The sequence below is a fragment of the Opisthocomus hoazin genome, chromosome 2 (genome assembly GCF_030867145.1).
Source record: "Opisthocomus hoazin isolate bOpiHoa1 chromosome 2, bOpiHoa1.hap1, whole genome shotgun sequence".
In the NCBI taxonomy this organism is placed as follows: domain Eukaryota; kingdom Metazoa; phylum Chordata; class Aves; order Opisthocomiformes; family Opisthocomidae; genus Opisthocomus; species Opisthocomus hoazin.
Genome location: NC_134415.1, coordinates 12,278,377 through 12,421,117, shown reverse-complemented (window position 1 = coordinate 12,421,117; position 142,741 = coordinate 12,278,377). Strand labels below are relative to the sequence as shown.

The window sequence follows — 142,741 nt, the reverse complement described above, 5'->3', positions numbered from 1 at the left end:
ATTTATGGGATGTGGGAGGATTAGTGTTTTAACACGTGAATATGAGCTCGTAACTTTGCATTATGCAGCATCTTTATGTCCAGTTATTTGTAAACTTCATTGCAAGCTCTTGTAGAGGTGAAGTCTATACACCATAAGTTGACTTCCTTAACTCTTACAATGACAGCTACGTGTAGTAAGTTACTGCATTTTTTTCAGACAAATGTGTCTGCAGCTGCGCAGAGGAGAAAAATGTGCCTGTTTGCAGGCTTCCAGCGCAAAGCAGTTGTTGTTTGCCCAAAAGATGAAGACTACAAGCAAAGAACACAAAAGAAGGCAGAGGTGGAGGGAAAAGATCTTCCAGAGCATGCAGTTCTCAAAATGAAAGGCATGGAACATAATCCTATACCGTGTTCTAGGATGCTGAGTATCTGTTTAAAGGATTACGTAAACGTGAAGTCTAAAAAATCACTTTATCTTAAACAGCTGTACTTAAACAAAACTGGAAGACTACTGTAACTTGTAGGATAACACTATATTGTGTTCCCTCTGCTGCAGTCCTTAACACTACTCAGTTATGCTGATATGCTTCATGCAGATGCACAAAGCTGTCTTGGCATAAAGTGCCCTATAGAAGTGACATATTTGGCAGAAACTGGTATTCTGAGTGGAGGCTTATAAAAGAAAAAAAGATACAGGCAGAATGTTTTCAAGGTCTGGAACAGTACTGGCAACTCCATGAAGATCTGTTTATTCCTTTTGTCACTGTTACATTTCTTAAATGTTCAAATTACGTAATTTTGTCCCAATGCTGAGGGAATGCAGGGGGTGGGATGAAGAATTGGAGAAAGGTGGCTAAATTATGTCTTAGATTGTAGCTGAATGTAGATGCTGAATACTCAGTGTTTTTGCAATTATAGGGAACTTCACACTGCCAGAGGTAGCAGAATGTTTTGATGAGATAATCTATGTAGAGTTGCAAAAAGAAGAAGCTCAGAAGCTTTTGGAGCAATATAAAGAAGAAAGTAAGAAATCTCTCCCGCCAGAAAAGAAACAGAACACTGGCTCAAAGAAGAACAAGAAGAGCAATAAAAATCAGTTTAATAGGGGTCAGAGAGGGCGTGGAGGATTCAACATGCGGGGCAACTTCAGAGGAGGAGGTGAGCATAGAAATAAGCCTGTGAATTTTACAGGTTGCTGCAGCTGGCGGGGGGGGGAGAGGTTGTAGTACTTGCATTGCAGTTATTATGTAGTGGGAACCTTGATGTCAGCATGTTTAATGTGTCAGTGCAAAGTTAATTGTCCAGCTTTCAAAATGAGGATTGTCAAAATCCTAGATTACACTGTTGTGGTTTGAGGCACAGCTTTGAGTTTTTGTTAGATTTGGTGTTAGCTTATATACCAGACTGTACGGGGGGGGCGGGTAGCACATGGTTAAATTACCATTTTTCACTCTGACCAGATGACTTAATCTTTGCATTGAAATTTTTGCACTGAATTTGGACATCTTCTATCTGTGCCATCATTATTTTGAATAATCTTCACATAAGTAGTACTGCAGCCCAAACAGTTACTTGATGGAAGTAACTCTCTCCCTGCAGTCCCTGGCAATCGTGGTGGATACAACAGGAGGGGAGGCAACATGCCTCAGCGAGGCGGTGGCGGTGGTGGCGGCGGCGGTGGCAGCAGTGGGGCAATCGGCTACCCGTATCCGCGTGGCCCTGTCTTTCCAAGCAGAGGTGGCTACTCAAACAGAGGAAACTATAACAGAGGTGGCATGCCCAACAGGGGAAACTACAACCAGGTGATGCTTCTGGGGGGTTGATTAGTTGAAGTACAGTACCCCTGATGATGATGTTTGAAAGGTTTGGTGGATGTGAATAGCCACAGACTGGGCTGTGGGGCTGCACTAATCCCCCACTAAAAGGCCTAGCTTTCCGGTTTAGTGATGTCCCCAGAGCTTTGAATGTTGTGTGGGCAGTTCTGATGCAGATGTGGGGGTAACTTTCTGGAAATAGCTCTGGAGAGAGTCTTTGTTTTCGTGTCTAGTATCAAACGCAGCTAGTAAAGACATAGTAGCGTAGGTATTAACCGATGGAATATCGGTGGAAGTATTTGAAAAGGTGGTTTGGATTGCTGAAGAGCCAGCAGATGGAGCCCAAGCTGGTAAACATGGCTCAGGTTTGTCCGACCCTGACAAACAGGGGAAATGCACTATTTTATCTAGTAGTAGCAATGTCCCTGTTTTGTACCATAACTTTTATTTGGAGTTTTGAGGACTAGCTCTTCTATTTTCAGTTGTATGACCCATATCCTTTTGTCTTATGAGATAACACATCCTTGTAGCAGCTACAGCCTTTCCTAACTAAAAATAGGCAAGCTCTTGTATTTTTAGTTGTCCTGGTGCAGTGTAGCAGCTGGAAATGGGGTGAGTCAAAACTGGATTAGCCAGCTTTCCAGACCACTGGCAACAACAGTTGGAGCTGGTTTGTTAATTCTGAGGCTCTTGTCCTGTGTTTCAGAAGCAGTTGCTTGGAGGGGGAGGGTATTCTGATGTTTTTTAGGGAGGTGCTTTGTTTGTTTTAACCTAGGCCTGATACCTTGTGTTTTAAAGTTCTGTATAGCATGTGATGTTTTGGTGGTAATAGGAAGGTTGATATTTGTACACTTCGAAAAACCCGTATAGATGCAGTAGTTGAAAACTGTTGTCTTCTTGCAGAACTTCAGAGGAAGGGGAAATAATCGTGGCTACAAAAACCAATCTCAGGGCTACAACCAGTGGCAGCAGGGTGTAAGTAGTCGGAACTTTGCCTTTTCACTGAGCGTTAACTTGAATGTTTCACAACACTGTCTGAAATAACTAGATGTGTAATCAAGACTGGTTAGCAAAATCTTCTAATGCTAGGTAATACCACTATAAATAGTTTTCTGTGCAAAACTTAATCTGGCTTGATGGTCTTGACCTATCAAGTAACAGCTATGGCTTGTTGGTCTTAATGGTATGTAGTATTTGGCTTCACGTTACTGCTGTGAAGCAAGCTCTTAACTGCCTTCAGTTTTTAGGAACTTGCTGTTACTTGAGAGGACTTCAGTCTGCTAAAGCTCCAGGAGAACTAGGTGTTCGTTAAACACTTGATTTTCTGTAAGAGATGTAACCCTTGTGTGATTACAGGTTAAAATTAACTATTTATCCATTTATTGCAGCAATTCTGGGGTCAGAAGCCATGGAGTCAGCATTATCACCAAGGATATTATTGAATACCCAAATAAATGAACTGATACATATTTCTCCAAAACCTTCACAAGAAGTCGACTGTTTTCTTTAGTAGGCTAACTTTTTAAACATTCCACAAGAGGAAGTGCCTGCGGGTTCCTTTTTTAGAAGCTTTGTGGGTTGATTTTTTTCTTTTTCTTTTTTTGTACATTTTTAATTGCAGTTTTAAAGTGATTCGTAAGAGAACCTCAGCATTGTGCACGATAAGAGAATGTGTCAGTATTTCAGGGTTCTACATTTTATCTGTAAAATGTGACTTTTTTTTTTACCACAACAAAAGTAAAACGTTGCTTTGTACCTGGTGTCTTTTTATTAAAGAATTTTCTCCTTTTTCCCCATCCCCCAATTTCTAAGAAACAGTCGTGAGTCGTGTCACAATACAAATGTTAGCAACCAGATGCGTACGGAGGCTCCTGAGCAGCCCTCACGAACACCATGCGATTCTGTAAAGCTCCATATTACACTCCATCCTCTCTATGAAGCTGCTGGGTGAGGAGGGGAGGAGGGGAGGTGAAAGTTTCTGGCAATAACTAGGACTTTTTTGTAACATTTGGAACTCAAATGAGAAGTCGGGGGCAAAGAGGTCACCTGGGGCTCAGTAGCGAAGGTGGAGTGTATGTAGAAGCTCTCAAAGTTGTAAAACTTGGTTGCACTATTTGTGGAGGCTCAAACTTGTGAAGGTACAACACCATAATTTTTTTCCATTTGTTCTGCATTTTGATTCTGAAAAGAAGCTGGCTTTGCCCATTTCTTATTAAACAAAACTTGTTGTAAATCCAGTTGTCTAATGGGATCTATATGAAGTTAGCTGTGTGTCTGTATAACTCTTTCCCCACAAAATACTGTATACCTAGTGTGCTTGTAGTAGTTACTCCACCATTTTGTAAGCTAATGAAACTGTGAGTCACCCATTTTATATCTAATTTTTAATCATGTCAATTCTCAAATGGGTGTATCTCCTTAGCCTGCTGATTCCTTTTCTCTTTAAAGAAAGTGGGTGGAGAAATTTAACTCTAGACGTTTGTTTGCAATAAAATAAATTCACTTTACTCTTGTTTTGGGATTGTTGCCGTCAAGGTCTAAAATCCCTTTAAGGCTATAAAAAGGAACAGAATGTATGAAAGCGATGATGTTGGACAGTTTAAAACTCATTACTGTGTACATGCTGAAATACTTGTGTTTCTTTAAAAATCTAAACCGGTGGTTGCTCTGTCAGAGGTATATCACGTGTATAATCTCACAATTCAACGTGGTTATATGTATAGGGCAAAAGTCTTTGAGTTGCGCTTGCATCATGTAAATCCACTTAACCTATTTGTTGTAAAATGGTCATTAGGGAAGGAGCGGGGCGAGAAACTGGACAGGGAGTAGGAGAGGAGGAGGGTTGTCGTGGAGAACGAATCCTGGAGTTAAAGGGAGAGCTTCAAGTTGTTTTAACTGCTCTTCAGATTTACGCTTTTTGTAAAATTATAGTGGCGATGTTGGCTGCTGCTTTCCTCACATTTCAATGCTGTACGATGGGGCAGAGCTGTGACCGCCGTAGGTCAGGCTGGCGGTGCAGATGTGGGAACACGTGTCCCTGCCGGGGTGCGGGGTGTGCTGCCGCGCTCCCTGGGCAGGGCTCAGGCTGGCAGAGCCTCCCGGCCGCAGCCCAGACCTGGCGTCGGTGGCGCGCCTGGAACTTGCCGCCTCTGTTAGTCGGTTCCTGGTACTCCGCAGCAGTAAAGATAACGTTGTGTCGCTCTTCTGGCCTTTATAGCAGATGACATTGCGTATTGACATTAAACATTAACAGCACCACCTCCTTGTTAACAGTGCTTTAAATCATCCCTTGACTTCAAATGAGAGCAATGTAAATGTCTTGAAAGAAACACTACTTAATGAGCTAGAAACGTGGGGAATCGGAACCCAGATCTGTTTTGCTGGAAATGGAATTTTCTTTAGAATTGCAAAAAACAGTATAGTGTAATTAAAGTCCCTCTCCCTTCTACCCTCCGCACAGGAACTAACACTTTGTACGGAGTGCTGATCCTTTGCTTATTTTGGTACTCTATAAAATTATATAGTCCTAAACTGAAATACAAGAGCCTACACTTACTATGCGGTTGTAAAGCTCGTATTTTCATTCACAAATCTGGGATGTGTTGTTTTAAATCCTTCAATGTATGGTGTTAAAGGAAAAATTCACACTGGAGAGAAAGTGCTTTACCTGTCCTGCCCTTGGAGGAGTATTTCTACTAAAAATACTCCTCTGTGAGAAAGCTGTTCTGGTAAGTTCAGCGTTCAGAGCAGCTTCATGGCAAGCCCCAGGGGCAAGTGTAGTTTGGAAAGGGGGCACAGGAGCCCAAGGATGTCCCTGCTTGTCCCCAGCCCTCGCCTGAGGCTGTACTGCCCTCGGCCCGCGTCCCCCCGCAAGGGAGATGCTCCCCCAGCTGGGTCTGGAGAGGGGCTTTATTTCACCGTGTCACAAGGCCTTGTACGGAAAAGCCCTCGCCTACGCCATCGCTATGTTAAAGCACTTAAATTTGCAGTTTGTGTTGCAAAAAGGCAATAGAAAATGTAGCTGATGGCTGCAGAAAGGTGAGGAGAGGGCCTAGCCAGCTGCAGCATTGATTAACTTCTCGCAGTTAACGAGGAAAAGAGCCGTTACGGCAGCCGCCACGCCACTGGCGGTGGTGCAGCAGCTAGTGAGGTACAGCGTGGGGTTGGGGTGTTCTCCCCTGGTGGAGCACAAACTGGGTTTGCTTTTCTCGCTGGGTTTTTTTCCTCCTGGAGTACAAACCTGGGCAGCTATAGGAGCGTGGCGTCTGTGCCACCGTTAGCCACAGCAGCACCCTGCGGCGGGGTTGCCCCCCTTGCAGCCCGTCTGCGGACGCTGCCGACACCCCTTGCCTTACAACAGGTTGTAGCCACCCCGCGTTGCACGGTGGGGCCGTGCGTGCTTAGCTGCGGACTGAGGGCAGGCCTGTGCTGGGTGTCTCAGCGAGGAAGTGTCCACGTAAAGACAAAAACATACTCCAGTTGTATTTCTGCCTTTGCTAGTAACAGGCGCTGGGATACACAGGGTGTAAATGGAGGTGTTTCCCTGACCCACCGCGGTGTGACAAGGGGCTGCGTCCCAGGCGCTCTGAGGGTACGTGGGCTTTGCAAACAGACCATTGCCCATGGGATGTCCGGGCCTGGCTTTTGTTTTGGGGTGCCTTGTGGGACCCCTCTCTGCCCCCAAACCCCAGCTCTGTGGCCGAGGGCTGGCCCTTCTCACCTCCAGCGCGGTGTGGCGTGCTCGGCAGCGCTGTCGGGGCCATGTAGGAGCTCAGCGCAAGTGGCACCTGCACACAAGGTCCTTTTAGCACCTGCTGCAGAGTAATTCTTCATCAGCAAAGACACCTTTAGCAATTCTGCCCAACTTTTCTGACAGTGGAATGGATTACACCTGTGTTCTGGCAGTGCCACGTGCAGTCTGTGCCACTCGCATAAAAAAAGTCCTTCTTCATGGTCTAAGCCACTCATCTGGGGTTTTGAGCTCTTCCAACACTGGTGACCAATGCCTTGAACAGGAAGAGGTGATGAAGTCATCTCTGAAGATTTGGAGGTGTCCTCGTTCGTGACCTTTTAGAAAACCAGGCCAGTGCTTTCTGAAAGTGCAACCTCAGACTAAGCCACAAGAAACCAAACGGAGTTAGAGAGACGTGAGGCACCTCAGTACTTCTGGAGCTGTTGAACCGCCAGGGCTGGACTCTCCCAAGCGAAGGGGAGTGCCTGTACTGTAGCTGTGAACTCGTGGGGTAGGAGTAAGCACGGCCGGAGCCGCCTCAGCCTGTGGATGAAGGGGAGAGCTCCAGGATGTCAGAAAAAGCCGCGGAGAGGAAAGCGGAAACTGAGAAGAGCAGCTCCGTGACGCCGGCGTTAGCAAACCGGCTGCGGTGAGGTCAGGGCAGCGGCTCCTGCCTTGCGCGGTTCAGCTCTTGCGGGCATGGCCGGCCTCTCTCGGCTCCAGCAGCAGATCATGGCGCAGCTTTCCTCCCTTCGCCCAGCCGCCGCGGCGTCTCCCCCTGCGCAGCGAGGCCTCCCCGGAGCTCGCCGGTGCAGGGCATCGGCTGCAGCCGGGGCTTGGCCAGCAGTTCGTCGGGATGTGGCTGGCGCCTTCGTTTGTCTTTCTGCCAGTCCTGGGAGCGGCAGGAAGATTCAGCAATGAATCGATGGCTACGCAGATGACAGCCTGGGGGATGATGGGGTAACCGTGAGCCAGCAGTGTGCCCTGGCTGACAAGAAGGCCAATGGCATCCTGGGGTGCATTAGGAGGAGTGTGGCCAGCAGGTTGAGGGAGGTTCTGCTCCCCCTCTACTCTGCCCCAGTGAGGCCCCATCTGGAGTATTCTGTCCAGTTCTGGGCTCCCCAGTTCAAGAAAGATGAGGAGCTAATGGAGAGAGTCCAGCGGAGGGCTACGAGGATGGTGAGGGGACTGGAGCATCTCTCCTATCAGGAAAGGCTGAGGGAGCTGGGCTTGTTTAGCCTGAAGAAGAGAAGGCTGAGAGGGGACCTTATAAATGCTTATAAATATCTTAAGGGTGGGTGTCAGGAGGACGGGGCCAAACTCTTCAGTGGTGCCCAGCGACAGGACAAGGAGCAATGGGCACAAACTGAAGCAGAGGAAGTTCCAGCTGAACAAGAGGAAGAACTTCTTCACTGTGAGGGTGACGGAGCACTGGAACAGGCTGCCCAGGGAGGTTGTGGAGTCTCCTCTGGAGATCATACTCAAGACCCACCTGGACGCGGTCCTGTGCAGCCTGCTGTAGGTGACCCGGCTTCAGCAGGGGGGTTGGACCAGATGACCCACAGAGGTCCCTTCCAACCCCTCACATTCTGTGATTCTGTGAGATCAAACTCAGCTGCAGCTTAGAAAACATGCTAAATGCTAAACACGTTGTCAACATGAAAGGAGAAAAAACGAAGGCAAATGTAAAAAAACTTGTAACACACTTACTCAGGCGGGTGACTTGACAGACAAATGTTACTTTAGAGCAAGCTTTTTGTGCTCTCTTCTGGTTTAGTGGACAATCTCCGATCTGCAGAGTAATTTTGGTCCTAAAAGTTACTGAAATTGAAACTATGGGCAAGACAGCTCAGCCAACGTTTTCACGCTCACATAAGTTTCACCACTTGGTAGTCAAGGGCAGATCAGTTGACACCAAACAGCGATTTGGGGATCGGCGACCTGGGAAGCACGGGAGGGCTGACAGGGCACTTGCTTTGCTGTGTTAACTCTCCCTTGGCTGGGATCGGCTGGCTGCCCACCAGGACACCGCTGATACCTGACATGGCGTGAAAATGCAAGTACGTGTTTTCTGGTCCGAGGGTGACCCTCGTTTATGTCACATCAGCCTGTATTAATTCTTCTGCCGCTCTGTGCTCCAGAGGTTTTCCACCAAGTTCTAGCAAAAACTGGTTTGCCTCAGACATAGGGAGGTCTGTGCTGGCAAGGAGCACTGGTGGAGCTCTGAAACCGTGCAGATGCCCAGGAGAGTTGGAAAATAAAAAGGACCAGAATAGTACTGAAGATGTCCCTGGATGTCAACACACGCTTAAAATACCAGCGACTGTTTACGAGGAAAAGCTCAATTCTCTTTTTTAGTCTCTGCTGAACTTTCAGCCCCATGGGACTGTTGAGCAAGAAGACAAGATAAGCCCTTGTATTATAAAGGGACTTTTGTCTGTGTGTTCAGAAGGTAGTAGGAGATGGGGGGAGGAAATGAGGAAGCCTGGTTGGAGGGGTTTACTGTCCTAGTTTTTTCTGAAAAGAAATGACACTGGGGGTTGTCTCACACTGCGCTGAGAAACGAGATTCAGCAATCGCTGAGCTAGCTGAGGCGGGCCCACGCGCGGCATCGCGTGTGAGCTGTGCACCGCGGAGCCGTGGACCCAAGCCGGGCAGCCCCATGCGGTGCGCGCCATGTCTTCCCCGCTTCGCCCTCCCGCTGCGGTGGGGCCTCCAGCCCGGCCCGGCAGTGACGCGTCGGCCGGCACCGGATTCCTGAAAGTGAAAAAAGACGCAGTCAAGTGGGTGGTCCTGTGCGCTGGGCAATTTCTGCCTCAGGTTTTGCAGATTCTCCATCTCTCAGCAGGTCACAGAATCGCAGAAATGTTGTTCCAAGGCCCTCCGGAGATGCAGTCCGTCCTCCGGCTTGCGGCGGGACCAGCACTGGTGCTTGGGTCCGCCGGGGTGTTGTCTACCTGAAGCTTGGAAACCCACAAGGGTGGACATTACGCAGCCTCTCCGGGCAGCCTGTTGCAGTGCGCGCTGCCCTCGTAGCAGCACAGTCTGTCCCTCCCCAGCTGGGGTTTGTGGCCACTGCCCCTGCCACATCAGCTGCAGCTACCGACGGGAGTTTGGCTCCATCTCTGTACCTGTCCTGCAGACCATCGGTGGTTATTAGCTCGCCCCACAGCCTGCTCCTCCTCAGAGGAAGTTCAACTCCTTCCGCTTTTTTCCTGGAGGACATGGCTCGAGCTCCCTGCACACCTCAGGAGCCCTTCACCGGAGCTTCTACAGCTTCTCAACATGCTCATTGACCAAGAGGCCCAAAGCTGGGCTGCAACACTGGTCATGCTGCCTCAGCAGTGTCACGTACCGGGGGATGAACACATCCCTTGCTTTGCTGGTCACTCGCTTCCTGATGGAGCCCAGGCTGTGGGCTGCCTGATTTGCAATGAGATCCCTCTCTTGGCCCACGCTTGAGTTGGTGCCCGCTGTAAGTCCTGTCCTTCTCCGCAGCGCGGCTGTCCAGCCAGCTGCTTCCCAGCCTCCAGTGCACACTCTACTATGCAAGCAGCTACCCTGTAATCATGTTATTTCTTAAAAAAAAAATAATTTCTTAAATTGTTAAACAGTAAGCCAAGCATCTCAAAAAGAAGCATTAGATGTAAATTACTTGTGTGCAAGTTAAATGTCTTGTGCAGTCCCCCCGTTTGCGCCGGGAGACTCTGGAGAAAGCGGCTGGGAGAGCGCAAGAAGAACTCTCTCGGTACTTACGTATCAGAGAATGCAACGCTTAGTGTCACAAAACGCGTTTGGTTTCCAGACCTAGGACGTTCCTTCAGTCGTAGCTTTCGTGTGACATTGCCTGCCCCTTTCCCACGAGGCGAAGGGACGTATCTCTGGCCCAGAGCAGGGGCCACTGGCGCTCAAGCTGGCCCTCATACGCGGCCACGCAGGGGCTGTCGCCTCTGGAAGGAAGGAGGAGGTGGAAGGGATCGCTGTGATCCAGCACTCCAGTCCGCGGGGCAGCACGCTGCGCCCAGCTCTGCTCAGCAGTGGGCAAACTCCATGGTGGAGAGGAAGGTGGAGGCCAGGAGACGCTTCCAACAAACCGGTGTCTCCGCGCCGGCCGCTGGACTCTCTCGGGAGGGGGCTGCTGCTGCTGCTTCAGCAGCCGCGTCGGCACAGCCCCAGGGTATTTATGTGCCTCCGAGACCTGGCAGCCGGCCATTCCTTTGTTATTTTTTTCCTTTAAGGAAACACCCGCGGAAGGGAAATGAGAGACTCCAATGGTTTATTTCCGCAGATCCTAGCGCAGAAAACAAAGAGGAGAGAAGTTTTCAGGAATGAGCTTGCTTTTCTGGCTGCTTACTGCCTTGAAAGGCGTATTGTCCAGCAAGTGCCAAGTCCTTCTCCAGTTCCAGAACAAACCAGTGAAAACCACCCTGCTCCAAGCAACCGAAAGGCTGCTGGGGGAAGGGAGGGCGTGCACGAGCTCCTCCCTGGACACTGGCTGTATCTCCAGCGTTCCATTAGCGTGGATCCCGCTGGAGGTCACCAGCAGACGGACGGCGTTGCTGCAGCGTCCGTAGCTGAACTCCTCCAAACGTTGCCGGGTGTGCTGCCACGCCAGGAGTGCGTGGTTTAATGCAGGGCAGCAGCTCGTGGCGTCTCGCAGCCTCACGCCCCTCAGAGTGTTCCCCAAGTGGGGGGAGTGTGGCCGCACGCCCATGTCCGCCTACACGTGCGTCCATGAGTGCGCATCTCCATGTACACACATGGGCATCCTCTGCCCGGCCTCAAGGGCGCGTCATTCTCTGTGACCCACTCAGATGCTCTCGAGATGCACCTCTGAAGTAATCTCGGGCGTGCACACCTGGGTGACAGAGGTGTAGGAGTCAATGTGTGGTATCCCCAGGAGCAGGATGAACGGTGATACAGATAACGTGGAGTCGAAATGGTGAATGGTGACTGGCTTTTGGGATTGAGAGGACCATCGTGCTTGTCAATGGGGGTAAGAAGCCCTCAGAACCCCCCGAAGGGGACTTTGTGAGACTGAGGAAGAAAGGGCTGAGCTCTTTTTATCCACCTGGGAGTCTGAGTAGGCGGTCACTGAAGAACGTGGCATTTGGATACTATCAGAGTGAAAAAACTGAGGCAAGTAAGTTCTGTCCCGGCCTCCCAGTGCTGCCTCCGGGTGACCCTTGAGGCGTTTAAATGTTGGATGACTGCATTGTAAGCACAGCATGTGATAATCACTGGTAGTTCCAGGTTTCTTTGGGGGGCCTGAGCAGTGTCATTCCCTCTATTTCGAGGAACTGGCCACTGGACATTTTTTTTCTCTATACTGGCTCTGTGAGGGACTCCTGCAACAGCTGCTTGCGATAATGGAGCTGCCTGGTAATAAATGAGTTATTGGCTTTATATCTTCAGCAAAGTTGCTACTATCATCTCCTGCAGAGCCTGAGGGTTTCCTGACAGGGAAGGGGTTGTTACCTTCCCTTTAACTGCTGAAGGAGCGCATCCCGAATGTTCTCTTGGCTGGGACTGTGGGCACCCTACTCTGATGGCAAATTTGCCCAGCAGAGGAGCCACAGGCAAATGGGCTGAGTGGATCTCTCATCCTGGTTCCGCAGCATCTGTGCAAAGCATCACAGCGATGAGGTGGTGGAGAAGGATGTCTCCCACGGGGCTCGGCCACCCAGGAAAGATAAAGGTGGTGAGAATTCCTGACCTGGCTGATGGAAAGCATGAGGATCAGCCAGAGTTGTACAGCTTGTAGGTGAACTCCAAAACCCTGCCGTGCATGTACATGCAGGCTTGAAGGCCAAGATCATGGAGTCGATCAGAAGCCACTTGCCATCTGTAGGAGATGAGGATCTGTTGTCCAGGGAGAGAAGCCATGCTGGCTGAGAGCGCATCTGCTGCTCTTCGTAACAGCATTTGACAAAATGAACAGGTCTGCACTTTACTCGCGTGATCTCAGCCAAGGCTTTACCTTCGCTTCTCTCTTCTTCTTTCCATCAGCCCACTCCCCCGCCCCATTTGAGGGTTTAACAGCCATACCACCTTAGTGTAATATTTTCATGTTCAGCTTAAGGATGTATGTTCCAAGGCCCTGAGTCACATTAATTAAAACTCAGCTCCACTTCTGACATTTAATTAGTTCTTGGCACTTCAAATTAAAAAAAAAAAAATTATCACAGAATCACAGAATGTTCAGGGTTGGAAGGGACCTCTATGGGTCATCTAGTCCAACCCCCCTGCCGAAGCAGGGTCACCTACAGCAAGCTGCACAGGACCTTGTCCAGACGGGTCTTGAATATCTCCAGAGAAGGAGACTCCACAACCTCCCTGGGCAGCCTGTTCCAGTGCTCCGTCACCCTCAGAGGGAAGAAGTTCTTCCTCATGTTCAGACGGAACTTCCTCTGCTTCAGTTTGTGCCCATTGCCCCTTGTCCTGTTGCTGGGCACTACTGAAAAGAGCTTGGCCCCATCCTCCTGACACCCACCCTTCAGATATTTGTAAGTATATATTAGGTCCCCTCGCAGCTTTCTCTTCTTTTGAATCAACAGATCATCTTCTTGATCATGTGGACATACTGTAAAGACTTTGTTTTGGCCAGTTTTTCAAGGCAATAACATATTTGTTTCAAACTTTAAATGTAGCAAACCAAACAACTTCCACCGGTAACCTCTGAGCTCCTGAGCTAAGTGCCTGGATACGGGAAGGAGAGAAGTATGGGAATTCACCTGCTTAGCTGGAGAAAACCTTCTGCTTGGGAGCTCAGGACAAGGGAGCTCACGCAGTGCTTCGTTGTTACCTGGGCTGCTTACACCAGAAATAACAAACGTACCTCCCCCCCGCCCCGAAAAGTCACCCTACCAAAAGCCAGGCTCTCCAGTTCTGGCCAGGAGGTGACCCTTGACTCGGAGGGGGTGGTGGTGGCAACACACGAAACAGCCTGGAAGCCTGCAAAGCGCAGCGAGAAGCCAGCGGCGTCTCCCAGAAATCTCTGCTTGGGCCGGGACATGAGCGACGGGTTTGGGGTGACAGCTGCCACTGCCTCCCCTGCCTCTCCTGCCTTCCCCAGGAGCATCGCCGCTGCGGGAGCGGGGCTGCAGACCTGGCGGCCTGTTTCGGAGGAGGTTCAGATTGCTGTAAGGGAGGCTTTTGTTGACTTCACGGATAAAAACTACGTGTGATCGTCAGCCACAGTTCAGAGACCAAGGAGTGTAACTGCCAGTAAAATAAACGGGATTTTAGCAATGTTACAGCTTAAAGTTGCTATACTTCCTTCTCTCCTCGTTAAGGCTCATTCAGAGGGCTGAAAACCAAACATCTTCACAATTAATTTCTCTTACTTTCCAGTAACTGATTGGTAAGTTTTGAGGAATATTCCGAACCTCGATACGGCAAGAACTATCGTGTCTGTCCTTGGCGATAATACTTAAAGATATCAATAATAATGGCCTCAAGTTGCACCAGGGGAGGTTTAGATTGGATGTTAGGAAAAATTTATTTCCTGAAAGAGTGGTCAGGCATTGGAACAGGCTGCCCAGGGAGGTGGTGGAGTCCCCATCCCTGGAGGGGTTCAAAAAACCTGTAGATGTGGCACTTTGGGATATGGTTTAGCAGGCATGGTGGTGTTGGGTTGACGGATGGACTTGATGACCTTAGAGGTCTTTTCCAACCTTAATGATTCTATGATTCTAAGTCCGGTAATAAACCACAGATGCACGCTACGTGTTGCCACCGACAACTTCAATGTAAAAAATTAGCATTAACAGGGATATGGCTCACTAATCTGAAAAAAAGTTAGGAAATTTTTAAAAATGTTAAAATTACTTCTATTAAGTTACTACAGTTTTCTTGGGAACATATCCCTAATTTGTGACAACAAACACCTTTGAGATTTGGGTGTTTAGTGCTGTCCCTCCCCCTTCCAGCATGGGTTTGGAACCCCCCCGCCAGCTGTGCTCCACTCTCCACAGCTGGCGCAGCAGCAGCTGGAGCCGGCGCTGTGGGGAATGACGTCAGGCTTCTGGTTCCCCCCCTGCACGTTTAACCACGAGCATTCTTCCCTCTGCTCCTGCGGGCCCTCCCTTCAGGCCACCCCAGCCCTGCTCACAGCCCCCCGCCCCGCTCAGCAGAGCCTCCGACTGCCCCTTGGCTCCACTCCACCTCCCCTCCACCACATAACCACGTCACGGAGCTCGGACGCGTCGGCCAGACCGCCTGCGCGTTGCCTCTCGCCCCATTTCTTCAGTTCACATCTGGCACGCTCCTTTCGCGTTCTGCGCCGAGGCAGAAGGGTGATCTGCGCAGCGCAGGCACATCTCGGATTGCGTAGTTACTGGCCAGAGTTGCTAACACCGTAGTTAAGCTGCTGCTGAGCCAGGATCTCTAAATGCAGCAGCTTAAGCCGCCCGCAGTTAACACCGGAGAGGATCTGATGCTGCAGTTTTCCCCACGTTTTTTCATTTGCAGAGTTTTGTGACGCTTCTGCTTTTTTCTTGACGTCGTGGAAGTACTCGTGCGCTCTGAAGGGTGCCATCATGCGCACGCTAACTTCTTTGCTGTCACTACAAAGCAGCATTCTGTTTCCTCTACAACTGCTCTTTGCCCAAGAGTAAATTCTCACCTGCACGCTTTTGTCTCCCAGCTCCTCAGCGGAACTCTGACCTCGCAGCCAGCAGACCCCCTGCTTCAGCTGTGGCTCCTTGGCTTAGGTCAGACAGGAAAGAACTCCACCAGGTACCACGAGGAGCCTGCCAAGCCCTGACCCACGGCTCACGCCGCTTCCTGCGGCCGCTGCGCGGGCGTTACGAGGCAGCAGCTCCTGCCCCATCCAAAGGGAAGGAGCCTCCCTCCCCCCAGCACAGAACCGAGGGAAACATTTCTCTCTTCTGATTTAGAGTTAGCTACCAGTTAACTGCCCGGCTTAGATTTTGCAGCAGGACAGAAAGTGTTTCACTGCACTAACGTTTTCTGGAGACTTTTTATATGAAACTACTGAACTCAACGGCCTCCCTAAAATTTACCTTTACTGTTTCCTCCAGAAGAAACAGGGGGGAATAGAGGAAAAAAAGGAAAGTATACAGGTTTGTTTTCTTCTTGCAAGAGGCTAATCCACAGAGGGTAAAAGTTCATTTCTCTTAGTGTATATAGCATGTTTGTTTAGTGCTTTCATGTACATTTCCAAATTAAATAAGCACCTGGATTCCGAACCTTCCCCCTAACTTAACAACAGATCACAAACTATCTCAGACCAAGCACAGGGTGGGGGGAAAGGGCTATTTTTGCTCAGTGAACGCCTTTAGAGCAAAAAGTGCTTACAGCATGATATACTACAGATCATTTTGTGAAAGAAGGTAAATACGTTGTGTCACCGGCGTAGGCAGAAGCAAGCAAGGAGTATCATGCCACCCTTCTTTTTATAAATATGCAATTAGATCCAATGCTGTATTTGCAAGTAAGATGGTTTCCTTGAAATTAGATAGTGGTATTTCTTTTAACTGAAAATGTACAGTGAAATACACAAGAAGAACAAGCCTTTTTTTTAAAAAAAAGCTACTGACCACTGCTACTTACAAATAACGTAAATTATTATTCCACCAACTGTAAGGAAATGTCTTAAATAGAAGAGCAAGATCTTCAATCAAGTCAAAAGATTAGCTACTTGCACAGCTTAGGCTGCTTCTGAAGTGTGATTTTATTCTTAGTTTTGCACAGACAGAACAAAAATGGAAACCTTTCAACTTCACAGTGTATATAAATTATCTGAAGTGATTCTGCAGCAGAAATCCTACAAAGGGTATGGATACCACCCACCCTGCACAAGCAAAGCCTTCACCTGCTGTTCAAATATTCCCATTTTACGAACAGCACAATTTACATACAGTACCACCAAAGGATACATTTACTCAGAGAACAGCAGATGAATATTTTTTCCTGTAGTTAAATGTAATTACAACTTGCTAAAACGAACCATTCTGTTCATAATGGAAGTTAAAGCCGTCCCCAAACACCACCATTAATCCTCTGAGACCCTGCAACAGAACACCTCAGTTCCCAGATGTTTAACAGGAGGTCATTCCTAACCCTGTAGGTAGTCACACACATACAAACATACGCATGTGAAACAAAGAAAGGCTTGTATACCGACTTAACGGAGTCGCTATGAATTTCTTGCTCGGATTGGCCAGGCAAACCAGCATGATTTATCAGTTTTGGGCACCTCGCACATTTACAGGGAATACTGCCATTTTTGGACCACCTTCTCCCAAAGCTGCGTTAGACCACAGATTCCTCTACAGCAGGCTATGAATCGCTTCTTTCATTGCCAGTTTGTTTTCTTTCTGGATCAAAAGAACTGCCTTCAAATACAATTTTGTTTCTCATTCCTTCTTTAATCATTCTTTGTCGGATCCTTTGTTGGGCCAAGTTGTACCTGCAGTAAACCCTAGAGGGGATGAAAAGAAAACACAATTCCCTGCTTTATATGTGTGACAGCATCAAGTTAGAGTTATTCAGCCAGTTGAAAAGTTGAAACCCACATATAATAATGCTAGTAAAATTCATCAGGAATGCATAATGAAAATACAAGGGTAACTACTATTTCTTTCAGGCAAACATTATGCAGCCACTGAGGAGCGGGGACATACAGTCCAATAGAAAGACACCGATTTCTGTAATTTGGATCTTAATTTCCTGACCATTTAGTATGCTTGCTTTGTAATTAGGACAGAAGGATGGCATGTGTTAAGCAAAAAATAAAAGACTTAAGAAAGACGGAAGTAACTGGGTGGTTTCATCTCTTAGGATTCAAGAAACAGTAACAAATTAAAAAAAAAATATTTAATATAAGAATTGAAAGGCATTGAACCCTTTTCCCTTAAAATAAAGAAGTATTTCAGGGAGAAGGAAGAGGACGCTTTGCTAGGCAAGTTTGTCATGGAGTTTCAAAAACGGTGTGAAAGGTCACATGGGGATCATGTTGTACAAAGCAGCCAACACAGGTCTGTCAAAATTCGAGAAGTGTTTTACATACCAGTATCCTAACATTGTGCAAATAAAGCCACCAACTGCAAAGTCACAAGATCTTCTAACTCTACCTGAAAGAAAAACAAAAATCCTCCAAAAAATCAAGAGAAAAAAATCTCGGATGACTTGCCATTATTAATAAAACCTAACAGCAAATAGGAATTAATTTATCCTTGCAAATAAATATACAAAATACAGAAGGAATAAGTACTTACTAGTTGCTAAAAAATATCCAAGACCCACAACAAAAGATCCTAGGGAGCCATACAGCACTGATTCTCGTGCACATGGGACACTTTGAACATCAAGAAATCCTAGGAGTTTAAAGGACTGTGAGAAAGAAAAAAAAAAAAAAAGACACACTATAAATTTAAAAAACTACTTTTGTGTAAGTCTATGATGCCAACTCCATTGTAAAACTGAGTTGTTGTCTTAGTAGGCAAAAATAAACACTTCAGGATTTCCTACTTCCAGGGTTATATCTAAGCAAAAGTGAACACACAGAGCTGTACCAGGAATGGTTTCGGAAGAGTTGACTGTTGGTATAGGCGACATAATTTTGTACGAACCTGTTGATCCATTCTTTCTACTGAATATTATGAAAGAACTATTTCATTTTTTCCTTTACATTCCCCCAAAAAGGAATGGAGAAAACCCTTAAGAATCCAGGACCTTTGTTCAAAGCCAACACACATCACAACAGGTAAGGTTACAATCAATTACACAGTTAGTTATGCCACGTAATTTTAATATCTGAAAAGGCAAATGTGCTCTAAAAAAAGTGAAATTACTGGACAATGTGCATGTAGTAAAGAATCTTACACATTGAATATAAACATTTATAAACCAGTAGTTTTCAACCTAATCCTAAGTATAGGCAGGGGCTGTGCACAGAAATTCTTCTATATACAACACGTAAGTTTTTAAATAAACCTGCTGGTGAAAATTACTCAAACTACTTCATGCTCTGTCTCACATCTATAACCTACCCTAGCTTATATCTACCAGTTTTCTATTTAACTTTCAAACGGCCACTACATGTGCCATTCGCAAACCCAACTGTGAACGGACAAACACGTTTTTCATTTCAGAGATGCCCACACCGGCTTGTGCACCCCCCAAGTCTCCCAGCTCGACTACAACTCGCATTTCCCACCTGACAAACACCCCTGCAAATGCAGGCTGGCGCCACAAGCAGGAGTGAAAACCCACGCAGGAAAAGGCCTCAAGATGCCGTGGGTCAGTGCTGAGGTGGCTGCACCGCAGGAATGTCCGCACATCTTTCTGCTATTCACTCTTTGTTAAAGACAGTGTGAGAATTTGCCTTCGCTCATTCAAACCCTTCGTCCATTCAGCACTGTGTGTGCAACGGTACCAACTAAAATCTTTACAGACTATTTTTAAACTTTTTTCTTTGTTTTGTAAAGGTATTCTACTTGGACAAAGTAGATTTTGGAGTATTATTTAATAATTTAACTATTTGTGGAGGGCTAACAACTCTGTGAGGCAAGTCACCGTGACACACGCCCAGCTGCGCCAACAGGGGTGGCAAGCGCCCAGCAGCCACCGGGTCTGTGGGCGAGCATGGAAACCCCCACTGACAATGTCATCGGTGTTCCCCGCGGACAGAATCACAGAATGTTCGGGGTTGGAAGGGACCTCTGTGGGTCATCTAGTCCAACCCCCCTGCCGAAGCAGGGTCACCTACAGCAGGCTGCACAGGACCGCGTCCAGGCAGGTGTTGAATGTCTCCAGAGAAGGAGACTCCACAACCTCCCTGGGCAGCCTGTTCCAGTGCTCCGTCACCCTCAGAGGGAAGAAGTTCTTCCCCATGTTCAGACGGAACTTCCTGTGCCTCAGTTTGCGCCCATTGCTCCTTGTCCTGTCGCTGGGTACCACTGAAAAGAGTCTGGCCCCATCCTCCTGACACCCACCCTTGAGACATTTATAAGCAGTTATAAAGTCCCCTCTCAGCCTTCTCTTCTTCAGGCTGAACAAGTCCAGCTCCCTCAGCCTTTCATCACCTGCTTCCACATCATCCCCATGCACAAGCAAAACAACAAGGACTTGGTCTCATCTCCTGACGAGTGGTTTGCAGTCCTCTCACGTGGAAGCAGTCACTCGACAGGCTGCGGCCGCTGGCTGAGGAGCCATGTCCATGCAGCCATGTCCATGCACCACGAGGCATCCTCTTCCCTCAGGGTTTCACCTGTTGCTCCACCTGAAACCGCTCGCTGTGACTCCAGCCATCGCCAGCCGCCGGCTTCACGAAGGCTCCAGTGTCGCGACAGCGCGACACCCGCCGACAGAAACCCCCAGCCCGCCCCACGCACTCGGCCCCGGCCCCGCCACCGGCCTCCCCGGAGCGTTCCCCAGCTGCCTCCCCGGAGGCACAGGGCTCCCCGCCGCTCCGCCGTCACCTCTCCCCTCCCTCGCCATCCTCCATTACCTTCCTCGGCTCAGAGTCGCCCTCGCCCGCCATGATGCGACAGCGCCTCACTCCTCCCTCCCCCCCCGCCGCGCACCAGCGAGGCCGGACTACGGCCGCCTAGAGAAGGCGCGGGGAGGAGCCGCTCTACCCTGCCGGGCCGGCCCCATCTCTATGGTGCCCGCGGAGAGGGGCGGGGGCAGCGCGCCGGCGCCATTTTAGGTCCCAGCGCTGAGATTCCAGCAAAATCCTTTGTTCGGTGAAATGGGTCACGGCGCGGGGCGCGCGCACGCACGCACGCGGGGCGGGGCGGGGCAGCGCCGGTGTTAACCCCGCCCCCTTCCCCCTCCCCACTCCCCTCCCCCCCCGCAGGAGGCGGCCGCGCGGGCCCTGGGCGCGTGACGCGTGTGCTGGGCCCTGTGCGCGTGGGCGGGGTGACAGCAGCGCCCCCCCGGCGCAGAGCGGGCGTGGGGCGGGCTCCCCGCGAAGGGAGGCCTCGCCGCGGCCTGCGGGCCTCGGCCCGGCCCGGCTGCGCTGGGCTGTTACAGAGAGGGGTAGCGGGACTGGGGGGCGTCAAGGCGCCGGGCGGGTAGCGCCGAGTGGGAGGAGGGGGCCCGGGGATCCTTCACGGAGTGCAGGCGGCGCGGGGAAGGGGGGGAGGCGGGCTCCATCCCGGGGTGCTGTGGTGGGGCGAGGAAAGTTGACCCGCAGCCGGGCGGCGGGGGAAGGAGCTGGGGGGGAAACTGTTTCAGAAGAAGTGCTCTTGGAGGTGGTCTGGCGTGGGACATTTCCGGCTGAATTAGGCGAAACACTAGTGGGTTCAGTAGGGGGAGGTCCCGTGCTGAATCCGATAGAGACGCTGGAAATGGTCCCGCAGGTAAATAGCTGTACCTGTGTTAGTATTGGAAGAGTTAATTAGTACTCAGTAACGCAGGGCAGAGTCTTACAGTTCTGCAGGGTACTGCAATAGTACATTTTGCTGCAAGCAAACAAGTCTCTACCTGACAAGTAACGAATTACGGGCTCAGTTCAGGACCTTTTTAATCTTAGCAATGAAGCATGACAAGGGTGAGAGATGCGTCGTACAGCTCTTTGATTTAAAAAAGTGTGTCTTGAAACTTGTCACTTTCCTGGGAGGAATGAGACATCTTCAGACCTTGTTAAATACTATTTTTGTGGGTTTTTTTGATCCTATGCTAAATAAAATGGTCTTTTCCACACACTGTAATTTAAGCCAGCTCGAGTTTTCTGTTAAATTACGTGTTTTCAGGACTTTGAAAACAATGTGTTTTTACAGTTAATCAATTTTCACATGTCACTAGTTGAAAAGTGCCACCGTATGTTTGCAAAAGCTATTTAAATCTGTGACGGATTAGAAGCAAGTCTTAATCCTTCCCAACAGTCCCAGTCTGTGACTTTTATCATCTTTGTAAACTTTGCAGGCAGTGCTCTGAATTTGTGGAACACACTGATTCGATGCATTTACTATCTGTTTTAAAAAGAGCAGTAAACATTGCTTGAATTGTGAGTAGTTTGGCCTGTTTAAAGCTAATATGTATGATGTATGTAGTGCTGCAAACATAGGGCATTTGCTATAATATGTGAAAAAAAATTACTGGCTTCATCTCTCCTTGGAAGAGTTTGCAGTGTCTGTTTTTATCTGAGTTGGTTTAACAAATGTAATTGCATTTTATAAAGCAATGACAAACATTGCAGAATGCAGTAAGGAACCCCAAGAGCAGGCTATTATGTCTGAGTTCAACAGGGCCGCGATGATGGGAAGCAGATGCTGCTTTTACCGCTGACAAGGTGGCCTGGCCTGCGGAAGATTGTGTTCTGAAGGAGAAGAATGGAAAGAGCTTTTTTGCTTTGGGACAGGAAATGGTTTGTAGAATGGGAGGAGGAACACGAGGAAGAACTTCTTCCCTCTGAGGGTGACAGAGCCCTGGAACAGGCTGCCCAGGGAGGTTGTGGAGTCTCCTTCTCTGGAGATACTCAAGACCCGCCTGGACGCAGTCCTGTGCAGCCTGCTCTGGGTGACCCTGCTTTGGCAGGGGGGTTGGACTAGATGACCCACAGAGATCCCTTCCAACCCCTACCATTCTGTGATTCTGTGATTAATGAAGGTGCTGGAGAGCAGAGTACACAACCAGAGCATCTTCTGTCTGTCTGTCAAGGGCAGGCTGGGGAGAAGCGCGTGGTTTTCCATACGTGTCATTTATCCCTTTCCCAAATATCCAGATCACACAAATTGTGCTGAAGTTGGCCATAGAAGTAACATTCCGATTTTTTCTGCCCCCTCTTTGGTAGTCAGTCGTTAGTCTGCTTTACGGCCGCACCTCACCATTCTCCATCTGCTTTAGAAGTTGCTCTAAAATCAGTAACTATGACCATTTGTGGAGTTAGAACTGTAGAATCATAGGATGTTTAGGGCCAGGGAAGGGCCCTTAGAGGCCGTGCGGCCCAACCCCCTGCAGCGAGCAGGGACACCGTCAGCCCGCGTGGGCTGCTCAGAGCCCCGTCCAGCCTGAAGGAAGGAGTTTAAGGAAAGAAGTCTCCTTCTGCGTCGGTCATGCCCGCCAGGGTCAGACAGCCAAGGCAGCGATCCCAAACGTGCGCACGAGGTGCCCGGCTCCCCGAGCCAGCGCAGTGTCCCTGTCAAGGCCTCGTACTTCTGCTGCTTTTCTCCTGACGTGTTCTGAAGGCTCTGGACGTAGGATGTCCTTTTTCACATCTTGGATTCAAATAAAAATGCGGATAACTGGTTCTAGCTAGCTAAAATGCAGGTTTCAGCCTGTTAGCTGGTGAAGCGGGATGAGGCTGTGTGGGCACGTGGTACTGTTACGTGTACGAGGGTGACAGTACAGGGAACGTGAGAGCTGCTGAAATACGCCCGCTGCCTTGCCGGCGTCATTTGCTACAAGGGCTGGACTGACCTTCGATTAAACCCTTGGTAGAGCTTCTTTCCTTAATGACTTGATCTGGAGATGGAGACCTTGGTGGAAGCTGCCCGTGCATGCTCAGTTTTATCCATCGTAGCGTGCCGGCTGACAGTTGCTCTCAGCGGTTTGAACTTTTCCTGTATGTACGCAACCTTCATTTTTATTAGTGTTGATTAATCCTTTGCTGTGATGCTGCATGCCTGTCCACGCCACCCTGAAATTGCCGGCTTGGGGCTGGTTTGGGTGGGTCTTTGGCAGCAGTCCTGGTTCTGTCCCCTCACCCTCCACTGCCGGGTTTAGAGGTCGAGCCAGGCAAAACTCTGTAGCCCGCCAGCGGGAAGGAGGCCACCATGTACGGGACATCGGGCAGTGCACAAAAGGCACTCGTGTCACGACAGCGCAGGCAGGAACCCAGGAAACCTAACTGTTACAATTGCAGCTATACTGTTAGATGCAGAGCTACATTTAGAATTTCCTGACTTCCGAGTAGCAGTTGGACTGAAGGATGCTGCTGACTACAAATAGAACAGATGTTTTCTTAAGTAACCAAAATTTTTCATGTAATGTAAATGATTTCTGTTTTGCCTATAAAGCATGTCTTAAACGTGTTAATGGCAAATTCTGGCAGACACTAAGCGTTCTTCTATGTCACTGTAATCCACTTCAAGCAGATGATGGTAGTATTTATTTCTGCTGGTTTTTGGTCCATTTTTTAAAGTCGCAACTTTGTAGGTCACAGAACTTTTCTTCTGAAGCCGAAAACATTAGGAGATAGATGCTATTTCTGAAACAAGTCTGAATAATAATGGTCTGGTAACTGTGGGGTTATAGAAACAGGAGTGTGGAAGGGAACTCTTCCCTTGCCTCAGAGCTACGTTGCTTGGGCTGGTTTCATTCCTGACATGTTTATCTAACTTCCTTCGAAAACTTCCCTTTCCATTTCACGTCTTAATTTTTCAAAATGCGGTAGCTGTCCTGAGGTTTCTGTCACGGTCGGTGTGGAGGGGGGGTATTATGAACTCCGAGCCTCGTGTTCCACCTCTGTCATAGGAACGTGTCAGCCGGAATCTTTATGAATTCCTGAGGGGAAACTGGAGACTAGAACTAAGAAGCTATTTGTATGGTAATTGTTTCTTTTGGGAGGTGGTTTCTGAGAATTCATAACAAACGGAAGAGGGTTGTGCCAGTAAGACATTTATTTAGAAGTAAGCTATTTAAACAGCACAACAGAACTAGAAAATTTGTAGGGGAAAAAAATGAAAATCTATTGAAGGCTCTTAAATGCTCAGGCACCCTCTCGGGTGTAAATATTCCTTCATCACCCGTTTCTGGAGACCTCAAGGGCGTTCTGAGGCAGTATCACTGTGTGCTGCTCCTGCCCTGACACTCTTCCCTTTATATCCAACAACAGCTAAATTAACTTTTCGCATTTCTCACTGTAGCTCTCGCATTTTTGCCAGGATTAGGTTAAAGCCCAGAGAAGGGAAATAACCTTACTGCATTAATGTGCTATGGTCTGAACAACTGGTTCATTTTTAACACAGACGGTGATGTAATATAATGATATCACGGACCTGAAGGGTAAGAGAGGAGAGAAGTGGCATGCCAGGAGCCACTCTGATGATGTGTTTTGCATGCAATGTGTCATTAAAGTAGATTTATAATTAGCAGCATACAGGGAGAGAGGCTGTTCTGAGGAGTCGCGTTCAAGGAGCAGAGCGTATGAAAGTAGACACTCAACTCGGACAGCTGGGAGGGATGTCCAGAAACGATGCCCTGTAGCAACTAGAAAAAAAATATGGTGTTTCAGGTAGATTTCATTATATCTTGGGTTTTGGCAGTGGTGAGGGGATGGTGTTGGTTTTGTTTTTGTTTTTGTCTTTTTCTTTTTTTTTTTGCAGAGGGGAGGTATAAGGGGTTTGGATTTTTATGTTCAAATTTGTAACCAAGTACCAGACATTTTAGAGTATGTTTCACTGACTTATCCCCACTTTGTCTGGTGACACGACTGTCTTCTAGTACCCTGCTGCGTGCGAGGTGTTTTGTTCCACTGGAAGTAACAGTAGACTCCTAAGACAGCCGCCATCCGAAATACATGGAGAGATTCAGAGAAATCAGGGTATGTTTTTCCATTGTGCTGCAAAGGCTGGTTTCGGTACGCTAGGGCAGGTTCTGCTGTACCAAATAATGCACCTTTGGCAAGGACTGGTGGAAAGAAAGCTTGTGGCTTCAGAAGAGTCTCCCTGAGAAACAGCCAGTCTGCAAGGCTGAGATTGGAGAGATCAAAGTCAAACACAAGATACTATTTCCAAACAGTTGTTCCAGATTTGCAGGCACCTCAGGTGTCCTGCTATGGTGTCCAGATTCCCTGGCAAGAACTCAAGGTTCTTCTCATTCAGTGACAGGAATGACTTCACGTCTTGCACACTGAGAGTGTTGATGTAGCATATAAATATTTCTGTAGCTGATACGTCTTCTGCTGCTCTCTGAGAAGGATCGGAGATTAAACACACTTCGTACCTGGTTGCTAGTGTTTTTGGATCCAGTATTATTTGCTCTTTCCCTGATGCCATGCTGTGACCTGGCCTCAGGGCTGAGTCAGTCTGTTGGTGGCTGGCCACCGAGGGCTGCGACCTTCTGTCGGATTTGGATTTTGGAGAATCCTAGTTTCCCGCATAAAGCATTGGGCGCTGGGCTGAAGTCACATCTACGAACTAGCTCTATGGAGCACCTGATGCAAGACAGCCAGCGGAATTTGGTGGGGGGCAGAAGGTGTGCTCTGAGGTTTTGGGAAACAGCAGGGCAGCTGGAGCTCACTGGGCGGACCAGGGTGATTCATGTGCCCCCCCTGCGCAGAGCTGCTGGTTGTCGTCCCCCTGCACGTGTGCGGTGGGGCTGCTGGGGAGGCTGCAGGAGCTCCCCAACCTTAGCGCGGGGCCCGGTGCAGTTGTCCTCACCAGCAAAAGAAGAGAGCTGCCCTCGAAATTCAGTTGCGGACCTCCTGAGCGTGGGCACCGACCTGTTCCGTGGCTGCTGCTCTGTGCAAAAGGTTTTCCTTACTTATGCTGGTCATTTTATTTTCCCATACATTTTTGCCATGCTGATAGTTGTATTTTCCCAGCATGTCAGACCAATGCCTTCTCAGTACCTCTGCAGGAACGAGAGCAGAAGCTCAGCACGCACGTAATTACCTCACTTACAGACTGTTTAAAATTCTTAGAGAGTTGGGTGTAATTGATGTCTAATAGAATAGATTTTCTGGTCTGCTGAAACTAAACCAGCCTAACAGCAGCCAGAGGTGGCTGGTGAGCTATTCTCCCAGTCTGGGGGAAGGCTGTGTTGGCAGGAAGCTTCACCAAGAAGCTGCACCAAACCCTGTGCCCCAGAGAGGGGCCGTTTCTGAGGTGAGGAGGGGAAAGGAGCGCATATTTTGACGAATGGTCCTTCAGAGTGCTGACTTGGGCTGATGATAGTGTAATTCTCAGTAATAGCATCGTTTCCATCCGATTCCTGCCTCATCCTTGTGCTTGGGAACAATACATATGTTCCCGTATTTTATGTTTTCCTTTTTACATTTGTTTACCTCCTGTGAGGATACTTTAAACTCGTCGATCAAGATGATCGTTGCGATGCAGCAGTTTGTCTTAAATCCCCCATCTTTTTAAAATGCTTGTAGTGAATCTTAAAAAAACAATGCTGTTAAATGTTCTGGGTTTTGGGTTGTTTTTTTTCCAACCTAACGACAGGCTAGCCTCAGATTTATTTGGAACATACTAGAGGTCTCTTTCAAACCTTATCTATAACTGGCATAATTATCTCCTCAGATGAGCTGTGGCAAAAGACCAATCCCTGAGAAGAACTTCAGGCATTGCGCTGTTGTTTTTAAGTCAAATCATGGAACAGTCCCCAAACCCTCACCATTTCCTTTCTTAGGTCTTTCTCCAAAAAAATGTGGGGCTGCTATGCACTCAGAGGAGCAGAATTTAGGCATTTTGATTTTATTTAAACCTCGTAACCATCAGCTCCATAGGTACTAGGGGTGCGTCTGCTAGGAACAATCTGTCACCTGTCACTGGGCTTTGAAGCGAATGTGATTTCAAATCCAGAGCTAAGACAGGTAATTAACGAAATCATAGAGACTTAAGCTGAGAAAAGTGCTCATTTTTTATATTATCATTATCCACAAGACTGCTGCTTTTCCAGTTAATTTCACATTCTTACACAATTTCAATCTATAGTTACGAAGAGTGACAGAAGGCCTGATTTTAGCTCGTTTGTAAAGGTGTATTGGCTACAAACTTTCCAGAATCTGCGACATTATATAAATGCTGATTAAATCTAATTTTTTCCTAATTAATGCATCTCAAATTCTGGAAAGTTTCTAGAACCCATTTTAACACACATATATTGGTATTTCACCAAAACACTAAGCTCTCCACATCCCTAAAGCTTACTGATAACTTCAGATTTATTGAGGTTATTAGTATGACTTTGAGGGAAAAAAGAGGTCAGAGTACAGACACTGAATTTTGACAAGTGCTAAAATACAGTGTAATCAGTGCAGAACAGCATCATTAAATAAAACAATAAAACCTGTTTTCTTGTCCAGAAAGATAAGAAATTGTTACTGGACCTCTGTCCCAATAACAACAAAGTTACCATATTTAATGGCACTGTAAACTCAGGAGAAATAGGACTGGAAGGGATCCTGAGATGTCATTTTGTCCAAAATTGTGTGGGAAGTATGGACTAGACGAAAACCACACACAAATCCTTTCTGCTCCTGGTATCCTTCTTGCGGAGGTACACTTTCAAGTCATCATTGCAGATGAATGCTTCCACAAAATACTGATGTGAAAGGAGCATTAAATTTCGTGTATTTAATTCTTAGTACCAGTATATTCTCCTGCTGGGGCAGCCTGCCTTCGCGTTCAGGTAACACGTCTGATCAGGGTAAACCAAGCGTCTGGGAAAGCTGTGCTTTGGAGGACAGGTCCCACACCGGGTACGTCTCCTGCCGTGGGTCCGGCTGGTCGCGGCTGCCCACGCGGAGTGGAGCCGGAGCCATCCGAGTGGGATGGCTGCCTGGGCGAACCCCGGGAGGTGAACTCTCATCTGGTCTGCAGATCCGCAGAGGAGCAGCTGGAACTGCGTTCCGTTCTCTCACAGGGAGCTGCTGCTGGCTGCTCTGTCGGTCTTACCTTCACCTTCCAAGCCCAGTGTTTGCTGCAGCTTTGCTTATTCCTGGGGATCTTTGTGCTGGTGGAGCTATGTCTGGATTAGAAAGCAACTCAGTGCAACAGGACCGGACCGGTAGGTTGAAGTATCTGATGCTCAGGTGGTTCACCTCATGTGAGTTACGAGACACAGTAGCCTCTGCTAGAAGAATTGATGTCTTTCACATCATCCTGAACTCCAGCCGTGAACCAGTGAGGACACAAGCACCACATCTCCACGCAGAGGCGGGATGCTTTGTGGTGTTTGGGTGCCCCGTCACATCACGGAAGATGCCGCACACTGCTTTGCGTCCCTGGGTCACAGGACCATCAACCTGCATGCAGTGAAAGAGCCTCTGCTGCATTGACCTCTGGTCGTACCATGTCCAGTGTGGAAGCTGAACTGGTATTTAGCCTGTGAGAGGGTGGACCCTGGGCAGCAGGCAGAGTGTTGGTCTTCCCAACAGCGTCTGAATTGCTGGTGGTTGCTGTGCCCCACATGACCTTTGCAAGGACACGAGACGCTTCCCCCGTTGACTTGTGACCCGCCATCCTGTCCTCGCTGTCGGGCTGTGTCCTTGTGGACTTTCCTTGTGTGACCACCTGACTACCATCTTGAGATCCCTGAGGAACCACCCCATGCTTCTCCAGAGCTTTGGGTAACCTGCCCTCACCAGCCTTGGGTAGACTTGCCTGTTAGGGAGAAGGTAGCCAGGATGGCTTGTATATTCTGCCCAGGAGTAAGTGGTGGTGGAAGACTGTTTGTATACTGCTGTGAGAAGACCTGACAGGAAAGAGGAAGGAACTGGTGCACAGTTTGCTTAAATGCACCTTTAAAAGGAGTTAGCGGGAAATGGGGTGGTTGGAGGGAAACTTGATAAGGGCTCTGCAAGCAACAGCCGCAGATGGGAAATTTGGTCAAGGTTAGAGAAGTAGGGGATGGAGCTGGTGGCTCCTGCCCTGGAGACAGAACCTTCTTAGGAACCTTCTCAGCAAAGAAACCTTCTCTTTCCTCTCCATGATCAGAAGCTTCCTCTCTCTTTGGCTCATATCAGTTCGAGAGAGAGATCGCCTATCCTTCCAATGCCAGCTTCACAAAGGTACATACCCTTTGCTCCCTCCCCAGTAGGGTCCACGTAGACCGACCTCTACTTTTCCAGAAACTTTGTCTCCTGCAGGAGGAAGTACTGGGGCATGCAGATATCTTCACCTCTGTCTTCCATGGAAAGATTCAGGACAGCTGTTCAGACAGTAGCCATGTAATCCAGGGTCGGGAGAGGCCATCAGCAACCTTTGGACCAAGTTCTCTGCCCCCTTTCAGGCCCTCCATAGAATACAAATACTTGGAAAGTTTGCTGCTCTAGACAAAGATCAGACATGTAGTTACGGAAGTGTGTCAGCGAATGCGTTTGAACACCACAAAGACTTCCTGGTACCACCATACCTTTCTCATTCCATCCCAGCAGTGCTGAGCCCTCCTACAGATCTTGTTGTTGATCTTGCATGGCAAGAAGGTAACGCTCTTCTTCCAGGCTTAGGTGATCAGTTTGGAAATGCTGAATTTCATTGCCTTTTTGAAGGTCCGATCCCACTTCAGAAACTATTTTGAAATTATATTTGGAATTCCCCAGGCTATTTACCAGTAGGTGCGCTGACCAAGGAAGTTCCGTCTGGGGGAAAATTCTTCCAGTTACTGGAAGCAATGTTGTTCCCACCTGCGTATTGCCCTTAGACAGAGGAAGTGAATACGTGAGTCAGATTAAAAAAAATAAAATGCCTCCATTGTTTTATCACTCATCAGGATACACGGATTTCATATGTCCTGTGCTTGACTTGCCTGCAGCAGTTCTGGTTGTATATCTGCCAGCCCCAGTTTCTTCTCACATTGCTGAGGGTTCTCAAGTCTTACTGCTATAGGACAGCAGCTGCGTGGCACCATCAGTGAACTGAAAGAACCCCTTGGTGTTGCAAGAAAAGGCTTCAGAGAAAATGTTCAGTGCCACCATCAAAAGTTCCTGCTGCTGTGATATAGCTTAGGGTTCAGTTATCATGGTGTGATCAAACTGGATTTGTCCATGTCTCAGACAATTTTCAGTTAATAACATGCACAAGATGCTCTGTACAAGGCTGATGGGTGATTCTCCTGTACTCTGTGTGCCACTATTGGAAAGGAACACTGGGAACCAGTTTTGAAACTCATGGTCTCCACTACTATACAAACTGTGGGTCATGAAAATTCTAGATCGAAAATTGGTTGGAAACTTGATGTGTTTGGCTGAACAGAGGTAAGAAGGACCAGCTGAAGAATCTGGGAGTCAGACACGAGCATTCATCTCCTCATCTGAGTGTGTGACTGTCTCAGGGGCAACTAGAGGCTTTGACAGCAAAGAAGAACATACGGACCCGCATCCCTGAGCGGCCAGTATTGCTGCCTGTGCTGAGCTGAGCTTACCTGCTGTTCTCCACTTTTCCTCTCATGGCTGTCCAGCGCTGGTTCATTAGAATAGAAAAGCAATGAAGCCTGACAACACAACTCTCTAAACTACATTGTAAGACAATAAAGAAGATTTTGAAAACAAATCTGTCCTCTACTCAGCGGGTCGTTACAAGGCAGATATCCTTTGCTCTAGGGTTTCCTTGAGTCCGTCTCATCTTCTGTCCAGGCTCCTGCCTTGTCTTCTCAACATCAGCTTAACTTCTGACCAAGCTTCCTCCCTAAATCCTTGGTTTGATGCAACACCTGGCTTCTCTGATTGTTGTCCAAGACCTTTATTTGCTATGGGACCCATCTTCTGACTCTGTCCTGGCCCTAACCATTTAGACAGCATCCTGGCCCTGTGTGTTTCCTAGCAGCTCCTAAGTGCTAAGCCATGGCTGGACCAGCTGGAGCACGAAGTTGTGCTCTTTGCAAGCTCATCAGAAGAGTGACAGAGCTGTTCTCTTGGGGAACACCACCCACATGGGTGAGAGGGTGTCAGCGGAGGTTGAGTACTTTGGGACAAATTGCTCATCCAGGAAGCAAGGTCGTAGGCTGCAAAGCTGATTCCCTCCCATCAGCCTCTACCTTCCCTGGCAAGACCCCAAAGAGCGTCTGAACCTATTCTGACGTGAGCTGGGAGGAAGGTTCTGAAGGAAATCTGGGAAAGGCCACATGATGGAGAGCTTACTCAATCCTGCAAATCCTGTCCATGTCAAACAACTTCCTTTCCAGTATGTGTGAGCTTCATTACTCCCATGGCAGTAGTAAATCAGCTGGAAAAGTACCTTATGTTTGGCTGGCCAAACCAAGAGGGACCCAATGCCGATGTGTAGGCAGCTGAACTGTGCCCTGACTGTCCAACAGCTTGAGCTGAAGAGCCCAAGCCACAGCTCCCCTCTCTGTATGTTTGATCACTGCCTAATACGTCATATAATGCACTCTCCTTTTGCTGCCTTCATCTGTGGAGTCACCATCATGTTCTTTTCAGCTAATTAATCTCTTTATTGATAGGCTAAGCATATATGTAAAATCAAGTCATTGGCAATACCATGTGTCTGTTCACGTTGTGTACCTTCAAGTGCCAGAGTTTGACTTCTGAGGTACGTTTCTTCCATATAATACCATATCTCTCTTTCGAGGGGCTTTGTTCCTCCTTTGATGGACTATAGACCACCACGTTCTGCTTCTTATTTTAGCATCTAATTGCTTATTAGTCATACTGTAAAGTTCTTTATGACTTCGGTTACATGGCTGCAGTAATTAGTGTTTATATTCCCAAGGCCTGTGTAGCAGCGCTTTAACACTGCATAAGGAGATGAAACACTCCACAACAGAGTACAAATTGCTCCCAGGATTTCTAATTTTACATCCTGAAGTTTTGTAGAGCCTTGCTGTGGGAGTCTCTCCAGAAACGGGGTCATGGGTAATCTGGTACAGTCATTTTGAGTGGATTTCACAGCAGGGATGCAGAATAATGTTCATGGGAAGCTTCCAAGAGCATGTAGCTTCCGCTGCACCGAGGAACGTGGGGACTTTTCGATGACGAGCCCTCGTGTGTTAGTGCTGTGATCAGCTGTCACTTGCAGGACTTGAACAAAAATATTTGATATCTGATTTGGCTGCCTGCCGCATTTCTGTATCCTCGACTATATTTTTGTAAAATGCTGGGGCAACTTCTAGAAAAATCGAAATTCATGCTAAAAATGGATTCCGCCCTGGTAGCATCTTTTTCCAGATGTTTTCTCTGATCTGCCTGGTTATTATGCATTAGGAAGGCTGTTCTTCCGCTGAGGGGGTTACCTGCAGGTGCGCGGTCTCCACCTCTGTGCTGCCGCCTTGCACAGGAGGTGCGAGCCGCAGCTGCGGTGGTGGGCATGGCTTGTCTTCTCACCACCGCTGCTGAGCAGTAACCACGGGCCCCCGTGGTGCTGCCTGGCCTGGGCTGCGGCATTGCTTGTGTTAGGCTCAACACCTTTTTCTATTTTCATGGACTCTTTCCAAATGAAACTTAATGGAGTAATTAATAATATACAGGGAGGGTTAAGCTTTTTAAACTTTGTGTGTTTTTCTGCCAATTTTGCCGTCAGAGACCAGCTTGCTGTGTTGCTACAGAGCTGCTCTGCGAGGCGTGACTTTGGTTTGTTCAGCAGCACATCTGTTTCTGAGAGTAACTTGTATAAGAGTCGGCCTGTCCAGGCTTTGTCCTCCTACAAGACTGGTGGCCATGTCAAACATGAATGCGGGCGCTGAACAAAGCGTCCCCCGCTCAGTGTTTGGGTGAGAGGGACCGGCAGCCCCGCGGTGACTGCGCTGGTCTCTAACCGGCCGTCGCTGCCTTCACCCCTTCCGCTCGGGGTGCTGCGGCACCGTCTCCTTGCCTCCCCTTGGAGACCTCGCCACGCAGTCACACCTTGCTGCTGCTGCTGCTGGCTTGGCTTTCGCAGGGCAAGCAGTAGATTGCAGCCCTCAGGGATGGAAGCAGTGCTGCCTCTGGTACTGGTGTGAGCTGTACCCACCTGAAAGTCCCTGCTCCTTCCTCCTCCTCCTCCTCCTCCTACTCCTCCTCTGCCCTGGCTGGGGTTTGTGGCTCCGTGGGCGCTCGGAGACCCGGGGCAGGCGATGCAGTGCTCACTGGCAGCAGGTTGCCTCGGGGGTACCTACGACGTCGCTGAAACAGTTTTTATGCCACGCGTGGGGCAATACAGCGACAAGTCCCCCCTGCTCTCGTTAAAGCAAAGCAAATCTGTTTGCTTTGATCTTGGAAGTCGTTTTCATAACATCATTTCTGCAGCAGCCGGTTTCCATGGAAACCAAAAAACGACTCGCGGCGCATACAGGGAAGAAGACTGCTGACCTGCTTGTCCTTCCCGGCCCGTGGGGCTGGGCTGCCCTCCGTTTGCACATGGACGTGCGTTGCTCGTTGCCGTGCGGTGGCCAAGCACCGGCCCAAAGGCTCAGCTTGTTCCACCGGCAGCAGCCTGAGTGCCGTGCCTCTCCCAGCTGCCGCCATCCTCCTCCTCCCGCCTCGCCCTGCCTCACTGGGAAGCTCGTCCCGCAGCCGGGGGTGGAGGGCAGGGGGAGGAAGGGTCTCAAGATGCCTTCAGCCCCCCTCGCACCTCTGGGGCGTTCCCAGGCCCCAGCAGTGACGGAAGGGTTTGTGGGTAGCTTTGAATGTACGTGTGCCGCTTGCTTTTTGGACCCCTTACCCACTGGCATGACATGTTTTGGCCACTCGCTTATTCCACTGCTCCTAGCCTACTCCTATAAGTTTGTTAAACAAGTGTATTTAGAACGATACCAGTCCTATATGTATTGCACTTAATTTACAAATACTCTTGAAATTCTTCCTAACTATTACCAGAAATGTCTGCTCTGGTGAAGTCAGCTTGCGTGCTGGCATCTCCAGGTCAAGGTCATGTTGGCTGCTTCTCTTCAAGTGCACCAGGTGCAAACACACCGTCGTGCCTTTTGAGGCCAGCCTTGAAGAGCGAGTCTGTTCGAGCAGCATGAGCACCAGTCTGTGCCTGCACTGTGTCCGCGTTGAAATGTCCTGCCTGAAAAGCGCTCTTCTCCAGCCACAGACTGTGAAGGGATTGGCAAGAAGAGGGAGCAGAGAGCTGCTCTCTTGCTGGGGGTGGTGCCCGAGGTGTTCCTACACTGTTACTCCAGCACAAGATGCGGCCGAGCTGGGTGGATGCTTGCTTGGGACGAGCCAAGGGATGACTTGTAGTATGTCCATAATCAAGACTATGACTTGGATCAGGAGAATCAGTGCCTGGCACCCGGCAATATTTTTTTAATTGGATTGTGGACTTCCTTGAGCTTTCAGCACCCAAGTGTTGATGAGGTGCTCTTTCTCCGGGTGTTTTTTTGGACCTAACTAGAATCAGAGAATCAGAGAATCATTAAGGTTGGAAAAGACCTCTAAGATCATCAAGTCCAACCTTCAACCCAACACTACCCTGCCTGGTAAACCATGTCTCAAAGTGCCACATCTACACATATTTTGAACCACCTCCAGGGATGGCAGTGACCTTCCCTGGGCAGCCTTTTCCAATGCTTCACAACTCTTTCAGTAAAGAAATGTTTCCTCATATCCAATCTGAACTTCCCCTGATGCAACTTGAGGCCATAAAGGTCTAACTAGCCTTGAAGGTAAGCTCTTCCAGCCAGCAAAGATCAGCGACAGCTTTGGATGGCCTCAGTGGCTGGGCCCTCTCTGCGCCTTGGGGCAAAGCAGCCTCCCTCACCGTCTCAGCCCGTCTGGCCAGGACTCCTCCTTTGCCCGGCTGCCTTGGCGTGCCTGCGTTCTGCTGAGCCCCGTCCCTGTGCCGCAGGAGGGACGAGTGGCTCCAGGCTGTCCTTTCACCCCGTGGTGGCCGAGCTCTCCCATCCCCACAGCTAGCGGTTTGCCACAGAAAATGCAGTTTCTACCTTTACTCTTGTTCCAAACCTGATGTAATCGCGGTGAGACGACATCATGGTTTGACCTGGCAGCCGGCAGCCAGGACCACGCAGCCGCTCGCTCCTCTCCCCTTGGTGGGATGGGGAAGAGAATGAAAAAAAAGTAAAACTCGTGGGCTGAGATAAAGACAGTTTAATAAGACAATAAAGAAAATAACAATAGTAGAACGTGCAAAACAAGCGATACACAACACAATTTTTTGTCACCGCCAATGACTGATTTGCAGCCAGTGCAGCAATCACAGAACTTGCAGATTTCGCAGATTTCATGGAATGCCTGAAAAAGTTTGAACTCATGGAAGAAGAGAGAGTTCCTCCCCCCTGGCCAACCTCATTCATAACCTGAGCATGACGCCTATGGTATGGAATATTTCCATGGGCCAGCTTGGCTCTCTGCCTGGCCGTGCTCCCTCCCAGTTCCTGCACCCCTGCTCATTAGCTGAACATGGGAGACTGGAAAACGTCCTTGATTTCATAGCAACAACTAAAAACATCAGTGTTATCAACATTCTTCTTGTCTCAAATCCAAAACACAGCAGCTACTGGGAAGAAAATTAACTCTATCCCAGCCAAAGCCAGGACAGACAAGCAGAACCCCAGCTTCTCGTTTAGATGGGAGTATTGCATTATGCAAACATTAGTATAAAAAGCCAGGCCACGGATTTCTTTGAGAGAACCAGGTTATTGACTGAGTGCCTTAAGCATGTCCTTGTACTTGCAGTAGAGCCTTCCCCATCCCACCCCATCCCACCCCATTCCACCCCCTGTGTGGGACTGTTCCAGGAGCCAGGCTTGCTGTGCGGTTTGGGTGGGATGGCATTTCCTTCCCCGCTCAGTTTTAGAGCCCACCTTTGCTCTTTTTCAGGCTGGCTCATGGTAGCCTGGCAGCCCAGGCGCAGAGGGGACCCCCGCCGAGGGCAGCCGTTCCCACGCCTGCTGCCCGGGAGGTGTGGGACAGCGGGGTGCTCGCCCCCCCGCCTGCTGCCTGGGCGCTAAGGGCAGTGCCAGGACGGACCCTTCTCTCCGCTGGCCGTGCCCCCGCAGGGAGGGCAGAGATGCTGGAGCAGACTCCAGGAGCACTTGTGCCCAGTGTTTCTGTCGCGACACGGCCCTGTGAGTGGGCTGCTGGCACCAGGGATTGCGGAGGGGAGCGTGGCCGGGCTTTCTCAAGCTTCCCCGCATCCGTCTCCCTCCCAAGGTGGGTGGAGCTTCTTAGGGAGCCCCAAACCCACATCATGCTCTTCCATACCTGGAAGACCCCTGAAGGGTCACTTCATGCTCCAACAATTGCGTTGGGGCTTCTTTGGAAGTGAGAGCAAGGTGATGCTATGGGGACGGGGGAACTGAGATGTCCCTTGAAGTCCCTTGCGGGCTCTCCAAGTCCCCGTCCTGCCGGCTGAGTGGCCCAGTGCCGCGTGGCTTGGCTGGGGTCCTCGCAAAGGGCGCGCTTCGCAGCACCCCGACATCAGGGGCTTCACCATGCGGACACTCACTCCCTCTGACTCTCATCCCAAAAGCAAGTTGCTGGTGGGGAAGGGGCACCAAGAGAGCTTCTGTGGGCTGCTCAGACAGGAGGGCAAAGGTTTCCTTATTCTAAGGTCATCGTGGAAGGGTGATGTCGTCAGCACAGGCTTCCACAGGTGAAAATCTAGAAGAGCTGTCAGTCGAGCACTTTGACCTCTCCAACTGCTTGTGGATATTGGGTTTCTGATGTTGCTCGCTGCTCAAAATCAAGCTGACAGTCACTAGAAGTGTGCTCTTAGGCTGGGATTTTTTCCTATAAAACCAGAAGGTTTAAATTTAGGAAGGTGACCAGCTGACCAGTAACCTGCTTCAGCACTGCCCTCCAGCTTGCAGCCACGGCTTGAAGGCAACAGCTGGCTTGGAGAGATGGCAGAAAGTCACCTTGGGGTCTTCAAGGTGGGGTAGAATTGAGGTTTTCCACCAGGTATGCGCTGCAAAGGCCGCCGCTGGTGGACATTAAACAAGAGCCTGTTCCTGGGGGCTGCTGCTCCTTCGGGACATTCTCAGTGAACCTCCCCAGAAGACAAGAACGAAGCGTAGATTGGCTCCTGACCCGGTCAGGGAGGCGCCATGACCCGCAGGGTTACCGGCTCTGCGGGCGAAAGGCAGGTCCTCCGAGGCCATTGAGGAAGTTGAGCTTCTGCAGAGGGCAGAGTGAGGGAGAAGAAGATGACTCTAAAGAGCCGATGGCTTTGGGTGTGTTACAGACAGCTACGCCGCAGGCTAGGACCGGGAGGGCGCGTGGTCTAGCCCCAGACAGGTTCCTGCTTGTACTTGGCTTAATTCTGGAGTATTAGTACATTACAAATAAATGATTATATGTCACTATGTCCAGTATAAAAGCCTTTTTCTTCTTAGTTGAAGACAATCTCAGCAGTATTGGCACCGGCGCAGCCTGGAGAGGTGCTGGCGGCTGCCTGGCTCTCGAGGGACGCGTTGCCGCTTCCCCGGCCACGCTCATCCTACTCCCCGAAAGAACGGCGTGGGCACGGTGTCCCCGCGTGCGTGCCACGGGGACTGCCTTTCCTTCAAACCCCTTGACGTGCGCAGAGACCGCAAGGCTCCTGGAAGGGCACGGCAGCTGAAAGGAAGCGGTGGCAGAGGTGAGAGCATCCTCAGCAGCTGGGGAGCTCGCTAAGGTGTTCCTCTGCCCCAGCTCCAGAGTGCTGGAGCTGAGAGCTCAGCCTCCGTGCAGCCAGCCACCCCGCCTAGCCTCAGCTCTCCTTCGGTGCCTTTACCAGACTTTCCAAGTCTCTCTGACATAAAAATTAATTAACCTTTACAGTTGTGTTTGAGCCGGCTCCTTGGCCATCAGCTCTCGCTAGTCCTCGCTGCTCAGATCGCGTTTGCTTGATGGCCTGGGAATTAATCTGCTGGAAGCTGGGACCTTATGGCAGGATTATTTAGTGGCTCTAACGTGGGGCCGGTGCACGAAATTCAAGATGCAGAGCGTCTTTTGGGGAAAAAAGGAGGGAAATTCTGATGGTCTTGGAAATTCTCGCTTTTAGGATGGTATGACTGGGGTAATGAATGAGCTGAAGTACGTAAGAAAAATAAACTCAGTTCCAGCTATTTAAGCACTCAGCAATTCCTTCCAGGCGAAAAACAAGCGGCTATTGTGTGCCTGCGCTGGGAGGGCTGGGGTGGGCAGCGTTTCCCACAGCCAAATTAGGAATGGGAAAACCAGAACAAAACCCGCGAGCCTCAGAAGCCCGGGCAGGGAACACAAGCCATTTTCTGTTCGACGTGATTTGTGCTGTCATTAGGTGGATTTAATGGGGCTTTATTCTTATTCTGGGAGGAAAGCCCTGGCTTTGCTTGAGCTACCAGTAATGACCGCTCAGACCCAGGAAATGCAAGGGCCTGGCTGAAACCGCAGTCGCCGTGTCCCTTGGGCGCTCACTGGGACCAGACGCTCTCCTCCTCCTCCTCCCCGCTGGCCGTTGGGACTGGTCGCCCTTTGCTAGGGCCCCACAGAGACTTGCCTGTGCCTTTTTTTGGGGGGGGGGGGCGGGGGAGTGTGTGTGTCTGTCTGATTTGCATCATTTATCTCACTGCAAAGGAAGACCCATATGGACCAGAAGAGAAGGCTGAGAGGGGACCTTTTACAAATGCCTATAAATATCTGAAGGGTGGGTGTCAGGAGGACGGGGCCAGACTCTTTCCAGTGGTGCCCAGCAACAGGACAAGGGGCAATGGGCACAAACTGAAGCAGAGGAAGTTCCATCTGAACATGAGGAAGAACTTCTTCACTGTGAGGGTGACGGAGCACTGGAACAGGCTGCCCAGGGAGGTTGTGGAGTCTCCTTCTCTGGAGATATTCAAGACCCATCTGGACAAGGTCCTGTGCAGCCTGCTGTAGGGGACCCTGCTTCGGCAGGGGGGTTGGACTAGGTGACCCACAGAGGTCCCTTCCAACCCCAAACATTCTGTGATTCTGTGACCGTGCCATCAGCCACGCTGGGGCTGGCCCCAAACCCCACCAAAGGCACCTCTGAACCCTGCACGCTGCTGCCCCGCAGTCGCCTGGGGCAGAAGATGAAGCCGGCATCGCAGCTGCAAGAAAGGCTTTTCTCACCTCAGGTGTCTTGAACCCCTTCCTAAGCCTCCTCCCAAGCCACAGCGAGCTCTCGCAGGAACGGTGCCACCACAGTCATGCCCTCCTCGAGTCCAGCAGCTGGGCACCTCGCTTCAGGATGCGTCGAGGTGAAGGGGGATAAAGAGGGAAAAATGGCTCCCTGAAAGGAACTTAGGAGGTGAAACCCACGAGCTGAGTTCACGCGGGGCACATGTCAGGCCCCCCCTCAGCTTCGCTGGCTTCATTCAGCAGACACCAGCGCCGACTTCTGCCCCGCACAGGCTGGAAGCAGGCAGCAGGCAGCCAGCGAGCGCGGCAGGCTGTCTGCTCTGAGCGCGGCAGCACTGGCACGCCGCTCCGAATGCGGTACAAGGAGCCAAAGGAGCGGCGTTACCTCGGCTCTGCTGGTCCCGGGCTGCTGCTCAGAGATGGGCAGGGGTGGGGTGCTGGTCTGGTGTGAGTAACGTCCCCCTCTGAGGGGACCCAGAGGGATGTGCAGCCCTCTACCACCCCCAGAGCAAGTGAAAACCGCACCGGTGCGGGAGTCTTGCGTTTCTCTATGGCGAGATCCTGGGTTGGTTTGGGAGATGCTAACTTCAGCGGACCAGATCGTGTGAGAAATATGGGGCTCCTGCTCTACAGCAGCAGCAACCAGTTACTGGCAGAGTACAGCTCCTTCCTCAAAGTGGTGCCATCGGCTTCCCTGAGAAGTTGTGACACTGGAGTTTTGTTGAAGGTTTTTTATGATCCGATTTAGCTCAAACCAAAGGGCACTGTCCAACAGCTGTTTTCATTGCACTGTATGAAGCACCATGAAAGCAAGTATTTATTTAGTGGGAGCAATACGACTAAGGTGCCTTCAGCTGTAAAAAGCTTTGCCTATTGAGCTGTTCCGATGACAAATTTGCAACATAAACCCTGGGTGCCTGAAGAAACTGCTTTAGAAATTTCATTTGAAACATTTCTATTTTCTTCAAGAACAGCTCAGTTAAACTCAGCTACTCACCCATTAACAAAAAAATGCACTGTGTATTTTTCGTGTACTGATCACCTTCCCAGCAGCAGACAGGCACTCTTGGCCATCAGGTACCGCAAGTGAATGTCTGGAATTCACCCAGCTTCAGCTGAAGAACTCTGTCGGAGTTGTCAAGTTCCCTTTCAATAGGATACGAGTCCCTCGAACTCCCCTGCAGCTTGGCAGCAGGGGCCGTGAAAGGGACCGCACCTCTGTCTCGGCAGCTTCTCCACCAGGAGCAGCCCATCTTCACAGCAGTGCAGAGAGGGGCCAGGCTCAGCGCATGGCAAAACGCAGCCCCTTCCCTTCCCTTCCCTTCCCTGTCCGAGGCCGCGGCTCGGACAGCTGCCGGAGAGCGATCCCACTCACGAGGGCTCTGAACGTGTGGAGAAGCGGAACACGTGCACCCGCCAGCGTTTTGCGAAGCCCAGTGCCCGTGCCCCGGGGCTGCCGCCAGCTCCGTGCCCCAGCCTGGGAGCCGGGCTCCGAGCAGAGCCACCGCCACCCCGCACGCCACTGCCCCGGCCGGGCAGCGGCTCGGCAGCTGCTCAGTGCCGCGGCCGGGGGAGCTTCCCCGTGCGCAGCCACCGAGTCTGCGGCCAACCCGTGCCACGCGCCTGGGCTTCCCCGCACATCTGCGGAGCACGGCGCACGGCCCCGGCAGCACACGCCAAGCGTACCCTATACGTGTTTTACACCCCAGGAGCTGCAGCTAGCGCACCAAACCCGAAACACATTCTGAATTTAGTCTATTAAAAACTCACGGCTCTTAGCAACGCCTCAGGCAAACCAAACTGCAGCTCCCGCTGCCCACGTCGGGATACAGCCGACAGCTGAGCGACAGGAGACCCCGGGCAGTGTCCCTGCCCTCTGAAAGCATCTGCGGCAGCCACGGACCAGCCGGGGCGGCACCGACCAAACGAGCTGTGGGTACCAGGGGAACAACACACAGAGCCAATTGTCTTTTTTTATAAAAGTATTTTTAATAAACTGATGGATTTAAGTTTAAGATGCTAGACAACTTGTTGCCATGTACAGGTAACAAAAGTCAAAATTCTTTGAATTTTATACAAATACTATGTAGTACAGTAAACTTGAATACAAGTTTACAAAAAATGCATCAGTGAATATTCAGCTTGTAACCAACTTTCAACAGTGAAAATTATCATGTATCAACAGTGATCAGAATTGCATTGCAAACTTGAGAAGTAATGCAACTACGTTTTTACCAAGCGACTCTGAAGTTACTGGTGCACGCTGACAGTACATTGGATTTTTTTTTTTTGGCTTGCTGAACAGAAAATGGCATTTAAATAAAACGACTTTGAGTTAAAGAACATAGTATGTGTCAAAAGTACTATCTCACAGAAAATTAAACAAGAATGAGAAAGTAAACAGAGCAGAACCCTGAAGCAGTGATATTTTTCTACCCGTTTTGATGGGAAAGACTCCATAGGTGTCCAGCTTTCTCACAGCATTTTGGAGCGTTCCGGTCCTAGCACAGTGTGGCCGTTGGTCGACTACAGTAATCCCTGCTCGGCAGTAATGCTGGTGAAAGGTAACTTGCTCTATTGCTAACAAACCGGAGTAGCCACGGGCAGGGTGACTTCTTGGAGGCATCCAGTGGAGGCTGAGCTGACAGCACGCGACTGGCGTTGCAGTGCCGCGTGCCTTGATACGATACCCAGCTGCCTTCAGGGTTCAGGTGTCAGTTTCCTCACAGGGTTTACAAATGGGTGGTTTTGAAACCAACAAACAAACAAAAAAATTGAGCGTAAGACAGTATTTTCCCCTGTACAGCTACCAAGAAAATGAATGTTTTTGTTACAAACTTTCCAGTCTGCTTTATAAAAAATAGTTTCAGTTTTGCTTCTAAATAAAAACTGTGCTGTGATCTGTCACGTTCTTGCATTGTACATGCTGTAGTTGTGTGTGTCAATGAAGGTGTAGAGATTTATGACCTAGCGCTCTGGATAGATCAGAAGCCTAAAAAGCTGATTTTGGTACATAAAAGTTAGGTAGCAATGAAAAGTCATTCTATTTATTTTTCCTAAAACCTAGGAAAAGCTACAGTACATTGCTAGATCAGTGGCCTCAACCCTGAGCTGAAATAAAGGACCTGCCTTGGCCAAGAGCCTTAGTCACGTTACTACCACAGCTGCAGAGCAGAGACAAAATAACCTGTCTGTGGCCTGTTGTCTCAGCTGGAAGTAGTGCAAGATTCAGTTCTGTAATGCTTGAGAGTTGACTGGAGACCACCATATTCATTTTCACTACAGGAAAAAAAGGAAGGAGAACTCAAATTCAGAGATTCAAGTGACAAAAGCACTCAACAGGGACAGTCAGTACGTCCAGCTTCTGGAGACCACACAGAGAACGCAGTCAGTGCTGGAGCTGTCAGTCTCAAGCGTTTCCCACTTGGTGGAGGAGGTTATTAAAACACGTACCAAACTACAGTCAAAGAGACTTCTACCATTATCCCACTCTTCCCAGAGAGAGTCTCCCTTGATTTTACCCCCCAGAACTGGGCGTCTCCCCCTGTCTGTACCTTTGCTGCATCGCAGATGAGTGAAAACCTGAAGACTGTCTGACAAAGGGCCCAACCCAACTGCGAGCAGAAAAACTTCCGCTCTTTTCTAACAGGAGTTGGCACTGGCAATTGGAAGAATTCTTACTACGACACAGCCTACTGCACCTTCCTGGAGGGTTCAATGGCACCGACTACCCATGGCTAGGAGCATTCATAACACCAAGCATTCTTCCTTTGTAAGAGGGTTTTGTTTTTTTCTTTTAAACAGCAGAAACTGTAGAGTCAGTATTTCACTTAATGGAAAAACTAAACCCAGCAACAGACTGAAAATAAAGCTTGTAAGAATCGTTTATACTTCTAGTAACACACGCTTCGTTGTGAGCTGATCAGTTTACGGATGGTATGTTTTTTGTTAGTTTAAGGCAGCAAGTCATTCAAAATACACAAGCTCACCTCCCTCATGTTTGTGCTACTGTATCCTTATGTGCACAAGAGAACCTCACTAATTTACACTAATGACTTGGAAGAACCATTAATTCTCTTGGTAAGTGAACAAGAATAAGGCATTCCATTATATATTCTGATCACTAATTATAATTTAGCTCTAATTATAATCTACCAGCAAACATACTTCTGTGTTTTAGAAAATAATATCTCTTACCTTCAGATATAATTACGTGTGCAGATTAGTGGGTTCTGCTGTGTAAACACGCAGGTGCATAAGCAATTTTCAGGTTTTTCTTCATTACATCTGACAAGAAAGTTAATGCCACAGACAGAGACTGTGGGAAAATAAATTAGGATTGCTCTATAATTTGTGCGGATACGCACAACTGGGCAGTAATTTATAGCTCAAAAAAAGACATGAATGTTTACAAACTCAAATGAAGCAAAATCAGCAGCAAAAAGCAAGGCCGTTCCCCAACCATAAATGGCTTGTATTACACTAAACCAAACTATGTGAAACCAAAAAAGAATGCAAGTACTAACTTTCATAGACAAGACTGAAATCAAGTAAAGCAAACAGTGAAAAATTTGTTGATGCTTCTAACAGATGATATTCGGGTGTCTAAATCCTGGTTGAAGTAGACTGTAAATACAGACAGCAGACAGGATGCAAACTACATGGCTGAATTACAAAAGAAAAAAGGGATCAATGTGCATTGTAATGAGAGAGACATTTCCCTTCATATGTGCAAAAATCCACAGTTTCATTAATGTAGAGGTCATACTTCTAGCAACAGATCTTAGACAAAACCAGTCTCCCTACATCCTGGAATCTACCTGTTCACATCAGCCACTTTAAGCGCACAGTACCCTGTTCACATAATATAGTATTCAGCAGTTTCTGGCATTTCTCAGAAATTTAATGTTTGCCTGCCTCAGATCTCGAAAACAAAGGGGAGAGTTCATCCAGGGCATCATGCCACTGCTTTTGAGTTGTACCAACAGTTAAGTCAAACTCAAATCCTCTCTTCCATGGTGGCAGGAGTCCTTACAGGACCTGTAAACAGCAGTACACAATACTGTAAACAAATAATTTAAGTTCTGCTTTATACAAGATGTTAAGTTAACCCAGGTCTACCAAACAGGTGAAAATGAAAAGGGTGGCTTCACACAAAATCCTTCCCTTTTCTCCCAGCAATTCTTTTCACTACATAAATAATCCTGAGCTGAAATAGGCTGATGAGAGCCTTTTTTGCATATAAAAACAACGTTCTAGAGTCAGCTCTCATGTTCTGTCAGGAAGTCAATTGCTGGAGAGATTAAGCTGAAGTATTTCAAACCATTTGTTACTTTGGAGGAGGACTTATAATTTGGTGTGGCGTCCAGTTCTCGACCCGGATGCTGAGCTTGCCAAGGAAGCTGATGCTGCTGCGTCCTCAGCTTCCTCCAGCTCCTCGTGCAGCTCCTGGCTAACGCTCGACTGGAGGGCTGCAGGGGTCAGCCACTCCTTCGGCAGACAGCTCTGCAGAAACGGTATACAAGAGCTGAAGTAGGCAAGGCGATTCACCCATCGTGGAATCTCTTTTCCACACAAAATCTAGAGGGGAAGGGAAAAGAAAGGATTAATTTGTTTTCTGGATTCAGCAGTGACAAAACTACAGTACTGCAAATAAAAAGCAACGGCTGCAGCAGCCTTACGATTTACATGTCACAAATGCCAGTCAAGAAGCACTCTAGTTAGCTGCACTAAGACAACTTTCTCCATCAGCAAAAGCAGCATCCCAGGTCACACAAGGAGACCTGTTTTCCACTGTGAGAGTTTGACACCGTGGTTCTACACTTTTTTTAGAGGTCCTGAAAATCCTAACCACCTCGCTCTTTTTGAATAACTTCTATAAAAGGCAAAGAAATGAGTTCAGATGTGCTTTCTATTCATCGCTAATTCCTCAGAAACCAAAACTGCAGTAGAAATCTGACTACTACAGAAAAGCAGCCTGAAATCAAGCGGTCAAAAAGACAGCGCCAATACTACAGTTACACGGAGTTACGCAAACACCTCAGGATATTTACTGTGACGGCCTCTGATGGCTACGCACAAGATGTCACCACACAGGCCAAGCACACACACTTGGGTCCACTGGGACAAGAGAAGCTATACAATGCAAAGCTGGTTTCAACTCCTCAAAAATACATAAAGCTGCATTAAATACTTGTTTTTACTGTACATCAGGCATCAAATGGTGTTGTTGTCACTACTCAAGGAGTGACCTATTTTACTTATTACCTCCATATTCACTTCTTGTACACTTATTCCAGTGCAAATCTAGAGAAAATCATAGCTAATGGGAGCAATACTCTGCTGCAACTGAGCAGCATTTAACTTGTAATTATACAGAATCATAGGTTGGAAAAGACCTCTAAGATCATCAGGTCCAACCATCCACCCAACACCACCATGCCTGCTAACCCATGTCCCAAAGTGCCACATCTACACGTTTTTTGAACACCTCCAGGGATGGGGACTCCACCACTTCCCTGGGCAGCCTGTTCCAATGCCTGACCACTCTTGCAGTAAAGAAATTTTTCCCAATATCTAATCTAAACGACCCCTGATGCAACTTGAGGCCATTGCCTCTCATCCTGTTGCTAGTTACTTGGGAGAAGAGACCAACACCTGCCTCACTACAACCTCTTTTCAGGTAGCTGTACAGAGCAGTAAGGTCTCCCCTCAGCCTCCTCTTCTCCAGACTAAACAGCCTCAACTCCCTCAGCCTCTCCTCATAGGACTTGTTCTCCAGACCCCTCACCAGCCTCATTGCCCTTCTCTGGACAAGCTCCAGCACCTCAATGTCCTTCTTGTAGTGAGGGGCCCAAAACTGCACACAGTACTCCAGGTGTGGCCTCACCAGTGCTGAGTGCAGGGGCACAATCACCTCCCTGCTCCTGCTGGCCACACTATTCCTGATACAAGCCAGGATGCTGTTGGCCTTCTTGGCCACCTGAGCACAGTGCTGGCTCATGTTCAGCCAGCTGTCGACCAGCATCCCCAGGTCCTTTTCCGCTGGGCAGCTTTCCAGCCACTCCTCCCCAAGCCTGCAGCGTTGCGTGGGGTGGTTGTGACTGAAGTGCAGGACCCGGCACTTGGCCTTGTTGAACCTCATACAGTTGGCCTCGCCCCGTCGATCCAGTCTGTCCAGATCCCTCTGGAGAGCCTTCCTACCCTCGAGCAGATCGACACTCCCACCCACCTTGGTATCATCTGCAAACTTACTGAGGGACCACTCAATCCCCTCATCCAGATCACTGATAAAGATGTTAAAGAAGACCGGACCCAAAACTGAGCCCTGGGGAACAACATATCCCTGTTCTTACAGTCAATTTGAACACTAAATAGGACAAGACATAAAATAGAAACAACAGGACCATGTGGTTGAAGAGTATGGCAAAAACCTGGCCATATAGGCCAGATTTCCTGCCAGCTGCAGCTTTGTCAGTGTCTCACCCTACTTACTTGTACCAGCATTGCACATGAATCATCATCTCAATAAAATTTTCCAGTACCACTGGAAGATCAAACAGTCTACACAAAACACATATTATACAATAAGTGTGCCATCAACTATTTTGAAAAAAGAACAATTAAATTTTATGGAAGTTCACCATGGAAAAAATCGCCAACCCTTTTTCTGAGTGCTTCAGTGAAACATTGGAATAAATTCTGACATGCACAGATTGCTAACTAGTGATAAAAATCACAACTGCCATTCCCCTCTTTGTCCTGGGTTACTTGTTTCTGACCCTCTCCCTTCTGTTGATAGACATGTGAGCGATCAGACATTTAATCATATTGGCAAACCGATCATGTTAAAATAAAGCCGAGGGAAAAAAGCAAAGCCCACTCAACTCCACAGTCAGAGTCTTTGCACGACCACTCAGGTATCCACATGACCAGGATGCAGGTGCTGGTAGAGCAATAACTTGACAAAAGCCTCTCCAGCAGAAGACGAGCACTGTCTGTGAAACTTCAATGCCTTTGTTATTCTCTAACAGTAGGTCATAACTTTAATTTTCAGTGTGATGGCTCTGTGGGGAAATACTGATAAAAATAACATGTGGTTCTATCTTCAGTAGTAATCTCTGAAGCATCTGAAAAGATTGTCAAATCCTATTAATACTTTATTTATCAGGTCTCTCAATTCGGAATGCACCCCTGCTCAAACACAAACTATGTATGACAACACAATTTAGCATTTTTGGCAGCAAAATCTTGTGCTTTGGACATAAGCACAAAGAAAACCTGAGAAACGGTGACATGTGCCCCAGGTAACAGAGATAGGAAGTTGGAAATTGGGCCAGACATTCCAAAGGACAGGAAGGAGATGACGCTCTGTAGCCACCTGGGAAGCACCTTTCTACAGACCTTCATGTTTGTTTACCTCGGATAAAGCTGAAGAAAAGTGATTGCAGTTTTTGTGCATTAGGTGATAAGCATTTCCTTTGAATTCTTTTCCAAGCTCTTCTACTATTTTTTCTATGTCATCTTCCATAAAGTCAGTACTGCCTAGAACCACAGCCTCTCTAGAAGAGAAACAGACAGAGTAGGTGATTAGCCTTCCATGATGCAGGTGGATTACTGTTCATACATTGCTCAAAAATCACCCCACTGTGGGTGGCGAGATCTTTCTGCCTTTCTAGAATAACATAGATTCTTTCTATTCCATTTTACAGCACCACGTTCATCTTTATCATGAGGGATTATTTCCTTGGCGATCACTTAAGTCCTTTGCAACTTAACTCTGACAAACACTGGATGCATTTTTCCCCTCATCTCCAAAGGATATTGTTTCTAAGAGACAGCTGAGAACAGGCAAGAGCTTGTAATGCAGGGAAGGGTCAAGGTAATCACACTGACAAAGTGGAAGAGAGACATGGGGAAACTTTGAAGAGCAACATGTTTCAGCTTTTTCTTGGAATAAAAATTTCACTACCTTGAAAAAGTTACCCCTTTGTATATACTGTATGAATAGCAAAAGCTAGCCCCAAGTCCACATAATTTGTACACATTTAAGTAATTTGACGGCACGCTAAAAATGTTCTTTGCTGTAGACACTTCACTGTCTCATCATCCCTGTCCATCTTTCATTTCTATGAAAAGAAAACACCGATTTCTCAGAAAGTCAGAAATCCTGTAGTATCATTCAACACATCTATCCTCAAAAATAAAGGTAACAAGTTGTTTTTAATATGGCTTCTCAAAAGCAAGAAAATCAGTATCTTTCTTACTTGAATTTAAATGTTTCTCCTAGTTCAGAAGCATTTCCTGGTGAAATTTCAAATATTCCAGAAAAAGGGTACGGATGACCACCATAGGCAAATTCTGAAAGAGAAAGCTCAGATTTAACAAGAACGGCATACAACAACATTAAAGAACAGCAGACCTCGCTGACTGGACGATCCCTTCACAAGGATCTAAAGCTAGAAACCAGACATCTTATTTACATAGGTAACAAACGCAAGGAGCTGGAAATGCACAGTTTTGTTAGTTACTTAGTCAACCCATGTAAAAACTGACAGGAGATCTCCTACATCAGTGTACAGATTTAACTTGAATAACTTTACAGTAAGTATATATTGTTTTCATTGTATAAGTGAGGATTTACAATGTAACTTGTAAATCCTCACTTATACCAATGTTCTTTATACCTGCTTGTCTTTAAAGGTTCACTTACCTATTTATAGATTAGGGATTCAAAGTACTGCATCCTCAAAGGTCTGACGGCACTTCTACTCAGTGCGTACTTCAGTTGTAAGCATGGCAGCAAATAGCGGCCTAATAGATTTTTTAATTTATTGATTTGCAACACTTCAACTGTCCCGAGTTCTTTACTATAACAGGAAAGTAAACCAGTGCAGGCACCTGAAGTCTGCACGTAGCATCTGCTGGTATAAACACTTCACAGTACATGAAAATAGCATGGTGTGCTTTAGCTTCCTTCTGTGTCTTTAAGATAACACAGCATGCCACACCCAGAGTGCAAGAAAAAGTTTTAAGCATGACTTCACGCTTCCTTTCCTCAAACCTCGAAACACATCATCCAAGTCTAGCATTCAGTTTTGTGCATAATCTTTTTTACAACAGGTTAATAAACAAAGTTTGGTGTACTTTGAGAAATGCAAGTCACTGTTCTAGCAGGCGTACGACCTGCTACATGAGAAAGCTGTTACAATCCGAACAGGAAGGGAGGCACATGTATTTGGCACAGCCCAAGAACTGGGTTTCGGGCATAGCACTAACAGAGTCAGGTCTTTCTGCTTTGGATTAAAAAAAAACCAAAAAAGTTCTGACAATAATAATTGTATTTTGTCAATTCGTTGCTCTGATGACACTTGCAAACCCAGTTACAATGCGACCATTATAGGAGCTGAAACACTTATAGGTAAGGTAACTTTGCACAAGGTGGTCTTTGGATTGCATGCCACACCTCTTCCTGCTTCCCCTCGCCTCCAAACACATTCCAAAAAAATGAAGTAGATTTGTCTTCTTCAAAAGGACTACTTTCAGCGACAGCGTCACCTCGGAGCATCACTGTAATTCTAGACAGGAACACCTCAGACCGGAGCCTGTGCCACAGCACGCTCAGAAACACCTTCTGACAGCAACGGGGATTCAAAGGAGCCTGAACAGATCAGGAAGCTGCATCCCCAAAGCACCACCTATTTAGCAAAATCGGAATGTATTGCTGTATTATATCACAAGTGTGTATTTTGTAAACAGCATGCATGAGATGCCTTTTAAAGAAACTGTTTTTTTAAAAACAAACCAACCTACCCATAAGGAACGGACAGTTTTTTCTGAGCATCAGGCACTTGAAGGTGTCTATCTGCAACAGACTATTGTTTCTGTAGTTAAAAATTAACTCCTTGCATGAAGTGCTGGCATAATACTGAGGAAACACGATTCAGCCACGCTTACACGAAGCATACATTTGTTTTAGCAATATGTATTTCAAAACCTAAAATAAAGATTTCTATGCTCAACTGAATAAATTGCACACTTGTTCATAGTCACATAGCTTTACACAAGAATGCAAGATGATGGCATCCTGGCTTGGATCAGGAACAGTGTGGCCAGCAGGAGCAGGGAGGTGATTGTGCCCCTGCACTCGGCACTGGTGAGGCCGCACCTCGAGTACTGTGGTCAGTTTTGGGCCCCCCACTACAAGAAGGACATTGAGGTGCTGGAGCGTGTCCAGAGCAGGGCAGTGAGGCTGGTGAGGGGTCTGGAGAACAAGTCTTACGAGGAGTGGCTGAGGGAGCTGGGGCTGTTTAGTCTGGAGAAGAGGAGGCTGAGGGGGGACTTTACTGCTCTCTACACCTACCTGAAAGGAGGTTGTAGTGAGGCAGGTGTTGGTCTCTTCTCCCAAGTAATTAGTGATAGGACGATAGGCAATGGCTTCAAGTTGCGTCAGGGGAGGTTTAGATTAGATATTAGGAAAAATTTCTTTACTGCAAGAGTGGTCAGGCATTGGAACAGGCTGCCCAGGGAAGTGGTGGAGTCCCCATCCCTGGAGGTGTTCAAAAAACGTGTAGATGTGGCACTTCGGGATATGGTTTAGCAGGCATGGTGGTGTTGGGTTGACGGATGGACTTAATGATCTTAGAGGTCTTTTCCAACCGATGATTCTATGATTGATTCTATGACTACTGGATTATTCGTATCCAAAGTTTTTTCCAGAGGAAGAAGAGCTGAGAACTTTAAGAGAAAACTGATGAACAGGTTTCAGGAGCCTGACTTCCCTCACTACCTGAAAAATGTTTTTTAAATAACAGCATTACCAGAAAAAAAGAATAAGTTATGTTTTTGTTGTACGTACCTCGGCCATACACCTCTATACCTGAATGGAACACTCCAATTCCAAGGGAAGAAGTATATTCATTCATCCAATACTAAAAGGAAAGAACAAAAAAGACTCTAGTCAGTCTCCAACATAGACTTGTCTTCCGATAACAGACTCACAGGTATTTGTCCCCCACATCAAAAGCATAAAACCCTACCACAAAGCGAAACTGCACACCCCATTTTATGGGAACAGAACACGCTAGTAAAATTCCTCAACTGCACACAGTGAATTAATTCCATCAGGTTCTACTCCAGTGTTTTAGTGCTATCAGCGTCTGTCAACCATGGAGACTGTACCTGGGAGCAATCCAGATCAACTTTTGATTTGTCAACAAGTTACAGGTTGCAAAGTTTTCCATTAGGTGGAACACATTCTAGAATCAACTGCAGTAATTTGCAGAAGCACTTTTTTTTTTGAAGTAACATCAGCACGTAGGCCTGTAATGCACATACACCAACCGTCATTTATAGCAATGACCACACTCCTGCTTACGACCAGATGAGCATGAGACGCACTCAGAGATACGTAAGATGAACTGAAATTACCTTAGTACATTTTGACTTTGAATACTCAACTGGTGGTCACCATACAGGACACTAAACCCAGATGTCTCCATACATCAGGTGTAAGCCTTTTTAACACCTGTTTCCAATATATCACTCCTATTGTAGCCAACAGATAATAGCATCATTTCAAAAGGAAAACAGGAAGTGATAATTTTAAAAAACAGGAAACAAAAGAAAGGAAAAAACACCTTTCCCTTAGTGCTTTCTCTTTTCTTTTTCAAAAGCAACAGCAAGTGCCTATCAGGAGCTATTACCCTCGAGACCTTGAAGACGCACACAGTTCTGGAAAGGGCAAACCTCAAAATTACTGTCTTTCCTTGACTGCATCACCACCCTCAGAATCAGCCTCCAAGCACTAAAAATTTTCAAGTAGCACATAATTTAAAAAGGAACCTGAAACAAAGGCTAAAAAGCAAAAAAAGCCTCAGCTGTATCCCTAAAACTGAAATTGGCTAGCAAGAAAAACCCCTCAAAAATACAAGAAAAACATTGTCAGTTACTCCAGTAGTGGGATTTTTTTCCTGCCAGGTCATCTGGTCCCAAAGGGCACCCCTGCCTACAAGGCAGCCTTCAAAAAGTCAGCTGGCGGGCAGGACACAGACTGAGGGTAGTACCCCCAGCAAATTACTGTTTGTTTAGCAAACAGGAAGAAAAAGAGGCTATACTCTTTACAAAACCTGCTGACATAATAAGTGCCTTCTGGTACAAAGTCACTATTAGAACAGCATAACTGATGATAAAAATGTAAAAGGTTACAGGTGTCACACTTTGTTAAGATGTGCTAGCTGGAGTTCGAACGTAATTTACATGGCCACTGCAAACATTATGGCATATAATGTGTGTTTCTGAAAGCCATTTTCTCCCAGTAAAAATGATCTACTAAACTTTGGGCTAAGAAGCTGTTTATGAAAATCAAAACAAGTTAAATGGCAAAAAGAGCAACTCAAGCCAAGTTACAAGCTTTCAGGCACTACGTATGTATATATTTGGCTTTTACAGTCACTCTTCTTCCAAGTATCATCAAACCTAAAATAAACAGTCCCTCAAGTTCAGTTACTAGCAGTTGCCAAACACCAGCACGTCACTTTTCCAGCTGAAAATTCACAACTGTGCTAGCAGACACAAGACACGAATGACTATCTGGATAACCAGATGCCGAGGATTTGATGGTCTCTTCTTTAGACAAGCCAGTTGTGGGGAATTTTGTCAGTATGAATTAACAGAAGACAGATTTTGCTCCTTGTATTTCTTTAAAGCTAAGGATCATTGAGATCTGTAGACAAATTTTGCTTAAGATGAAACTTTACACTTTGCTTTAATTTCTGGCTTTGTTAACGCATTGTGATGTTAGCTAGTGGGGTATGGATGATTATACTAAATTACCACCTTAGTCTATTTAAAGGTCTGTTTCAAGTTCTTTCCTTCCTCCCTCCAGAAAAGAGCAGAGCTAGTCCGTATGTATCTAACCAGACTTTTCAGATCAAGCAACATCCAGAAATCTACTGGGTTAGATTTACTCTGTATAGAAAGACACAGAACAGGGAGAAAATAAGAAGAGGGGAAGAAGGACAACAATGTTAAGACTACCCAGCTAACTTTAATGGGTTTGTACGCATAAAAAAATGGATTCTGTTCATTAAAGTCGAATCAAATCCCCCATGAAAATGGAAGAGCTACTTAAACCTATTTCAGTTCTGAAGTCAGTCCTATCCCACGCTTTAACAGCTGACCATTTCAAAATCGTTTTAGGTTCATATTTATAGTCAAAACCGTAGGCACATTCAACATACAGTTTGTCAGTGAAAGCAGAGAGTACGTTTGTCTAATAAGAAGGTATATCCGAATGAACCTAGCCTAGAACTGAGCTCAACAGGGTCCCTGGTGTTCTAGTCTTTCCTCTCCTGGACACCCATTCCATTCTGCCAGAAAACTCTGGGTCCGGCCTCTGCATTTCAAGCAACCTACACATCACGCACGCATCGGATCTGTTAATGCCAAGCAAGGTTATCGCTGCTCTTTGAGAAATGGAAGTCACACAAGATACCCCACAAGCGGTGGAAGTAATAAAGCCTAGTTTGTCACTAGGCAGAAAAAAAAAAATATTGTTCATGCTCCTCCCCTCCCACAACCCTGTGAAACGTCCTGCGAGGTAAGGGGAAAGGACAGAAAAGAAGGTCACCGATGCTCCTCATCGATCCGTACAGAAGCAGACGAATGGGATGCAAAGCTGCTCCCACAAGATCTTTGGCAAGTCCAGTGCTATGCAAGCGTGCACTCCTCCTTACTGGTGCCACCTAAATACACGGGGCTCACCAGACTACAGAAATGGAGCACTGGTGGCAAATTAAACAAGTGTTAGAGTCTTTGGAAGAAGTGCCTAAAGCAAGCTGGCACTTCATATTTCTAGTAAGAACAGGGTAGGTTAATTGAAGATAAAAGAATTTCAATAAGGCAGAATTACTTTCCCCCTAGGAACAGTAATTATATCTAATTATTACTTAATCTGGATCAGCTATTAGAAGGCTGGTGACATTTTCTCATTGAACAAAATGCCTTATCTCACCAAAGAAAGAAATGCAGGACAAATGCAACTTAAAGTACACTGAATATGGCTACAGCTGAAATGATTATATACGACTTCCAAAATAATTATTGTAAATTAAATTACATATATATAGCTCTCTACATATCTCGCTGGTTCACTAACATGCCGTAAGTTCTGGAATCTCAAGCTGATCCCAGGACCTGTATCCTTGCTTCCGTTACACAAACTGGATTCCCTCCATTTAGTCTGACATGCATTTTGCCACAGCAGAATGTATAGAAGAAGCACAATCCCACATCCTCAATATTTTGCAGTAAGTCGGTCTTGTAAAACAGGAATTCATGTTTAATGCAACTATCAGAACGGAAAATATTAGAGAAGTATTTTTCTATGCGCACAATAAAGTCATGTCACTGAAATGAAAGAAAAACACTAATCCCAGTGCTTCAAAAATACCTTCATTGCTTTTTTTCAGAGCTTTCATGTATGTTAATACTTTAGATTGTTATAGCCTTATTTGACAAGGGAACAAATAGGATGCTACTTTGGGCACGAAAAAGCTAGACTCCTAAAAATACCAGTTAGTTAAAATGAAACTATAAGGTACTCTGGTTCTCAAAACACAATATATCAAAGTCTTCACCCTACCCTTTTAATGATCATAAAAGATTTTCAAAGGCATGAACTGCAGCACATAAATATGCCCTTAAGCTTCTCTCCCTCCGTAAGTTACCAGTACTTGAAAGTCAGCTTTCTTGTACAACACACGCACCCCTCCTCACCCTTTGGTGTTATCAAACATCCTCGCTTTTTCAAGCACTAAGGACAGCGGAAGGGTATATCCTCCAGAACCAGCCGACTCAGTCCTGCGAGGAGTTTCAACAGCAGCAAGGTCACCTAGTACTCCCCTGCATACCTAAGCAGCTGTCTGGGAAACGAAGCTACAGTTAGCACTCGGGTTAAAAAAAAGCTGTTCATATGACTGCTGCAATTATAGCAGTGTTGATTCTGTCAACGAGGTGACTAATGGTGGTCTCTTGTTCCAAAACGCAAACAAAAAACCCCCAGTCCCAAACATAAACTACAAAAAAACTCAAACCCACCTCCAAGTGACACGAAATGTCAGAAGCAAACAGTAAACCTGCTAGTGCCTCAATACACGGTTGGCAGGATTTCATGACTAAACAGAGCTTCAAAATAGCTATTACGAAAGAGTCTTCCATGCTCCCCCCTCCACTTTTAGTGCCCCCAAACAATGCAGTATCATTGATTTCAGCAGGCTGTCTACATGCAGTAATGTCACTGCTACGCAACATGAAAATCAGGCTTTAGTTTAAGCTCCTGCTTCAAACAACTTTAAAATGGACTGAGACATCATTGAGCAAAAGAATTTGAGGCAGGATGTATATTGACAGTGTCTTTCAGACACTGTAGGAACCTCAGTTTTTCTTTCCAGTTTAGAGGAAATCTGTGTCTCTTAACGGTCAAATAATGTAGACATCGTTACAAAACAATAAACACAGCTGGAGTAGGATACAGAAATACTCTGCTTAGTGGTCGCAGGTTACACTACGTATAATTTGTGGTGATGTACAGCTTCGACAAATACCACAACTGCAGACCAATGCACAAAGTGCCACCCCTACATGTGATCAAACATCTGCAAATAAATGTGCTTGCTTGCTTCTTTTGGAGAGTAAGTTCTTCCACAGATAGTGGCTTCAGGGACTATGCTACTTCTTAATGTATGCAGAGCCCCACTAATCACAACAGGACATCCATCAATCCCCAACATGTCCTAGGGAAAATTATGACACTAGTTTTGGAGCACAGCCTTCCTGTTGCCTTTTCTTTTTTTTTTTTTTTTTTTTTTCTTCTTCCACTGTCAGCCTTACTAGGACGGCTGGAGTAAAACCGAGCACAGCAATTCAGCCCTGGAGGAAAAAGAAAGGAGGATATGGGCAGCAGCAAAGAAACCTAAGGGGCAAGAGATGAAGGTGAACCATGTTACCTTGGCTGGACCTGATGATCCTAGAGGTCTTTTCCAACCTTAATGATTCTATGATTCTTAATGATTCTATGATGTGAATGAAAGAGCAGAATGTCACAAGAGAAAAAGGAAAGGCTGAAGTCACACCCCACCAATGCTATCACCACAGTGAGAATGGAGTTTCTCACAGAGGCCATGGCGTTACCTGCCAGGCAGGCACTTACATGGAGACGTTCCATTGTCTCCAGTTCTGACAGCCTGCCTGTGAACTGGGCCCAGGCAACACTTTGCACAGCTGAGCAAGTCTTCATGAGAACACTGGGTCCTCCATCTTAGCAAGTCAGAAGTGCGTCAAGCCTTGGCTTCAAAGATACTATCTTACCTAAGAGTCCTGAAACTGAAGTCCTACTTCTTTCTCTGTGCCAATACTTATAGTTAGTATACGTAAAACCATCTCTTTTCATGCTAAAAGAGCTTCTCCAATGCATATTTTTTAACTGTACTCCAGAGAAGTCATATATATGCACGTGACAGAGCATCCTTCACCCCTTAAGTCTAGTATAAATAAGGCACACTGACTTTTTGTTGTATCAGCATCATTTATGAGCTCATCCGGGTGACCAAAGAACCCACCCCCAAGAAAAATCACAATCAACAGACTGCTCCTGTCTCCAGTCTCTCTACAACGAAGGAGAAAAAGTAGAAGTAACAGGTTGTATTTGCTGGAGACAGAACTCAGACACAGGAGGGGGAAAAAAAAAAACCAAAACCCTTTGTCAGGGACATTGACTTCTATGGTAAGTATCAGGGTGAAAGAAAATAATTACAAGAATCAGGCTAGTTCATATAATCTCATACACTTTTAATTTCAAGCCAGATAGCTCCCTGTTGATTGCTATTAAATATTCTAGCGTTAGAGCCTGAGTATTTCGAAGCATACATGCTGCATTTTCTCTCTGCTAGCAGTCACTGACCCTACACTATACACCTTCACCCTTTTAAAGCGCCGAAAGTTCACTTTAAAATGGTGGTGGTAGGAAAGCCTATCCAAAATAAGGTAACGCAAACGCAGTTACCTGAAGCTAGCTGTGAGTCTTACTGTCCCACTACCAGTAGACTCAAAACGTGGTCAGAGAACTAGTGCTACTCGTTCTAATTTCCAGCGACTGAAACGCATTAACGGATAATATTTTCTTAATATTACTTATCCACACCTCCTGTTCCGTGGAGGTACTTACACCTCATTTGTTACCATGGCATTTGAGCAGCTTCCAGCTGAACATAAGACAATACAGCAGTTGCTGTAGGTGTCACAGAACGATTACCCAGAAGGGAGGGAAGGTGAGCTCACAGGACTGCAAAGGAAGCTGGAGCAATTCCTTCATTCCTACCAAGTTGCTGCCATACCAAAACCGTTCAAAAATTGTGGTCTATAAAAAAAAAGAGATGTTACTGACACAGCGCTAAAAAACTCTTATCCCTACGGAGCCAGTGGTTATCCCAAACTATTATCCTGCTGGAAAACCGGCCACTTTTATGGATTCAAGACGCAGGAAGGCAGGGCCCCGCCGGGCTGAGCCCTGGGGGCAGCTGTGGGGTGGGGAGCAGCTCGGCGCAGGGCAGAGTTCCCCCCACCACAGAGAGCAGGTCTACCCGCCACCGAGCCGCCCGGCCCGGCTCCACGGCAAACTTTGGCGGCAGGTCACCACGGACCCGCACGAACGGGCAGCCCTCCCGCCCGCCCCGAGCTCGTCGCTTCTCCCGCTCCCTCACCGCCGCGGGCCGGAGCCCACCGGCGCGGGCAGGGGAAGGGCAGGGAAGTTTCCCCGCTGCCCTCGCCCCCCGCCCCCGCTGTACGCTCCGCGCCGCAGGCCCCGCGCCCCGCCCGGGACCCGGGAACGGGACCCCCCGCCTCCCCCAGCGCTCACCATGTCGTAGACGTTGAGGATCACCAGCTGGTTCGCCATCGCCGGCGGCCCGCGGGCGCCCCCCGCCCGCTCGGTCGCTCCCGCTGCGGCGCCGCTCCTCAGGCCGGCGGCGGGGCGGTGGGGAGCCCCGGGGGCCGCTTCCTCCTCGTCCTGCCTGTTGCTGCGGGGCGGGGGGGGGCGGCGGGCACCATGGAGCCGCCGCCGCGGAGGGACGGGCCTGGCCCCCGGCAGACGCGCTCAGCCCGCGGCAGGGGCCGGGCGGCGCGGCGGGGAGGGGGGGGGGAGCGGGCCCCACCCGGTGGCAGCGGCGGCGGGAGGGGAGGGAGGAGGCGCCGCGCGGCGGTCAGGGCGCACGCGGGAGAGCGGCGCGGGCAGCGACTCGCGCCTTCCCTGGCGCTCGCGCCGCCGGGGCCGCGGGACGGCCTGGCCGCCCCGCCAATGGGCGCAAAATGGAGCCGGCGGAGCCCGCCCCCATCTCCCGCGCGGAGCGGGCCGGCGGGGACTACAGCTCCCGGCGCGCACCGCGGCGGGGAGGGCTACGGCCCCGCCCCCTCCGCACTGAGGGGGCGGGGTCTGTTCCCGTCTCCGGCCTGGGGGGAGGGGGTTGAGTCTGGAGAGTCCCGGTGCTGCCGAGCCGGGCCAGGACCGGGCGGCCTCGCACCGGAGCACTCCGCGCTTCCACACCCGCAGGGCCGCGGCAGAGCCGCCCGTGCGACGTGGAACGTACCGCGGCGCGGAGGTGTGTGTGGCCGGGCCGGCTGGGGAGCGTCTCCCCGCGCCGCCATTTTGTGTTGCCGTGCGGAGGGAGGCGGGCGTTGGAGGCGTGCGGAGCCGCGCGGAGCCCGCCCGCGGGCGGCGGTGAGTGCGCGGTGGTTGCGCGGCGGGTCGTGGGCCTGCAGGCCCGCTGGTGCTCAGTGCGGTGACCTGGCGGTGCGGTGGCTGCCTGCGTGACCCTGCCAAGCAGCAGCAAAACAAAGGTCCAGTCGGTAGGAGCATCGGCAGGAGCAAAGATGCTCTCTGTTTTCCAGCAGCCAGCCTGAGGTGTGGATTAAATTCTGTAAAGCCAGCTGCGCGTTCCAGAGGCGCAGTTCGCACTGGGCTGGGGATTATTTAGAACCTTCTCACAGAATCACAGAATGGTAGGTGTTGGAAGGGACCTCTGTGGGTCATCTAGTCCAAGCCCCCTGCCGAAGCAGGGTCACCCAGAGCAGGCTGCACAGGAGCTTGTCCAGGCAGGTCTTGAATATCTCCAGAGAAGGAGACTCCACAACCTCCCTGGGCAGCCTGTTCCAGGGCTCCGTTCACCCTCAGAGGGAAGGAGTTCTTCCTCATGTTCAGACACAACTTCCTCTGCTTCAGTTTGTGCCCGTTGCCCCTTGTCCTGTTGCTGGGCACCACTGAAAAGAGCTTGGCCCCATCCTCCTGACACCCACCCTTGAGATATTTATAAGCATTTATTAGGTCCCCTCTCAGCCTTCTCTTCTTCAGGCTGAACAAGCCCAGCTCCCTCAGCCTTTCCTGATAGGAGAGATGTTCCAGTCCCCTCACCATCCTCGTAGCTCTGCTGGACTTCTAAGCCAGTTTCATCTCATAGAGCTTTCTGAGCAGAGGAATTTTGTACTGTTTTATCATGAAGATATTCAGCAAGTGGCTAGTGACTGCATGGGAAGTTAATGAAAAGTTGGAGGACAAAATAGATGCATCCTCAAGAGGAAGGTCCTGCAGGAGGGGCGTACCAGCCTGGGGGTGTTGCGGCCTCTGATGTCTTTTCTAGCTGCAGGTGTTTAGATGTTAAGACATTTTGGCCCTCTTAGCGAAAACTGCTCTTGGCTGCTGAGCTCTGCAGCCCGGGCTCCGGACTGGGTGCGGAGCAGCTCCGTCCCTCCAGTGCTGCGGCACAGCTGACACAGTTACAACAGCATCGGTTCATGTCCTGCTTCGGGGAGGGATACTTGCTGAGCGAAAACTAGCGTTGTTGCAAAAACTTACCAGAGATTTGGCTGCTGGCTGTCAGAATGTGAAATTCAAACACCCGAGGGGCTGGTGTGTAAACCTGATGCTCGTCTTAGCCAAGTGAGGGCTGCTGGCAGCGGTGCCTTGCTTTGCCAGTGAAACGGTAAACCTGTGGGCAGGGTGTCCGAAGGTCCTTTGGGTCATGTTCTTCATCTGCTCCTGTGGGTGGCAGCTAGCGAACAAGCTGGTAGCTGTTCAACCAGAAAGTTTCATGGGAAGAAGCTGCTTCTCTACCAAAGAAAATATGACTGTATCTTAAAAACTGCAGAGGTCAAAAACCTTATCTGAAAAGGCAGGGACTCCATTTGCAACCAACAGTATGCATTGACTAGGAGAGGGGAATACAAATGCTGCCATGACTTCTAATCAATCACTTAGCCTTCATTCTTTCCTGTTCATTACCTGTCTACAAGATGCACTGTGAAGAAAAAGAGAGGAAGACATAACTTCTAGCATGTAGTGACAGGAGAGAGAGAGAAAATTCATATTATAAAATGAATAAAGCTGAAGAATAAAATCCAAAAGTGTCATTTATTTGACTTAAAAATTGTATTTTGGTATTTAAATATTAGACTTAACTACATAGAGCAGTAACACAATACTACAGCTCTGACTTCCTCAGTGAGGCAGTTTATCTTTTCATGCAATTATCTGGAAGAGACAGGGAAGTCCTTTTGAGCAAAAAGACTGGGATTAGCCAGGTATCAGAAGCAATGTTAAGCATGTGTGAGTGCTGCAGAGAGTTATGCCTTATATGGTATGTTTTACAGCAGGTTGCGTTTGAGTAGTTTGGAGAGAGAAAAAGTATGGTATGGGGATACTCCCAAGATACCAAGATCAGTTTGGTGCAGGGGCAGTGCTCAGCAGTGGGCACTGTTACCACCTGAGAAGTATAATGTATGAACCCACGGACTTCTGCCTTGTCAAACTGAAAGCCAAGCTGTCGAGCCCTTAAGAGCAACACAGAAAATCTCCTCAGAGAAGAACACTAACCAAAATCATTGTCTACCGATCTATACTACATTTACTTTATGTCATGATATTTTCCTATCCTTGTATGGGAGAAATATGCTTAAGGAGCAGTCTGCTTTCCTGTCTTTATGGAAAGTGCCATTGCCTGTTTAGTTTTCAAAGGTGTAGAAACAGCAAAGATTAGAGGAGCAGCCGTTTTCTGAGCCGTAAAAGAGAACTGAGAGAAGACTAATGTGCCTTGGATTCACAGAGGTGCAGAGCACCTCACCCAGATGTTGCTGCACAACTCCTGTGTGTCTCATGCATTTGACATACGCGCAGCTAAGGTGGGACACAGATGTGCAAACATTCCAGAAAGAACTGGAGGGCTTTCGCCTGTCCTTCAGCCCGTGGGACCATCCTCTCTTAAGGGAAGATGGGCTTACTGTTCGCTAGGAACAGACTTTTCACTGAAGGTGAAATTTCAGAGCTGATTTCTGATTTTTTCAGATTTCTGTCTTGGTACAAACTGTACTGAAATAGATGCGAAAGAATAATAAAAAATGATTCAGTAACAAATGATTAAAAACACTTGTGTATTCTTCGTGCCAGATTTCTACAGCTTTGAAGGTCTGTTGGAAGGTACTGGCCACCACTGACCTGTACTCACAACTCCGTTAAAGTTGTATTCAATAACGTCCTTTACATTTGAAAGTAAATACATGAAATGATACTATAGAGATACAAAAAGTGCTTATAAAAACATTAAAAACAATATTTCAGCTGTCTAAAATGACACCATATTTGACAATTTGTTTTATGGGTTTTCAGTAGTATGACAGAGAGTAAGATATTGGTCTTTTAAGTCTTGCCCTAGTTCTCTTGAAAGCTGAGTAATGTTTTTACGTTAGTAGTAGTATATTTGTAGCTGATGATGAGGACAACCAAAAAGATGAAGAGCATGGTGACTGAATGGAGCGTAATTCTAGGTGTATCTGACCTGGAATGCAAATGAAATAGGATTAAAATACAGTTACTTTTTTGGTCTTCATTAGTCAAGAATATCTCGGATTTCATACTAGCAGTACATTCACTTGGTACAGTAACTCATGACAGCATTGATTTGGTTAATGATTAGGTATTTGTGTGGTTGTAATGATTCAGAATCCAACAGGAATACTTAGAATTACTTGCTTTGTCAGTCAACGGCAATTGACTTTTTCAGTAGATGGCAATTCCTTTGATTAGAGAACAAGAACAAAGCCTTTTCCTAATAAGAGGTGTCTTTATAAGTTCATTTGGTTTAAAAAGCTTTCCAACTCCAAGTGTCTTTTGTACAGAATATAGAAAATAAAATACCACAGAAGCTGGAACGAGAAGCAGACAGTATCCACGGGTTTACCAGGCTGAGGCCTGCAGGGTGGGATCTGAGTAATACCTCTGAACGCTTTTCACCCAGTCAATTTATGTTGTAAGCCTGGCTAAAGCAGTTATCTGAAGTTTCTGGGTATGTTGGGGAAGTGCTAATGGGATAATGCTCAATTTTTTTTATCCCCTTAAACGCAAATCCTGTATTTTTACCAGGAGGCTGTGGAAACATTATTTCTGCAAGAGATCTAATGGCTAGGAATGACTCTAAGCAGTTGCAAGGGATGTGCCTAGCTTTGTGGAGCTTGTAAGAACACTTGCATTACAGCCAGCGAGGTTTGACAGGCTGGAAAACTTCTGTTTGCTTTCGCATAGAGGTTCTGGAGAAACTGCATCATTAAAAATGTGTGGGTAAATTCTTCTGCCTTTGTCTGTGAATCTTCTGCATAGAACAAAACATGGTATCTTGTCTGTATGCTTTTGTAATATCAAGTTTATTTCACACATATGAAATAATAATAGAATAAGACTGCAAGAATAATTTACTATATTAAATAACAATAATAATTAGAAACTTCTAATAGCTGTTACCTTTCAATTACACCATGTGTACAGAATGCAAACAATGCTTTTAAATCACAAAACATGATACACATAGCAAAGCCCTGTTAGGTTATTTTCACAGCTGAGGGCAAAACCAGAGAATCTTATGAAATTGTCCAGTGCCCAGAATCACCCATCGTTACACATTTAGTGGAAAATTTAGGTTCTGGATAAGCAGATTAGAATTATTGAATTATGATCGTTATTCAAAACCTTCTACAGTTGTAAGTAACACTCAAAATGAAGTACATGGTCAATTTTGAATATTTTTGTGGTTACAATTCTTTTTTCTGCAGTAAAGTCAACTTTTGTGAGCATTCAGACATGTAAATACACGTTTTTATGTATCCTCTCCTTGGACAAACCGCTTTCTACAAGAGTCACCCATCAGTATCAGCAGAGCTTGTGGAGGTTTAAGCAGGAGGTGACGTGTCTGGGCAAAGATGAGGATACAAAGGCTGAAAGCCTTTCCAACTTGCCTGTCTCAATAGATCTCCTGGACTCCGTTCTCCTGTTTACAAGAATGTTCCTCACTGGTAAGAGCAAGGTTATATTAACCCCACTTGCATCCACATCCAAACAGTTAGATGAAAAGGATTTCAGTGGAAAATATATTGCAAGTTGGTGTAACAATAATGGAAGTGTCTTGGTATTCTGGACTGAAAATCTCAGAAGACCCTGAAGCCAAAGTCGCTGAGGGAATGTTAGACTGCTGAAGGCCAGCAAAACCACTTGGTCTTCATTCTGCCTTACCTGGACAATCTCCTGTGAAACGGAGGAGACTGGGGGAAATATGTACATCAGCTCTTCTAATGGAATGTTTGGGAATGAGTCTGATGCTGACCTGAAAGCCAAGCCTCCCCTGGAGCATAATGTCAATGTCATTATTGACACATAAGGCAAAAAGAGCAATACTGAGCAAAAAGAGCTCTCTTCACAAGGAGCCACATGGAGAAGACCAGGGGCAATGGCTACAAGTTGCACCAGGAGAGGTTTCATCTCGATGTAAGAAAGAATTATTTTACAGTGGGAACAATCATTCACAGGAACAACCTCCCCAGGGACGTGGTGGAGTCCTGATCACTGGAGGTTTTTGGGATGCAACTGGACACGGAACTAGATAGTGTCATCTGGGCTCCTTTTGCCACGAAAGGTTGGACCAGATGGTCGTTTGAGGTCCCTTCCAACCCAGGCTGTTCTATGATTCTATGATTTGAAATTATTTTACGAAGATATTTTAGTTTATCCAGAGTGATGTTTGTGATTAAGATTAGATTCTAGCAATGAGAAGGGTAGAAATAGGTCAGGCTTCTTAAATATGAATTGATGCATCAAAGCAGCATCGCTTTTATTAGAAGTATATTCTAATGGTAGAAGTATTTTAAACAGATGTAACTCTAATGATCAAATAGATTTCACTCTGAATTTAACTATAGCTGTGTTTCTAGTATAGAGACCACAGGCAGATTACTAAAAATGCTGACTGAATTGTAATGACGCTATTGCCCCTTTGAGCAAAATCCCACATTTGGGGTTCTGTGAAACATTTTTGTTTAGGTGGGAAGTAAACACCATGAACTTGACCTGAATGCCTAGGAAACTACTGATAAATAGGATATCCAAATGGAATCCTTTCCAAACTGGCGTTGGTAATAAAACTGTCTCTGATGTGGAGAGGATTTCAGACAATTCTCCGTCTCTCTGAACAACACAGCAAAGATCCATTTTTGCAGAAATTTCAAACCAGATACTCCAGCCTCGTGCACAAGAAATAACTCATTGTTTGCCTTTATTTTTTAGGAAGGATGGACACAGTTTTCGTTGCTTATTCTATTTCCACTGGCTTGAACTCAGTCTTCTTCTGACACCTTCCTGCTGTGTGTTTGCATCTGAGGAATTTTTTTAGTTCTGCAATCCCCCTCTGGCTTCCTGCCTAGCACTCGTCTTTGTGTTTCCCTCTTCTGTATTACAAGAGTTTCAATTATTCCGATTGTTGACCACAAAGAATGCTTTACTGAGTATTAAGCGATACCTTTGCCTTTCTTGCAATATAATAACTAACAATGCTGATAATGTATTTTCAACACAAAATTATCCTTTTAGATCATTTTATGATTAGACCAATGCCATATTGTCATATGAGCCTTATTCCACTCCATCAATGCTGCACCATGCCCCGCTCCTCCAAGCATATCAGTAATGCAAGAATATGAAGTAAGAGAACAATAGATTTTACTCACGCTGTCACCAGCTATTTCTAAACATACATTTTCATACCTGTGGTCCCCGTATTTGATCCAATGTAGAGTTTTTACTTTGTTTAAGCGTAACGGGCCGAGACTGTACTCTATACAGACAACCTGCCTGTTAAAAATACAAATGAAAAAAAAAAAGAATTTTAAATGTGTATAATTTGAAAGTGTGGTACATGAAAAGGTGGCATCATGCTTCAGTATATTTGATTTACTTATCTTTAAGAGATAATTGTGTTTGTCAGGGTTGCAAATGAAGAAGTAGGACCATGTCCAAACCTCCAGCATAGCTGTATATGTGTACACAGAAGAGTGTCAAAGAGTTCTTTCATAAATTGAGCTGTCAGCAGAGGCTACCAAAGTTCCGGTAACACTATATGTAGATGAGGGCTTGGCTTAAATGTCCTTTGTCATCCCACTGAAAAAGGAAGCAACGTACTAATTTTAATTATAAATAGATCAGGCAGAATTAGTTTTGATGACCATGTGGATTATTGCGCATCTTTTTTTTTCCTCTTTGGAGAGAAGGCAGTCTGAAATTTCGAAGTGATTTTTGAAGTTTAATTTCCTAAACCATATTCTACTGGTCACATTTTTCTTCTGTTTACTGTATTGTTTTGATACCTCCCACACGCGTAATTTTGAATAGCCTACGATGTGAAGTCCAGTATATGAAATGTTGGAATGTTGTGTAGCTATGTACATCCATTCAGACTAAAGAGATCTCAGCATGTGTACGAACAGTCATGCTTTGCATGGAGACCATTACGCATAAAACATTTACATTACATTCTCGGTAGATGGCTGGCTTCTTTCATGAATGAATTGTACCCATGGTCAGTTCTGCCTTTCATCTCCCATAATATAAAATTTGCTTCAACATTCTAATGTCTGAGTCGCCGTCGTATCTGTGAAACACGTGGCGTGTGACGTCTCAGTGAAGCAGCACAAGCACACAGAGCCGTCGTGTTGAGAACAGTGCCTGGGTCGGTGAGCACGCGGAGCGGCTGCCGCTGCGGGGGGTGAGGCGGGTGGGCAGCACGCTGACAAGGCGTTTCACTCTGAGGCATCTTGCAAATACAGCACGGACGTGGTGCGGCAATACCCACTGAAACCAAAGCGTCCTGTGCTATGCGCGGAAAGGAACTTAAAGATTTGGCAACATTACTCTTGCCATTGGACTTGGATGCTTTGTGCAGCTTCACATCCCTGTACAACCCTGGTGGAAGAAGCCTTCCTCATGCCTCACCACTTACCAGCAGTTTATTTACAAGGAAATAACAGGTTGGAAATAGTCTTGGTAATGACGTTCCATTAGGCAACCGTATTTAGCCCAGTCATATTAGGCTATCTAAAAAAGGAGAAGTTTTATTCAGGTACTGAATGTCACACTCTCTTTCTCTTTTTCATATGCAGCCCAACTAGAATGAAAACTGTAACTCTTACCTCGTCCTCGTCTGTTGGGTTCCACAGAAATTTCCTAATGACATGAAAACTCAACAGTCATTCAACCTCTTATTTTTATTTATCTTGATACAACATAGCGTCAGTTGTTGAGACAGAAAGATTTCAACCTGACACTCTTCTCCATGACTTAAAAACATAAGCAGCGTCTTTATTTCTACTATACACTTTAAATTTCCTTATGTTATTAAAAATCAACTTAAAAACAACACTAGTTTCTAAAGATCTGTAGCCAGCTATTGCTATCAGCATTACTACCCAGAGCTAGTAACTAAAAATGTAGATAACAGAAAGATTACAGTCCCCGGTTTCTTTGCAGTGTTCATTTAACAGCACAATAGGTGCAACTCTGAACTACAGCAGATGCCCATTAACCTGAGTTGGGATCAGGTACAGATAATGCTTTTTATATATTTCAGAGAGAAATCTGAGAAAAGAAAAAGTATTTCATTAGTTTTCTGCATTGTTTCAATTAGGCTGTTCTGGTAGAGAATACTTAGAAGACTAGTTCACTTTAAGTTCTTAAGCACTGTATCTGTACTTTAACACAAGAAAAAGACAGTATGAACATTAATATCAGAAAGCCCCAGTTTATATTAAGTGATATATATTTAAATATAGCACTTCAGTTTCATCTGACAATATGTCCAAAATGCCTAGTCTGCTTTGGGCTGTTAATACAGTGTCTAACCCAGGTATTTTGTAGGTTGCCAAATTATGTTTTTCACAGACTATATCTACAGGTCTAAAAGACAAAGAAAAAATAATTGTATAAATTAGCTTTATTTAATACTTCAGCAGTGCACAAACGTGTAAATGATTTTTCATTATTCTGTGCTTTAAGAATTTCATTATTTGTACAACAATTTATTGTTTTGGTATTCTGAACTCTACTCACAAAAAATACTTTCCCTTTAATTGGACATCCTTGGATTGATGAAAATATTGGACATATTTCATCATGTAATTGGAGTGAGGTCCTCCTGGCAGTGGGTCAGGATTTGCTCATGAGAATCTGAGAAGCATTGTTACTGTAGGTTATTTTTTTCAAATTACCTTATCAAGCTGCAGCGCCTAGCTGATGCTGTAATTTACGGGCATTTTCCAAGATGCCGGGCTGCAGTTCAGCTGACATAACACCGCTGGTTAATTGTCAGCAAAAGAATCCCCCACCCAAAAGAAGAATTTGTGTCAGAATTTATTTTGAAACAAGTCAGTAACACCAAAGAAATGAAATGCAGCAATATCAAGGTCATTTCATTTGGAGGCAAGAGGCACCTATTATTACTACTTCTTCTTATTTTATTATCACATCACCTACAATGTCAGTGTCCCATTTTACTCCCACTGTACTAAGCCAGGTATCATTGTGGCATTACAGGTGGATGTTTCAGGGACTAGGAGAGTCAGTCCAGGCAGTCAGTGATTTTTAAACGCTTATTGATTCCAGAGAAACAAGTTTGACTTTATTAGAGTTCCTGGTCACTTTTTTAATAATGCAGCAGCCATCCAAGGACAGGCTATGTTTCTCAATGTTAGTGTCAGGACTGGTTCTACTGGAATGCTAACATAAATTTTGCTGTGGGAGGATGGATTAATGATTGCTGTGAAATGGGTCTTTATAGATAAACACAAATCCAATTAAAGTGAGATAGTAAAGACAGCTTACAAAATGTGGAGAGATGAAAGATTTTTTTTTTAGTCTGCAGACAAACCACATTGTGAAATGCAGAAAAGTCGAGTTTGGGTGGGAGGCTGATCACCGTTGTGGGAGATTTGGGCTTATTATTGAACCCATTAACAGATGCAGTAGAATTGGGAATTAGAAAGATAAATAAGGAAGTAAGCAGAATTACAGACATCCTGTCTGCATTCACTTTTTGCAGAACTCTGGCTAGTGTTGAGATAAGATGAAAGGCATAGGACAACCTACTGCAGCACTGAAGCTGAAACCTGTCAGTCGGAGACTGTTGATTCAGGCAGCCCTGAGACAGAATACTTAGCAGGTTGCTCCTACTGTACTTTTCCATAAAGAAATCAATTCCAGAAAATCATCAGTCCTTGCAAACAGTACTGAAGACAGCTGATTGTATTTCCCATCTGGGATCTGAGATTCTGAAATGGCAAGGCTTGTTCACTAGCATTTTTAGCACTCCTTCAACGAGAATATTAGAGTCGAAGTGGAAGCTTGATTCAAAACTTTTAAAGATCAACAATTTCTGACAAAAGAATAATCAGGCTACTTTGTCCTTTGAGGCAGAGCATAGTGATGATATCATCAGGTGCACATAGGGGTCTTTATGGCTCTATACTTCAGTATATTAACGTGAAGACCTTTGTCCTTGAATGCTGGGCTGAAATCAGCTGCATGAGTTCTGTAGCTTGCCAAGAAGCAATCCATTTTGGCTGATTTGGACAGAAGGGGAAAAGGGTGGAATGGTATATCCACACAGACATTTTGAGCATCAGGTACGAGCTGATCTGGAAAGAGACACCGAACAGCATGCTGAGGGGAGGGGGCAGAGAGGGGGAAGCCTGAAATAGTCAGACGTGTTTAAATGAAGGGTTCAAGGATGGATTAAAAAGCGACTAGGGAAGCTACCTGCCTGAGAACAACCAGCTCTGACTGCATGGGGGTGCTTGAGTAGAACACAAGCAGAATTATCTCAGAAAGCACAACCAATTTCTCCTCATCAAGTAGGCTTCATAAATTTGCTAATCTGAGTCAGAAGGAGGCAGAGGAATATGTGTGCTAATTCTGGGCACCCAGCCCCTGCCAGTCCTTCTCTCCAAGTGCTCCGAGCAAACTGAAAAAATGTGGTTGCTTTTTTATGCATTGCTGCTACTATCAATGGCATAGGTGATTAGCATTGTAGCTAAAGAGAAATATGGTATTCTCTGCCAAGACTTGGTGCCTTTGGAGATGGGGGTGCAAGATGTAGGGCCCTGCCAATGACAGATTTACTGATTGATTTAAGATTGTTTCATTCACTGGCAGTGAGGTCCTCATGGGTGATAGCTGGTAGAAGAATCCAGAAGATTACAGGACAGCTTGTCAAAGTATAAAGTCTGTGCTAATTGCTGAAGGAGGTTTTAAAATCATCTGGTATCCTAAAGCAACAGTGGGCTTCCTCGACAAAATGAGGGAGGCATTACCAGTGTCTGAGGATTCCTGGTGAGTGGAGGAGTATCTGGATGAAAAAAAAAGAAATGAATCCTGGCATAAGAGCTTCAATGCCAGTGATTTTAAAGTGGGTTGCAGCACTGCGGTACTGCTGATTCAAAGATTAGGTCAAAGAAGAATGACCAGTTGGGGTATTTAGCCTTCTTCATGGATCATTTGCCAAAACCTTCGGGTGGATACTTCACCTAACCAAAAATGTAAAACTCTTGTCTTGGGTGGAAAGCAAAGGAAGCTATTCAAAACAAAGCACTGTACAGAGCCTGAGCTCGTTACCAATTGTCCGACCAATTTAAGGGGACATGCGAGACTGGCAAAATAACTTCTAAAAATATAAGAAGTGTAATTATGGGAACAAAGAAAGGAAAGTTTTTAGTAAAGCATATGAATCACAGTAGTTAGGACTATTCGGGATCTGCTCTTGCTTTCTGAGTACCTCAGGACATTTTAATTACATCTGGATTCTTCTAAATAAAGCACAGTAAATTGTTAACTAAAGCATTTTGGTTCTTAAGTGATTACTTTGTGACATATGAAGATTTGAAGCCTCTGAAATAACAGGGAGTGGTGATTAATTTTAAACGTAAGAACGAGGTCCAGCAACCCATGCATCTGTGGAATAACACTCTCCCAACTACATCGGCGCAGTGGTTTAGTCTATCTTATAACCTGTTCATCTGTGCTCAAACTCTGATGCTTCAAAGGAGAGTGAAAAGCAACACACCTTCACCTCACAGAGGGTGATTTGGCCATGATGTCCTGGGAAAACCATACCTTCCTAATTCCTACAGCATGCCTGACGGAACACTTAATCCAGACATTAAATTACATTAATTTTATTGTGCAGAGTTGCAAGCATTATGAAAATGTCGAGGGCAATGGCCACTTTCTTTTATCAAACATGAAACAAATGGTTTTCTTAGGTGTCACATTGTAGAACTTTTCCTTCATTTACCAGATAATTTTTGTGATCCTAAAGCCTTCTTAGTATTTTTACACTCCTTTTGAACAGGGGATATTAGAACCAGACACAAATATATTAGTCTTAGCTGTATCAACACTACATACCAAAGCACATTGATCTTCTTAGTTCTTATTCATATTCTCTTTCTTATAGATACAAAAATCCCGCTCGGTCCTTTGCCAGAGCACTGTACTAAGGCTACATGTTGAGATGCTTATTTTAACAGTAGCTGAAGTAATCTCCTTCCAAGAATGAGGTGGCTCAATCATGTGCCACAGTCAGTAATCTCTTGTATATCTTTCTAGGAAGAATAGCTCTTAGTTGATGTGTGGAATGTAAGGTTTAGAGTCTGGAAAGGCTCTACAACGATATTTGCAAAAAGGCTTACCAAATGAGAGAAGACATTTAGCCTGCAGCAGCCTATCAATTTGTTATTAATTCACTTCTGTACCAAAGACAAAAGCATCTTGATCATCAAAGGGACATTTGCATTTCTGAACAAAGCTGGATGATAGTATGGAAGAAGGACAGAACTGTCTCCTGAGTAGCTTGAGTACCAATAACAGTTTTAGAGTTGGAAAGAGGATTTGAATAAACATGTATGCAAATCTAAAACAAAAGTGAGGATAAGAGAGTTAGGATTGATCTCCAAGTCCAGATCCTCACCAGTGAACATAAGCTGAGGATGTGAGTTTGCTCAACAGCTGTATCGTCACCCAGGAATATATAAATGCTGAAAAGCCTGTCAGCTGGAACATAAAGGGTGAAAAGAAACTTTGGAATAAATCTATGTACTGGGCAAAATGTGCATGGTTTTTCTGTCAATAGGACCCTTATAAACCCCTTGTAACAGGATTATCTATTTTATATTTTATAAAGTCTTTATTTGCTTTCCCTAATGTGGCTCATGTCCATTGTGGGTGGCATATGGCCCTTCTTGAAGTATTACAGCAACAAGCAGTATTTTCCCATTAGCAATATTAACCGCATTATTTAATTTATGTAAATAACTGCCAGGGCAGTTAGCATAGTACTGAATAAACTTTAATTCATACTTATCAAAACTACATTATCAACTTAATATCTACTGTATAAATTTTCTGATACTCACGATGCCTTTGAGTAATTGGATTCTAAAGTATAGTCAGTTTGATGGTAAAAAGTGAATGTCTAAATGCAAATAAAAAATAACAACAATTAGTAAAAATCTTTAAACCACAGTGATGCAACTAGTGAGATAAAGGATATCTTCATCGTATCTGGGGAATCTGAAAAGATGTCCAGTTCTACTTCCAGAACTCATTTTGTATGTGTCCTCCACAGTGCCTATGTTAAGTGAGAGGCTGAATCTTTTTTCTACTCATGTGGTTCTAGGTTGCCCAAACAGTGTATCTGGGATTCATCTAACCGACATTAGATATCTGAACTACAGGCTGATGCATCCCATAAACCAGGAGCCTTCGTTTAGTTGAGACAAATGCCCTAGCACAAAAGACCAAACCTATGCTCTTTGAACTTCTCAGTGTTCTTACACTCTTCAGATTCCATTGGAAAAGGCACCGAAGAGGTCTGCTCTCATCCTAAGCAATGCAGCTCCCTCCTGGAACATCTGAAAATAAAAGCACTGGCATGAGGAAGAACTTCTTCCCTCTGAGGGTGATGGAGCCCTGGAACAGGCTGCCCAGAGACGTTGTGGAGTCTCCTTCTCTGGAGATACTCAAAACCCACCTGGACGAGGTCCTGTGCAACCTGCTCGGCAGGGGGATTGGACTAGATGATCCCCAGAGGTACCTTCCAACCCCTACTGTTCTGTGATTCTGTGATTCTGTGTCATGTTTGCGATGTGCTTGCAAGGAGTGTATATTTCAGCATCCTTATTCCTATCTTCTGTCTTTTCCTTGCTTCACGCAGACACCCTCAGCAATTCGGCAGAATTTGGTTTTGGACTCGTAACATTTTGCCATCCTTCCAAGATCCCCATGTCACAGAGGAGAAATGACTGGCTTCTGCTGTAGACACTGCTGCAGTGAAACAATCTGGTGTCTGTCAGGGGGTGTGATCATATGCATGGTAGCTACCTGCTCACCTCTACCAGAATCCCAATCCCATTCCACAGTCGACCCCAGAAGAAGTCAGAAAGACTGTTTTTCTGATCAGTCACTACTTCAAACATTCCAGTAGTCAGTCACTGTAGTCAGTTTCCCATTCTCAGCCTCTCATAGGGAACAAGCCCAGAGAGGAGGTTTAGAATTCCCTGAGAGATGGTGGGAGCTGGAGAGGGAGGAAGACAAAGGAAAGAAAAGGAAAAGCAAGGAGCCAAGGTCACCAGACAGCAGAATTATATAGCTACCTAAATCCTCATCTCTCTCTTCTTCACAGGCACAACACAAGGAAGGAAATAGCATCTCACAAGAATTTTCCTTCAACAACATTCCCACACACAGGGAGAACAAACTCTGCACTCCATGGCCAGGCATTCTCACGCATAGTAGAGGAAAACAGTGATGTCTGGGATGTGAGTGGAAATGAAGCTGTCTCAAGGAAGGCTGCAAAGGTATGTCACAGCACTGTGATGGAGCTGGAAAGACTCTACCCACTCCAGCTCATCAGCGAGAACCACAGTGCTGCATCGACAAGGAGGATGAGGCGTGTGCCGTCTGAACAGCAGGCAGCGACAGCTGATCTCTCATCAGATCCTTTTTCTCTACATGGTCTACTTTCAGTATTTCCTAGATCTTTAGTCCAGGACCTGTCCTCAGCCTTGCTTAGGTCAGTGTTTTTACACTAGTGTTTGAGCCTCATTTATGGGCGTGATAACGGAGCCTGCATTCTGAGATACCTAGGAAAGGGTGAACTTGTAGAGAGCGACAGGACATAAACTTTTCAGAAATAGCAGTTGCTTCACAGCATGCTATAATTATGGTATAGACACCTAAATTAGCAAGTTGTTCAAGCAGAAGAGAGACCCTTTTGATACAGATGAGATGTTTGCCTTTTCCCCTGATCACCACGACCGTTCAAAGATGGTGAAGAGTGGCCTTGCAATGACATCTGCCAGCTCTCTCAGCAGTCTTAAAGGTATCCTGTCTGATCCTGTGGTCCGTGCATGTCCAGCTTATGTAAGTAGTCCCTAATTAGATTCGTTGATACTGTAGGTAGTGACTCTCTCCCACAAAACTTACTAATGTGAATGGAGACCTGGTAAGACTGAAAACAGAATTTGTCAATAAAGACTGAGGGAGGAAGGCACTTTGTCCTTAGTCAGTGGATCTCCAGCCCGATCCAGCAGTGGGCCCACCTTTTCCTTTTTCTTCCTTATGCTGTTGATGCACCTACAGAAACTTTTCTTGTTGCCCTTCATATTCCTTGCTAGTTTCAGTTCCAGCGAAACTTAGGTTTTCACAATTCTGTCTCTGCATTTCTTTGGTAGCTTGTCCCTGCTTCCATCTCCTGTACACTTTGGTTTTGCATTTGAGCTCAACCATTACCTCATGTAGCGTATGTGTCTTGACCTGATTTTGAGTCATGCAGATCTGTTTATAGCTACAGAATATTAAAGTGCACTTCTATTTTAAACATCCCACAATCCCCCAGGAAAAAAGGCCAGAGGCTCAGCCTGTCTTCCCGTTTGGGCAGCGTTGTCTCTTCCCTATGCTGGGGTAGTCACACACGGCTTTTGTGGATCAGCTCTAGTCAGGCTAGGAAAGTTGCAGTGGCCAGGGGGCAGAAACTCTCTCTCAACAAAGAGCACTGGAAGATTGACTAATGGGTTTCCTGCTCATGCTTCTCCTTGCTGGTGGAAACGGTACTCAGATACACCCTTCTGTGAGCCTCCGTAAGCCTGACTTCTCTTTAAAAAGGACCACCAAGAAAATGGCTTCAGTGCTATCACTTGACCTCCTCTCATGGCGCTGTCAGTATGCCTTTCTAGGGTATGCTGAGGTTATTATTTTTAGCAGAAATATTTATTAAGTCCTCTTTGGAAATCTTCTTGCCAGTACCCTTGGCCTGGCCACCCGCATTGTGCAACGGTTGGGCTGGCAGTTCTGCCATTCTCTGCCTAGCTGCTTCTTGTTCTTGCAAGCCTCATCTCAATGAATATTTATCATGGCCTTTGGGGCTGGTGAATTTGGCCTGAGAGGGCTTTGCCATATGTTCCTGCACTCTCAGAAGGTTTTTTGATTGGAAAAGTTCAAAACTGTAGAATAAGATCTTTCAAGTTCCATGAACAACTTTGGAGGACATAGCTGTGGCAGTGTCCAGCAGTGCTCCACTGAACTCTGAACTTCATAGAGACTCACGTTGGACTTTTGTACATTTACCAGGTGACTCAAGTAGTCAAAAAGACACCATTGTCTGTAGAGTGAATGGCCCCTGCTCAGTTGAATTCTCCTTTAATAACCAGCTAAAGATGAGCAGCTGTCTTGGGAAAAGATTTGATGAGGTTTCCTGAGGCTGGAATAACGAATAAATGGACTCTTCTTAGTAACAGTTGTGACCTGCTTGGGAATTCCAGATATTTGCAATATGATGCTGTGATTATAATCTGAAAGTGAGTGCCTTTAAAAGTCAGAAAGCTGCAAAATAATCGCTCTTTGATTTACTGAAAAAGTTGTCATACCATTTCAGTCACTTCTCTTGAGAAAAATCAGAGCTATCATGCCATTAAACTTCTAGTCAAACAGAGTTGGACAAAAATAATCAATTCATCTTCCTGTAACGAATGCCAAGGCTGAAAGCTGGTGTTTTCTTATTAGAATCATGCTGAGTAGGGGGTGCAGGTTAGAATCACACTGATAGGGGTGCAGGTTAACAATACCTGAAGAATAACAGTTTGCCAACTCTCTTCTTGGTATGTCTGTCCATCAAAAAATAATAATCCTCAGTCCTCACAGACAATGAAATGAATAAATATTATTCTACTACTCTCATTTACAAAAAGGTAGCTTCAGTGATCTCTTACTTGAAATTTCTTTTACTTTATCACTTAATTACAAAAAAAAAACCCTTAATGACTACTTAAAATATAATATACTTAACCAAGAATAATCTGGTGAATAGTGGTCCCATGGGACATTTCTGACAGAGAAAGTTTTGATCCAGAGACTTGAAAATATCCATTAGCTGTGTTGTTTTTCTAGGTGTAGTAAACGCTCACTTCATCCCACAGCAGCCCAGGTGATAATCCTGCATTTATGTATATCATCCTCATAACAGAACTGCGAGGACCAGTTAAGAAAAATTCCTTAAGCCCCCATATTGTCAGTCTTCATTATAAACTGCCAGAAAGAAAAGTCTGGAGGAGCTGCAGCCACTGCAGATATCTTTATCTATAGCTAAAGAAGAAGCATTTGGAAAATTTAAGAACTTCACTAAGTTTGCTGTTTCTCCTATTTTATTAAATGTTTCATTACATCCAATCAAAACCTCAGTTGATGTCCATGCTCCCAAAGTACTTGTTTTCCACTGTTAAAAAAAGTGACACAGTGATTAGGCATATAGTAACTTCTCTTAAAGTTTATGTCAAGGATGTACATTAAGATATCAAGAAGGTTTGGGATACATTTTCAGCTAATGTAATTAGGAGAGCTTCACTGAAATTAATTTACAAATTTAAGCTGTGATCCTAAGAATGATTTCATACGGCTGCATGAGCTCATGCAGTGAGAGCAGACTTTATTTCAAAATGTTCTTTAAATAAACTTGTTGCTGTCTGGTCATTTCTAATTCCAAAGCCAGGATTACATCAATGAAAAATAGATCTAAAATAGATTCATCCAGACATTTAATGAAGACCATCCATATCTTAAATGTCAGTTGAGAACTACAGGTAACTTACCTGTGCTGGATAGACAGATGACCACCATCTCTTGAATGTATTCCAGTTATTTCACTTTCAAGAATCTTGTGTTTTGCTTCAAATTTAAAAAAAAATTATTAGCTTCTCATTTATAAAAAAGTACCATTTATTCAAAATATGATTCCATTATCTGTTAGAGCCACATCACTTACATTGTTATTTAGGCCTTGAGTCAAAGCATCTGAGGGGATTTCTATTTCTATGTAAGTTTAGAATCCATCATTTGCATAGAAAGTTCCAAAATTTGATGATAAATCTGCTGTTGTGGGAAAACATGCAGACCATTTAATGGAGAGGTGACTGTTTTGAGAGGAACAGAGAGAGATGTAATTTTCCCTACTAGGAAATAATTGTCTGGGCCTCGGACTTATAAAAGGAATATCTAGAACAAAGTATTCCTGAAATACTGTTGGGTTTCCATCTATTTTTGCTACAATGTCATCAGATATTGCAGGTACTTTGAATGTCCATAATCTGGAAATGGAAGAAACAACAGAAAAACAGAGAAACTTGAAAGACAAAAACTTCAGTCAGTTGAACCGACTGAAAGAAATTCAGCTACATGATTCAGGTCACATTCTTAGAACTGCATCTACAGTGGTACAAAATTATTACCAAATTCCGTCCTAATTCCAGAAGATAGGTGATGGCATGAAATCAGGGAGAGAAAGACCAAAATTTGCCTGCAGTTGGACTTTAACTTCTGAGTTTACAAAACCAGGCATATTCCTATCTCAGTGCTGTCTAGGAACTGTACATGACTGAAAGATCTGACTGAGAAGAGTATCTGGCATTAAAAATAAATGACTGTAACATTGTAACTCCATGGAATAATACAGCTTTCACTGTTACTGAGGTCACCTCCTCCCCGCCTTTCCCACACCCTCCTTTGGGCTACTTGGAATGTGTAGAGGAAAACAGATTAACAGGAACTAATACCAAACCCTGCTGCAGATGATGATCAGGCCCGTTGATAATTTAGCAAGAGTTGTGTTGATAAGCAAGAAGAGAAAATGAGCCTTAAAAGGTATAACCTACATGTAGGAATAGGCTTATCATAAATCATGCAGACTAGCAAACCTGACAAGAGAAATAGTCATGAATCTTGGGAATTTCTAAGTCTTTGGGAAGAAGAATTCTTAGTTTCTGACACACTCAGTGTGTATGTGTGTAGGCATCATGTTGGCAGTTACACATGCATCCCTACAGCAGATATTCCAAGCACTGAAAGCAGAAAATGTTAGTATGCTTGGTAAGCGACTCAGAGAATCAGATAAAACAATAACAAAACACATTGTGCAATTCTATATCCTTACGCTTATGTGCTACACTTGCCCATGCTCAGTGTATTCCATAGAATTATTAATGAATTCTACTAATCCATCGTTGATGGATGCCTTACAGAGGTTGACAATCTGTGTGGCCCTCCCAGGTGCAGGTACAGAGCACACTGTCACTTCATTGAGATACACCTGGAGATGAACACAGCTCTAGTAGCTCCAGCACATCAACTCTGGGGGGAAGTTTGAAACTTCAGAGGTTTCCTTGATGGACATTCCCAGCAAGCAGAGAGTGTGGATAATGCAGGTTAATCGAGGCAGAGGAATTATTTTTGTTACTTTTCTATTAATAGTATCTGCACAGCTTTCCGATATTCCCTATCTTCAGTTGGCATAACACGACTTGTTCATTAAATACATAGGATAATAATGGAACTCACGGGGTGCAAAAGGCCAGTATCTCTGATGAAGATGACTTGTTCAGATACCAAGGCCCAAACAGTTCTGTCTCACTATGTCAGGATACAGCAGGGCTGACAGAAACTTAAAAATCGAAAAATTTATCTCAGTACAAAGCAGGCCTGGGAGAAGTAAAAGCTTTCTTGTTTTGGCTTCTGGAGAAAATGTGATGCAGGAAAGAACTTATTCCTACTCTTACAGACGATTCTGAGTTTCCTGAGAAACTGCTGCTGAGTTTCAGAGGAAACCTCGGAAGCCTGAGGCCTCTCACTGGCTGTTTACCAAATACTGAGCAAAACTCTGAGTCTGTCCAAGTTTTCAAAAGCAAAAGAAGCTGGTAGCTCAGTGAAGATTGGTCTGGTTTCTTTCTGTCTGATTCTGCTGGAAGATATGTCTCCCGAGAAACTGAGCTTGAAATTTCAGTTTTCATGCCTTGTCTAGTGATAATCATCCTGTCCAGTCTGACTACAACTGGAGTTACTCTGTGGGCTCAGTGCTCCCAGGAGGGAGGCTAAGGAGACTCCTGCATGTGATTATTGGGAACAAATTGTTTCACCCCAAATTGACTTCATTGTTTTTTCTGTCAACGCATGTATTAACTTCCAGACTTACCTCAATAAATGAAATATTTGGAAAGGTAAAGATGACAAAAATTCTGTTTTTGTAGATGTGAACAAAAGTCCCAGTGGCACTAAAGGTGTTTCCACAAAATAACCAAGCATATGTGAGATGATGCAGATGAATCCATAGACTCTATTCCTTATTTGGAAGAAAAAAGGCTGTTAATTTATAAAGCAATTTTATTTTCTCTTCCTTGATTATTCTGCACTTCAGTTGTGTAAAAAAGCATCAGTTAATAAGATAGAAAAAACTAACACCACAACTCGCACCCTTAAGAAACAACTTACTAAAATTGCCAGAATGCACCCATTTTGGGGCGTTGGGTGAATTATTTCAGCTCTGCTATGAAAAAGCCCATCTCTGGAGAGAGCAACTTTTGCTCTGGAGCGTTGCTAGGTTGCCATCTAGTGATAAACCAGAAAGGCACAGCGGAGGGAGAGCAAGCCAAGCCTACATAAACAGCACTACCTACCCCATTGAAAGTCCTACTCGTTTCTTGCAGTACAATACGCAGTATTAAATACATGCTGACAGTAAACCCTTTAAAAAAGAAGGTAAAGTCACAAAATAGTACTGAACTTCTTGGAACTGGCATTAAGATGGTGTGTAAAATGGGTAAGGGTCAGATGCTGAGTATGCTGCCGGAAACATCTGCAGCTGAGAACCCTTTGTAAAATGTAAACCCAGAGTCATTCTCACTACCCCATGACAAAATTTAGCTCTGATGTGTTTGGATTAGCTTCACTGAAGGCCTACGTAGGATAAAATTTTAGAGATCACAAAATTTGTGACAAATACCTTTGCTACACATAACTCCTGTCATGTTCACTTCACTGTTATTTACTGGTTTGTTCTATTTTCTCATGAACACACAATCAAATAAAAACTGTGATTTTTTTGTCACTGCTGACCTGTTGTATTTTCACATCACACTGCAAAATATGGTGAATACTACATACTCTTGGAAAGGAAAAGAAGTAATTGCCCTAAAATGCAGTAAGCGGTGATAAAAATAGAGCAACTGACATATGAGACTGACCAATATGAAAGTCCTTATATTAGTTCTAATATTTATTGGTCCAAAATACTAGAAATAACAGTGCAGAAGAGTTTCATCAGGGGCTCCAGCACAGCAAAAGTAGGAATTGAAGGTGATGGCCCCGCCTCAGCCAGCTCTTCAAATGTCAGGTTTGTCTGGCTACAGGAATTGCCTTTTTGTGACGGTCCAGACTCACCAAAATCTTACTACAATCCCTTTACTTATTTCTAAGAAAATTGGCAACAGTTGCTTGTGAAAAGAAAGGAACTAATCCATCCTTTGCAATCCTATATGATGGTGCTAAGAAAAAAGCTCCTGTGAACATCACCTGATCATGGATGCTGTAGTAGGAGGAGGCTCCGGAATCGCTTTTGCTTTTTCCTCCCCTTCCAACCACTCCCTTCTTATCCTGTTTCCTGATGCAAACCCCCAGTCAAAGCATGGCTGTAATATAAGCAAGCATTAAAAGATGGATTAATACTTTGGGTATGATTTCATCATGTTTAGAACTATATTGCTACTACCATTGCCCTACTACTGCTCATCAAGGGTATAGTAAACTGTTGGTTAGCGGAAAATGCTGAATTCTTCAGCAACAGGCGAAAGAAAATGTCTAAGATGTGCTAGTCTACACAAATACCCGAACTTCATCCTAAACAAGCTAGCAGAGACACTGGAAGCAATTTAATTGAACCTGAATGATATTCCACCCGAGCTGCCTTGCTGCTTTTTTTGAAATTATGCCTGAAATACCAGCACATAAAGTTAAAAAAGGCAACCTCCACTTTGAAGTTGAGAGAAGGGTGAGGAAGAGTATCTGTCCAAGATTTTTTTTCCAAGTGAGGATGAGGCGTTTGACACAACACCTCACACAGGTTCTGAACTTCCAGGAGCGGTGTACCTGACCAGGGGGTTATGTTGAACTTTGAGCTGATACCTACCCTACAACCTGACAATTAAGACTCAGAGACCATCCATTACAGTAAAAGATTTAGGTGATTTTTGATCTTGTCTTCGACTCTATGAGCTTCTATACATATGAAGCAGAACAATTACATGCAGTGAGTATTTTAGGACCGACAGAAAGGCTGACGTAAGTTTAAGTACTGTGGTGGATGAAACAAAGGGCAGCTAAACCTGTAGAAGACAAGCTCTCTTCAAAGAAAAGGAAAAAGAAAAGAAACGGAAAAAAGTAGAAAAAAAGAGGCCCAGACATGGGCTTCTCATCAACAGCTCTCATCATGGCTCTACTCATCAACAGCTGTTTGTAGAGTTGCAAGTGTAACAATTTTAAACAGCATTCCACAGAAGAAAAACTCCAAACGCCCATGCCCTAATTTTGGATGCTCCTGAGAACAGTACTTTTCATTTTTCAAACAGGTATGAACAACACGTTCCTCTTCCAAATTCCAAAACAGCCTGCTGAGTATCTGAGAACTCTAACTAAAATAAATGTTATTATTAATTACATTTTTGTCCAGCTAGTGTAAGGCTGTTTATTGCAACATTTCTCTTCTGAAATTCTGAAGATGGAATAAGCTTTCATATTATAAAATAAATTTTCAAACAATGAGCATTAAAATCATATTTACTCAATCTATGCATTTCAGAATACACAACACTCAAAAGCCAAGTTCAGTTTTCTTTGCATTCTTTCCATAGCAGCAGACAGAAAACAAAAAACTTTCGGAACATCTAGTTATCTGACAACAAAAGTGCCTTCACGATACAAGTAATATTGCTACTTTTTTCTTCTGTTCCATTTTAATCTTGGAGGTAGTAACAAATGTTTAAAACATTAAAAGACATAACAATGGCAACTTAATAATAACAAAGGAAATTCAGAGAAATTGTGGTGGCATGCATGCATACCTCATGTCAGGCACTGCACCAAAGACTAATGACTTTCTGCCATTTGTTTAGGAAACCCACTCCTAACAAAATTTACTGTACATATTAATCCCTACAACTAATCCATGTGGGATAATCTCTTAAATAAATCTCCATTCAGTCCGGAGATTTATCTGTACAGAGCAGCTTGGCACATTTTAGGTCTAAATTAAACCAGTAAATTGCCATCACTGCTTATCACATGCCATGACTTCTACAGTGCTTTTGTTTAAACCTTTTTCCAGCAGTTTGCTATGCAGGTGCATGGGGAAATCTGTGAAGAGACTTCTGTTTAACTGTCGCACGTTACTGCCAGTCACAATTTCTGAAGATTATTTTCACAAAGACTAAAATCTGACCGACTCACTAAAACCTGCTAATTATCCTATCTCTATGAAACAGACAATAGGTTTTACCTCACCCGTTATACCTGTGTATCTGCTGCCGTATTAATGGGAGAGAAAACCTTGCAAATTTGTATCTCCTAACACAGTAAAAGGAAAGAAGTAAAGATGTCTGCAGGCAGTGTATTTCAATAAGACATTTCCATTTTCAACTGGTAGGTTTTCCCAAGACATGTATTTTAACTTTTTTCATAAGTGGCATGATTTCAGCATACTTGTGATGGAATACTTGCAGCGTGGTTCAGTTCAGAAGCATCTGCACTTTCAGGATCATATATCCACAAAATCAATTTCTCACAAGTAAAAAAGAGACAGAAGTCGATAGTTTTTTAAGAAACACTGATGTTCTATCACTGCAATAGCGTTTCTTCTTGTGACAGCCCATAGCATAACAACATTAACTTAGGTAACGCATACACTGCAAGCTGACCTTGTACTCTTTGGTTCTTTTTGATGCGATCAGGCAAGAACCGAGGGAAGCAGCACCTCCTTTCTCAGAAATAAAGAGGGGAAGAGTAACAATTTATGCAGAAGAGTTTTTTGTCCTCTGATGCTGTCATACCTCCCTCAGAAGCCCTTCCTCAGCCTCTCTCCATTCCTGTGGGCTGTGCAGCTGTATGCAGCCTGTCCTGCTGCGGCGAAGGAAGAGGGGTTACTCGCTGTCCAGACCAACCAGAGCTTGTTTCTTGCCAAGCAAATGTTACAAAGCTGTTACTTAAATGTGCATCGTGTATGCTTCCAAGACTGGCACGTCCCTAACCTACTGCTCTTTCAGTCCAGAAGAAGGCAAATCCCTGGTGTTTCCATCTTGTGGTACAGGCGAGGGGAACAAGCATCCGGAGAGGCGAGCTCACCACAAAGCCTAGCAGGGTAAGGATGTGCACAGATGCTGTTACCAGAAAAGTTGACATGCTGCAAGTTTCCATCCTACAGCTCACATCCTGCGGTTTCCTATTCATCCACTCAAATCGGAATGCCAAGTCTTGCCATCCGTCCTTAGAACGGGGCGAGCTGCGTAATCGCACAGCTGCCTGCTCAGCGGTGGCTGAGCAGCAGAACTTGCGCAGGGTTCTGAAGTGAGCTTGCTGCCACAGCTGTGAAGTTCAGTCATTTCTAGCAGACTGCAAACTACTTACGAACTCAGTTTGTTAGCAAGGACGCTTTTTTTATCATTTCACATTTTCAGATTTCCCCACGTGATCGCAATCTCTCTCACAGTCAAAGAGGGGGTGATGTAGGAAATAATCTGTGTTATCGTCTCTTTATATTAAATGTGGCAGATGTTACGAAATAAGGAATTTGATAACCAAGATGATACTAGTTTGCTGTACCAATGGAATGTTTAATCAGATCCATTGTATGCCACACACTTTTTAAAAACCTCAAACAAGTCCACAAATTCAAAGAAATGAATGAGAGGTTGGTCTGCCAAAGTCTGCCATTAATCAGCCTGAATTTCTGTCAAAATTGTATTCCATAAAAATAAGAAAAAAAAATAGAGAAGAGATAGATCAAGATATAAGGCCAAAGTACACATTCAAACTTAAATTTACTTGGCTTTCACTTACAGAGAGTGGCTCTGTTCTACAAAATCAATAAACTGCGTATTACTTGAAATAATCATTAAAATGCTTGCTATTGAATAAAACTATTTGACATGATTTAAATCAGCCTGCTTATATGAAATGTGTATACAGTGTCTAAAATAATGTTTTTAACATACTGGCTTTGGTTATTCCACTTCATAAATATTTTAATATTTAAAGAGAGATCCATATTTGCTGATGTTTCTCATTTAAAAACATACTCTAAGCATCTTTCATAGGCTCTTTTCATAACGTAGTGTCTCTCTTACCAAAAATATGTACTATTTAAATAAAGCACATCTTCTGAGAAGCTCACCTTATGTAAAGTTACCAGATTAAAAAGGTCAGTTTGCCAGGAGGTATACTTGCTGTATCAGCACAGCGGAGACCCCGCCTTGAGCCCTAGATGAGGAGAAGAGTCCCCTCTCCACCAAGAGAGACGCGTCCCTCTCTGTAACGCTGTGGCAGGGAGTAGAAGTGCTGCCTGTGTTGGAATGAGGGCCTCCGAGTCTGCTGCGCTCTTGCTGCAGCTGGAATGGATGAGGTCCAAGGGCGAGGGAAAGGCAGGGAAACTGCTGTATCTTGGATGACAGAAATACAACGCAATGAGGATTGCCTGAAATGAAACCCCATTAAACATCCTGGATGAAGTGTTAATTCTGACAAAGTGAATGCTAAAGCATCTACTGCCTTCAAAAGAGGTCAAGAATTTATCCATCAGTTCAAGCAGAAAAAAGAACCTGTAGACAGGATCAGAGTTTATAATACGGAAGCACATTTTTGTCATCACTCAAGTAAAATGTTAAAGAGCTACCTATTGCCTTCAAGTTTGCTGACAAAAATCCATAGGACTACAAAAGCGCATTTGCAGTTTTTAGACAAAGACACAAGTAATTCCAACTACCGTGACTGAAGTAGAAGAAAAAAGTCTGATCTGTGGTGATTGTAGGATGAGAGATTGCTGTTGTGAAGGCTGTCTTTGGCTTCTTGTCAATCATGTTTTGTTTAATTTGGTAACTAAAGTCAGTGTATTCCTCCCAGCAAAACAAAACAAAGCGAGCAGTTAAGTGCTCCTTTCTGCAGTAATATCTGGGAAATGTAGGAAGACATTCTCAGGCAATATTAACACTAATCAAAACAGAAAACATGCAAGAAAGTTTTCCCTGATGTTGACAGAAAAGAATCCAAGCAAGCGGCTTACTAGCCTGCTATACGAATAGAGAGATGAAACGGTTACGTGGCTTTGAGAGCAAGCACACCGTGCTTAGCCTTACACAAGAGTTACCAGAGGGGTTCAAAAACTCTGAAAATGAAAGCTACTGCTATTTATTTCTACTATGTTTAGGGCAGCAGGACTTTGTATACATATTTCATAAGGAACAGTATGCCATTAAAAGTATCCCTGACTAGCATTATGGATGTTTTCCTCTTAAGTAAAGCAAGCCAAATACTGGCAAACTCCATGGATGCTAGAAGCAGAATACAAGTTACTACTTTTGCCTAAAAACTACTGGTTTTATTCAGGAAATCTACAGAACTTTTCCAGTAGTGTCAAGACCATCAGACTTTTTCTTTCCTTTTTCCTACCGAGTATGAGGGGATCCCAGCTCCAGCAGGGCTGCCCAGCCCAACAGCCCCCAGGGTTCCTGGCTGCTCTCACTACACTACAGCATCTGCTCTCAGGCTTCGCTATTCATTTTTTACTTTATCTGTCTGGCACACTGCAAGAGCATGCACTCTCCCTCCACACAAGTGGCACCTTCTTTTCAGTTATTTTTAATTCCTATTTGTCCGAGCACGTACATTTTAGCTGTAGCTTCACTCTGACGTAGCCTTCTTCAGAGACATCAGAGTGTGCAGGGAGACATGCTTACGTTCTAAGGTTTAAAAATCATTACTTTAATAAGCAGGATAAATACAAATACACAGACAAAAGAACAAAGTCTCTGCCTCATTCTCCTCCCTTCTTTCAAGCATTCTTTGGAATCCTGCAACAGCATCCAAAATATTTTTATTTCTACTATTGGCTCTTGTCAGGAAACACGTACTTCTTTCCGGCCCCCGCAATCAAAATTCTCCTGCTTTCTACACTAGACAGAAGGTTCTTCGATAACCTTTAGACCTGTTATGTCCTCCCAAGTCCATCTCTTTAGAGGAGTAAACCACACTTTTCTTTGTAATCTGTTGCTCATGAGCTGCCTGCTGCAATTCTGTCCTGAAGCACTGATTTACCTTGGGCAATGGCTGGCTGTGTCTTTGTTCAGCACTACATTGGAATCCACATGTCAGTATCCTGCGGTTTTAGACCTGTACTAACTACAAAAGCTCTTTTCACCTTCTGTGGATTTTAATTCAATATGGAGACAAAAGTTCTCAATTTGACCCATACATATATACATGCACAATCCCCAACATTATCCAAATTCATAAATTCCAAACTGTCAGGTTTTTTATTTATTCTAACAGGTCATTATTATGCCTGTTAAAAAAAAGTTACCGTTATTTATTTCAAAAAATATTTACATAGAAAAAAATCCCTACTTCTCTGTTTGTGAAGCTGCCGTCACGTACCACATGAAACAATTACCATGGTCAGAAGCAGGCAAGTACCGCTCTTTACCCTCAAATGTCTAGAAGACAGAAACACTTTCCGCTTTGATATACTGTCTTCCTAGCACCACTGGTTTATGTTTTGCTTGTATCAATATATGTATCTATAAAATGCTTTATTACATACAGAAAAAGCTTTGATTTATAAATGTCCAATTGAATTCAGTGAGACTATTTATGAACACACAAGCGTGCTTGGAAACTCAAGGTCCTAAAGCCTTGGTCAATAATCAGATGTGTAGATGAGGACTCATCACAGCACTTGCTACCTCTCGTTCAACCAGTAGTTGAAAACTCGAGCATCTGGAGTGATTCTGGAATGGCTCAAGAGATACTAATAGGAAATCGAAATTTTAAAGGCGACAAGAGAGCTTGAATACGTGGATAGGATTTAGGATTATTTGGATAGAAAGGGTGAGGTGAAACATAAATGGGAGAGAACTAAGGTTTTGCACTCGGAAAGGGCCATAGGAGGAGTTAGAGAACACGAACATATAGGCAACAATTAATTTTGATGTTAATGAAAAGGTGACCCTGCTTCGGCAGGGGGGTTGGATTAGATGATCCACAGAGGTCCCTTCCAAACCCTACCATTCTGTGATTCTGTGAAAGAAGTCACAGCAATCCCATCTGGTAAGAGAAAATAGGAAATTAAGAGAGCTTTCTTACATGAAATATGTTTTGGGGTTTTTTTTAGATGCTTGCTTATTAGATTCTTTCTGAATAGAATGCACTGCATTTATGCAGTTTACGTATGTTTCTGTGCCACCTTAAATGGAGGTGTAAGTGGGGACACAGACACAACACTATTCACTTCTTTATAACAGTCTTACCTAACGAACAGAGATTCAACATGATATTGCAAACTTCCTTAACCCCTTTAGAAGATACTATAGTTCCTTCTGGTCAGCGATCACAAGAAGGATTCAGCATGAGCTTCTTCAGATCCAAACCCAATTACAATTCAGACCCCAAAACACCAGTTACATTCTTTACAATACACTGAAAAAATCCTAATTACTCAAACCCCAAGTTTTTTTGTGTAAACATGGTGGAAAACTGTGGCAATATCCACATAATCTGTAGCATTCCAGTGAGATGGGCAGGAACCACTATCATTACAAACCCGTTCAGGAATCAAGAGTTCTGATGAACTTGCAAGAAAATGAATAATATCTGCACAACGGTTTCTTATCTCTCTTTTAATGCAAGATTAAAATCTGTTAACATTGTCCCATACTTTTTTTTTAAGCTTTAATCACACTACAGCATTTGGTATAAAAACACTCAATGGTCATTAGAAAAACTTCTGTGAGAAAGCTGAGGTTTTTTGCAGCTATATATGATAAGCAGCTGCCTTTTTTCCCCAGACAAGACGTGGGATGCAGACAGGTCTGCAGAGCAAGCAGAGTAACTGGATGTTAAAGGGGTAAGTGTAAAATATCTAACATTTCAAGAAAATAAATAGGCTATCAGCAATCTCGGAATGCAGTGATTCATCTTGCAAGCAAACGGACCATCTCTACACCAGTTAAACTCTGTTCTTCCTTGGAAGTTTTCCTTCACAAACTTTAGAGATAAAGATGAGTTATTTTGTAAACAGCGTATTCCATTCTAGAGCTCCATTTTGCACCAGACTATGGATGCTATGAGAGACATCTGCATCCAAACCATCACCAAGTACTCAATGATCAGACCACAGCTAATTTTCTGACAATTTGTTTTCACACCTTACCTCAGTTACCTCAGTCTTTATTTCTGGTTTTACTCTGTAAGCCCCAGCAAACGGACAGTTCGGTGTTGGTTTAGGTGAAATAAAATTGTTTTAAAAATAAACACTACACATGACACAAATGTTTAACACTGGTTAACATGAGATGTGTGCATCTGAGAATCTGTTGAGATTAAATCTTGAAAATTTAGCATTTCAGGGTCCTCTTCATAAGTTTGTGCAAGAGAAAAACCCCACATTTGTACTACACAGAGAATACAATCTAGCAGCTCAGCCCTCCAGTGGCAATCTACATCTCTAAGACTGAATGATGATAGTTTTAGGGCATTATTTATGAGCACATTGGACCAAATTAAAAAAGAAAAAAAAAAAGGAAAGAAGAATGTGAGAGAAACTGGAGCCTAAAAGCATGTAAAATATTCATTAGGCTTTTGGCTGAAGTTTTTCTGACACGTATGCGAGACAACCAAGCTCCTGCAGCGTGTCGGTGAGCGCCTGGGTGCTAGCAGGCGCCTGTCTCTGCGCAGCTGTGTAACAAGCCCCTTAAGCACAGACAGCTGGCAGGGCACCTTCCCCAGCCCCGGAGCCGGGCGTGGGTCAGTCCAGACGCCCGCACATCCCTCCTGAGCGCCTGCCTTTAAGGTCAGGCTTCACCCCATTCACCAGCTCAGCCTCACCGTATCTTGTCCCAAAATATCAGCTAGGATGAGTAGCAAAAGAAATTAAGGATGTATCAGGACGCAGGCATTATGGGTTACAGGTTAACACAGCCAAAAATCTTTATTCTAACCTGCATTTAACAACCAAACACAATCTTGGTTGATGCGACAGCTGTCACCCACAGCCCTCGTGGCACTTTCAAGAGCTGGTGAACGCAGGGTGCTGTTTTCAATCAGACAAAGCTGATGTAAACCCTTCCCTTGAGCTGACACTTTTGCAATGACCCAGATAAGAGAACTATTCTAACCAAAAACCAGACCTAGGAGAAAGGAAAAGCTTTCAGCCAATTCAAGATCTTTCTGAGTCAAATACTGTGCCATATTTGGCATCCTGTTTTAATGAATAAAAACAACAAAAAGGATTCAGATGTTTATTAGGGGTTTTGTTTGTTTGTTTCCCTTACATAGTTCTTCATTCTCCCTGACTCAGAGAGACATATTCTGAGAAATTTATAAATCTATAAAATGCTGAAAAAGATTAATCACCCAGTATCTATCACACGTGCGTTCCATTAAACCTTGAAAGGCGGATGCTGTCAAAGGCTAAGACACAGACAGAACACAGTGTCTTTGTACACACTTACCACATTGTAACACTCGGGAACAGGGAACTTACTCATACCTGCCTTGGAAGGTAAGCTGCTGCTCAAATCACAAGCAGCAATGAAATTCTGGGGGAGCACTGTAATAAAAGCTAACTTGTGTCACACATGCCCATTTTCATATTTAACATATTGTAGGTAAATATTTAAACTACAGTATCATACATACAGAAAACTACGTTTCATTTCTGCTCTGTAAAGACAGCAAGTTGTCTGACATTCTTGTAGAGAAGAATGCAATGTGCAGATCTGAACTCAACATTTTTATTTTTTTTTTAGTATTATTATATGAAATAGTTATCTTTGCAAATCATAATTTACAAGTCTCATTTCCAATGAAAGGATTTAGCTTTACAACTTTTCAAAGACAGTATTTTATTCTCGTGCATATCTCCAGTCTTGTCAGCTGTACCTTGTTTACACTTGCATGTAAAAAACGCGCTTCTGTAAACTGCGGTTGTGGTTCAGCCTGGCCGGAGGCCCGGTGCCCACCGAAGCCGCTCTGTCGCCGCGCCTCCTCAGCCGGACAGGGGAGAGAAAACATGACAGAGGCTCATGGGTTGAGGTGAGGGCAGGGAGATCACTCACCAATTACCGTCATGGGCAAAACAGGCTTGACTTGGGGAAATTAATTTGTTGCAAATCAAAATCAGAGTAGGATAACAAGAAATAAAAAAAAAAATCTGAAACACCTTTCCCCCACCCCTCCCTTCTTCCCAGGCTCAACTTCACTCCCAATTTTTCCACCTCCTCTCCCCAAGTGGTGCAGGGGGACGGGGAATGGGGGCTGCGGTCAGTTCATCACACGTTGTCTCTGCCGCTCCTTCCTCCTCGCACTCTGCCCCTGCTCCAGCGTGGGGTCCCTCCCACGGAAGACAGCCCTCCATGAACTGCTCCAGCATGTGTCCCCCACAGGGTCACAAGTCCTGCCAGCAAACCTGCTCCAGCAAACCTGCTCCAACGTGGGCTCCTCTCTCCATGGGCCTATGGGTGCTGCCAGGAGCCTGCTCCAGCATGGGCTCAACACAGGGTATCAGCCTCCTTCGGGCATCCCCCTGCTCCAGCGTGGGGTCCTCCCTGGGCTGCAGGTGGGGATCTGCTCCACCATGGACCTCCCTGGGCTGCAGGGCACAGCCTGCCTCACCAGGGTCTGCTCCATGGGCTGCAGGGGAAAAATCTCTGCTCCAGCACCTGGAGCACCTCCTGCCCCTCCTTCACTGACCTGGGTGTCTGCACAGTTGTTTCCCTCGCATATTCTCACTTCCCTCTCTATCCCACTGCAGGTTTTTTCCCCCTTTTTAGCTACGTTATCCCAGAGGCGCTCCCACTGTCACTGATGGCTCGGCCTTGGCCAGCAGCAGGTCCATCTCGGAGCCGGCTGGCACTGGCTCTGTGGGACACAGGGGAAGCTTCTGGCAGCTTCTCACAGAAGCCCCCCCTGTAGCCCCCCCCACTACCAAAACCTGGCCACGCAAACCCACTACAACTGCCAATGAAATTCTGAAACTATACCATATTGTCTTAACTATTCTCCCACTGAATTAAAACTCTTGTTATTGTGGTGATGTTTATGATTTTTAAAGTTCTTACTTTTTGCCTTCTGCAGTACAAATATCAGGAAATTCCCAATCAATAAATGAAGTCCCCTCATATTCTCGGTATCTCTAACCAAAGAGTTGAAAACACCTGCTAGTATGTACAAATGTATGAGTTGTGACAACATAGACAAGTATTACATTATAATGCTCTTAATCTCATTTTTATGGTGCTAAAAGCATTAATGAATGTAACAAAAATAATTAAGGGACATTTTAACTGGAAAAACTAATTTAAAAACAGTAATAACAAGCAACAAGCAGGGATCAATTACATTAGCACACTGTTGAAATAGAATTATGTATGTCCTAACTGTATAATGATTTCTCTTCCTCCTAAGCTAAGCTGACAGTGTTCTGGAGACTCTGAAGTGCTACAGACGCCAATCGTGTCTGGCACAGTGTTTCTTCGACTATTTTTGATTATGGCACTACCAATACCCAGTATTTTTTGTGAGCCCCTGTACATCTTAACATCAAATTAAACAAGGAAAATGCTCTAAAGGTGCTGTAAATAATCAGGAAGTAAAATGAACTCACCTTTTATTGAATGTTTTAATGAGATTAATGTGAAAAATTTCAACATTTTACTGTTTAACAGAGTTCTGTAGGACACCTGCAGATTAGCTAACCATGCCTCACAGACCACCGTGCTGCAACCACTGCTCTAGAGCAGACAAGACCTCAGTGTACAGTATCTGAGTATTACATCAGTGGCACAGGCAGAACCAATTTTAACAGAGAACTCATACTATAGACCATATGCCCTGACATTTTCATTGCCAAGGGCTATTTCTTCAATCTGTACTTTTCCTGAAACCCAAATTGCCCGCAGTAGGAAAAACAGTATCAGAAAAGTATGACCATTGTTCAGCAGTCCTTCAACCCAATTAAGAAGTATTAATAAGAAGAAAGAAATAGCACTCTATGACCCATCGGCCATGTTGAGCACTAGCTAATAGTCCAGCAGGCCTTCTTCCTTGTTACAGAATTTTCCCTTTGTTCATGCTCACCCTTGGTTTTCTGAGCTACTTCTTACCTAAATTCTCCTCTAAACTGCTCTGTGTGTCAATTTTTTTTAAAATACATAATCAGAATATGTGGGATACTTCATCAGAATAATTGAAAACATACAGAGGTAACAATTCCACATATCTCTTCAACACATCTGAATGAAATGCACATCTCGCATTGCTTCCATTTAGTGTTTATCTATTAGAAATTCCTCTCTGAGTCTCTTGCATTTATTGGGAGGCAGGAAATGCAGTCATATGAAAAGCCTGAGCGTACCCAAATTAGAGCGAAATTTGTGATAAATGTAACTGCCTCAGTTCTTCACATCCAGTCAATAACACTGAATGATTCAGAAGGCAGCACAACCTAAATCCAGTGTACACTTCTACCACGGGTTCAGTTTTACAAAGTTAATCCCATGTACCAGCTTGCTAATGCCAGAAAAGGCAGTAACAGCCCTTCATTCCTGGAATATAAACTCCTGCCACTTTGTTCCACCTCTAAATGCCCATCCACCCTGCCACAGAGTAGATTCAGCTTGCTCAGACAGCAAAAAAAAGTTCATATAGTCCATACATGTTGGAGGAAAAAACCAGTACCATAACATTGCATGCTCTTCCTGGTTTTCTTGCTTACAGTAAGTGAACCAAAATAAGTGCAATTGGGAGTCTGCACAATTTTATTCTGAACTCATACTACAGCAAATGCCTGTTTTTGACAAGGGGCATTAGACACCAGTTGTATTTGTGCTTTGGTGAAGAGTTACCATGTTTTAGAACTATACTATAAATACAGTTATCGAATTACATCAGTAAAGAGTATTTAATATCTTTTACAGTATTAGAATGAACGCCTCCATTTAGTTTGGAAAGAAAAGGGGGTGGAGGAATGACAGAACCATAATAGCATATATTAAATAAAAATTCTAAACCTTGCAGTACTGATCAGTATTGGCTAGGTCGATCTTCATTAAATACTTACAGGTTTTCTGAAAGTGAAGAGTTCACAGTTTTCTTCGCTGGTTCTATACCACCAAGAAAACACACCGAAACATAAATCTCAAAGCTCTTCTACACCAAATAAAAACAGCAGAACAATGGATTCGTGTGCCTGAGACCTCTTTGGAAAGTGGCATTACACTAATACCACATTGCTAGGCCACCACCACGACAGGCTCAAATTTACTTTGAGATTCGAAGGAATATTTGTGTTGGCAAGGATGAGGTGTTAATGTGACTCACCTATACTGGAAAATCATATCCTGAAACACTAATCTAGCCCATTGTTTGGGGAGTCACGAGATGATCAATGGCCTTAGCAGTGAGTGCACTAAAACAAAGTTTGCCATTGTGTCAGCAAAACTGGAGAAATTGATTTCAGCAGCTCCTTGTGGCTTCTACTGACTTCCCACCAGCTCTGTGCAGTGCTACAGAAATCATGGCCGTGTTTTTTTTAGCAGAAGCAGACAAAAATATTAATACTACAGACTATATGGAACGCCTAAGGAACTAATTGCTCTTTGAAGTGTATACACACAACATCTTTGTGCTGAACTGACTACTTTGTCATAGCTCTGCAATGACATTCAGGATTTAGGTATTTTCTTTTTTTGTTTTTAATGTTCTCTTGTCAACTTTAATTTTCTGTTATAGATCTCCCTAGGTTTACACGACACAGTTACACATTTTCCCAGTGGCTTTTATAGATGCTCAGATTCTTGGTTAGAGTGAACCTGAAGGAGCGAAGAAGCAGCTAAAACCCTACAACGTGCCAGACAGCTGCAGACGGTGACTGCTCAGTGACTCAGTTTTTTTAATAGCTATCCTAGCGATAGTTACATCATTCAGATTTGTCTTTTTAATAGCTTCTTTACAAAACCAAAAACTCTTCCCCCGGGGTGGCGATTCTGTGAAGCAGGAAGGAATGAAAACAGCCACCGAGACATCCGTTCCACTCCTAAACCCTCAAGTATGCACCGTGAAGGCATTTCTCGGCTACGGGTTTTTTCCATTATTTTTTTTTTTCCCTCGTGAATGAGCCTGGGGCCACGTTCCGGCGTCTCTGGAGAAAATGGCCTCTTGCCTTTAGCTCCCGGTTCTACCAACCGATTTACATTCTTACCTACGCAAAACTAACCACGCAGGCCACGCCGCGACCGCAGCTGGCAGGCCTGACACCCGCGACAGGAGGCACCGGGACCCCCTGCCCGCAGCAGGGGAGACGCCAGCCGGGCACCGAGCCCCTCAGGCTGGCAGGGGCCCAGAGGGGCCCGCTCCGGTCACGCCGCTGTGCGGGGACACCTGCGGCACCTCAGGCCGCGGGCCGCCGCGTCCGCCCCCGCGCACGGCCCCCTCCCGCTCCCCAGCCGCCACGGCCTCGCGCCGCCGCGGGGGGCGCACGGGGCGAGCGGCAGCCGACCGCCCCGCCACAGGTGCGCCCCCCCCGGGACTACGCGCCCCAGCATGCACCGCGCCGGCTCCGCGTCGCGCCCTCCGCTGAGGAGGCCGCGCGGCGCGCTGGGTAATGTAGTCCGGGCTGCAGAGCGCGGGATTGCGGCGCCGAGGGAGAGGGAGGGAAAAAAGCCGCCGTGAGCGGGCGGTGGCTCCGGTTCTCGGCGGGGGAGCGGGGCGGGGCCGCGCCTGAGGGCCAGGGGCCTGCCCGGCCGGGGAGGCCGCCCTGGCGGGGCCGGTAGGCGGCGGCACCTGGACGCGGCAGCGGCACCACCGCCCGCCCGGGAGGAGGAGGAGGAGGAGGCGGGGGGAGCGGAGCCGCCGCGCGCTGCCGCATGTGCCTGGAGCGGCGCGGGCAGCGCGAGCCATGGCGGAGCATGGCGCCCCGGCTCCCGCCATCCCCAACGGCGAGTGCGCCGGCCGCCTCCCCGGCAACAAGGTGACCGTCGTGCTGGGGGCCCAGTGGGGCGACGAGGGCAAGGGCAAGGTGGTGGACCTGCTGGCGCAGGACGCCGACATCGTCTGCAGGTGCCAGGTGAGGAGGCGAGCCCGGGGCGCGGGGGAGGCCGCGGGTGTCACCTTGAGGCGGGCCCCGCCGCCGGCCCTGCCGGCCGCCCGCCCTCGCCCCTCTGCCCCCAGCCCGCCGAGCGCCCGCCTCGGCGCAGGGCCGCGCTCCGCAGCCCTCCCGCTCTCCTTTGTCCCCGTCCGGCACCGGCGGGAGGAGGAGGAGGAGGAGGAGGAGGATGAAGGCGCCCTCCTGGCCGCCGAGCGCCGGCCGCCGGCGGGAGGGGCGCGCCCGGGGTCCGTCCCCCCCTCAGGCCCGCCGCCGCGCTCTTTGTCTGGGGCAGGGGCCGCGCCGGCGGGAGCGGGGCGGGGAGCGCTGCCCGGGGGCCGCTCGGCCGGGGGGTGGGGGTGCGGGCCCCGGCGGCGGGGGGTGCGCCTGTGGCCCGCGGGGACTTGGTGGGCCGCAGATGAAACTAGCTCGTGAGCGACTCGCCCGCCCCGGCTCCTCCAGGGTCGTGGTTGCGTCGAGGAAATCCCTTTTTTTTTTTTTTTTTCTTCTTTTCCTCTGTTTAATTTTTTTTCTTCTTTGTTGCTGTGTGGAAGCTTTACTCCAGCAAAAGGAAAGCAAGTCTAGCCTGCAAGCGTAGTATGCTTGAATGCCTGCGGTAACGCAGCACAGCCCTGAGGAGAGGTTTTCCTCAACGTTTCTGGCGTGTGGTAGTTCTGTACGGCACAACATAATGAACTAAAGCCATGTACGGGTTTTTTTTTCCGGAAGTTAAAAAATACAGCAGCTTAAAACGCCTGCAGCACGTGCAGACCTCATGAAAGTGTCATTATTTGGCTGCCTTTGTCAAAGGCATAAATCAACTTTTATTAAATAAATGTATTTTGGAAGAACCTGCCATTTCCCAAAGAGTACAAACACTGAAGTATTGTGTTATCCAACAGGAACTGCACATAAAACTGGTCTTTTCAAAGCCAAGTCGGTTGCAAAGCTGACAAATCAGAAACTTGAACTTCAGAGACTTTAATTTTGAAGTAAAGAAACATACTCTTAAATAGCTGTTTTCACAACTGAATTATTTTTTTCCCATGTATCCTTTTTTAAATTATTTTTTAAATAATAAAATTTGATGTGGTGCTGTGGCATGGTTGCCTGGCTTTGTGGGTTGTAGAACACAGGGACTCAGTTTGTCCTTTACAACTTCGTTCTTGCAACTTGAAGGGCATCTAGGTGAGTGTGTATCTTTAACACCAAGTAGTTTTGGTTGGGGGAGACAGGCACGCAGTGAATTTTTGTGTGCACGTGTTTTAATGTGTTTGCTACTTCTTTTGAATCAGCTGGGTGAAGGATCAAGAAAAGGGGAAGATTATGATGCTTTCTCAGGCTTCAATTTCACGGCCAGTTCTGCCATTTCTGACAGTGTGTTGCTCCTGCTAAAGGAAGGAGTTTTTCTTCCTACTTTCTTGCCTTTCATGTTGATGGCTGAAGGAAGGAGTTTTTCTTCCTTCTTTCTTGCCTTTCCTGTTGATGGCTGTGCTGTCTGGGTCTCCTCCCATGCTCTGACTCTGGCACTTGGCAACTTCTGTAAGTTGATTTAACTCACCAAAATGGCAGGAAATTATTTTTTGTTGGGTTTACTTTCTACCATTTTAGTAAGTAAAACTGAATTTAATTGGCTCAGAGGACCTTTATGAAAAGAGGAGCCCAGGACAGGGTAAGCATAAAGAACAATTTCTCAGAGTGAGAGGGGAGAATAGGAATGTTCTCTCAGTGGTAGTGAGCTGTTAAATCATCTTGCTACATGTGCAAGCATATTCTTGAGGTTTTGGTTACTGCTGGTAAATTAGGGTATGGCCCTTGCGTTTTTGTAGTGGTACAAGTCCAGAAAGATTGTAACCCAGTTAGTCTGTTCCCTGCTAATATTGGCTTTCTGTAATCGGACCTCCTGATTCTGATGTCACTGTTACACTGTTACTCATTCTAGGATGGCTCTTTGTGTTCATCATGCCACAGAGTTGCTAGAATGCCTGTGGATGAGACCAAATATTTCTAGCAAATTCTTGTGAAAAAAATTATTAGTACAACCGTTTTCTTGGAGGACTTGGGCAGCTGTAGCGGTCTAAAATGTCTTGGTAACTTGCGTTATATTTGCAGTGAAATGCTGTGGTGTGGCTTTCGTATCACTGTCCCTGGTTCTGTGCAGATGCAGAGCATAAAAATGGTCCTGTCCCAGAAGGGAGAACCAAGTATCGCTTACTCTTACCGTGCCTGCAAAGGCATTGCAAGAAGTTGTACTCTGACATCTATGGCCATACCTTCTTGTCTAGTAGGTAGCAGGTGTGCTAATGACTTCAGTCACTTGTTTGGCTAGCGGACTGTGGCTTCTGGAACGAGGTGCTTGCTTAGGTACAGTTAGCTGAACGAGTGTGCCAGGGAAGAGGTTGTGTTATGGCTCTACTTCTTCTAAATGCCACCCTCCGAAGTATTTTATCTTAGGTTTAGAGGTTGTTGAAAGGAGTCTTGTGCTCAGAGCAACAGAATGGCATTTTGGGGGGTTTTTTTCAGGAGACAGCTTCACATTTGTGAGAAGTAATATTATGGTTTCAAAAACAACTGTTTGAAGAGACTAAACTAAAATTAAAATGCATCCAGGGGCTTCGTGTAGTTGGTAATACAGCTGCATTGGCAACTGTGATAGTTTTGTGAGGACGCTGCTAGTACAGAGGGTTCAGAGGCAGTTAATGCAAATACACGATGGGCAACCTATGTGCTTGTGCTTCCACTGTTAAATTGGAGTTGGTCTTCATTTACCTCTAGGAGGTATCTGGTAAAATGATACCATTGATGAAACAAGTGCATTGATGAGACTTTTGTGCTTAAACCTACATCTGGTCTTCAGTGGCTTACAGAGTAAAGTCTATTTACCTGCTAACACATAAATCATAGTCCAGACAGTAAAATAGAGCAAGAATTGGTTTGATTCAGGAGTAGTTGCCAGAAAAACTGTGCTTTTGTGTTTTTTGATTGACATAGTTTCCTCTTAGTAAGCAACTAGCCTTGCTACCATCACACCTGGCAAGTTTGAAAAGTACACCTTGTATTTTTGTCAATTCCACAGGTAATGGAAAGTTAAAGGAAAACATTTCTTGTTCCGATTAAGGGGCTTCCTGCTATTGCAGAATGCAACCAAATTAGGGAATTTAATTACCAGAGTTTCATTTGTTAGTGGATATGGGAATGGCAAGTAAGTGCAAGCAAATTATTTTAGGTAATAATTTTACCAAAACAAATACAGTACCAAAATACGTTATGGATCTCTTACATTAGCACCACCTCCTCCACCCAATCTACCAGTGTAGGCAGTGCAGCAAAAAAATGCAGTGTCTGCACTGCATGATTCTGTTCCGTTCACTCATTTCATGAGCAAGGTTTTGGTCACTTCCTGCTCTTACTATTGGAGGGAGCTGATACAGGTGCAGAAGGTTTCTAAGTCTTCAAATTAGTTTGAAGCCATGCTCTCTGTGCTAAAGAATCCTATTTTCCTGCTTCTTCAGTTCTGTTGTACATCTTGTTACTACTTCAAAACAGAATTGCAACTTCTTGCCAAATCTTCTCAACTGATTTCGGCGTGGTCTGCCCGTGGCTTAGCGATACTGCTCTGCCGGCAGTGGGGTCACGCAGTTCCTACTCCTGAACTGCTAGTGCGTGGTAACTGTAGTGTGTCAATTCTTCTTACTCCCTTGTCCTCTTCCTCCCCCCACACAACAGTGTGTGTGGTGACGCCACCGCTGATCACTTGATATGCGGCAATTGCAGTGCAACAATTATTAGAGAAGTTTTCACCCAGCAGATTCTTAGGGCTAAGCGGTTGCCCTTGATCAGCTGATAACTGCAGACTGAAGTCCTCAGACCAATGCTGCCTAATACCTCCATATCACTAATCTGTGTATAGCCACTTTTTTAGAAAAAAAAAAAAAAGGAATTTTCTTATCTGCCATTCATCAAGCCCCCTTTTTTCTAAGTATTCTCATTTCAGAAGGTGTTTTAGTCTAGAGTCTTCGCAGGCCATGCAGAATTAGGAATAGCAGCATCAGTAGCTATAGCAATTGGTGCTTTTTTAGCTGCTCAGGCATTTGATACGCGATATCTAGCTAGAGCTCTCTTTTTTTTATGGTTTTAAATGCTGGGTGCACTTTTGGACCCTGTAGTGGTTGGCAGCATGCCAATGTTGTGCTCTGGTGAGGAAAGAGAGGTCAGCAAAATGAGTTCTTTGGCCTGCCCCATCAGTGAGTCATATGCTTCACAGACCTGCTTTAGAGCATCACTGGCAGGTGATCCCTTGTTACTGTAAACAGTCACACAATGTCTGAATTACTTCAAATAGAAGAACAGTTGAAATCTGATTTTCTAGTTCATAAAGTTTGTACCATTAGCAAAGGAGATCTGAATAGCACTAAAGAGCAAATTACACCTTGATCTACTGGTTTCTTATTTTTATTTCAGTCTTACTGTTACTACAAAAGCTTACTGTGTGTTTGGTTGGTTAAAATGTAGTACTCTGTAGCAGTTTATTAAGATTTTAAATACATTTTTTTATTTGTACTGTACTACGTCACACATTTGGAAGATGTTCTCTGTAAATATTCCCAAAATCACTTTTTGTTTTTCGTATCCTTTCTTAAATGTTCTTGTGAAATGTAGCAAATACCGGTGCGGTTTTGTGCACTGAAGCAACGTGGTGCTGGACCAGTCTGTGCTTTCAACACTTTTCTTCTTTCTTATCTGCCTGCCTCACTTGATCTCTCTTAGGTATAGACTGGTCTTTATTCTGGACTTGGATAATGAATGCTGTTCCTTACCAAACATACGTAGGTGTTGCAACAGTAAAAGGTTTTGCAGATCAGGTGAAACTAAGCCAAAACCAGCTCTAAAGAGTCTTTCTGAATATTGTCTTTCAAAGGCAGTTCCTCAGAGCAAGTTCTATCAGTATTAAGAAATGTATGGATTTTTTTTTTCAGATTAATAGATTTAAGTAAAGTTAACGTTTTTTTTAATTTGTGAGAAGAAAACAGATGAATGTGTAAAACATAATGTGCTTATTCCATCATATTCTGCCTCAAACCACACTCTTGATCTTGTTCTGATGCAACAATTCTTGTACTATACATTAAAAAATTTCTGAAGTCTAGCCAAAATTTTAGAAACTTTTATTGAGCGTGTAACGTGATGGCGCCTTGAGCTAGGTTTAGATCTTACGAACATGAATGGATTGTCAAGGAAGAAAATTGCTAGCTGTTGGATGGTGTTTATACTGAAACCCCGGAGTAGGTTATACAGTAGTTTGTTAGCTGCTAATTCATTGGGGGCTGAGGGGCAGAGAAAGCAAGAAATTAATTGCAGCATCTAGGATGTGAGAGAATGAATTGGTTACCAACCTTGATTGATTTTATTTTTTTTTTTTTTTTGAAGGGGGATGGTGTGTAGTCTGGAGTTCAAAATATTTTTTTGGCAATATATATTGAAATGAGAAGCAAATAGCCTGGTAATTGCAAAGCTATGTCTAATTAGGGTACATCATAAGGGTTCAGATATGTGTCTTCGCTGGACTCTGATCAACTTTTTAAAGGTGTGTTCAACATTCCTGGAATCTGACTGTGGCAAGAAGGAGCCTTTCTTACATTTCTTGTAAGTAATGATAGTAGCCGTCTTCCTTGATGTATTTTTGACTTTTCATCTCAGAGTTAAGTGAAAATGTTTACAACCATATGATGCCAAAGCAACATTGACTTGCTTCTTGCCCAACTTGGCACTCGCTTGTACAGCTAGCTCAGGAACAACAGTGGTTGCCCTGAGCTAAAAATGAATGCTGGAATGTGGTAGCAATAAAAGTAAACTGCAGAAAAAATTATGCACACACACATCTGATGGGGAGAGTTGGATGGAGTGTATGGCTTCTTCCTTAACGTAGCATGCGATAACATCTCTTTAAACTAGACAACTAATTTCTATTCTAGAGGAGATAACTTGAAAGACTTCTTTGCTCTACCCTGAGGCATCATATTTTTGAGATAGACAACTTGGCATGATCATGTGGTAAGAAAAGGCAGTGATTGTCATCATAGACTTTTTGGGTAGATCATTCTCTTAAATGCATATGTCAGTATTTCAGGGCTGCTTTAAATAGTTTTGTATTAGTATCTGTATAGAGAGCCATTCACAATATGCTTTGAATAGTAATTTCAGTTTGCTTTTCTAATAAATCTTTTTTCTAATAAATTTTTTTGCATCTCCACTGCTAGGTAAAGTTGCAGTAACCTAGAGCAGTCTTAGTAGTTGTGAGAGTACTGCTGTAGGTGAGGCATTGCTCTCTTCTTGTCTTGATGTGTTCAAAACGAATTTAACTGTTCTGCTTGTTATACTAATGTGTAGTCTGCCCTTGACTAATGAAGATCTGCTCTGAAAGTAAAATGCATATTTTTAACTTGCCTAGATCTAAAAAGGAGAGAGATATGCTGTTGTTCCTCCATCTTAGGTTCAAATGCCTTACATTTTTTTATGTGTTCCTGCAGTGATTTCTTACTTGTATGTTCTACTTATATATACACACATGCCTCAAGCATACCCTGCCTTGGCTAGCACACATGGCATGTGTTTACTCTTTCTCTTGGTGCTCTACCCAAAGGTTTTGAAAAGCAGGCAATGTCTTACCGTTTGTTGGTTTGGTTTTTTTTTAGAGGAGTAATATTTTTGCTTTCAGTTTATCAACAAGCAACTCTGCTTTCCTTTTGGGTTTTACTCATTATTGAAGTTGGTACATTAATGTTTTCTATTAGACTGTTTGCACTTTTTTCAGAAAAAAGAAGGAAAAAAAAAACAAACTTTGAAGCTAGAATGAAGTTAAGATGAAGAGTGAGGGTCTTTCAGTGAGTGATTGATTTATGAAGTGATTGATTTATGAAGTGTGTATGTTTTTTCCTTGAAGAGTCCCACGTGCCAGGAATATGGAAGAAGTGCAAATCCTCCTCCCTTAGACTGGAACGACAAGCAGTCGAGTCTCTTGCATACTTTTCAAGTAAATCAGTGCGGTTGGCTGCAAACCCAGGAGCATGGAACTCTTCTGAGCAAACTCTCCAGAGCAGAAAGTTCTGCTTTGGGATTTCTCTCTAAACATTTGAGTATGGCTTTTGTATCATTGTCAGAGTCTTTTTGGAAAGTGAGATTCCATGCTTCCTCAGTCGTTGGCTTCACTTAGCCTCAGATGAGCTTTTAAGTTAGCAGGCGTTGTATATAAACCATACTGGAGCTTGTAACTCCCAGTTTGATTAATTTTTTTTAATTTAAAATTTTTATGTCCTTGGTAAACATTAATATTATTGAAATATATTTATGGAAAGCCAAAGAAGTTATTTTTGAACAAATGACTTCTTAGGAAACATTCTGGTTTTATCTTTATATTTAGCAAAACCCAAAAGAAAACCCCAGGTGATGGTTATTTCAACTTCAACGTTCTGTTAGCTGAGTTTTGGCAGTGGCTGGTTAAGCACTATAAGCCTGGAGTCTTATCTGATACACTTTCTTTCACTGTTTTAATTCAGCAAGAAAATAATTTTTTTTTGTCTAAAATCCTGACACTAAAGGTCATGATGCAAAAAGGTTGGTGAAGTAGTCATCAGTTAGATTTTCTGAAGACAGGCATAAGTCATTACTGTTTTGTCAAATTAACTTCATTAAATTATCAAGACTCTGCCGTAACTCCAGAAAAGATTAGTTCGTATTTGTCCAGTGAATCAGCTCAATACATGCATGTTCCTTGGGGGCTTTTGACTGGTACAGCGATGCAATTCCAGAAGAAAAATTGCTGTTAAATACTATTATGAATGCTCCTTTTCCATGACTTCTAAAGGTCCCTTCCAACCCAAAGCATCCTATGATTCTATTATTTGGAAGATGTTCTGCATGGACAGAATGCAACAAGCTGAAAAGCTCTGGTCTTATGGGAAGGTTCAACATGAGGAAACTTGTCTTGCTTTGAGGTTGTTTATGCATTCTTTTGAGTTTACTGGTTTGGCTCCAGAGTACACCTTTCTAAGAGTAACACTTCTGAAAATTATTTTCAGTCTTTAGAGCTATAAGGAAAAAAAAAATCATAAAACTGTAGTCAGGTACTTGCCTTAATATTGTTGCTAGTTCTGTTCGGTTCTTTACCTGAAGTACTTTAGCTGGTAGTTAAGATATTTAAAAGCTATAGAATGCAAGAGAAAATAAGGCATTTCACATAGACAGGAGAAGTGCTGAAATGATTTACCTTAAAGTTACTGTAGATGTCGTATTAGAATTATTGTTCAGTCAATATGTTTAGAATGTAGTGTTCTTTGATACTATTGACTAGTCCTCAGTATATTTTCCAGCGTTACTGTCTGGAACATGGTACGGTGTTGTGATCACTGGTGTGTTTGTTATGTGCTTGAGTGTATTGTTTGCGGTAAGCATTGCCTTCCAGTGCTTTGATGCTGGTTTTTGGCTAGCAGGAGTCACTTGTTTGATTTATTGAAATTTCAAGCTTGTTTCCAGTAAAATGTCAGCTAGCAAATAATGACTTTTTTTCCTTCCAAAGTAGTATTTTCAGGCACTCAAAACTATTGCTGAAAGGGTGTTTCCTAAGAATGTTTATCAAACGGCCCCCAGATGCGCAATACTTGCAGCTGCCTTTGCTATCTTATGCCCCCTCTGTGCATGTGTAACTGATTCTGTTCACATTTGCTAGGATAGGTATGTTTTAGAATAGTATCTTGTTTTGTGTGTAGTACTGACCAACCTATCTAAATTGACTATATGGATGCAGATTCTTGGGTGTGGTCCTTACACTGAGAAGGATTTTTAAGCTACTTAATCTTCAGCAAGCTGAAGGAAACCCACCTTTTTTTTTGTTTGCGTAAAAAGAAAAAATAATCTCTGAGCAGTTTAGCACTGTAAAAGGCATATTTCAAAAGTGGTATTTTATAGGGAATGTTTTTTGGAATGAGGCTTCTAGAAAGCAGGTAAATACGGGATTTGGTTACCAGGATTGCTGTCATTCTAACAGTACTTGTGTGATAATTTGTCTATTAGTATCCACCTTTCTGTCAGAGTCCTGTATACTTAGCTGTTCTTCATGTTGAATAGCTTGGATATTTCAGGATTACCAGCTACTGGTCGGGGATCATATGCTTTTAAAGGAAGCGATTGAAGCATACCACACCAGTGGAACTGGAGTAATACCATTTTAAAAAGCTTGTGCATTTAGTTACCTTACAACAACAGGTTTTGAGTAAAATGTTATAGATTGAGTGATGATCTTGTGCCTGATCTTACTTTCACTGTTCCACTTAATGACTTAAATTGAACTATTATTTTAGAGTATTTTAACAGTATCAGGATCATGAAAGGAGAAAAAAACGCTATGGTGTCCTAATAGGATTTTTAATTGTTCATCCATCAGAGCATCAAACTGAAAAGTCCATGCACTAAATCCATGTACTGCAATACATAGGTTGGCGCCTGTTATTCCTGATGACTTTCACATTGTGTCTCCAAATAAATGGGAAGTGGTTTTTTCGTTCCAATCCAGCTGGCACCCCTTTGAGATGGATATGTGCAGAAGTTTAAAAAAAAACCCCAAACAAACCATGACAATACAATAACCAAACCACCTCCCCGAAAAACAAACCAACTCTTCAAGCAAAGAGTACTAGGAAACCTTAATGTTGCATTTGTATTAGAGAGTTCATGCTCCTGGCATTTGAAAAGTTGGGGAAATACAATTAGAGACACAGTTTAACATTGTAATTTGGTAAAGCTGTGGGCTGCTGAAGGGGCTGCGCCCTTGGTCACCGAAGAATCCTTAGGAAGAGGAGAGAACTATTCCAAATACTGTGTTGAAAGATATGAGGAGAAAAAGTCGTGCAAGGAAAGAAGAAAGGACAAACAAACTCAACGCTTTTAACTTTTTAAAATCTACCTCAAAATACAATGCTAAGATTGCTGACTTCTGAAAATCCAATTTTGGAAACCTCATAGTATGCTGAAACTGCAGTGCTGTGCCTCGGTAGAGATGCACAAACAAACAGTGCTGTATCAAAGCAAAGTATTGGGACTTCAGGGGTAGTAAGGCTGTGTTAGCCTCTTGATGGGAGTATAGCGTGTTGTTACCGGTTCTTATTACTCTTTGTTTTGTGTAGCTGCTTTGTTGCTACGTGGAGAATCTGTTTTATCATAGAATGGTTTGGATGGGAAGGGACTTTAAAGATCATTCGGTTCCCAGTCCACCCCGCCATGGGCAGGGACACCTTCCACCAGACCAGGTTGCTCAGAGCTCCATCCAACCTGGCCTTGAACACTGCCAGGGAGGGGGCAGCCACAGCTTCTCTGGGCAGCCTGTGCCCGTGCCTCTCCACCCTCATCGTAAAGAATTTCTTCCTTGTATCTAATCTAAATCTACCCTCTTTCAGTCTAAAGCCATCACCCCTTGTCCTGTCGCTCCAGGCCCTTGTAAAAAGTCCCTCTGCAGCTTTCTTGTAGGCCTCTTCAGGTCCTGGCAGGCTGCTGTAAGGTCTCCCTGGAGCCTTCTCTTCTCCAGGCTGAACAGCCCCAACTCTCAGCCTTTCCTCACAGCAGAGGTGCTCCAGCCCTCTGAGATCAAATTTGTGGCCTCCTCTGGCCCCACTCCAACAGGTCCGTGCCTGTCCTGTGCTGAGGGCTCCAGAGCTGGATGCAGGACTCCCAGGGGGGTCTCAGCAGAGCAGAGGAGCAGAATCCCCTCCCTTCCAATCAAGCTGCTGGCCACGCTGCTGGGGACGCAGCCCTTATGTTCTGTTGTTTAGCAAGGCATGTGCCTATTTTTCCTGTATACTCAAGCTTTCTGTGGTGAAATAAGCCCAAGTCCAGAGGCTGTTTTCTAATGTAAAGAAAACCTAAAGAGAAATGGTTTGGCTTTTTTTTTTTTTTTTTTGAACTAGCACGCTCTCTTCTAAGTGAGCTTTATTCGAACTTAAGGGAGAAAACAATTTATACTCTCACCTAATAGCTTAGTAATAACCTAATCCAAAGAGGTATTTCAGGGTTGAATAAGTAAAAGTTAAGTATTATGCATATTAAATTTATGAAGTGCTTAGTCTCTGGTGTAACATTAACAAGGACTGATTTTTTTTCTAATAATTTCCAACAGTGTACTTCCAGTTCACAATATTTGAATGCTAGGTGATGCTGCCTTGTGGGCAATAAACACCTGCTTTCCTGTTGTGTTTGTTGTCTGACTTTGTCCTTGGTATGTTTTCAGGGATGCTGTTGTACTAAGAAAATTTTCAAGTACTCTGGCAGATACCTTTTGGCATGACTTCGAGAATGAAAAGGCTTAAAATTAAAAAATGTTGGGATATTCTAGATTGTGTCTATTGAAATGAGAAGCTCATGGAGTGTGAGGATTGTGCTGTATGTCTCCAAACTTGTGCGCAGGGGCATACTGAAGTATGCAAAAAACCGATTTATGTTTTTCTAAGTGTATGTACAAGAAAATAAATCTACACAGTTTTTTGATAGGATAAAAATCAGAATTAATTTTCAGTGATTAATGTTTGGAGTATTATGATTTTTTATTATTTTTTACATTATAGGTTTTTTTCTTAATAGCTATTTGAGCTGACGGACATGAGATTTGGGGAGGAGAGAGTAGAAAGGTTTTTAAACAGCTTTTAAGAGAGAGAGTCTTATTTAGGTTCAAAATTTTGATTCTCCTATTCTGGCAGATGATCTGAGGGTTTACAATACTGTATCTGATATTGTAACATCCTGCTATATGTGGCCGTGAAAAAAAAAATTTTAGTGAAAATTTTTCATAGGAAGCACTTAAAGAAACAAGTGGGATTTTTTCTGTGTGTGGTTGTTTTGTTTTGGGTTTTTTGTCCCTCTTAATGTGTTAGATGAGTGGAGTTAGATGACTCTTGTAACAGCTGTAGCGGCGCATGGAAATGATGGAAGCAGAGGGAGAGAAAGCAAAACCTTATGAGGAAGGTTCAACAGGTTTGTGTTTAGCATGTACTTGGACCTTGAACACTCTTTTCCGATCCCACCTATACTGCCTAACCTGGACTGGTTTTTTTGCTCTACTGCAAGTTTAACTTACCTAAAAATTGTGAAAAAGATCTTTTTTTCTTAAAAGGGCTTTCTTGCTTGTCTTTTGTATTATACTGTTCTGCAGAATGGAAATAAAGCATCCCAGTGAAGAAGTTCTTTGTTCAGAGTGCCACTGGTGCCTTCATGTACCTTTTAGGTGTAAGAAGTAATCTTTCACCCCCTCGGTCCTTTTGTACAATCCATCTGTTTGTAGCTGAATCCAGAGTTGCATTGCCCTAATGAGTGAACATGTTGGCTATGGTACACTTTGTGGCTCAGCTGAAGGAAATCTTGCTGTTGTGCAGTGACAAAGGGAAAACGAGCCACTGCCACGTGCACGTGGTGTATTCCAGGCTGAGCAAGAGGATCTGATGGTCTTGCCGTGCACTTGGCCTTTTTGTGTTGGCTGAAGGTAGGTGTTTCACTTTTCATGTGGCCGGGAGAGACCTCCTGTAGTTTGGGTACCTAGGAGGTTACCACGAGCTATGGCAGACTGATTACTACATTTAGTTAACTAGGGAGTATTGCCAGCCTCAAGAAATGACTTGTATATCTTCATTTCCCTTTGGCAAAAGCTTTATACCATGTATTAAAGATCATTTGAGCGTGAACTTTGTTTAACTAATAGTGAAAATAAATTCCACAGTTAGTTCTCCATTAATAATGTTTAAACATTTGAATCAAAGGAGTGTTGGCTTGAATGACCTAACTGGTCCCATTTGATTTAGTGTGATGAGGGAGGAGTAAGAAATCCAGATGAAAAGTGCTGAACTTGAGAATGACTTCATCAGTTTATGCCTTGAATTATGCCCAGCAGCAATAGTTGCCTATGTTACGAAGACGTTGGCTCTATCATCAATTTGTGGAGGGAGGGGAAAAAAACCTACCCAAACCAAACCCCATAACCTAACAACAACCCACCCTGCTGCCCCACCACCACTAGAACTCCAAGTTTAGGTTTCCGTAATTGAAATTGTTTAGCAAACCTGTGTTGTGCAATGTCTGAGAACACAACATGTACACTTGACTGCTAGTTCACTGTAAGAGCATAGTGTGAATCATTCTTTTAATATACTGTAATTCCTAACTGTAATTATACGTGTGCACTTCTGCAGTTAGGGTAGAGCTTACCTGTAAACCAACAGCAGAATTTTGAAAACTGAGTTCATGAAATGCTGTTGTATTAATGCTCTCCTAAAATATGGTTTGAAATTTAAAATGTTTTTCAAAATGACATGTTTTGACAGAATTACATCCAAAGCAGAATGGGGACTGACTTAATGTTCTACCGGACGGCTGCTATCAATAGCACTTTTGGATAATATTATAAACAACTAAAGTCTGAGATTCAAATTTGAGTAATCTGAAAATGAGCTTTTGGAAACCGTGAGGTATTAGTGTGGCCTAAGAATGTGTTCAGATGGCGATTTGCCACACATAACGTCAAGTTTTCCCACTTTAGTCTCTAGCAAAATCCCTTGAAGTGTAACTGCTCACAGTAAACATGCAGATGTACTTATAACTGTCTTGCTTCTAGATGAAGTGTGAGCTGTGCTGTGTGTGTAGTTCAAGATTTAAAAGGTAAAATGCCACTTTTATTCTGTCAGCCATGGGATATTTTTCAATGAGCATGGAACCAGCACACCTTGGCATCACTCAGGAGTAAAAGAGAGAAATCTTGACACCACCAAAAACCAGCAGCTGTGTTCTCATGATTAACAGAGTCTGAGTCTGCGTGCTGTACACCTTACTCAAGCAGACGTGACCGCTGAAGTTTAAGTACCACGTCTGAATGGCACCAGTAGCTTGGCAGACTTTAAGAGACTAAGAATTTATTGTTAGTCATGATCTAATCTCTACAATGGCCAATTTCTCTTTCTCTTTATTTGACATTCATGATGCTAGAAGACTTTTTTTTTTTTAAATCAGTTGAGAAGCAAAACACAAAATTAAATCCTCCAGTTAGCAGGGGATTTCAAATGAATAGTCAGTCACTAACCTTTGTATTGCTTATGCGTAGTCCAGTTTATGCTGCAGTGGGAGAGTTTGGACTCGTCTTCCCATTTGTAAATCACTACTGTCTCAGAACTTCAGTGTTGTACATAACTTATTTGTTGAATTTTCATGTAAAACACTTCAGTGCTCATGTTAAATTTGTCTAGGATGATATTACCAGTGGATCTAGCAGAAAGGAGTAATTTGGAAGAATCTGATGAGGAAGAAGACAGCTACCACTTTCAGCAGATGTATTTGACTGTATATGCTACTTTAGTATGTAACTGTTTTGTCTTCACCAAGAAAGGTTTTGCTTACGTTCTCAAATGCTGAGTAGAAATACAATTTCTTTTCTTTCTAAAAAAAGCTTGTATATTTTATGTATGTATGTAACTTAAGAGTTCTTAAAATACTATCTGGTTTTGGAGTAGCTTGCAGTAGCTCAGGAGTATCAGCACTGCATTTCAAAAATAGCTGTAAAAGATCTACCTGCTAATGTAGCTAGTTAACATCCTTTTAAATAAAAGATACAGCTGTAGCGTTGGTAGATTGCTCAATAATCTTTCTTAACAGCTACTGTTGAGTAAAAAGGATGGGAGGAGGAGGAAGGTCATTGCTGAACATCTATTATTTTCTTAAAAGAATTAGCTGGAAGAGCTTGCTTTATTTATGCATTCAATATGTTTCACATGTTATGAATTGAATATTTGACATTGTCTGATTAAGTCAGATCATTTGCAGTGAAAACCATCTGCATCCAGAAATCTTTACAACTTCTTCAAGGTACTGTTCATTACGTGGAAAAACTCCACATTACATTACTAAATAATTTAAACTTTTCTTAAATTCAGACCTTTCCTTTGTTGGGTGAAGGTTTGTAAGTCTTCACTCTGTTTCCAAAGGAGGTGGAACGACTGTAAGTCCTCAAACAAATGATGCTGAAATTACGAGAATTTTCATTGCTGAATTCACTGAGATTAGGCTTTTACCTGTGGCATGTGTGCTTACATACTCACACGAATGTTTGATATCTAAGAATATTCTTTATTTGTAATGTCAGATATATGGCTTTATGTATTGCATTTGTGCTTTGTAAATGTTGTAGAAGTAGTGAGTAGCTGTTGAGTCCAGCTTAGAAAAGATCTTCTGTGATACATTATTCTGAAACATTTTGGAGCTTGTAATTACATAGATTAATATTTCATGTAGCTGCTTTTTTCTTTTTCTTTACATGTAATGGCTTTCTTCAGTTTGTCTTGTGCTGAAAGAAGGCTTGGATTAAGAGTCTTTCCTTTAAGGCATTCCTTCTATGAAGCATATTTTTTTCTTTCTGTAAAGGATGTTTCTGTAGTTACGACAAAGAGAACCATTTTGTGTGTAACCTTGTCTTGCAGAAATGAGTCAGTCACAAGAGTGTGTAAGCTTATTTTCAAAAGTACAACAAACAAGAACTGGGGATATTTGTTCACTATTTTGTAATCTTTTTAGTTTCATAACCCTGGCTTGACCTGCTTTAAGACTTGGTCATAGGCTTCTTTTTGTATCTTAGACATATTTCACAATTTAACAAATCTCTTAATACTCTCTTTGTAGTAATGAAAAAAGCTAGAAATGTGAAATGTTGGTCTGATGTAAATGGTTTCCGGTAACTTCTGATCCATGGTCCTCGTGGCTGCCTCTAGATTCACGCCTTAACAGTGCATGTCAGATATAAATGACTTGTACAGTTACAGGCCTCTCTTATCGCTGGGGAGGTCTAGAATGAGCAAGTTAACTTTGATGGTTACTATTGATAGAAAAACACTCAAAAGACTGAACCCAAAATTCAGAACAACAAGCCTGCACATTGCCAAACAGCTAGACTTATCTATCCCAGTAACTATATGGTTTTATATGCTCAGTTTAACCAGTGATTTTTTTTTTTTTTTTACTAAGGTTGCAGTTCCACTTTTAGTACTTACTGTCCAAAACTATAACAGGAACCTAGTAAAACTGATGGTGGCATTTAGAAATGTTGCATGCTTCTGTCCAATTATTTTCAGAAACACTGTGATCTTATCATGAGATTTTGTATCTTGGATGAACCAAAATACTGCCCAAAGTCTGAATACTGATGTTGAAATTGTAGAGTTTGACAAAACGAGTTCGCCTGATTTCCTGGGAGGAGGAGATCTCTGAAAGATCTCTTGTTAGTAACAGAAATGAAAGCTGCAGACTTGAAGCTGGAACCAGTTTATTCCATCTCTATACTTTGTGTTCATTTGTCTTTAGTATTAAAAATGTAACACTATTTTTTGCTTTCTTTTTTTTTTTTCTCCTAGGGAGGCAATAATGCAGGGCATACAGTTGTTGTGGATTCTGTGGAGTATGATTTTCATCTTCTGCCAAGTGGGATCATCAATCCAAAAGTCACTGCATTCATCGGTAAGGGGGACATCTTTTAAAAGCAGACAATACTGTAGGTACTGACTTCTGACATATTAAAATAACAAAATATATCTGAGGACATACATGATCAGGATTTTTCTTCCTCAGATTCTTATAGGCCTGAACTGTTCTACTATCTTCTTAATATTGTCTTAACTCAATTGTGAAGTTTGGGTTACAGAGGTTTCTTTTATTGTCTTGGATAGTTCATCTTTATGGCATATCTTCATTCTCCCATTCCCTCTTAATTTCTCTGCCAATTATTTATTTTATTCTCAGAATTTCTTCTCTCTGTTTTAATGTTCAGCCCTGCTAAGTAACTACCAGTACCTTTTTGAAACAGATCTTTCCTCCCTTTTCCATTGGACTGTGAAATGAACGCTACTCCAAAAGACTTCTGCGCTATATAGTTCTTACCAAGAAGTCGTCTCAGGAGAGTGCATTAGGTTTAGGGCAGTGGCAGTACTATGTGATGTCAGGATCTATGAGCTGTTTGCTTCCCGAAAGAGGGTTTAGATTGTCCTGCCTGTTGTCCCTACAAGCCTACTTACCCCTCTCCCTCTCTTGGAGTCCTGTTTCCAGTCCTGTGTGTTTTTTTTTTGCTTTGGATTGCTTGTGTGACTAACCTACTTCATAATACTGTGTAGCCCTTAAAAATTCCTTCTAAATGAAGGTAAATATAAAACAGTGTTGTAACTATGCATGTGCTTATGTGCTGTTTCACAAATCGTGTGAGTCTCTGGGTCACTAAAGGCTGTGACCTCTCAACACTTCCATCCTGCTTTTTTGATACCCAGACCTCTTATCCCTTACACAGTGTATTTTACTGAATCAGGACTCTATTGCTGTCTTATCACTTCTTCCTGCATGTCTCGTGGCTTTGAGCCTGTAGCCTTGCCTCTCGTTTTGGTATGTGTGCCCGGAGTAAGTGGTCATTGACAGCTTGCCGAACAGCGTAGCAACTGAAGAGCCTTTGTCACTGGATGCCTGATTCGTAACCAGTACTTGCTGAATTCTTGGGTCCAGCTTGTAGCGACTGTGTACTCGCTGTCAGCGTTAACTCTTTACTTGATGGGAATTGCTGGTTAATTGCCTCTTTTCAGCTGTTATATTGTGACTTGATAGTGGGGTAGTTTTGGATCAAGTTGCCCTGCCTAATACTGTACAGAAATTGAGCCAGTGGGCATGGAAATAGATTCCCTCTGATGAAGGGGAGCTTGGGATGTAACTGCTTCTAGTTTTGAGGGCTGTGGCAGATGACACTACTTTTATTCTCTTTTGATGTGTTACTGTATTGTGTTTCTTTAAAAGATTGCTTGAAAACAGTAAAACAGGATGCCCATTTGCCATGTTTTGTTTGGTGGACTTAGGGTTGAGTAGGAAAGACCCCATCCTTTAATAATACAGTGGGCAGGAGAGAGGTTTTTACAAATCGTCTTGTCTGTTCTGAATTTTGTTGTTCTAGCTTCTTTTACATCTGCCTTGTGTTTAAAATCTCTTTTGGAGGAAAAAAAAAAATCTGGCCAAGGATTCCACTGGAAAGGCTTATAGGTTCAAAAAAAGGACAAGGCCAAAATGATTAAGTGTTATAGTGGATTATTACTATTGATTAGGACTGTACCATGAAGGTTATAGTGAAGAAGTCTTGAATACTTTGTATTTTGATGTTCAGAATGTTTTTATCTATGTGAAATTAGGTGGTATGCAAATAGTTTCAAATGGCAGGTCCCTTCATTCTTTAGCTAGATGTAATCATACTGATAGCTTTGGATCTACTGAGTTTGGTATGACCTTAAGATGGTTCAGTTTTGCTATATGGAAATGCTCCTTCTTAGGCACTCAGTGATGCTGATGAATTGTATGAGCTAGTAGTCTTTTTCTGAGTAGTGTGACAGCTGTAGGAAAGTGAGCTTGCTTTTGATAGAGCTTTTTCCTATGTTATTTTTGTTAGTCTGTTAACCCCAACTCTATATACGGAATATTCTGTGTCTATTTACAGCAGAAGAGTGCCTGAGGGGATGCTAGTGTTTATAATGATGATAGAAATGTGCTAAGCTTTTAAAAAACAATAGGGTCATTAAAATGGAAGTACAAAGAGGGAGGTTATTTTTAGATACGAGGAAGAGGAAGTTGCATTCCGGACTGTCCCACGATGCTGTTACTGTTTGTCCTAATGTAAATTGAAAGTCTATGGAGTTTATTAAAAAGATTCAATGCATATAGTCAGAAATGTGTACTTTAGGTGTAAATCAATCTTTTACAGACTTAATTCCTTAGAATAAAAATTGCAATGTCTTGAAAGTTTAAAAACTTAAATAAAATAATCTCCGTACAAAACATGAAGCGTCTTTGAATAGTTTGGAATATTTTTTCCATGCTTAACATAGTTCATTAAATTTTGTGTAATGGTTTTCTTCAGGAAATGGTGTTGTAATTCATTTGCCAGGACTCTTCGAAGAGGCTGAAAAAAACGTAAAGAAAGGAAAAGGTGAGAATATTTTAAGATACTTCTCTTAAAATAGTTCATAGGACCCCCTGAAAAGATTTAGATAGAGGATGTCTTTGTAGAGGCTACGTACAATGTGTTTTTCCAGAACTCTGTTTAGCTGCTAGTTTCTAACAGGAGTCTCGCCAGAAGTCTCAGGGCCCTCCCAGGGAGGCAGGCAAAAGGAGTCTCTGTACAGTTTCAAAAGAGAACGAGTTCTAAATATGAATTATCTGCTGACATTTTTCTTTGCTTAAGGCAGTGAATTTAAGAAGTGAAACAACTTGTTAGTCTGTTGCCTGTTTGTAGTCGTTTTACCTCTTAAGATACTGGTGTATAGTATGATGTTAATGTTAACAGGAGTTAATATAAACAAATGCTGTGGTAATCACTTCTTGATTCAGAACTGGGGTTTTGGATGCTTTCTGTTATGTCTGTGGCCATGCCTGGCAGCAGTCTACTCTAAAGTGAGGTAAATCAATGGTCTAGATTATTAAAAACCAAAAAACTTCTAATTGATTGTTGAAATTGAGGGACTAGAGTAGCTAGAACTCTTCCTCCTGACTTTCTCAGCTTTATAGGCTAATGCCAAGTTTTAATTATCAAAATATACTTTTTTTTTTTTCCCTCTGGAACTTGATTGCTCAATCTTTAAATAAATTGACTGAAGACTAAACATGGAAAGTGTTTATCCTTTATACATCAGAAGACAAAAATGCTATACAAAACATAATTTTAACTATTTCATTTTGTCTTTTAAGGGCTAGAAGGCTGGGAAAAAAGACTAATAATTTCTGACAGGGCTCATATTGGTAAGTTTCTGTTTGTGTTTTGTTGATATTTTTGTTAGTCTTTTGTTTTCTCTGAACTTTCCATGGCAGTAAAAGTGTGACAATTTTTAGCCATCTCTTGATACAGCTATGTGCTTTTCTTTGGATTAAGTCTCCATATGCTACTTTGTTTTATTGAAGATTCTAGAAAAAAATCATTCACCACTCAGGACCCTCCCAGGTTTATATTCTAGTGATTTTTTAATCTTATTCCGTAAGCATAATCTAGTCAGAAAGTCAGGTTCACTTTCTAAGCCAAAGGTGAGAGGTTCAACGCAGTGTAAAAGCAGTTCAGAAGTTAATTGGCTGAAGGATTCACTTCCCTCCTCGGTGTAAAAGCAGTGTTGCTTATAGCAACTTTTCTGCTGGGAAACCACGTGACTGGGCGTGACTTCCAGCGAACGGGCTCCCTACCAAGGGAATTGCCACGTGCTGCACAAAGGAGACTCTATGGGAGGGACGATGGAGGGGATGGCCGCCCTCCTTGCAGGGCACCCATCAGTCAAGCCTTGGTTCCAGACAACTCCCCGGTTCAGAGCCTGGAGTAAAATAGTGCTTAGAGTCTGAACCACCAACACAGAGCTTCAGAGGCTCTTCCTGTATCACTCTTGGGACATCTTTATTACATAAATTCATTCTTTAAATTAGATCTTTAGATATTGTAACATAATAGTTACGTAACTGCATGTATTAGGAAAGGGACTTGCTGCTTTGGTAGTCGTCTTCTGAATAGGAAAGCTTTTTAGGTCGTTATCAAATAAAAGCTTGTAACACCAGAAAAAAGGTTTTGCTTTGCTGTTTTCTTTTTTCTTTCTTTCTTACTTTCTTTCTTTTTTTTTTTTTTAAAAAAAAAAAAAAGAAGGTCTGGAATGACTTACTGAGTGACCATGTTATTTCAGAATAAATATGTTTTTTACTTTGGAGTAACTAGTGAGCTTGAAATAGTTGAGTAGCTGTTCCTAAGTTACTAAAATCCTTTCTGAGAGTGGAATCACTGTAGGTGAATTACTTGGAAATGAGTAGATTATTAGAAAAACTATTCTGCAATAATTATATTGCAATACTGTGAAGTTTTCATAGCAAGACAGGTCCTGAGTGAAAAGGACCGGTTGTTGACTGTTACCCATAATCACTCAACCTCTTAACATAAATAAACTTTCAGAATGCTTCTGTTTAGAAAATTTTGATGACAGTCTGTAGATCTATTGCCGTGGTAAATATGCCTTCTCTAAAATAGATATTGGCAATATCTGAATGATAAATCTGTAACAAAAGATCAACCAAAAATAGGTTCAAGCTGCTGGGGATAATATAATCCTTTAAATTATGGAGGTGTACGGAAATACACACAAAAATAAACCAGTAAGGCAAACAAGGAAAACCACTGTTGTGCTAGAGAGACTGCAGTACTGGTTAAATGAGTCTGCCTCTTGCAAGCTTTCAGTATTTCCTGTGTAATGTGTAGATTAGTTGTTTTAACTTTCGGGGTATAGTACTTAAGAAAAATAAGCTGGCTTCTGTTAACTGGCGAACTGTTGCACCACTGTATTTGATATGAGTCTTGTCAGATTTGTTGTTGTTGTTGTTTTTTGCTTTTATGGTAGACAAAGAATTGGTCCGAGGGATACTTTGCAAGATCTTTGTCATTAATAATATGCAATGCTTTAAAAAAAAAATCAGGGCTTGTGAACATGACTTCTGTTTACGTAACAGAGATTGATGGGAGCTTTTGTATTTCCAAATGTATTTTAATTGATGTTGTCTAAAACATAAAAATAAAATTGCTTAAGAAGTCTTCAGAATGGATGAGAATGTTTACTTAAAGCTCTCACCTTAAATTTTAGCTGTATGACATTTTTTACTATAATCTATTTTCCAGGATTTTTTTCAATTGCATGTTTTCTTTGGTGGTGTCCATACATTCTTTTGGGCCACTACAAAGCTGAAACGGCTTAGTTATTCTGTGGGAGTTGTATACACAGTCTGCAAGTATCCTACAAAATAAACACTTTAAAAGTCTCTGAAGGCCTCAGAAGTCTTCCCTGTGAAAAAAATATAACTTGTAAAAGAGGGGAAAGAACTGTTGTCATTTTATGTACCTCTCTTCAGTGTGTATATTTTTGTTTTCCATGTTGATAAACAGGGATAGAGTTGTTTTGAAGAAATCGTTACTGATATGGTAACTTGTTTCACACAAATTTTCTACTCAAATTATTTTTATTTTCTTAGTATTTGATTTCCACCAAGCTGCTGATGGCATCCAAGAACAACAGAGGCAAGAACAAGCAGGAAAGAAGTAGGTAGTTTTGTTTTGTCAAACATAGTATGACTTAGTACAAACATATGACTTAATACATGTGATTTCTGTTACTGTTTGTCATTGAGTTTAAAAAAGTATTAATTATTATTGTAACTCTTCAGTGTGGAGTGTGCAGGGTCATTTCTTACACTGTTGTCCTCCAGTGGGTAGCAAAAGATTATATTCTTAATGAAAGGGTTGTATCTTGATATTTTACCTTACGAAAAAGTTCCTAATTCCTGATTTGCTTTATAAAAATGGTTCCTACTTCCTAATGTTTTAGGTGTTTACTAGAGGTACTTGCTTCTGTAAAAATGTATTTCTGTTTATGAAGATTGAAGGACCTTTTTGTCATCTCCAAATAACTGAAAGGTCTGATATGACTAATTTGGTATCTCACAATGCTTCATTGTCAGAAGTGCATGTAAATGTTCACATTGTCTACTACATGCTTTTACTGACTTTCTGAAGCTTTTGAAACTTTCTTAGAAACTAGCTGCTGCGTTTCTAACTTGTGATTTCCGAGTAACTCGCTAGTTCTTGGGGATGGGGAAAAAGCTGGTGGAATTAACTGTGACATATCTACAGCCGGAAAGTAAAGCAGCACTATGGTCTTCTGAGATACTCCGAAAATGAGTTGCGTACTAAAAGTACCGCGTGTTTTAAATGCTTGAAACAAGGTTCTAAATGCTTGCAATTAACAGCATTTCATTTTATGCTAAGAATGTCTTACCTTTATAGAAAAAACACGTTATTTTTATATCAAGAGTAACTCCTGTTATTATCTTTTGAAAGTTTGGGAACTACCAAAAAAGGAATTGGTCCCGTATATTCTTCAAAAGCAGCTCGAAGTGGACTCAGAATGTGTGATCTTGTTTCTGATTTTGATGAATTTTCTGAGAGGTAATTTCTGTATTTTAATACATGGCTGTAAGCATAGTTTTCAATTTCTGGGTAGTACCCTGTGTAAGCAATTACATTTGGTTGCTGTTGCTTTGTTAAAGTTAAAAATTATTTTTAAATATGGAAATAATTTTATTTATAATTAAATCTATTTAGAATTACTAAACTATTGTTTAAAATTGTTGAATCACCAAATAATTGCAGATATGTAATTGGGAAAACCTAAGGTTGGTGGGAGTGTGAGGAGGAAAACACACAAATGAAAACCATAATGAAGCATTTTTACCTTCCAGGTTCAAAGTGTTAGCCAATCAGTACAAAGCGATATATCCTACCTTAGAGATCGATATTGAAGGGGAATTGACGAAGCTCAAGGTAAGCCTGCTTCTGTCTGTTAAGTGATGTAATCACTGTGAACACTTAATGGTACGTGAATCTCTTGGTGACTGACGCTCATGCTTGTGTGAGGAGTTAAAACACAGTACATGTCATGGGAAATTGGTATGTATCAACTTAGAGTCTGCTAGCATCCTTAAAGACACTTTTGACCCTGCTTTATGCAGCATTTCAACATTTGGTTTCAAGAGAAATACTGTAAACTTTAAGAAAAAGGCTTGTTTAGGGAGCTTTATTTTTGACTTCCACTTAAACTTACTGGCTAGGAGTAAAAAACCCAAGATTGTAGTTGGGGAAGGCATGTTTCATTGTAAAGCAGAATATTAATTCCTTGTGTCAGAAACTTAAGAGCTGAAATAAATTATTATTCTAAATAATAAGCCTTAAGGAAAAAAATGCTGTCTGACAACATAGAAGAATGTGAGTTGATAGCAGCAGAACTAAGGAAGCCTGATTTCCAGCAAACTAGTCTTGTGGTTAGTTGTGAATTCTGGTTTGATATATTCCCTGCAATTGCAATAGTTGAGATTTCTCACGGGTATTAATTCTGTTATGCCTAATAGTGCGATTTTTTTGCCGTGCACCCAAGTTCTTGTTTGAAAAAAATTGTCAGGTGTCTTACCCTTACGCAGCCTTTTTGTTCATGCATTTTGTAGAAACTTAACTGTATGAGTTGTTTTGGTTTTTTTTTTACCCCTTAGACCAAATTTGACAAACTGTTTTAAACCATTGATGTATGTGTGGAACAGGGGAGGGTGTGCACAGTTACATGTATAATTCTTTCAGAAAATCAAGCCAAAGATACCATCTTTCTTGTATCTTTAGTTGCCACTAAACTCAGTTTACTAGCTCTAGCATGGAGTATATGGGAGTTCTTAGCACTTCTCTTTGTTTTTACTTTAAATAATATGTTACACATGTGGAGTTGTAGTATTTTTATCAATACGTAGACCTAAAAATCAGTTACAGTTGAGTGTTTTATAATGCTTGATAGTTTACTTAATACACATAAGGATTACAGAATATCTGAAACTCATTGTTAGGGTGGAAACATAATACGTGTTTGTAGCTTGAGGAAATTACTTGCATGTAATGTTTGTTTTATGCTAATGCATTTGATTAAATTCTGAAAGACAAAGTGTTATATTTCATGTGAAGTGAATCATTAGAATGAGAACTTCTGTATGTTCTTATGAGGAGAAAGGCTGTGTACCAAGTATTAGTCTGAATATTACTGGCTTCTTACATCCATATCTATTGTGTAAATTGAAGTCTAATGTTATTCCTTCCCTTGTTCACATGTTATGTCCTATTTAGCATTTATTTGTGTTTGCTTTTCCTTTTCAAAAGGAATATGAGCGTTGTTATGTGGGAGCAATAGCTCTTGTACTCTGGCTGGCTTTCTAATAATAAAATTATACTATACAATAGTCTTTTCTGTTATTCAGGGATACATGGAAAAAATAAAACCAATGGTAAGGGATGGCGTTTATTTCATGTACGAGGCTTTACACGGACCACCAAAGAAGATCTTAGTAGAAGGTGCAAATGCAGCTCTGCTGGACATAGATTTTGGTAGGTATAGCCTTTTTGAGACACACGTTGCTATATACTTAAGTTGTGAAAGAGGAACACTAAATATAAACTGTTCTGTGCTTAGCTGTTCTTATGCCAGAAGTGTTTTGTATTTTGAGAGAACAGTGCTGTCTATGACTAGCAAATACTGGGGGAGGGGGGAAGTTTTTAATTAAATCCTTTTAAAAAGCTTTAGACTCTCCCAACGTTAATGATTTGAATGACAGTAAAGATCAGGTGACTTTTCTTAAATAAAGTGTAGCTATAATTTCCATGTCTACAAATTTCATATGAAATAATTGTATTTGTCTACGCAAAAGGAGAAGAAAAATGGAGAACTTTGAGAGGCAAAGTATATATGCAAAACACTTGTTGACTTTGAAGAATCTGCTTGCACTTTTTTAAACACTTTATATAATGGTTAGTTTTCCACTGCTTCAGGATGTAACGAAATATGTTGGGAATCTGGATTGCTAATGAGGCAAGAGTGACAAGATTATCCCAATCAATTTGAAATTATAAATGGTGCATTTTTTGTTAAAGCACTGTAATTTTTCCTTCCTGATAGAAGCCGCTTTTTTTAATGAGATTATTGTGTGTTATCATTATATTGTAAGGACAGGTGAATTATTATACCTCTGTATAGGCATAAGCAGCCTGTATGATTGGCTCCTGCATTTTGTCACATTTTTCATCGGTCTCACTGGCTTTGTAACTGTATCATTTTTATTGTTGGAAGGATGCTTAAGCCTGAAATTGAAGCCTGGAAGGACTACTGTCAAACAAATAGAAATTTGGCACACATTCTGCTTTCAACTGATGGGAGTTCTGATAACTGGACGTTTTCAAACATACTGAGTTTTAAAGCCTCTTCTTTTAAGAGGAAGATATGTCTAGGAATAATCACTGTAAACATAAGCACCAAGCTTTCCCATGATAATCTGAATATTGGAAGAAATTTCCGTTTTTAACAAGTCAGAAAAAAAAGAGGGGAGAAGTCTTCAAATATGCTTGTCACAGGGAAATGTTTTATGCAAAACAGATATTTGCAGAAAAGTCTAGGGGGCTTGTTTTTGTAAGTAGTGAGGATTTTAGATTTCATATAAATACAGGAAATGCAAGCAGTCTGAATCTCATCAGGTATGATGAGCTGTTTGGGTCACTTGGATTTTTCTCCTGCCTGTGCTGTGAGACCCCCACACACAGAGTATCTCCTTAGGTAGATACCATAGGTTAACCATGGGCTAACAATAGGCGAGTCCTAGTCAAAAGATTTGACAATGCAAAGTTCAATTATTGAGCATTCTGAATAAGGCTATTTTCTGTGCTTTGGTGCACAGAAGTCTTAATACTGAGGTGACTTTTGTGAATTTGTGTCTGTTGGCGGAGAAGATGGTAAATCCCCAGCCTGGCAGTCCATCCTGCTTTTCTGGAGCGTGTAATGAAGCTTGCGTGTGCTTGTGTCTAGGGGTGGGGGAGTGTGGTATTCTGTGTTTTTAAACACTGAGTGAGGCTAAACCAGTGCCAGTATACCAGGCTGGGAGCTGAAAATGGGTAAGAATTGTCTCATTGACTCTCTGACATCCACTAGCTATATTTACCTGTCAGTAAAGAAAAGCTCAACCACTGTGTCGTAAGAAAGATAAAAACTAGTTTGTGCTTGTAAACTGCTGTTACATATCACCTGTAAGCCTGGTCATTTTCTTGAGAGATTTGAGTTAAGCAAAAGAAGCTAGAGATATGTGAAACTGGGCTGCAGAACCTCACTGAACACAGTCTCTGAAGGATTTTGACTTTTTGAAGTTGTCTGTATTGCTGTTGGTTCCTTTTGGCTGTTCCTCTCTTGCCCATCTCTGACTCTTACACCAAAAGAAAAAAAGTGTGAAGCATGAGGTAAAATTCTCTCACTTCTATGTAGTTACTGTGTGGCTGAAGCTAAGGCCTGGCATGCTCTGTTTTGTCTTCCATTACCTGAAAAAATAAAAGTAAACGTAGGGATTTTGAGATGTTTAAGTCTTATCTTTGCTGTCCAGGCTGCTTTTTAAATGAGGACTGAATTTTTGACTAGAGACACTCTCACCACTAATGAACTAGACTGTATTCTAGGAGTGCTTTTTTTTTTCTTCTTTAATTGTGGAAATACTGTTTTTCATTTGGTTATGTAAGCAAAATTGTTCTTCCCAGAATTCTACGTGTCTTTGCAATTTCTGTTCCTTATAATGTGCTGACTAATTTGTGGACCTTGTATTTTATTTTTTCTCCCAAAATTAAAAATAGTAAATGTGTATTTTCTGAGCTTTTAATACTGTTTTCTTGTCTCCCTTCAAATTTTTACATTGTTCTTTTAGTGAGTATATTTTAGATAAGATAGCAATGCGTGGTTTTTCTGGTGTATGAATATGAATTATTATGTAATCAACTTTTGCCTCTGTACCAGTTGAAGTAAGTGGTAAGGTTCTACCTTTTCTAATAAGGAAGGATCAGACAATGTGCATACAAAGCTAAGAGCTCATTAAATATGTTGTTGACTGTAAAATACATTTATTGTGTGTTTTGTTTTTTAGTGTTGTAAATGCAAGTACTATTCCTTACCAGGTTAGAAGTTTTTTTTAATAGTCTAAATCAAGTGTTAGAACAAGTTTTTAAAAACTTTTTTTTTTTTTTTTGAAATAGGCACATACCCTTTTGTGACTTCATCAAACTGCACAGTTGGAGGTGTGTGTACAGGTCTGGGCATGCCGCCGCAGAATGTCGGGGAAGTGTACGGAGTTGTGAAAGCATATACCACAAGAGTTGGAATCGGTGCCTTTCCTACAGAACAAGATAACGTGAGTATTATCAGCCCTAGAGAAACAGTGGCCTGTAACTGGGTGAAATAACTTGACACATCTGTCTTCTGTTAAATCAGTGTTATTGGTTAAGCGCAAGTGGACGATGGTGTGTTTGGATGTCTCATTCTTCTGGTTCTATACTGATCTTACAGGACTACCAAATCTGATTGTCGGTTCTCAGACCTGCCTAAGGAATAGAAGGCTAGAGCAGGAACAAATTTTGATAGTATTACTCTTTCTTAGGAAATTGGAGAATTGCTGCAAACAAGAGGTAAAGAGTTTGGTGTTACCACTGGTAGAAAGAGAAGATGTGGCTGGCTGGACCTTGTGTTACTCCGATATGCCTACATGATTAATGGATTTACTGCGTGAGTTATTTTGACAGCTTTGCTGACAACTTGACATAAAACAATGAAATGCTACAGATTAGTGTTAATTGCACATATATTAGTAACATTCAGGCTGTTGTTATTGATTTGTTGATTGTTTTGATGTCTTGATAAATTAACTGTCCTTCATTTTTCCTAGCATTAAATGTTTTTATATTTGACATTTCCTTTCTTTCTTGTACTTGTAGCACATCATTATTTCTCATTTAAAATGATCCAAAAAGCAGTTATGTATCTTAGTCCTTGATGCTTCAAGCTACCCCAACCCCTGCCGTTCCACCAAACTGAAACCAAATTAAATGCATTACAAGGCCTTTAAAACCTGATATATTTTGTGGGGTTTTGTTTTGTTAGTTTGTTTTCAAAATAAGACAGATGGGAACCCATCAGTATGTTTAGCAGTATGTGTAAACGTAGAAAATTTGGATATGACTTTGGGATTTTAATTAAAATGAGAAATAGGTGTCTGAAACAAAACTGGTGTAAAATTTCTGGTAGATTGAATAGTGTAAATACACGCTTTACTTGAATTTTCCTGGTTTTATTGTCCTTTGTGTTTTTTATTTAAAATAGGATGCAGCGAGGTATTTACAGAGCCAGTGTTTGGTTGTTTTGGTGCCTTCACTGTAGGACAGGAACATTTGGCAGAGGACAGGAACAGACAGCAAAGGCATCATGCTATGGAACCATCTCAAATGAATGATCATAAAGTATCTTGGCAGCACCCTGACCAGTTTAAATTCTAACACGGAAGGCTGTAGACCACTCGCTTTAATTGGGGAATACCTGTTCTTTGAATTTTTGCTGTTTTCTTACAGTACGAGAGTTAAGGACGCAATAAAAAGGCAGTATAAGTTTCCTTTTTTTTTTCTTTTAATTAAAGTCACACCAGATAAATAGATTAGTGCCATATGAGCTATTTTTCTAAGGAAAGACAATTAATTGCAATGTGCATGAATTAGTTTTTCTTTTGGTATTTTTACAGTGTGATGAGAGTTGAGAGTTGTACTTGCTTAACCAGAGTAATGTTTCTTCATAGGCTGGCACTTACCAAATTGGATATCTTGGATGTATTTCCAGAAATCAAAGTTGGTGTTGCCTACAAACTAGATGGTGAAATCATACCTCATTTTCCTGGTAAGACTGCTTGTTTATCAATTTTAGATTTTGGTGAAATGTAGTCTGATACTTAAATACATTTTACTTTTACTTGTAAAATTTATGACAGGAATGTGTTACTTCAGCATCAAGCCATTAATGGCTCCCCAGATGCACCAGAGGCACCCTGTACCAGACCTGTACCCACATGCTAAAGATGCCTCTACCAAATACTATCGTTTGTCTACTAGACAGATGCAAAGTGCTGTATAAAGCTTCCTAAATGTAAATATTCTTTCTGCTCTATCTCTTTAATACAGCCTGCTTCAAGCTAAATTGGAAGTTGGTTTCACACTCTACACTCAGTGTCTTATCTCCTCTTCTAGCAGGACAAGTCTTCATTTAGCATGTGGTGAACCACAGGAGAGAACTGATCTGGTTGAAAAGCCAGGTTTTTCTCTTGCTGTGTTACTTTTCTAATGGTTCAGTTCCCTTTAATGGTTCACAGAGCAGCCAAAAACCTCACACCTACGCAGTGGAAAAGAGGCAAAAGGGGTCGGGGAGGAAATGAGCAATTAGTTTAGGTGAAAGCAAGAGTATTTTCTAATGCAGGACCAACAGTACATCAGCTTAGCGTGATAGAAACTGTAGCTCCTAAGGAGGACAGTGGTCACTTCAGTGATCGTTTTTACCTGAAAAATGTATCTGCATTGTTAAAATATTCAAATATCACAAAACATTGTTTTCATGGATAATGCATCTTTCTCAGTTTGCTATAATAGAGGTACTCCGGAAAAAGGAAGAACATTAACCAGTACTAAAGACTGGGCTTTCTGATTTTCTAATGTGCGCAGATGCCTATTTCAATTCTGATTGCTGCCTCAGGGTTTGAGGTTGGTCACAGGTTGCAATTTTTCATATGATATTATCAGCAGAGAACTTTTTGTGGGTGAGGAGATGAACTGTAGTCGTCAGATACAACTCACAGCAGTATTTACATAGTATAAAGATGTAATTATGTATAAAGGAATAAGTGATGATCTGCCAGTAGTCCCTGAAAATAGCACATATCTGTTAGGGAAATTCATAAGGAATTAGTAAAAAAATCTTGTGTTCCTCTGTGTGCTTGGGGGAGTTCTCTACTTGATTTGTCCTCCAGTATCTTCAAATAAAAGTGCCAGTTACGATCTGAATGCATACTGAATGACTGGCATGCACTTTTACTCAGGAAATTTAGTACTCATCTTGCACTAAACCAGGGAATGCTTTTCCCTCTTTAAGACTCGGATATTGCCTGAGTGATACCCTTATCAAAATATTAAGTAAATTTCCGTGTACTTTAGATAGCCTTTGAACATAATGGAGATTGCACGTTTGAATCGAGAGCTGCTTAGCAAATGCTTCATCTGTAGCCCTGTCATCTAATCTGGGAGCTGTTTAGACTGTCTTGTGCTCAAGCCAGGAGGACCTTCTTTCGCAGTCCATCATTAAAGATGACATAAATAGGTGGCCATGTTTTCCAGTACTAAGACTTCACTGATTACTTTTTTTCCTCCCATTCATTGTGTCTCGGATGGAACCAGAACCTTGTTACAAGTCCTGAGGGCAGACTTTGCTCCCTGTATATACCCAGGTAACAGGTAGCTGACCTTTGGTCATAGCAGCACAATGTGGCTCACCTGCCTAGCTGTATTTTTCTTTACTCTATGAACAATTAAGAATTCTGGTAGAAATTTAGTAGAAGCTGTTGTCTTTGCTGTTGATATGCTGTCTTCCTTAAGTGTCAGGAAGGAGTCTGAGCTGAACTTCTGGTAAGTTGGAAGATGCTGTCTCTCACAGTGCCTCTGTGTTCCACACCTCTCTCGTTGCTATACTCCTCAACATTTGGCAGCATTTTCAGCACATATGCTGCAGGTTACTTACTACCGCTGCCCCTGGCATAAAAAACAAAAGGTATCTTTCTTCCCACTTTGTGTTCTGCGGACCATTAGGTTATTTCTGATGTCTACAACACTGCATGCTGTGCACTTGTGTGTGTGTGTATATATATATATTTTTTTTTTTAAACTTGCCACTTTGACATTTTGAATGTAATTTAGAAGCGAACTAGTCTGGGAATCTCTTGCTGGCAGGGTATTTCTCTCTTTCTCCCCTCCCTACCCTCCCACTCTCGTGGAGATGGTAGTGATTTACCCTTCTTGTGAAATAACTGTCTCTAAATTAGAAGCACGCACAGTGCCCACCATCTCAGGAAAACATGCCATATTTCATATATTGTTCCTTTTTCCAGCTGGATCAGAGAATCTTATGAGTCTCACTAAGGTTTTTTAGCTTAGATTTCTGTGGACATTTCATAATCTCCTGTTAAGAAAGAACTAAAAATGTCTCGTAAATTTACAGCTGACTTCAGTTGGTATCATTGAGGCTGTAGTCTTCTGCTATGGAGCTGGCCAGTATCTCCTGTTCTGTTCAGTCATAGGAGTTTATGAAAGAAAGCTAGAGCTCCCTGCTGGCTCTGACCTGATCAGTTTAAAGGGAAGGTGAAAGCCATGGTCTCGTCCTGCTAGTGCCTCCTGTCCAAGTTCAGGCCTCAGTTGATCTCAGCTCAGACAGATACAAACTCTAGCTCAGGAGACTTTGAAAACACAGATCCTTAGGACATTGGGAGGTTATTGTGGAGAAGCTTTACTTCATGCTTGCTCTTTTTTCTTGTGCTCTTTCCTGAGGTCTCTACTGTAGATTAAAGATCTAAGACACTGTGCTAGATGCATGTAGGTCTGACCTATATTACTGTTTTTATGTCCAGTTTCTGGAAGTTGCTGCAGGATCATTCTGTTACAATCATGCAAAGATGCCAAATTTCAGCTATTATTGTTGAGTTGGAAGTAACATCACACCATTGCCTCTCCAAATTTTAGTACCAGACTACCAGATATCATTAAATCTGCTCTCTCTATAATATAATTCAGCTGTTAATAAGGAATATTTCAGAAAGCCTGAAAGATAAATCCCCTAAGGGAAGAGCTGAGACAAATCTAGGTGGTGACTACTTGTGTTACTACACTGAGCTCAGTTTATGGCTTGTCTTCACCACACATCATCTTTTATCGTACCTGCTGGAACAAACTGAGACAATCGTTTGAAACATAAAGAAATTTATCTCTTCTTTTTCTTCCTCCTTTTTGGGGAAGTAAGGAATTGAACTAATACAGAGTAATGGAAGACTGTAGACAAGATTAGACGATTCAATTCTGAGTGCTTTCAGCTTGCTCCCAGCTAGCCTCATCAGAGAGGCTTCAAAGTAAAAATGCCTGTGGATCTCCAAGATTAGGCATTCAGTCACTTTGCCTCTTCAGAAAGAGTGAGGCTAGCATCTTGTTCTAGACCATCTGCAATGCCCAGAGATTAGTTTGTAGCTTTCCACTTTGAATACAGCTGTTCTGTTTTACAGATCGCCTGGATGGCAGACACCATCTCAGTTGTTACTGCTGATGACATTAAAGAAAGTGCTTATTCTTGGCCTCTGCAACCCGGCATCCTTAATGTGCCTGTTTGTCCCAATTGATTCAGGATCATTTGCCTTAACCTGTGAACACCTCAGTCCAAAAATTGTGCATTTCTTCACTGTTCTAGGCTTTGAAGTTGGTAGAGCGTAGTCCTACTTCACCCTTACTCAAAAAGTCTAGTTCGTAAAGGCTGTCCTTACAGCATTGCTACTATTAAACTTGTCCCTGCACCAGGACAAATTGTTCAGTATGCTCAGCTCGAGTTTGTTGGCTACACACATGCTGGAGGAGATTAGCTATGTTGGTTTTGTGTTGGCATCTCTACTGTGCCTCTTGCACCTAAAGCCCTTTCCCAGGTCGACTAGCTGTCTTTGCAGGAGTGACTTGATCTGAGACATGGAGCCTGCATAAACATTAATTACAGTGCCTTTGGCAGAACCCTGTCTCTTTCAGGAAGGCAGGAATGCCTGACACCTCCCATTCTTTTTTTTATCAATGTGTTTTGACCATTTTCAGGCTTAAGGCTTTTGTTTCACTGCCCAGTGTCGTTCCAAGACTAATGTTCAGGTAGTTACTGGAATGATTCAATTCCAGAACAATGTGTTTAGCATCTTTTCCAGTACTTGAAATACTTGAGTACAGGATTCAGAGTTAACGGACAACATTGTAGTAAGTTAGTAACTAAAGGACAAAATGGAATATACTCGTTGCTTCTGTTCTGAGAAGGAATTGGAACAGTTACTGTTCATACATCATGTGGGACTCTGCACTGGTTGACAGATTCGTTGCAGAGTTTGGGGCAAAGGGTCAGCGGGCAGCAGAAGTCTGTTAGGTATAAACTACATCTTATGACTATGTTTAGCAAAACGGACACTCCTATGCCATTTTAAAATATGTTTTAACTGCCTGATACTTACAAGCTGGTGTCTGATTTTGCTTTCATGTCACTGAATTGCCTCGTGAGGGGGGAGTTGGATCTTGGTATTCATAAAAAAAAAAAAAATCAACATTTTGGGGAATGATTTTTCCTGAAAAGTTGTTTTCTGAACTGAAAAGATGGTGGTTTAAGCAAAATATGTGAATGTGACTGAGTACTGGAATTCTTGAAGTCTAAATCCTGATAGTTACTGGATTTTTTTTTATCTCTGCGTATGTTAACAAAAAAGGACACTTCAGCACCTTCAGTTTATGAGTAAACCTCCTTGTATAAGAAAAGAATAAAAAGCTTTACAGTTATGTGTTTAGAAGTAGAGAATATATAAACTTTGTAGACGTAATATTTTTGTTCCTGTTTGCTTCTCAGCCAACCAGGAAGTCTTAAATAAAGTAGAGGTTCAGTATGAGACACTCCCGGGATGGGATACGGACATATCAAATGCAAGGACGTTTGATGAGCTGCCAGTAAATGCACAGAATTACGTTCGCTTTATAGAAATGGAGTTGGGTGTTCCTGGTGAGTAAAACAGATTTTATTTTTATTTTTTAATGTTTTGGTTTTTTTTCTGCTCCATGAAACCTGTCTTGTACTTTGCCTTCATGAGCATTCAAAATACTGAAAACTAGTTTGTAGCTGTGCTTGTTCTGATGTACCCGGTGATACTTGTAATTATTGTTTTACTTCTTTTTATTGATCTGTTTAGCTGTTGAATTGAAAATTTTCTAAAGTTTTACTATGCATTCTTTCTTTGGCTTATACTACAGTTTGTGTTCAACTGAGACTCTTACAACTTGCTTAAGTGATTTTCGGATTGATTGTAATAGAGGTTTAGTTCTGCTGCTATTATAAAGTCAGTGGGATTACTGGTGTATTGATGTGATTAAATATATGTGACAGTAAGAGCTCCTAAACTAGTAAATTTCTCTTATGCTCCCTAATAAAGATGATCCTGTGGTTCCATCCACAGCTGGGAATTAGGAGATGATGCAAATCCTCACTTTTCTGACAGTTGCTATGTATCTTTTTTCCTATGATCTGGAAAACTGATTTGTTTATTATGGCAGCTCAAGACTCTTCCTGCTTTTCTAAGTTACCAATGCATTCTTGCTTAGAGAACAATAAACACAGTTATCATTTCTTAATGTACTAATACTATATGCTGTGCTTTTCTTCAGACTATGGTACTTAAGATCTTAAGCGCTTAAGAAGATAAGTTTGTATCTTATCTTAAGATACAATCCGATCTTGCTGTGTATTACTTTTATAACAAAAGTTTGCTTTTCTCTCCTGCAGTTAAATGGATTGGAGTAGGGAAATCCAGGGAATCAATGATCCAGCTGTTTTAAAGATTTCAGATGCATGGAAGAAAGCACACTCCTCAAAAGACTGCTCATTCTTAAATGCATTAGTAGCCCGCAAAGCAAAGATGTTGGAAAGATACAGATTTTTTTTTGCATGGAAAGAAATGCTAGAGTTGATACCCTCAAATCAATCGCTACTCCTGAAAGAGACTTTATCATGAACCTGTATCAGTTCTTGTTCAACTGCAGTTTCCAGGATGTTTGTCATTGTTCAAGGTGCCATCAGATTTTTTTTTTCTTTTCTAATACTTACTTCATCATGTAATTCCTGTTTGAAAATCTAAGGTAGCATTACTTTCATGACTGTTTATTATCCTCTCTCTGCTTTTGGCGGTGTTACTTCCCTGAAATTTTAGACAGTAAAAATAATGCAGTTTTGCACAGATAGTTTTACATCCTCATTATTTGTATTCCTAAAGCTGTTGTATTCTTAATGGCTGCTCTTGTGAGTGATTAAAGAGGGGAATTCTGATTTTATAATGCTATAAATGCTGTCTAAATTATTGTGTGATCTGTTTTTTTAAAAAAAGATGTGATGCCAAGTTGTTAAGAATGTCCAGTTTTTTTTAGCTGTGTAACACAGAAAACTTACTCTTTGTAACCCACAGAGGACACTCAAGTGTTTAGCAGGAAGTGTGCCCAGAAAGTTAGAAGACTGATATTGTAAAAAGTTCATTTGCAATGATTAAAGAACCGTTCTGATTTTGAGTTAAATGTTTTATAATGTTACTCCTTTTTTTTAACCCTGCACTTCTCCACTTTCAAGGCGCATATCTCAAACTGTTTCCCTAATTAAATGAGGTTATATTTGTATTAGGTGAGAAGTCTAACATTCTGATGCCCTTCTGAATTCCTTTCTACATAGCCAATAGAAGATCTTTCTCTGGAGAACTGGCAAAGCACAGACACTTTTGTAATTATAAATTGAAGATGCTTTAGAAATAACATTTAAAGTATTCAACGTATTTGCTTTAGATGTAGGGAAAATAACAAGTATTCACCTCATGACTTCTGACATATTTTGGCTTATTAGTGTTGGGAAATGTTCTAGAATTATTTTAATTTACAACCATTATTATATATTCCAAATAATCTGATTTCTTTTGGCAACGACCCAATAGTTACATATTCCCTTTCCAGATTTTTTGTGAATGACTTTGTTTTTAAAAACCATACTATGGTATTCATGTGCTTCCTTTTCACTTCAAATAAAACTTCCTTTGTTTCCTAAAAACAAGTTTGTGTCAAGGTGGGGCAGTAGTTGTTGACTTAGTTTAGCAGATTTTGGCTATGCAGGTGAATATAAGAAACTTTTAATGCAAAATAAAAAATACGAGGCCTTTGAAATGATGTCTTGGGTAACCAGATGTTGCCTGAAATGGACTAGATGTGTTGGATTGATGCTGTGGATTGATGCTGCTGTTGAGGTGTTCAGCACAATGTTTATGTTCTCGATTGGCATAAAATAAAATTGCTTGTAAGGGGAGGAGCAGCAGGGTTGAAGGATAAAACTAATGATATTTAAGGAGCATTCTTCTATTGACTTGTTTGCATGTGACAGAGCAGTTAACAGGGTGTGTATTTTACTTCTGTAATATGTGGAAAGAGGAGGATACCACAGAATGCTGGAGAATTTGGCAGATACATTGAGACACCTTTGTATCAGCATTGCAAGTAAAGATCATTCTCCTCAGCATTAAAAAAACAAACAAGTGGGGGCCTACCTGGTTCGAGCAGCGAGTAAATAAATGAGGGCATGCTTTCCTTCTACAGTGAGTGAATAAATGAGGACTTACTATGTAGTTGTGTTTCGCTTCTGCCAAGGAGAGACCTTCAAGTTCAAGACATATTCCAGTTCTTCCACTGCTGTTAACTCCCCTGTACAAACTACCCTTGCTTTTCAGTGGAGGAATTCATATTCCCAGATGCAGCAGGATTGCTAAGCAATATAGCTGTAGCCTGAAATGATGCAAAGGATTTGTGCAGTTAAAGAAACAAAACAGAATTGGCTTGGATGCAAGAGTGATTTATCTTCTTTTGATTTCTTTGAAGTTCGGCTGAGATTTTTCTTTGATTTTTCCACTCAAGTGCAGGCCTGGAAAGTTGAAAACATCCTCCTACCAGTACTAGTCCAGGTAATACATGGTCCAGGATCTGTTGGTGTATATTTACTCTCATAACCTGGAACGAAGAATTTTTTCTCTTTAAATTCAGATGGCTACGCCTGGGATCTGTAACACTTATTAGGTTGTCTCTGAATGCCAGGTGTTGCCTGAGCTTTGCTAGAGTGAATTCTTGAACTGGTGCACACACACTTTCCTGGTGTCACAGAATGGTTATAGAGCGGTTATATTCTACCAAATCCTCCCTTCCCCAGTGCTACTCATTTGTGCGTGTGGGGAAATGGGCTGGGCTGTGTTGTCACCAGCCTGAATGTTGGGGAAACAAATGTTAACGTGTTATGGAGATTGTTTCGATGCCCTGCTCTTGAAACGGTGCTGTGTTCAGCTGTGGAAGCAAGGACAAGGACAGCAACAGCCTAATACTCTGCCACCAGCAGCGAGTTTAGCAGGGGCAAAGTTACAGTCTTTGAAGGCGCTTGTGGTTTCTTCCTCTAGCCAAAATTCACCATTCGGCTTTTTCCCCCCCCTTCGTTAGTCAGGAGCCCTTTAGGCCTGAAGGAATTGCCACACTCATCGGCAAAAGGCTTTTGGCTGTCTGTCCCGGGGTAGTAGTAAGATGTAATGAAGGAAACCCCTTTGTACTTCGATGACAAGCACGTGTTTCTTGGGCCCTTCCCATATACTCCCTTCCTCTGTGAAGCCTCTTCTGTTGCTGGCGTGTGAGGGGAGAGGACGGCAGCGTAGGGGAGCACTGGAAGTGGAGTTTTCTCCAAGTGTCCTGGTAATGGGATGCCTTCAGGAGGCACGGATACCTGTTGGAGCTGACAAGGCTGGTGACAGACAAGGTATTTTGATCTCGTGCCGTTCTTGCTGGCACTGAAATATTTACGAGGTTGACTCTTGGGCTTGTGTGTTACGGCAGCGTTTAATAGCCCTGACGTCCCTGCGCTTTAGCGAGCCTCCTTTACTAACCGGGGGGAGGGGAGGGACCCTTTCCATTTGTATGCTAAGTGTAATCGGGTTTTGGAGTGTAGCTCATGGACAAAACCTTCAGATGAAGTGGCAGACATAATGTTGATGTAAAGCACGACAGCTGCTTTCGTCTGTCATCATCCTGGAAAGGGACTGTCTAACAGAAGATGAAGGTTTCCTTTTGCTGTCACGGCCAGCTCGCTGAATGAGACACAGTCGGAGGTTTGGCTGGTTGAGAAAAAGTAAAGGGCAAAGGAGCTGGGAGTGAAGATAAGGGACAACTCAGTCGGGTGATTTTTCTCCTGCCCATTCTCTTCCTCGTCTCTGAAACAGTGAAACTTCTCAAACCTGGTGGTGCAGTGATGAAGCACGCTTCTCGGTGCAAGGCAGCTCTGCCTGCTTCAGGCAGCCTGCTGTGCGCACACGCACGCAGATGGTGCCTTGCTGGCCGAGACTTAGACCTGTACACCGCTCGTTCTTGTTCCGAGTGTTACGACTCGTTTGACGTGCCATCTTTAAAACACCTGGCAACAAATGCACCGTCAAATATCTTCCATTCACTTGAAGCAGACAGTGTGGAGTTAAATCCGAGTGTTCTTCGCTGCCACTTTAGAACTATGAAGTGTGCATTAGCAACGTATTTTCTTACGCTCTGTTCGTTTCGGTGATGAATCAATTTGTGCATACATGCAGGTACTTACTCTTCAGCTCTGCCGATAGACACTGCTGGCATCACCTACAGTGTGTTTGAGTAACTGTTTTTAGATAACGATCTGCACAACTACAAATAGTTTGTCTTGTTCACTGGTTGCCTTCTGCATATTGCAGAGGGAACTGTGGGACACCCGCGTGCTGGTAGTGGAGAGAGGGCATGGCTTTGGGGTCAGGTGGCAGCTCCATTCTGGGAAAACTGAGATGCCTGTTCCCTTTTTGCTCCATGTAGTTTAGGACGAGTTTGCTTACAGCAGAGCAAACCTCCCTGGTTCATCTGCCGTGCCGCTCTCGATGGGAAGAACAGCACGGGTTGCTGACTTGTGTTGAGATGCAGCAAGTCAACTGCTGCTTTGTGTGGAGTTTGATCCACTGCAGTCGCTGGTGGTCTTTTTCATTATTTATTTTTATTCTTTTTATTTTTTATTTTTATTATTTTTATTTTTTCATTATTTTTATTCTACTTCCTGAGAGCTGAATTGTCCAAGTCAGGTTCGAATGGAGTTTCAGCTTCATAGTTTACTGGAGCTGGCTGCAGTTTACTGAAAGGTCTAGGCAAAAAGCATAAATCATTCTGTAATCTCATGCTGACATATGGTATGTAAATACCATGATCCACCCAAAGGGTAGCCAGCATTATAAATGTACTTTCTAATCTCCTGCTGAAATGAGCACTCAGTATAATGCAGCTGTAATCTAATAGATATTAACAGCCTGAGAATGTACAGTAAGACCTTAATAATTCAGTATTGTTCGACTGGCTCCATCTGACTTGTAATTAGCACGATGAGGGCTGTGCCTTTTGCAGTTGAGCAGCTAACTTCATCAGTTTAATGTTACTAGAAGTTTAAAACCATGACTTCCTGACAGGAATAGCCTATGACATTATAATTTTTTTTTAATTAAAGATATTTTGAATTGATGTGCAATACAACAAATTTTCATAAGGGGTGTAGAAAACCCCCAGCATTTTTTTTTTTTTTACAACAATTTCCATTCTAGATTCTTATATACGTAACACATGCAGGTCATGCAGCACTCCTGGTATGGCCAAAAACTTTTGGATGTAGTTTTGGTTTACTCTGCCCAGATTCTCTTGTTCCTCTTCCAGGCCGAAGTCAGAAACCATGATGAGGAGTTGTTGCAACGTTGCCCACAATGGGCAGAAAAGGGGAAGGGTTACTCCACAGGTCTTAGGGTTTTACCTCGACGCACAGGCCTACCCTGGAGCTCCTCCGCGTGCACGTGCCTTGTGGACCCCTCCTAGTTGCCCCGGATAGAACCCACAGCCGTCCTTTCCAGGGCGAACAACGGATCTGGTGGAGCAGGGAAACAGAAGGTAGTGATGGTTACGAGCAGGTGACTGGAGAGGGGGGATCCCACCCACCCAGGCTATGGAAGAGCAATTGTTTTAGGTGGCAGTTACGGACAAGAAATGTTTTTGTCCCAGTACAGGGTTTACAAGCGAAGAAGGGCTAACAAGGGACATGGCTAGCAAGGCAAAATCTTGCATCTTTTGAAGGAATGTGAGTTTGTGCAGGTGAGTGCACCTTTTGTTTTGGTTTGTTTTCAAATTTAAGAAATAAAAGCTGGGCAGACTCCTTGCCCCCTGCCTCCAGTACCCTTCTGAAATGCTTGGAGTCTGGAGCGTGTTTCTTACACAGCCGCTAGCCTGGCCTGTGGGCGTGGGGTGTGCTGTGTGTTCCCAGACGCTTACCCTGTGGGCAGGGTGGGTGCAGGCTCTGTGAACTCCCTTAGTTTCTTTGCGCAGTACGAGATGCCAAGTTCCTACAAACGATGTAAAATGTCTTTCTTTTTTTGTTAAGGAGTTGCTGGTGGACCTAAAAGAACTTGCTTACACGACTTGAAGGTAATAATCTCCATTTTGGTAGCAAAACGTGCTGTGGAATGGCATACCTGTTAGGAATCCCCCAGGCAGAAAAGAACCAGTGTATGCACATAAAAGTAAAGGTTCTACGAAACATTCAAACTTGCAGAGACATGGTGGGAGTTTCTAGAATCAGTTGCACAATATGAGTGGCAGGTCTTAGAGTAGAATCATAGAATGGTTTGGGTTGGAAGGGACCTTGAAGAGCATCTGGTTCCAACCCCCCTGCCATGGGCAGGGACACCTTTCACCAGACCTGGTTGCTCAAAGCTCCATCCAACCTGGCCTTGAACACTGCCAGGGAGGGGGCAGCCACAGCTTCTCTGGGCAACCTGTACCAGGGCCTCACCACCCTCCTGGTGAAGAATTTATTCCTAATCTCTAATCTAAATCTGCCCTCTTTTAGTATACAGCCATTCCCCCTTGTCCTATCACTACATACCCTTGTGAAAAGCCCCTCTCCATAGAAACAAATGCAGGAACCAGCTCGCTTCTTTAAACGGTATTTTATAATTCAGGACAACAGCGTGCTGTTCTTGTGACTCAAAGCAGAATTTTTTTGCAGACTGATTCATTACATCAGCGGGTCTGATGGTCTGCTCGTTTGTCACAATTAAGTAGTAATTTATTCTACCTCCTGAGGAATGAAATGTGGCTGCTGCGCGTAAAACACTGACTCACCAGTATTTGGAAAACAAAGCAAATGTTTTCTGTATCTTGTTGCTCATCAAGAGTCGGTGAGTTATGTTTTGGCCACTCCATGGCAACTACTTCAGTGGAGCGTGCATTAATATTACCGCTCCAGGAGCTTGATGTTAGACTCGATTCTCACCAGAGAGCTTAGTCAGACTATTGTTTTGAATAGTATCATGACACAGCTGTCTTAGGAATTCCTTGGATATATCCACAGCTCGATTTCTTTTTTTCTAAAACTAAGGCCGTTGCATCTTCCACTTAGTTGTAGAGCGCGATGTAAAAACTCCTTATCCTATTCAGTCTACAAAAGAATGTATTTTCATGCTTTAGATAATTTCAGTCAATCTTGGAAAATGTAGCTATAAAACATACAAAAGTGACAACTCCAACACTCACACACAATATGAGCTGTTGAGAATCACTGTTATATTTACCAACATTTCCATATCCCTGTCAGCCAGTTCTGCACAACTGTTGTCCTCATCATAGTCAGCAGCACCAACAGAGATTCCTCTCCTCTCCCCGGGGGTGATTCTTCCTCTCCTGTTTTACCCTTAGCCTGGCATCAGCAGGAAGCCTTCCTCATCCGTCGTCTTCGGGAAACGGGGGACACCCCATCTTCCTTCCTCCAGTGGGAACTGTGTGTTCAGGTGGCCGACCCAGCTACTGGAGACAGTGCCGGCAGCGGCTGCGTCCTAGCACAGCACTGACAAGCTTTGCTCCAAACCTTGGCTTGCTCAGTTGCCTCCTGGCGTATGCTTCATGGGCCCTCGTGTCAGAATTTATCTTCCATCCCAGATACACCCAGGAATATTTTTTAAATTTGCATTTGAATCCCTAGCTTCCAGTTTTCTCTTGTAACTTTACACATAAAACTTTAGTTATAAGTCTTGGAAGCTTTGGAGACCTGAAGTATTAAAAAACTCATCGTGCTGTGAACTAAAGTGGCTTTGGCCTTAACAGACAAGGGACATAAAACCCCGTAGGAAGGAGAGAGCCTGAGGCAGGGGTTAAATTGCTCACGTAGGGGCCTGCAGGGAGCCTGTGGCAGACCAGGGAGAGCAGTGCGTCCAGATGCTACGGCCACGCAGTTAAAATTGCAGGGCCAGCTGTGATCTACCTGCTCGTGCTAAGCAATAATCATCCATTAAAAAACAGCTTAATCTTCTTGTTGAAGTTTATCAAGCTTAACAGACTGAAAAAGGATTCTTTTTCTGTGATGAAACCCATTCCGCTTTTGAAAACTGAGGAAGCCCGTGCCAATCAAGTTTATTTAAGCGGTATTTCTGCTCACAGGCCAGGTGAACACTGAGGCTGCAACGTGAGCTTGCCTTTCCCCGCTCACACAGCGGGGTTACAGGCTTGGGTGAACGACGGAATGAGGAGTGGGAGAGCAGAGCTTGCAGGCACAGCCGTGGGGGCCGTCTGCCTGCGCTCCCGTTCCCTCGCTCAGCTGCTGTGAGCAGGTCCCTCTGCTCACCAAGCCTGGCTTTGTCACGGTTCCTCCTTTCCTGGCGTTAGCAGGGGACAGCCCCTGGGCCTTGGGGCAAGGGGAGCGGTCCCGCCGTGTCAGCCTTGTGAGCGCGTTTTGGAGTGCTGTTGGAGCTGATTTCCGAGCTACATTGCCGCTGACCGTATACAAAGTGGTGGTGTCCTGAAGACGGGGAGCCAAGGAGTGGTGGTGTCCTGAAGATGGGGAGCCAAGGAGTGGTGGTGTCCTGAAGACGGGGAGCCAAGGAGTGGTGGTGTCCTGAAGATGGGGAGCCAAGGAGTGGTGGTGTCCTGAAGACGGGGAGCCAAGGAGTGGTGGTGTCCTGAAGATGGGGAGCCAAGGAGTGGTGGTGTCCTGAAGATGGGGAGCTAAGGAGACCAGGAGCTAGACAGGGGAGGAAGAAAGCTAATCTATCGGCAAATCGCTTGGGAACTTGTGCCCCTGCACACCCGAGCCGCCGTCCCGAGTGCTGCCGCACTTTGGTAAATTAGGCTGTAGTGTCTGCTAGCCCTCAGGTTGCATTCTCCTCAAGTTACACCTAGGTCTGAGCGTAGGAGCATCTCCTGACAGTGGTGAAGTTTAAAGAAGAAAGTCAAAGGGTGAGAAAACAAAAAAGATCTGACGCAGGAGGGAGTCCAGGGCTGGATCTTTAAGGATAAACCTTTTTCTGATGTTTTATTGGATATGCTCTCCAGTACATCTGACTTGCTGTAGACAGAAGGTAAAGCTTTCTTTAACCTTTCCGGAATTAGAAATGTAGGCGTAATTTGAGTCTGGATTTTCTTATGCACCCTTCTGTCATGTCAGCTACGACCTACATCTTGGCACTGAAACAGGGAGACTTCAGGAGAGCCGAGGTGGGGCAGGGTAGGAGGAAGAAGAGCTTTGTCTGCTGCTGAGACACAGACCCCTGGAGCCAGGAGGGACCATGAGGGGCCTCGAGCCAGTGGGGCCTGGCATGGGAGGAGGCTCTCTGCCTTCACTGATCTGGACAGACACTTGCCCAACCTCCTGCTCTGAGACTTCACAGCCTCCCTGGTGGTCTGCTGTGAGGACAGGTTGGGAGAGCTGGAGTTGTTCAGCCTGCAGAAGAGAAGGCTGCGGGGAGACCTTATGGCAGTCTTCCAGTACCTGAAGGGGTCCTGTAGGAAAGATGGGGAAAATATTTTCAGCAGGGCTTGTTGCAACAGGACAAGGAGCAATGGCTTTAAACTAAGGGAGGGTAGGTTTAGGCTGGATATAAGGAAGAAAATTTTAAAATAAGGGTAGTAAAACACTGGAAGCGGTTGCCCAGAGAGGTAGTGGAGTCCCCATCCCTGGAAACATTGAAGGTCAGGCTGGACTGGGTTTTGAGCAGCCTGATCCTGTTGAAGACGTCCCTGCTCACTGCAGGGGGACTGGGCTAGATGACCTCTAAAAGTCCCTTCCAACCCAAAGCACTCTGTGATTCTATGATTCTATGATCTACTCCAGCATTTCAGCCTTAGAAACTGTCTCCTACCACCCACTCAGACCCCTCCTGCTGCACTTTCAGCTTGCTGTTCGGTGGTCTGTTTGCTATGGGCAGGGAAGACAGATTAGTCCCTTTTTCTCCGCAGCAGTATTTTGGGTATTTGCTACTTCCCAGCTGGTTTTTCCTCAGGCTGATCAATTCTCTGAAGCTCTGCTTGAAGGTCGTTTTTTGAGATCTCCAAGGCTGGCTGGCTGGTTTTTTTTCTCTGTCACTGGGGAGTTGTGGCCTGAAAATAGTCACAGTTTGTTCACTGATGTTTGCAGTGCTGAGTAGAAGGGATGGATGACATCATGTGTCTTGCATCAGGAAATCTAGTTATAGATTCTAGTATGATATTTCCATCTTTACAATCTCATAGCTTTGCTGATTCAGATTTCGGTCCATACTGCATTTACTCTATTGATTTTTTTTTTGCTGACACATAGAAACTTGCCCACAGCCTTACTGCATCGCAGCCTATTTTTCTCAGGGCGTTTATGCATTTTGTTAATATAATTTTAAACCCTTATCCTGGTTTCTAATGTACTTTCAGTTCCTCTCAGCTTTGCATCACCTGCACATTTGCTAAGTACAGACTCTATCCCCTCGCTGACTTCACCAATGAAAAACTGGGATCGTATGGAAGCAGGACCCATTCCGTGAATACATTTTGCTGCTTTGATGGTGAACCACTTGGCAGGGTGTGATTTTTTTTCCCCTGACCAGTTCTGTACCTACCCCAAAGCAGTTTTATCTAGACCACCTTCCTTTGTTTGCGTATGAAAACATCCTGCAAGTCTGAACATGTCACCATTTGAGCTGATCATAGAATCATCCTAGAACAGTTTGGGTTGGAAGGCACCTTATAGACCATCCATTTCCACCCACCTGCCATGAGCAGGGACACCTTCTACCTGACCAGGTTGCTCAAAGCCCCATCCAGCCTGGCCTTGAACACTGCCAGAGAGGGGGCAGCCACAGCTTCTCTGGGCAACCTGTGCCAGGGCCTCACCACCCTCATCGTAAAGAATTTATTTGTTACGTCTAATCTATATCTACCCTCTGTCAGTCTAAAGCCATCACCCCTTGTCCTGTCACTCCAGGCCCTTGTAAAAAGTCCCTCTGCAGCTTTCTTGTAGGCCCCTTCAGGTACTGGAAGGCTGGTGTAAGGTCTCCCTGGAGCCTTCTCTTCTCCAGGCTGAACAGCCCCAACTCTCTCAGCCTTTCCTCACAGCAGAGGGGTTCCAGCCCTCTGGTCATTTTTGTGGCCTCCTCTGCCCCAGCTCCAAGAGCTCCATGTCTTTCCTGTGCTGAGGGCTCCAGAGCTGGATGCAGGACTCCCGGTGGGGTCTCACCAGAGCGGAGCAGAGGGGCAGACTCCCCTCCCTCGCCCTGCTGGCCACGCTGCTGGGGGTGCAGCCCGGGGTACAGTTGGCCTTCTGCACTGTGAGCGCACATTGTCGGGTCACGCTGAGCTGCTGATACCAGCAGCTTGCTAATGCTGTGAAGAAAACATCCTGATCTTCACCTTGTGGTTGCTGAGCCATGTGCCAAACCAGTTTGCCTTGCTAAATCGACAGAAAACAAACTTGGTGAAAAATAAGTGAGGAGGTTCCTGTGGGTTCAGCAGGTTGACTTGTCCCACCAAAGAGTCCAAGGAGCAGCGGAGGTGCCAGCAAGGAGGGGATGACCCTCAGTCACAACACATAACTTCACACTGAGCCAGTGCCAGGGCCTTGCCAAAGCTGGGAGTGGTGTTTGCTGCTTCCCATGAGGAGAAAGGTTGAGTTTGCCTGTTGGATAAAAAATTGGGAGGCAAACACAAACAATGTTTTCTTTAATATCTAGCGAATCGTAACTAAATCGTAACTAATGATTAGGTCTAAGGTGATCTTAGGTAATCTTTTTTAGTCAGATGATTTTTTGTGCCACTTTTTTTGGTGTGAGAAAGCCCTGAACATACTTGTTCAGTCACCCGCAATTCATTCAGTAGTATGGGTGACAGCTCTGTATCCTGAATCACTGAAAAGCAGTTCCAAAAAGACATACAGGTCTCACACGTGTTCTCCCTTGCTCGCCTCGGTACCAAGCTGCTCCACAGCAGGGTGAAAGATGGGTTTTCTTCACACCGACCACCCGGCTCCCTCCCGCCTCTGACCATCACAGCGGGAGCCCAGCTCAGCTCCCACCCACACACAGGCGACGACGGTCGGGTTCAGCCCTGGCGTTTTGCAGCCCTCCTGTCTTCCCGTTTTCTCCCCTCAGCCAGGTGGTCCTGGCACAGGTGGAGACCTGAACCTGGTTGAGCAGCCTGCCAGTGCCGGGGCTGCATGGGAGACGAGGGGCAGAGAGGGACAGCGGCAGAGGGCACGTGCCCGAGCTGGCCCCGGCTCCGCTGCGTCGGCGGGTTAGAAGAGAAACAGCAATTTACCAATTCAGTGCTGTCAGTAAGGGAGAAAATTAGATACAGCGAATAAAGAAACCTGCAAAGTTATTTTTGTAGTCGTTCTTGAGGACAGAGTTGGAATTTAAAAGCCCCTTGGCTGTGACATCGGTTCTGCTTATGGCCATGGTCTGCGCCCAGTAGCACGCGAGTGGGAAACCTCATTCCTCACTGTAAGAAATCCAGCTCATTCCCATTTTTTTTTTTAGTATTTTAAACAAAGAAAAGGAAACGATCGAGATTTGCCTCTTGTCTGTCGGCTTTTTCCCCCGGAAGTTTCCCAGCGCTGCGCTTTCATGGAAGCTCACGCCAAGCATCACCTCCCTTTAGACGCTGCCCTTGGCGAAGGGCTTTGGGGCGGCGGCAGCTGGAGAGCTGACGTTTGCTGGCGAGCCGAAAGCGAGCACCTCTGCCGCCGGAGAGCCGCCGTCCCGGTCCAGCACCGGGCGACAAAGGGAGCCGCGTCTGA

General features: G+C 43.9%; 5 protein-coding genes across 6 annotated transcripts in view; 2 read left to right on the top strand and 3 right to left on the bottom strand.

Moving 5' to 3' along the window:
- Positions 1-5,350, top strand: part of HNRNPU (heterogeneous nuclear ribonucleoprotein U) — a 14,700-nt gene extending 9,350 nt beyond the window's left edge. Inside the window, exons 10-14 of the mRNA XM_075412644.1 lie at positions 199-367; positions 900-1,139; positions 1,581-1,783; positions 2,699-2,770; positions 3,184-5,350. Of these exons, the coding sequence (XP_075268759.1) occupies positions 199-367; positions 900-1,139; positions 1,581-1,783; positions 2,699-2,770; positions 3,184-3,237 (738 nt within the window). The 3' untranslated portion in view covers positions 3,238-5,350. The remainder of the gene's footprint in view (positions 1-198; positions 368-899; positions 1,140-1,580; positions 1,784-2,698; positions 2,771-3,183) is intronic.
- A 10,856-nt stretch (positions 5,351-16,206) lies between these two features.
- Positions 16,207-20,279, bottom strand: COX20 (cytochrome c oxidase assembly factor COX20). Its single transcript, XM_075412643.1, has 4 exons — positions 20,005-20,279; positions 17,771-17,885; positions 17,563-17,626; positions 16,207-16,974 (listed from the first exon to the last, which is right to left on the bottom strand). Exons 1-4 carry the CDS (start codon positions 20,035-20,037, stop codon positions 16,833-16,835), a joined length of 354 nt encoding a protein of 117 aa, XP_075268758.1. The 5' UTR covers positions 20,038-20,279; the 3' UTR covers positions 16,207-16,832.
- A 23,011-nt stretch (positions 20,280-43,290) lies between these two features.
- DESI2 (desumoylating isopeptidase 2) lies at positions 43,291-58,368 on the bottom strand. The gene is made up of 5 exons (XM_075412642.1): positions 58,109-58,368; positions 51,053-51,125; positions 48,462-48,555; positions 47,615-47,756; positions 43,291-44,775 (listed from the first exon to the last, which is right to left on the bottom strand). Exons 1-5 carry the CDS (start codon positions 58,145-58,147, stop codon positions 44,542-44,544), a joined length of 582 nt encoding a protein of 193 aa, XP_075268757.1. The 5' UTR covers positions 58,148-58,368; the 3' UTR covers positions 43,291-44,541.
- Positions 58,369-61,688: 3,320 nt separating this feature from the next.
- CATSPERE (catsper channel auxiliary subunit epsilon) lies at positions 61,689-89,724 on the bottom strand. Its single transcript, XM_075444238.1, is given in 12 exon segments — positions 61,689-61,805; positions 63,797-63,905; positions 65,321-65,407; positions 66,085-66,179; positions 66,742-66,775; positions 75,940-76,058; positions 76,060-76,163; positions 76,166-76,370; positions 77,172-77,238; positions 81,526-81,602; positions 82,673-82,750; positions 89,689-89,724. Coding segments are annotated over 12 exon segments (1,128 nt in total).
- A 5,234-nt stretch (positions 89,725-94,958) lies between these two features.
- Positions 94,959-131,169, top strand: ADSS2 (adenylosuccinate synthase 2). 2 transcript variants are annotated; one of them, XM_075412640.1, is made up of 13 exons: positions 94,959-95,300; positions 111,740-111,842; positions 114,265-114,333; positions 115,092-115,142; positions 117,390-117,456; positions 118,255-118,362; positions 118,656-118,737; positions 120,207-120,333; positions 123,007-123,161; positions 123,408-123,532; positions 124,593-124,690; positions 129,461-129,610; positions 130,388-131,169. In XM_075412640.1, exons 1-13 carry the CDS (start codon positions 95,133-95,135, stop codon positions 130,438-130,440), a joined length of 1,356 nt encoding a protein of 451 aa, XP_075268755.1. In that variant the 5' UTR covers positions 94,959-95,132; the 3' UTR covers positions 130,441-131,169. The 2 variants fall into 2 exon arrangements, with proteins under 2 accessions (XP_075268755.1, XP_075268756.1); XM_075412641.1 differs by lacking the exons at positions 94,959-95,300; positions 111,740-111,842; positions 114,265-114,333; positions 115,092-115,142; positions 117,390-117,456 and adding an exon at positions 117,767-117,831.
- Positions 131,170-142,741: the final 11,572 nt, after the last annotated feature.

Coding starts and splice junctions, on each gene's coding strand:
- COX20 (XM_075412643.1), bottom strand. CDS start 20,037: ATGGCGGGCGAGGGCGACTCTGAGCCGAGGAAG. Junction 17,886..20,004: donor GCGACTCTGAGCCGAGGAAG/GTAATGGAGGAT, acceptor TCTTTCTCACAG/TCCTTTAAACTCCTAGGATT. Junction 16,975..17,562: donor TGCACAATGTTAGGATACTG/GTATGTAAAACA, acceptor CATCCCCTCTAG/GGTTTACTGCAGGTACAACT.
- ADSS2 (XM_075412640.1), top strand. CDS start 95,133: ATGGCGGAGCATGGCGCCCCGGCTCCCGCCATCCCCAACGGCGAGTGC. Junction 114,334..115,091: donor AAACGTAAAGAAAGGAAAAG/GTGAGAATATTT, acceptor TTGTCTTTTAAG/GGCTAGAAGGCTGGGAAAAA. Junction 117,457..118,254: donor CAAGAACAAGCAGGAAAGAA/GTAGGTAGTTTT, acceptor ATCTTTTGAAAG/TTTGGGAACTACCAAAAAAG.
- DESI2 (XM_075412642.1), bottom strand. CDS start 58,147: ATGGCGAACCAGCTGGTGATCCTCAACGTCTACGACATG. Junction 48,556..51,052: donor TATAGAGGTGTATGGCCGAG/GTACGTACAACA, acceptor TTTCTCTTTCAG/AATTTGCCTATGGTGGTCAT. Junction 47,757..48,461: donor GGAGAAACATTTAAATTCAA/GTAAGAAAGATA, acceptor TTTCTCTTCTAG/AGAGGCTGTGGTTCTAGGCA.